General features: G+C 47.1%; 9 protein-coding genes and 2 long non-coding RNA genes across 34 annotated transcripts; 5 read left to right on the top strand and 6 right to left on the bottom strand.

The window, feature by feature from the left end:
* The first annotated feature begins 25,194 nt into the window (after positions 1-25,194).
* Gp1ba (glycoprotein Ib platelet subunit alpha) lies at positions 25,195-33,346 on the top strand. Its single transcript, XM_040269486.2, has 2 exons — positions 25,195-30,639; positions 30,865-33,346. Exon 2 carries the CDS (start codon positions 30,871-30,873, stop codon positions 32,839-32,841), a length of 1,971 nt encoding a protein of 656 aa, XP_040125420.1. The 5' UTR covers positions 25,195-30,639; positions 30,865-30,870; the 3' UTR covers positions 32,842-33,346.
* Positions 33,347-34,755: 1,409 nt separating this feature from the next.
* Positions 34,756-37,538, bottom strand: Slc25a11 (solute carrier family 25 member 11). Its single transcript, XM_005337359.4, has 8 exons — positions 37,403-37,538; positions 36,654-36,806; positions 36,365-36,571; positions 36,100-36,190; positions 35,926-36,016; positions 35,744-35,843; positions 35,499-35,550; positions 34,756-35,363 (listed from the first exon to the last, which is right to left on the bottom strand). The coding sequence occupies exons 1-8, from the start codon at positions 37,495-37,497 to the stop codon at positions 35,208-35,210; spliced, it is 945 nt and encodes a 314-aa protein (XP_005337416.1). The 5' UTR covers positions 37,498-37,538; the 3' UTR covers positions 34,756-35,207.
* A 12-nt stretch (positions 37,539-37,550) lies between these two features.
* Positions 37,551-42,002, top strand: Rnf167 (ring finger protein 167). Of its 4 annotated transcripts, none has more exons than XM_021734607.3 (10): positions 37,551-37,679; positions 38,087-38,584; positions 38,665-38,745; positions 39,526-39,651; positions 39,760-39,847; positions 40,033-40,123; positions 40,328-40,433; positions 40,642-40,735; positions 41,348-41,428; positions 41,515-42,002. In XM_021734607.3, the coding sequence occupies exons 2-10, from the start codon at positions 38,501-38,503 to the stop codon at positions 41,817-41,819; spliced, it is 1,056 nt and encodes a 351-aa protein (XP_021590282.2). In that variant the 5' UTR covers positions 37,551-37,679; positions 38,087-38,500; the 3' UTR covers positions 41,820-42,002. The 4 variants fall into 4 exon arrangements, with proteins under 4 accessions (XP_021590282.2, XP_021590281.2, XP_005337411.2 ...); XM_021734606.3 differs by lacking the exon at positions 37,551-37,679 and adding an exon at positions 37,782-37,918; XM_005337354.5 differs by lacking the exon at positions 37,551-37,679 and adding an exon at positions 37,794-37,948.
* Positions 42,003-42,573: 571 nt separating this feature from the next.
* Positions 42,574-45,604, bottom strand: Pfn1 (profilin 1). Its single transcript, XM_005337355.5, has 3 exons — positions 45,321-45,604; positions 43,758-43,950; positions 42,574-42,973 (listed from the first exon to the last, which is right to left on the bottom strand). Exons 1-3 carry the CDS (start codon positions 45,450-45,452, stop codon positions 42,876-42,878), a joined length of 423 nt encoding a protein of 140 aa, XP_005337412.1. The 5' UTR covers positions 45,453-45,604; the 3' UTR covers positions 42,574-42,875.
* A 101-nt stretch (positions 45,605-45,705) lies between these two features.
* Eno3 (enolase 3) lies at positions 45,706-54,608 on the top strand. Of its 7 annotated transcripts, none has more exons than XM_040269487.2 (13): positions 45,706-46,339; positions 46,889-47,135; positions 48,955-49,041; positions 49,317-49,412; positions 49,568-49,626; positions 49,792-49,861; positions 50,260-50,393; positions 51,925-52,147; positions 52,261-52,458; positions 53,122-53,323; positions 54,067-54,175; positions 54,313-54,371; positions 54,457-54,608. In XM_040269487.2, exons 2-13 carry the CDS (start codon positions 47,129-47,131, stop codon positions 54,524-54,526), a joined length of 1,314 nt encoding a protein of 437 aa, XP_040125421.1. In that variant the 5' UTR covers positions 45,706-46,339; positions 46,889-47,128; the 3' UTR covers positions 54,527-54,608. The 7 variants fall into 7 exon arrangements, with proteins under 7 accessions (XP_040125421.1, XP_077898856.1, XP_040125422.1 ...); XM_078042730.1 differs by having other exon boundaries at positions 46,490-47,135; XM_040269488.2 differs by lacking the exon at positions 46,889-47,135 and having other exon boundaries at positions 45,706-46,865.
* Positions 48,052-49,454, bottom strand: LOC144376158 (uncharacterized). The gene is made up of 2 exons (XR_013436293.1): positions 48,941-49,454; positions 48,052-48,507 (listed from the first exon to the last, which is right to left on the bottom strand). It is a non-coding gene; the product is annotated as an uncharacterized LOC144376158 (long non-coding RNA).
* A 933-nt stretch (positions 54,609-55,541) lies between the features above and the next one.
* On the bottom strand, positions 55,542-61,173 carry Spag7 (sperm associated antigen 7). The gene is made up of 7 exons (XM_005337346.5): positions 61,042-61,173; positions 57,193-57,260; positions 56,773-56,861; positions 56,562-56,646; positions 56,347-56,436; positions 56,065-56,221; positions 55,542-55,965 (listed from the first exon to the last, which is right to left on the bottom strand). Exons 1-7 carry the CDS (start codon positions 61,124-61,126, stop codon positions 55,856-55,858), a joined length of 684 nt encoding a protein of 227 aa, XP_005337403.1. The 5' UTR covers positions 61,127-61,173; the 3' UTR covers positions 55,542-55,855.
* Positions 60,978-79,030, top strand: LOC120884208 (uncharacterized). Its single transcript, XR_005726512.2, has 3 exons — positions 60,978-61,117; positions 63,006-65,557; positions 66,033-79,030. It is a non-coding gene; the product is annotated as an uncharacterized LOC120884208 (long non-coding RNA).
* Positions 61,327-77,957, bottom strand: Camta2 (calmodulin binding transcription activator 2). Of its 12 annotated transcripts, none has more exons than XM_040269489.2 (23): positions 77,831-77,957; positions 76,430-76,524; positions 76,119-76,222; positions 75,001-75,068; positions 74,783-74,918; positions 74,123-74,209; positions 73,724-73,877; positions 73,062-73,196; positions 71,448-72,388; positions 70,521-70,647; positions 68,835-68,969; positions 66,984-67,099; positions 66,109-66,293; positions 65,700-65,778; positions 65,315-65,537; positions 64,806-65,110; positions 63,551-63,738; positions 63,116-63,299; positions 62,864-62,935; positions 62,751-62,771; positions 62,425-62,594; positions 62,200-62,271; positions 61,327-62,112 (listed from the first exon to the last, which is right to left on the bottom strand). In XM_040269489.2, the coding sequence occupies exons 2-23, from the start codon at positions 76,458-76,460 to the stop codon at positions 62,049-62,051; spliced, it is 3,597 nt and encodes a 1,198-aa protein (XP_040125423.2). In that variant the 5' UTR covers positions 76,461-76,524; positions 77,831-77,957; the 3' UTR covers positions 61,327-62,048. The 12 variants fall into 12 exon arrangements, with proteins under 12 accessions (XP_040125423.2, XP_021590274.2, XP_021590275.2 ...); XM_021734599.3 differs by having other exon boundaries at positions 62,200-62,274; positions 77,831-77,956; XM_021734600.3 differs by having other exon boundaries at positions 62,200-62,274; positions 74,123-74,194; positions 77,831-77,956.
* On the bottom strand, positions 78,343-88,709 carry Inca1 (inhibitor of CDK, cyclin A1 interacting protein 1). 4 transcript variants are annotated; one of them, XM_078042728.1, is made up of 8 exons: positions 87,203-87,620; positions 86,537-86,619; positions 85,048-85,131; positions 80,437-80,550; positions 80,177-80,216; positions 79,727-79,920; positions 79,105-79,270; positions 78,343-78,777 (listed from the first exon to the last, which is right to left on the bottom strand). In XM_078042728.1, the coding sequence occupies exons 3-8, from the start codon at positions 85,089-85,091 to the stop codon at positions 78,634-78,636; spliced, it is 702 nt and encodes a 233-aa protein (XP_077898854.1). In that variant the 5' UTR covers positions 85,092-85,131; positions 86,537-86,619; positions 87,203-87,620; the 3' UTR covers positions 78,343-78,633. The 4 variants fall into 4 exon arrangements, with proteins under 4 accessions (XP_077898854.1, XP_040125429.1, XP_040125426.1 ...); XM_040269495.2 differs by having other exon boundaries at positions 86,537-86,560; XM_040269492.2 differs by lacking the exons at positions 86,537-86,619; positions 87,203-87,620 and adding an exon at positions 88,567-88,709.
* Kif1c (kinesin family member 1C) lies at positions 87,675-112,329 on the top strand. The gene is made up of 23 exons (XM_005337344.4): positions 87,675-87,872; positions 89,567-89,686; positions 89,922-90,054; positions 90,475-90,551; positions 90,923-91,102; positions 91,739-91,804; positions 92,165-92,343; positions 92,432-92,543; positions 92,952-93,029; positions 93,186-93,251; positions 93,338-93,413; positions 93,870-93,948; positions 94,148-94,293; positions 95,622-95,791; positions 95,943-96,022; positions 96,148-96,223; positions 102,160-102,239; positions 103,498-103,592; positions 106,648-106,731; positions 107,138-107,324; positions 107,451-107,523; positions 108,661-109,275; positions 111,110-112,329. The coding sequence occupies exons 3-23, from the start codon at positions 89,949-89,951 to the stop codon at positions 111,794-111,796; spliced, it is 3,312 nt and encodes a 1,103-aa protein (XP_005337401.1). The 5' UTR covers positions 87,675-87,872; positions 89,567-89,686; positions 89,922-89,948; the 3' UTR covers positions 111,797-112,329.
* The last annotated feature ends 1,438 nt before the right edge of the window (positions 112,330-113,767 follow it).

Below are 113,767 nucleotides of genomic sequence, written 5' to 3'. Positions count from 1 at the left end.
ATGGAGACCCTTCTTCAACATGCGCCAGTGTCCTTTGCCCTGTGCAGGTAACTCTACCTGATGAGTTACCCTCTGGGGATGTGCACACCCCTTGCCTCCCATACTTACCCATATGAAGCACACACTATCACCACCCACAGCCCTGCCAAGCTCACACTAACAGTTCCTGCCAGCAATGTTTGACAAAAAGCATCATAAAGGCCACATGAGGGAGGTGGGAATTAGTCAGCAGTAACAGATTCCATCATTCTGCAATATAAGGTCCTTTGACAGCCTGATCCCCAGATCTGCCCACCCCTGGTCCCCTCTGTGTGAGGGACCCTAGGAGAAGTTCCAGTTCTCCTTAGTGCTCCCTGCTGCCACCTTGTGGCCACAGATGATAATATGGTGTGGCTCACCTGGCTTCCTGAAAAAAAAAAAACACCTTAACCTTTTCATTGTTCTTTCTTCTTTGAGGGGGCGAGGGTCCTGGGGATTCAACCCAGGGTCTCCTAACCACTATGCCACATCCACAACTTTTTTTATTTTTAATTTGGAGACAAAGTCTTGCTAAATTGCTGAAGCTGGCTTTGAACTTGGTATTCTCCTGCCTCAGCCATCCAAATTGGCTAGGATTACAGCCAGTATCACCACATTTGCTTTTTTTTTTTCTTTTCTTTTGAACTGGGATTGAACCCAGAATGCTGTGCCACTGAGCTACATCCCAGTCCTTTTTTATTTTTGTGAAATGAAAAGAATCTCGCTAAATTGCCTAGGCTGGCCTGGAATTTGCCTTCCTCCTGCCTCAGCCTTCAGAGTTGCTGGATTACAAGTATGGGCCACCACTCCAGGTTCATTGTTTCTTGAAACCACTCTCATCATTCACTGGAGTGCTTATTTAAAATGCAGATTCCTTGACCGTAAAGGTGGTACATGCCTGTAGTCCCATTGACTTGGGAGGCTGAGGCAGGAGGATCTCAGCCTCAACAAATAAAAAGGACCGGTGATGTGGCTCAGTAGTAAATCAACTCTGAGTTCAATCCTCAGTGCCAAAAAAATAAAATAAAATGTAGATTCCTAGCCAAGAAGTACTTTTTTTTTTTTTTTAAGTGCTGGGGACAGAACCCAGGGCAAGCATTCTACCACTGAGCTACATCTCCAGGCCTGGGATAGGCACTTTTTATGATACTACTTCTTCACACCAATCCAGCAAAGAAATTACCATTGTTCTGCAGGCATGAAGGACTTTAAGGTGGAGGTCCAAGTTCACACAAGTATGCTGGCAATAATGCATGAGATGTATTAATCAACTGTATGGATCATGTACACCTGTGTTCATTTTGGTCTTCACAAAGTACTTTCATGTCCCTCATTCTTGGTCTCTTCCCGTTGTCTATAAGGTCCCTCATTATCACCTCCATGTTACAGGTGAGGACCCAAAGACCAGCACGTTTGTGTGGCTTCTTGCCCATTTCCCACACATCCTTAAAGCCTCTGCTCCCACCTTTAACTGCCTGTCATTCCTTGTTTTCCACTTCAGACCCCTAGAAGATCTCTTGGTCCCAGCTCACCTCTTGTACCCTACATGGCTGGTACACATCTTCCTTCTCAGTTCTGTGCTGCTACACATTCCATAGCCTCTGAGATAGGTTGTAATAAATGCAAATATTTATTCCAACATTGCTGGTCACTTACATGGTTCCCCACAAAGCCCAGATGCTATGATTACAGAGATGAATAAGACATGCCTCAAAGACTTGTTGACTATTGGGAGACACGCAAATAAAGACTGCTAATACCAGAACTGTGAAAAGAGTAAAAACCAGGAGCCATGGAAGGTATCCTACAGTGAATCACATCCACTCAGGTCTGTCTTAAGAACAGTGAGGTTTCCTGTTTCCTGTGGGCTTACATATGAGCTGGGACAACACTTCACCAGTGTCTGAGGCTGGGACCATTTGGAGGACCTAGTAGTCACCCCCACCTCTCCTCTGCCACTCTGTTTGTGCTGTGTGTTCTTCTCTCTGTGAACTAGCTTGCCTGTTCTACGTGTCTCACCTTTCTCCTGCATAATGTCTGCATCATTCACTGTGGTCTTGGCCCAACATCACCCTTTTGTCTTCTCTCTGCACATGTCACCAACTCAGCCTTTGTTCCATCACTACCTGCCTGATACCATGAAGACTGTGGGTGCTGACAAGGAAGGGTTGTGGGGTTGACTTCCACTTGTCCCATTGGCCAAGGAAGTGGGCGTGGCAGGCCCTAGGACTGGCTGCACATCTGATGCCTCCCACCACTCAACAGCCCAGCTAGCTTCCCACCTCCTTCCCTTAACACCCTGTCATGATCCCCCTCTCACTGCCACACCCAAAAATTCACTCTATCTTTCCCAGCAGGGTTGACGATTCAATTCTTGCTTCCAAAAGTGATTATGGAAGGGCCCTTCAAAAAGTCTCAACCCAGAGTCCAGTGTCCTCTGGTTTAGGTACCACCTAGTCCAAGTGTGACTTCTATCCATTCTCCAAACAGTGGGTGAAATCCTCCATTTACCATCACTGATATATCCTGTGAAAACAATTCATCACACACACACACACACACACAAATACAACAGTGAGCAAAACTATCCTTGGGCCACCAATCTGCATATAGGAGAGTTGTTGAGGGGTGGCCAGAGAACAGAAACCTTCATCCCTTGATTAGGATTGTATGCCACTGGCCCCAGGCAGATGTCACAGTTAACAGAACAGCACCTATAGCTGGGGTTATCACTTGTAAGTGAAGGTCTTATCCAGATCAGTGAATCCCATGGACATCTGTTTGTTGCTTTCCTTCTCTTATAGAGTCAGTGCATCAGAAATCCTTCCCTGAAGGGGCGCTCTTACCCCTCCTGCCCCACCCACCCCTCCCCACCACAGCAGTCCATTCCTGCTGGTGCTGGGAGCAGAGCAAGAATTCTTAGGTTTACCCAGGATAAGGGTCTAAGCCTTCCTGCCCCTTTAGGGGAGTCAGACACAGGCCTGTGTTTTATAGATGCATAATGAAAATTCCAAAGAACCTTAGTAGGCTGCCTGACCAATTTGTTCCTGGGAACATCTTGACTTACAAGCTAGGGCCCGGAGATCTCCACTCAACAGGAAACCACTCCTTTCGCCAGTGGCTGTTGGATAACAACTCTGAACAGCTGCAGCTGCCCTCTGCGGTGTGGCTGCCAGGCTGCTGTTTCTCAGCCTTCAGGGGCCGCACTGTGGAAATATCCTCAAGCCCATCTAACGAGGGCCCCTTCTGCATCCAACACAAAGAACCACTCACTCTTTCTCCAGTGAACGGAGAAGCAGGTTTGGCTGAGCCAGGACAGGGAGCGTCCAGCAGACACTAATTGCTGGATTGCTTCCCTCATGAGAACCCAAACACATGGCTGAGACCATCCTGGTTGGCTGGGTTGCAGGCACTTTAGGGCAGAGCCTGGCACATTATAGATGTCTGATAATTATCTACTGAACAAATTAATATGAGAATAAACAAAGGAGTGATTTTTCTTTTGCAGGGGTGGGGAATGGGTACTGGGAATCATATTTGGGGTGCTCAATCACTGAACCACATCCCCAGCCCTATTTTGTATTTTATTTGGAGACAGGGTCTCACTGAGTTGCTTAGCGTCTCACTGTTGCTGAGACTGACTTTGAACTTGTGATCCTCCTGCCTCATTGAGATTACCTGCGAGTCCCATCATGTCCGGCAAGAAGTGCTTTTTCTGCAACATTGTACCTTCTACTGAAAATTGTTCCCAATCATGTGTCCCCCATAGGATGTGCCAGCTACTTAGAGACCCCATTCCTTGGCTAGAGTTGATTGGTCGTGGGGAGGATACCTGAACCCAGCCTGGCCAAAGAAAGTTCTTCCCTGGGAATTCTGTCAAACAGGAACTCTTGAAGGCAATCTCTGTTGCCACAAGGTATGGAATTTAGATGCATCAGGCGTCACATTCGCTCCTTGTCTTTTACTTAAGTGAGAGAGAATGCAGCAGATACACAAAATCAAGTAGAGACAAGAAAGAGCCTTTGGCATTCCAGTCTTTGGGCCCGGAAATTCCTCAGGCCCCATGTGTTCATCTCCTCCAGACCAGTTGCCCAACACTTCCTTTGTTTGAATAAGGTATCTCAACATCTTTCCAATAAATCCCCCTTTTCTTAGCTTAAAAATACTAGGGTTTTTAAGGTCGGGGATGTAGCTCAGTGATACAATGCCCATGTAACATACCCAGGGCCCTGTGTTCAATCAGCAGTGCTGCAAAAAAAAAAAAAAAATTTTAAAGGATTTTTTTTTTAATTAAAATAAGCCAGCCAGGCATAGGGACACACACTTATAATCCCAACAACTTGGAAGACTAAAGCAGGAGACTCTCAAATTCAAGGCCAGCCTGGGCAATTTAGCAAGATCCTGTCTAAAAAAATAAAAAGGTCTGGGGATGTGGCTCAGAAGCAGAGAAACCCTGGGTTCAATTCTCAGAACCCCAAAATAAGTAACTAAATTTAAAAAGTTAAAAATTGAAAATAGCCAGGCATGGGGATATCTGAGCTATTTGAGAGACTGAGGCAGGAGTATTGCAAGATTGTAGCCAGTCTCAGCAATAAAAAAAAAAAAAAAAAAAAAAAAAAAAACCTGTCTTAAAAAACAGAGAGAGAGAGAAATGGCTTGGTAGGTAGGTAGATCAGTGTGGTAGAGCACCTCTGGATTTAATCCCCATAACTGCAAAAACATAAAATAAAATAAAAATCATCAGGCTCCATAACACAATACCCAGAAAAATCTTACTGGCATTAAAAATACATCACTGAGAAATTGAAGAGTGCAGAAAAAGCATAATGAAAATTTAAAATTTTCCTCTTTCTTCTTTATATCTCATTCCTCTCCCCAAAGATTAATAGCTTCTATAAATCCTAGACCAAAATTCAGCATGTGTATGTGTGTGTGTGTGGGTGTAGCTGTATAGATATACATATACACAAAACAAGCACTAGACTGTGTTTACTATGCTCCAACTTTTTCCCACTTAACATAGACATTGCCCCACATCACAAGTCTCCCTCATTGTTTTTTTTTTTTTTTTTTTTTTGGCACTGGGGATTGAACCCAGAGGCGCTTTACCATTGAGCCACACCCCAGCCCTTTATTTTTTTTATTTTGAGACAGGGCCTCACTAAGTTGCTTAGGGCCTCACTCATGTGGTGAGACTAGTCTTGAACTTGGGATCCTCCTCCCTCAGCCTCCTGAGTCCCTGGGATTACAGGTGTGCACCACTGCACACAACTCCCTCATTCTTTTTAACTAACATACAGCCAGTATATTAGCATGGATGTCCTACTGATCATCTATCCACTTCCCAATGGAGAGACATTTAAGATGCTAACAATATTGGGTTTTGCACTTACATACCATGCAACAGTGAACATATCTGTGCATTTATCTTTGACATACATTTGCACATATATCCATGAGGCAAAGTCCTAGCAGTGAAATTGCTGGGGCAGAGTTCACACATTATTTTAAAAAACTGTTGATGACTTTTGCCAAATTGTTCAAAAAGCACACACCCACTTACATTCATACCAATAAAATATAAGATTGCCTGTCTCCCCAGGATAGAATATTATCAAAAGGTTTAATTTTTTCCAAATAATAGGTGAAAACTATAATTGCATTGATATGAATTGCATGACTGCAGTGAGGGTGAGTTTTTTGTTCTTGTTGTATTGTTTGTTTGTTTTTTTTTTGGTGGGGAGTACTGAGGATTGAACCTAGGGGTGCTCAACCACTGAGCCAAATCCCCAGCCCTTTTATATATTTTATTTAGAGACAGGGTCTCACTGAGTTGCTAAGTGCCTCGCTAAATTGCTGAGGCTGGCTTTGAACTCAAAATCCTCCTGCCTCAATCTCCAGAGCCTCTGGGATTCCAGGCATAAGCCACCGTGCCGGCTAGATTTTTTTTTTTTTTTAACTGATGTGCTAGCCATTTCCAATACATGCATTCTTTTCCTGAAGTGTGCCTATTCATGTCCATGGAATGAAATGTTATTTACTCTTATGTGAGAAACTGCTATTCTATGAAGATAGAACATTACATTAATGTAGCAAATAAAGCTTAATCAGAAAATGCTATTGACTGGGTGCAGTGGCGCACACCTGTAATCCTAGCAGCTCTGGGGCTGAGGCGGGAGGATCACAAATTCAAAGCTGGCCTCAGAAACTTAGAGAGACCCTCTCTCAAAATAAAAAGTAAAAAGAGGGGCGAAGCTCAGTGGTAAAGCACTTGCCTAACTTGCAGATGGCCCTGGGTTCAATCCCCAGTATGAGGGAAAAATAATTGGTGATTGGAAAACCAATCATCGAGTTAACAACCAGATCCTCATATCACTCTACCTCCACCAGGCGGATCAAATATTTGAAGATAAAATGAAGAAAGTTCAAGACTGAAACAAGGATAAATGTATTCCTTATCTCAGAAGAAAAATGGTCTTTCTGTCCTTTCCCAAAGCTCCAAATCAGAGACCATAAAGAAAAAGAAAAAAATATAGAAAACTTCTGTAGGTCCCAAAAATATAAACACAAGGCAAGCAAACACAACCTGGAAGAAAAGGGCTGAGGCTGAAAGCTGGCCTCCTTTATGCATAAAGTCTCATGTCCATAACCACGAAAAGCTGAGAGGATGATAAAATAACCTGGGCTGCTGGTTCCGCCTCAAAACCCAAATCTGAAGATGGAGCAGGGTCAATGCAGTCTATAAAAACTGTGAGGAATCCCTGGGAAAAGAGGCAGTGGGGGATCCTGGTATTGGAGGGGACAGGCCAGAGGAGAAGGAGTGAAGGCCAAGGGAAAGAGCCAGCAGAAATTATATAAAATCATAATAAATAATTTCAAAACCAGAGGGGCCGCTGGGCACATTGGCACACACCCAGTGACTGGAGAGACTGAGGCAGGAGGTGGCAAGTTTGAGGCCAGTCTGGGCAACTTAGCAAGACCTTGTCTCCAAAATAAAAAGGGCTAGGGATGTAGCACAGTGATGAAGTACCCCTGGGTTCAATTTGCAGTACCAAAAAAAAAAAAAAAAAAAAAAAACCAGGAGGCTGGTTCCACAGTCTAACTATTGTGAATTGTGCTACTATAAACACTGATGTGGCTGTGTCCCCATAGTATGCTCTTTTTAAGTCCTTTGGGTATAGACCAAGGAGTGAGATAGTTGGGTCAACCACCCTCATACTGGTGGTTCCATTCCCAGTTTTCCAAGGAATCTCCATACTGCTTTCCATATTGGCTGCACCAATTTGCAGTCCCACCAGCAGTGTATGAGTGTGCCTTTTCTCCCACATCCTCACCAACACTTATTGTCATTTGTCTTCATAATTGCTGCCATTCTGACTGGAGTGAGATGAAATCTTAGAGTAGTTTTGATTTGCTTTTCTCTAATTGCTAGAGATGATGAATATTTTTCATATATTTGTTGATTGATTGTATATCATCATCTGAGAAGTATCTGTTCAGGTCTTTAGCCCATTTATTTATTGGGTTATTTATATTACTTAGCAATAAAAGAGAATAAAATCATGGCATTTGCAGGTAAATGGATGCCCTTGGAGAAGATAATTTTAAGTGAAGTTGGCCAATCCCAAAAAGACAAATGATGAATGTTTTCTCTGATATAAGGAATCTGATTCATAGTGGGGTAAGGAGGGGGAGCATGGGAGGAATAGACAAACTCTAGATGGGACAGAGGGGTGGGAGGAGGCATGGGGTTAGAAATGATGGTGGAATGTGATGAACATCATTATCCAAAGTACATGTATGAAGACACGAATTGGTGTGAATATACTTTATATACAACCAGAGATTTGAAAAAAATGTGCTGTATGTGTGTAATATGAATTGTAATGCATTCTGACATAAAAAAGGAGGAGGGTGCGAGAAGGAGAAGAGGAGAAGATAAAGAAAGAAAAGAGAAACAGAGGGGCAAAAAAAAATTGTGTGTGTGAATGGGAGGGAGAGAGGGAGGGAAGGGCTCGGGTTGTGGCTCAGCAGTAGAGCACTCACCTAGCATGTCTGAGGCCCTGGGTTCCATCCTCAAAAATATTAAGAGAGAGAGTGAGCAGGAGCAAATGGGAGAGGAACAATGAGAGGGAAGGAGGAAAGGAGGGCTGTTTAGCAATTTCCTTGGGGATCTGATCTATTCATAGGAGGGTCCCCAGGTCCAGGGTGAAGCACCCAACCTCCTCAGACTGCAATCTCTTTACCCACTTGGGTATAGAAGAAAGAAAACAAAAGTCTTTGGAACTTACCAGAACAGGAAAAGAGTCCGTACTGTTCATTTTATTAAAGGAGATTTTGAATCAACTTCTCACTTTGAATCAGAGGAAGAAGACAAAAAGAATGAAGCATAAAGGGGAGTCTCCATGTCCACAAAGAGTGGACAGTAGCTTCTGGGAAGTTCCACGATGTTGTGAGCTTGGCTTCAGAAAGCAAGGAGATGGTAGTGGACAAGGCAGTGGAGATGTAGATGCAGCCCTCTGATTCTAAAACTCCAGGACATAAGGATTCAGAGAGAAATTTCTAAGAACTCTCAATTCCCAACTGTTTGATGAGGTGGGAATCCCTTAACAAAACAGATGCAAGATGCGATTATAAAATGATATGATTTAAATCCAGGGGTTCATGCTCCTCTTATTGGTGTACGTGTGTATGTGATGCTGAAGATTGAATCCATGAGTGCTCTACCACCAAGCTACATCACCAGCCCTTTTTATTTTATTTTGAGACAGGATCTCACTTTGTTGCTAAGGTTGTTCTTGAGCATGAGGTCCTCCTGCCTCAATCTCCTAAATATCTGGGATTAGAGGTGTATACCACCACATCCAGCTTTTACTAGCTTTTAATACTCTTACTACCAATTCTTAGTATTTATACTATTAATATTAAAAGTAAGTGTGAGTCTTTTTTTTTTTTTTTAATCTAAATGAAAATGTAAGCCAGATGCTTACATTCCACACTTGTAATCCCAGCAACTCTGGAGCTGAGGCAGGAGGATCAGGTATTCAAAGCCAGCCTCACAATTTAGCGAAGCCCTATCTCAAGAAATAAAAAGGACTAGGAACATGGCTCAGTTAAGCACCCCTGGGTTTATTCCCCCATACCAAAAGAAACAAACAAATAAATGTGGAAACATAAAATGGACAATCATTTCAGAAAACTGACCATTTCTTATAATGTTAAGTATGCATTTCTCCCATGACCTAGGAATTCCATTCCTGGGTATTTATCCAAGAGAAAGGAAAGGAAAACATATGTCTGCAAAAGATAGGCCCAAAATATTCATAGGAACTTTGTTGCTAATAGCAAAAAACTAGAAATAACCTAAATACCATTCATGAGATAACAGATAAACAGACCACTGCAGGTCTAACAGTGGGATACTGCTCAGCAATTAAAAGAAACACTGAGTGGCTGAGTGTAGGCTCAGTGGTAGATCATTTGCTTAGCATATGCAAGGCCTGGTTGAATCCCCAGAACCACAAACAACAACAAAAAGGAACACTGCATATTCTTACACTAACTATAGAAAACAAGGATGGATCTCCAGTCACACTGGCTGGTGTGCACCTTAAGAGCATCACTTGAGCCCAGCCCGAGAATAGAGTAAGACTCAGTGTCATTAAAAAGAAAGAAAGAAAGAGAGAGAGAAAAGAAGAGTGAATCTCAAAAACATTATGATCCAGACCTAAAGGAGGACATACAGTGTGATTATGGGAAGTTCTAGAACAACTAAATGATAGACATAAGATCAATGGTGGTTTGGTTGGGAGGATTGACTGGGGAGGGGCATAGGGATTTCTAGTAGGAATGGTAATCATAGGAGTAGATACATTTATCAAGATCTGTGTGTTTCTATATAATTTTTAAAAGGGTTTTAGTTAAAAAATAAATAAATAAATAAGCTGGTCTGGGAATGTGAGTACTTGACCAGCAAGTGCGGAGGCCCTGGGTTGGATCCCCAGCACCACAAAAACAAACAACAACAACAAAAAGCAAGTCAATATCGTCTAGGTACACACTGTAAATTGCTTACTCAACATAGACCTTTGTATTACAATTTTTTTTTCAGTTCTGTGAATGAAACCCAGAGTCTTGCACATTCGAGATGACTGAGCTTTACCCAGAGCCCCCTGCTTGAATGACCTTCCAAAAGGCCATTTTTAAATAATTACAAAGAGTATTTGCTGTCAGATGCTATGTGTTACACTTTTTTTTTGGTACCAGGAATTGAACCCACTGAGCCACATCCCCAGCCTTCTTTATTTTTTATTCTGAGACAAGGTCTCACTAAATTGCTTAGGACTTTGCTAAATTTGCCGAAGCTGGCTTTGAACTCCTGCCTCAGCCTCCCAAGGAGGGTGCCACTACATCCGTTTGGGTAATACTTTTTCCTTCTTTCTTTCTTTCACTCATTCGTTCTTTTTTGTTGGGGGGCAGGGGGTACCGGGATGAACTCTGGGGCACTGAACCACTGAGCCACATCCCCAACACTATTTTGTATTTTATTTAGAGACAGGGTCTCACTGTGTTGCTTAGAGCCTCACCGTTGCTGAAGCTGTGTGCCACCGCACCCGGCTCTTTCTTTCTTTTTATTATTTAGTTAGTTAGTTTTGGTGCTGGGGATCAAACCAGTGGCTCTACCACTGAACTGCATCCCCAGTCTCTAATCACTATGGATTACGCTTTGGGGTTACCTATTTTTGTAAAGTATAACAAATTGTATAAAATACAAAATAAATACAATTCCTATCTATCTTCCTTTTTCTTTTCTTTCTTTCTTTTTTTTTTTTTTTTGGTACTGAGGATTGAACCCAGGGGTGCTCTACCACTGGCCTATATCCCCAATTCCCAGACTTTATTATTTTTATTTTGAGACAAGGTCTGAGGCTGGTCTCAAACTTACCATCCTCTGCTTCAGTCTCCCCAGTTGCTGAGATTACAAATATATGCCACTGCACCTGGCTTCCTATCTTCCTTTCATATTAACATCTCACTTTTTTACTCCTTATAATACAATCATGAGAGACACACTTTCATCGCATACAATGTTTTATGAGTTTTTTAGTGACAATTGGATTCATCTTTTTATTGCCCTTCCAATTTTTCCTTATAAAATTTACTTTATATGGCAATGATTTCATGAAATCATTCTTCCTTTTAAGTATTCTTTGTTAGAGTAGAACTATTAATCATGAATATTTCTTCCACCAATAATATATGGGAAACTAGTAGATACTTAGATATTGTTAATGGTCCTGTTCTATTTTTGAACAAAAGCAACATAAAGGGCGGATACATACCCACCTATCAGGACTGATTACAGTTTCACACTGTTGGGAAGCAGTCTTTGTATTATTTGAATTACACAGCATGTTACATTTTGGTCAAATGTGTAGCTAGTCTTTACAAGAGTAATCTAATTACTTTTAAGATCATGTGATCCTTTCTATTTAAGGATATATAAAAACAATTTTTAAAAGGAATATGTAATCAAAGTGAAATTAACTTCCCCCCTCTGGTCTAAATACAGAGAAAGAAGATTCCCATATTTGATTAAGATTTCTTTATTCCCATCATCTCAAAATGATAAAAGGCTTTGTGGAGCAAGAATCTGAAACAGGAAGTTCTCTTTGCTTTGTACCAACACTGGCTTTTTTTGGTTAAATTCATTTACTCAAAAGAAATGGTACTTTACATATCCAAAAAAGAAGGAAGTATCCATAAACTGAAGCCAAAACAAACAATTATAAAGAATAGCTGGCATTAAAGTGGCAATCAAAGATCTCTCTTTACAGCAAGCCACAACCAGTAGTTTTACAGAGAAATTCTTCCAAACTTTTAAGGAACAGATTATCTATACTTCATACAAATTGCTCCAGAAAAATAAAAAAGAAGGCAAGACAACTAATATTATGAAGGTTTTGTTTCAGCTTAGGACAGGACAAGAAAATTACAATACAGTCCCTCTTTCCTTATGAACATAGATGTGACAGTCTTAAATGAAATACATATCAGCCAAATCCCAAACTTAATTGAGAAATTATCTAATCTTAGTTGAGTTTCTATAAATGGAGAGATAGTCATTTAGATGGGTTAATTTAATAATATAAAGATGTCTGTTCTCCCTAAAATAATTCATAAGTTAAAATTTTCATGACTTGACAAATTTGTTTTAAAATGTATATGACATCTGGATATGGAGGTACATGCCTATAACCCCAATGAGTCAGGAGGCTGAGACAGGAGGATCACAAGTTTGAGGGCAGCCTCAGCAGTTTAGTAAGACCCTGTGTCAAAATAAAAATAAAAAGGTTGGGGGTATAGGTCAGTGGTAGAGCACTCCTGGGTCCAATCCCCAGAACCAATAGAAAAAGATAGTGGGTGGTGGGTGGGGTGTCATCTTTTTAGATATATATATTTGTTTGTTTGCTTTTGGTCCTAGGGATTGAATCCATGGGTGCGTAACCACTGAGCCACATCCCTAGTCCTTTTTATATTTTATTTAGAGACAGGGTCTCATTAAGTTGCTGAGGCTAATTTTGAACCAGCCTCCTTCCTCAGTCTCCCAAGCCACTGGGATTACAGGAGTATGCCACCACACCTGGCCATCTTTCTGGATATTAAAATATACCCCAAAATACCAAAAAATCCATGTCAAACAAACAACAACAAAAATAAGCCAACAAAATAATGTTTAGTAAGGGACAAAATCAGGAAACTGAACAAAGAACATAGCAATAGTCCACCCACAAATGGAAGGTGCAGGTAGCATAAGGCAGCAAGCCATCAATGGGGAAATGTCAGATTAGCAGGTAGAGTGAGCATCTGTCTCACTCTACAGAGAAAAAGGAAATAAAGCTGCATCCCTACCTCACACTATATACAAAAGTAAACTCCCAATGAATTTAACATGAAAGGTAAAACTTAAATCTAACAGATGAGAATGTAGAGTCTTTTGTGAGTTTGGATAGGGTTTTCTTAAACTGTCAAAACCATAATCCATAAAAGAAAACATTGATCAGTTTGAATACATTTCAATTAAGAATTTCTACTCGGGCTGGGGATGTGGCTCAAGCGGTAGCGCGCTCGCCTAGCATGCGTGCGGCCCGGGTTCGATCCTCAGCACCACATACCAACAAAGATGTTGTGTCCGCCGAGAACTAAGAAAAAATAAATAAATGTTAAAACTCTCTCTGTCCCCCCCACCTCTCACTCTCTCTTTAAAAAAAAAAAAAAAAAAAAAAAAGAATTTCTACTCAACCAAGGACAGAACCCATCCCAATACTTAGAGACAGGGTTTCATTAAGTTGCTGAGGCTAACTTTGAACCATCCTCCTGACTCAGTCTCCCAAGCCACTGGGATTACAGGCGTGTGAGACGGCACCTGGCCACACCTGTTGTCTGCCTACTCTGCTCACATTTATTCATTGATTCAAGGAATACTTATTAAGCACCATGCCAGGTACTGGAGCATTGCACAAGGCACACAACCATTAGCACAATTCCTGCAGAAGCACAATTCCTGCAGAAGGATGCAGGCACTGTTGAGCAAGGGAGCAGGGGAGCTCATTCTCCAAGAGGCATCTTTTGGGGGCTGGGGCTATGCCTCAGTGGTAGAGTCCTTATCCAGTATGGGTGATGCCCTGGGTTTGATCCCCAGCCCTGCAGAAAAGGGGAAAAAATAGTGTCATCTTTTCAACAAATGTAGAGGTGGTATTTTGGCAGACTCATTGTAAAGAGTATAATAAAGACTTTAGAGGAAGCATATAAAAATGAGACATGAGGCACAAAGAAAGAAGCACAAGGAGGCAGTTATTTTATGTTTTCAATCCTTCCTCAATTCAAGGAGGAGCTTCTCCCCCTTAGAGCATGGAATGGATTTTTTTTTTCTTTTTTCTCTTTTATACCCCCCAATCCCCACCTCCACCCCCACCCTCACTCTCCAAAAAAAAGGAAAAAAGGTTTTCTTGCTTTGTTAGCAAATAAGAAACACAGGGGACTCCTGTACCAGAGCCTGGATTTTTTTGAAGATTTTTTTTTTAGTTGTTAATGGATCTTTATTTCATTTATTGATATGAACCAGTGCCTCACACATGCTAGGCAAGCGCTCTGCCACTGAGTCAAAATCCCAGCCCATGGACTGGAGTTTTGAGAGCCTACTGTCCCAGAAATAGACTTTAAAACAAAGTTTCTTAACAGCTTTGGCAGGATGTTGTACGAGCTTATAATACAGTGACTAATCTGGTCCACAGAGATCAAAGTGCAATTGACCAAGAGCTAGATCCACCAATGCACAGAAAGCCCTGTTGACAGAATATCCATGTTGAGAGTTCAAGAGACCCCGGGTGGGGGTTGGGGTTGTGGCTAAGTGGCAGAGTGCTTGCCTAGCATGTGTGAGGCACTAGGTTCTGTTCTCAGCACTGCATATAAATAAATAAAATAAAGATCCACAACAACTAAAAAAATATTTTTTTAAAAAAAGAGACCCAAGGTAGATTCCAGGTCACAGGCTTTTCCGGGCAAACACAGGATAAAAACCTTCCATTCCACCTACAGATACTCCTTATTCTGACTCAGGATTAGTTCCACAAAACCTGCTTCTTTTTTTTTTTTTTTAAACACGGGAACTCTTAAAGAAAGGAGGTCTCTCACTATGTTACCCAAACTGACCTCAAACTCCTGGGCTCAAGTGATTCTCCTTCCCCAGCCTACTGAATGCTGGGTCTCTAGGTGGATGTTACTGCATCCAACTGAACCTGAACTTCACCTCTGTCTGGCAAAAAAAAAAAAAAGAGGCAGCACCGTCCCCTTTCCCTATCAGAGCAGTGCCAGAAAAAGCTATAAGAAAGGCTTAAATAAAATCCAAAATTTCATAATATAAGACATCCAGGCTTCCAACGGAGAATCTTTTGTCATACCAAGAATCAGAAAGATTTAGACTGAATAATAATATCAATAGATGCCAATACCCAGAGCAAAGAATTTAGAATTATCTGAAAAATAGTTTAGCCGAGTGTGGTAGCACACACCCATAATCCCAGAAATTCAGGAGACTGAGGCAGGAGCATCAAAAGTTCAAAGTCAGCCTCAGCAACTTAGCAAGGCCCTAAGCAACTCAGCAAGACCCTGTCTCTAGATAAAATATAAAAAAGGACTCGGGGGGCCTGGGGATGTGGCTCAAGCTGTAGCGCGCTTGCCTGGCATGCGCGCAGCCCAGGTCGATCCTCAGCACCACATACAAACAAAGATGTTGAGTCCCCGAGAACTTAAATAAATAAATTCTCTCTTCTCTCTCTCTCTCTCTCTCTCTCTCTCTCTCTCTCTCTCTCTCTCTCTCTCCCTCTCTCTCCCCCCCCCTCTCTCTTTGAAAAAATAAAAATAAATAAAAATAAAAATAAAAATAAAAAAATAAAAAAGGACTGGGGGTGTGGCTCAGTGGTTAAGGCCCCTGAGTTCAATACCCCTCTACCCCCCGCTTTAAAAAATGTTTAAAGTAGCATAATAAAAATGCTTTAACAAGAAATTATGGGGGCTGGGGATGTAATATACTGGGTTCTATTTCCAGCATCCAAACGAACAACAAAAAAAAAAAAAAAAAAGAAAAGAAAATTATTAGCATACTTAAAACAAATGAAAAACATATATAAAGCCAGAGTGGAGAAACAGAAGATATAAAGAAGAACTAAATGGAAAATTCAGAGCTGAAAAATATAATAACTGAGATTAATGCTCAGTGACTGGGCTCAGCCACAGAAGAGAGGCAACAGACAAAAAGAATCAATGAACTGCAAGATACAACAATAGACATCACCCAGTCTGAACATCAGAGAGAAAACAGACTTAAAAACAAAAAATCCTCAGGGACTGTGGGATGATAACAAAAGATCTACCATTTGGGGTAGATTGGAAACAGAGAATCAAGGGTGGAGCTGAAAAAGTAATCCAGGGAATAATGGCTAAAACTCTATACATGCAAATAGCTGTGCAAACTCAAACAGGACGAACCCAAAGAAACCTAGGCCAAGACATACCATAGTTATATTTTTTAAAATTAAAAAAAATCTTAAAAGTGGCCAGAATTTTTTTAAAAAAGCACCCACCTATAAGGGGAAAACCAATTCTTTTTTTTTTTTTTGGTTCTGGGGATTGAACCCAGAGGCACTTTACCCTTTACTACTGAGCTACACCCCCAGCTCTTTTAATTCCTTGAAACAGGATCTAAGTTGCTCAGGGTCTCACTAAATTGTTGAGGCTGGCCTGGAACTTGGGATCCCCCTGCCTCAGGCTCCTGAGTCACTGGGACTACTGGTGTGAGCCACCACGCCCAACTAAGACATATTAAAGTTACATATTTTTTAAAGCTAAAAATCTTAAAAGCATGCAAGAAAAAAAAAAGGCATCTTGGGCTGAGGTTGTGGCTCAGTAGTAGAGCACTTACCTCACATGTGTGAGGTACTGCATTCCATCCTCAGTACTACATAAATATAAATAAAGATATTGTTTCCATCTACAACTAAAACCATCTTTTTTAAAAAAGATGAGAAAACCAATTTGAGTGACAGTGAATTTCTCACTAGAGAAACCATGGAGGCCAGAGGAAGTGGCACAATATTTTTCACATACTGCAAGAAAAGAACTATAAACGCAGAATCCTATACCCAACAAAAATACTCTCAAGAAATGAACAAAAATATCAAGACAGCTTCAAATGAATGAAAACTAAGAGACCAACAGACCTAACCTTGGAAAAAAAGAAAAAGAAAGAAAGAAAGAAAGAAAGAAAGAAAGAAAGAAAGAAAGAAAGAAAATGGTAAAAGAAGGAATATTAGAACATCAGTAAGATGGGCATAGTGGCATATGGCCTAAAATCCCAGCTACTCTGAAGGCTGAGGCAGGGGACACAAGTTCCATGCCAGCCTTGACAATAGCAAGACCCTATCTCAAAACAAAAATTTTTAAAAGGCTGGGTATTTTTTTAAAAAACAGGAAGAAATGGGCTTGGGGAAGTAACTCAGTGGTAAAGTACTTGGTTAGCACATATGAGGCCATAGGTATAATCCCTACTACTGAAGAGAAAAAACAATCAGGAAGGAAGAACAAAGTAAACAGAAATATGATAAATACAATAAGCTTTTCGTCAGTTTTTGAAATCATGTTTGATGATAGAAATAAAACTGATACAAAGTTTTCTGATGTACCTAAAGGATACATTTAAGACAATTATAAATGGAAAAGGATAAAGGAATATAAAGGGAGTAAAGTTTTTTTTTTTAATTTTTTTTAATTGTAGATGGGTATAACTTGTTTTGTTTATTTATTTTTTTATATGATGCTGAGGATCAAACTCAATGCTTCATATGCCAGGTAAGCGCTCTACCACTGAGCCACAACCCCAACCCATGGGTATAAAGTTTCTCAACATCAATTGAACCAGTAATATGGCAACTCAGAGGGGCTGTGATAAGTTATTTATGTATAATATAATATCCAGAGCAGCCACTAAACATGTTATACAAATGGATACATTTTTAAAAATGGCATAAACACCATTGGGGACATTGCTCAGTGGTAGATTGTTTGTCTAGCACATAGGAAGCTCTGGGTTCCCTCCCCAGCACTGGAGAAAAAAGAAAAGAAAAGAAACAATGAACAAATAAAACTGAATTCTAAGAAATGTTTGCATAACCCACAAGAAAGCAGGAAAAAGAAAAGAGAGGGCCAGTGGGTGGGGCTCAGTGGTATAGCACTCTCCTGGCATTTGTGAAGCCCTGTTTTTTTTTTTTTCCCCAGCAGTGAAAAAAAGCTAGAAGAAGGCAGAGAAGTAGAAAACAAAGATAACAAACAGAAAACAAAGAAAAGAAATCAAAACCTATCAATAATTGGATTAAGTATAAATGTGTCTAACCCATCAATGAAAAGACAGATATTGACACAATGAATTAAGACGCGTGACCCTGGGTTGGGGCTATATCTCAGTTGCAGAGTGCATGCCTTGCACAAGTAAGGCCCTAGGTTCAATCCTCAGTACCCACCCCCTCCAAAAAAGTCTATGACCTAATATATGGTGTTTTCAAGAAAAATCACTTCAAATATAACAAAATAGGCAGGTTGAAAGTAAGAGGATTGAAAAAAGACATAGCTGAGCAGAGTGGCACACACCTGTAATCCTAAAGGCTGAGGCAAGTAAATCGTGAGTTCAAAGCCAGCCTCAGCAACTGAGCAAGGCCCTGAGCAACTCAGCAAGACCCTGTCTCTAGATAAAATATTTTTTAAAAGGGTTGGGGATGTGGCTCAGTGGTTAGGGGCTCCTGGGTTCAATCCCTGATGAAAGGAAGGAAGGAAGGAAGGAAGGAAGGAAGGAAGGAAGGAAGGAAGGAAGGAAGGAAGGAAGGAAGGAAGGGAGTGAGTGAATGAGTGAGTGAAAGGAAAGGAAGAAAGGAAGGCATCTGGGTTGGTTCCATAATTTAGCTATTGTGAATTGTGCTGCTATAAACATTGATGTGGTTGTGTCCCTGTAGTATGCTGTTTTTAAGTCCTTTGGGTATAAACCGAGGAGTGGGATAGCTGGGTCAACCACCCTCATACTGGTGGTTCCATTCCCAGTTTTCCAAAGAATCTCCTTACTGCTTTGCGTATTGGCTGCACCAATTTGCAGTCCCACCAGCAATGTATGAGTGTACCTTTTCCCCCATATCCTCGCCAACACTTATTGTTGTTTGTCTTCATAATAGCTGCCATTCTGACTGGAGTGAGATGAAATCTTAGAGTAGTTTTTTTTTTTTAAATAATAATGTTTTGTTTCTTTAATTTACAAAGTTGTAAACCTAAAGTTCTTGCACAGTTTTTAAGAACAATTTGCAAAATATCATTTCTATCTAGCAGCCTGGCAATCTGACAATGTTAAGTGTCTGACAGTCACTTTCACAGACCTTTGTTCAGCGCTGGCTGTGTTCTCAAGCAGCTGACAAGCTCACTGTAGAGGGGGATCTGTTGGAAGCCCTGGGACCGAAGGGGCACTTGGGAAGACCAAGTCCAGCGCAGGTGAAATCAACTCTAACTCCATTTCTCAGCTGGGTTTAAACTGGAGTCATGAGTCTGCACCCCTACGAGCCAAATCCTCTGCAGCATTCAAATATGCCAAATGGTTTTTGTTCCTGTTGTTGTTTGTTAGTTTTTATGCTAGAGGCTGAGCCCAGGGGTGCTTCTACCACTGAGCCGCACCCACAGTCCTTTTATTTTATTTAGAGACAGGGCCCCACTAAGTCGGCCTTAAACTTGTGATCCTCCTGCCTCAGCCTGAGTCCTGGGTACATGAGCGTCCACTGTATCTGCATACAGAGCCTTTTAAAAGACTCCATTCACAACTGAAATCTTAAGAGTAGTTTTGATTTGCATTTCTCTGATTACTAGAAATGTTGAACATTTTTTCATATGTTTATTGAGTGATTATATATCCTCTTCTGGTAAGTGTCTGTTCAGGTCCTTGGCCCATTTGTTGATTGGGTTATTTGGGTTTTTTTGGTGTTAAGACTTTTGAGTGCTTTATATATCCTAGAGATTAGTGCTCTATCTGATGTGCTTGTGAAAAAGATTTGCTCCCATTCTATAGTCTCTCTATTCACCTCACTGATTGTTTCTTTTACTGAGAAGAAGCTTTTTAGTCTGAATTCATTCATTTATTGATTCTTGGTTTTAATTCTTGCGCTATAGGAGTCTTATTTAGGAAGTTGGGGCCTAATCCAACATGATGGAGATTTGGGCCTACTTTTTCTTCCATTAGGCACAAGGTCTCTGGTTTAATTCCTAGGTCATTGATTTACTTTGAGTTAAGTTTTGTGCATGATGAGAGAGACACACAATGGAACATTACTCAGCATTAAAAGAGAATAAAATCATGGCATTTGCAGGTAAATGGATGGAGTTGGAGAATTTACTTAATGCTAAGTAAAGTAAGCTAATCCCAAAAAACCAAAGGCCTAATGTTTTCTTTGATATGAGGATGCTGACTCATAATGGTGATGGGTGGGGGAGCATGGGAGGAATGAAGGAACTTTAGATAGGGAAAGAGGAGGGAGGGTAAGGAAGAGGGCAAGGGGGTAGGAATGATGGTGGAATGAGTGAGACATCATTACCTTAAGTACACGTATGAAAACACAAATGGTGTGAAAATACTTTGTGAACAATCAGTGATTGAAAATTGTGCTCTATATATGTAATATGAAATGAATTGCATTCTGCCATCATGTATAAAAATTAGAATAAATAAGTAATTTAAGGAAAATTAAAAAAGAAATAAAGACACAATAAGGGGCTAAGGGTGTGGCTTGGTGCTAGAGCACTTGCTTAGCATGTGCAAGGCCCTGGGTTTGAACCACAGCACCAAAAATAAAAGTAAAATATAGTCAGCAACTATTAATCAAAGGGAAGGAGAAGGAGCTAGGCTAATATCACATTAAGTGAACTTCAAAGAAAATTACCAAATTATCAGAGAGACATTATATAATAAAAGGGTCAATCTGCTAAGAAGATAATAATCCTAAATATGTAAGCACCAGACAGAGATGTAAACATGCAAAGGTCAAATTCATAGAATTGAAACACACAAGTATTGTTGGAAACTTCAACACCATTCCATCAAAAATTGGTAGAAAAATTAGAAGAAAGTCAAGAAGGATATATAAGAACTCAATAATATCATCAACATCAACCAACAGGACCTAAGTGACATATATAGAACACTGCACTCTACAACAGCAGAATGCTCTTTTCATGTGCCTACAGAAAAACAAGAATATAGTGGAACTTGCTCAACTTGATAAAGAATATCTACAAAACTCCTACAAGCTAATATACTTAATGATGAAAGACAGAATGCTTTTCCCATTAGATCAGGAACCAGGCATGAGTGTCTGCTCTCACCATTCTTATGCAGCTTAAAAGTCTTAGCCTTCACAAGAAGCAAGAAAAGTATATGTACATTGGAAGGGAAAAAATTAAAACATTTCTTATTTGCAAATTAATAATTATCTACATAATATACCCCAAGGAATCTACAAGAAACTCCTAGAACTAATAAGTGAGTTCAGCAAGGATGCAAGTACAAGGTAAACATATAAAAATCAATTATATTTTTTGTATACCAGCAATGAATATATGGACACCAAAATTTTAAAAATGTAATATCATTTACAATAGTTAAAAAGACAGAAGGAAAGAGGGGCTAAGGGTGTACCTCTTCTAGGATGCTTGCCAAGCAGGCACAAGGCCTTGGATCCGATCCCCAATACAAAAAAAGAAAGAGGGGCAGGGGAGGGAGAGAGGAAAAGGAAGGAAGGAGAGAAGAAGGGAAGGAAGGAAGGAAGAAAGGAGGAAGGAGAAGAAAAAGAAAAATAGGCTTAGGTATAAATTTAAAAATACATGTATAAGGCCTATATGCTGAAAATTATACAATATTAATGAAAGAAATCAAAGAAGACTTTGATGGATAAAACAAACCATGTTCATAAATCATAAAACTCAATAGAAGCTGAGTGCAGTGGCACTTATCTGTAATTACAGTAACTTAGGAGACTGAGACAAAAGGATTGCAAATTTGAGGCCAACTTCTTGCTAAAAATTGGCAAGAGTTTGACTCAAAATAAAAAATAAAAATGGCTTGGGATGTAGCTCAATAGTAAAGTGTCCCTGGGTTCAATCTTCAGTTAAAAAACCAACAAACAAACAATAAAAAGCCAATTCTCTTCAAGTTGGCATACTAAGATTTAACACAATTTCTATCAAAATTCTAATAAAATTATTTTGGTAGTGTGGATTGAAACTGAGCTACAAGCCTCTCCCTTTTTAAAGTTTTATTTTGATACAAGATCTCACTAAATTGCAAAGGCCTCAACTTGGCCTCAGATTGCAATCTTCCTGCCTTAACTTCCTGAATTGCTAAGATTACAGGAGTGCACCACAGCATTAAGCCCTAAGACTTCTGTAGATTCAGACAAGATTATTTTAATTTTGATATGAAAAAAGCAGACACTAGAATAACTAGAACATTTTTTGTTTTTGTTTTTTTGGGGGTACTGGAGATTGAACACAGGGGCACTCGACCACTGTGTCACATCCCCAGCCCTATTTTTTAATATTTTATTTAGAGAAAAGGGTCTACTCTGAGTTGTCGCTTTTTGCTGAGGCTGGCTTTGAACTCACAATCTTCCTGTTGCAGCCTCCCGAGTTGCTGGAATTACAGGCATGAGCCATAGAACCTGGTACTAGAACAGTTTTTTGTTATTGTTGTTTTGTTTTTTTAAGTTGTATATGTACTCAATGCCTTTATTTGTTTTTATGTGGTGCTAGGATCGAACTCAGTGCCTCACACTTGTGAAGAAAAAGAAGAAAATGGTAGAAATCAGTTGACCCAATTTTAAAACTTTTAATACAGCTAGAGTAATCAAGACTGTGTAGAATTAGAGAAATAGATCAATAGATCATAGATCAATAGAACTAGATGGAAAACCCAGAAATAGACCCAACTGACTTTTTTTTTTCTCCAAATACTGGGGAGTGAATCCAGTAGCATTCTACTACTGACCCATTCTACTACATCTCCAGCTCTTTTTATTTTTTATTTTGACATAGGGTCTAAATTGCCAAGGCTGGCTTTGAACTTGTGATCCATCTGCCTGAACCTCCCAAATAGCTAAAATTATACCTGTACACCACACCTATTTATCCTATTTCTTTTCTTTTCTTTCTTTCGTTTTTTTTTATTTTTTTTTTATTTATTTTTTTTTTTTTGAGACTGAGTCTCACTATGTCGCCCAGAGCTGGAATGATCCTCTTGCCTCAGCCTCCAGTTGCCTGGGATATGTGTGCCACAACAACCTGGAATCAACTGACATTATTTTCAGGGAGGTACTAGGGATTGAACCCATATGCACTCTACCACTGAGCTACATCCCCAGTCCTTTTTAAATGTTGAGATAGGTGTTAGGTCAGTGGTGGTGACTTGGTGGCAACTTAGAACAAAGCAGCCCGCTCAGGAAAGGAACATCAATCAGGTGCTGGCGGAAACGCCTGTCAATCAGCGAGATCTCCTGACCAATGCCTATCAATCAGCAGGACCCCCTGGCCAATCCTGGAGTTCAGCTAATGATAGACTCAACATGATCTTTTCTTAAAATTGGGAGCCATCTTGCCACAAAGCCATGAAAAGATAATTTCGGCTTTACTATAAATTACTGCAAATTTTGAACCTGCTTGGAATGCCTGTCCGTGCCTTGAACTCACCCATGCCTGGCTCTCTGACCAGATAGCAGCCCTCTCTGAAACTTTAGTGACACCTCATAAATATTGGCCTTCCCTGGCCAGACAACGACCCTCTCTGAGGCTCTAATGGTCCTCATAAATTCTGATGTTGGGGCCAGCAAAAAAAAAAAAAAATGTAGACTACCATTAGTGTGATGCTTGTCAGAGTTCTGTTATCTGTAACCCCCCTTTGTGTAACTTTCTGGGCTATAAAGCTGGGCTGCAGGAAAGCTGGGGCTGCTGTCTTGTTCCCGCTGTTTGGGGTGGGAGAGGCAGCCCAGCCGGTCGAAATAATAAGCTTGTTTTAATTTGATTTTAATTGGAGTCAGTGGTCTTTTCTTGCGTCCTGGTCTAACACCAACTCCCCTGACCAACTCCAACGGGACAAGGGACCCTAAAAAAACCTTTTCCTTTCCCAAGCCCTTCCTTTCCTGTTGTAATCCCCATAAAAGTCCAGTCCGGTCAAGTTTCTCCTCAGATCCTTCTCCTGTCTACTCTGTCCGTCTGATCAAGTTCCACCTGGGAGTGACATCTCAATAAAGCTTCATTTGGCAGCATTTTAAAATCTGCCTCCGGGCTGGGGATGTGGCTCAAGCAGTAGCGTGCTCGCCTGGCAAGCGTGCGGCCTGGGTTGGATCCTCAGCACCACATACAAACAAAGATGTTGTGTCTGCCGAAAACTAAAAAATAAATATTAAAACTCTTTCTCTCTCTCTCTCTTTAAAAAAAAAAAAATCTGCCTCCTTTGATCGCTGCCTGCCTCGCCTGATCTGACAATAGGGTTTTATTAAATTGCTTATTCTGGCCCCAAACTTAAGATCCTCCTGTCTCAATCTCCCAAGTCACTGGGATTATAGGAATGCACCATTGTACCCAGCATTTTTTGTTTGTTATCACACTTCTGATGATTGAACTCAGGGCCTACCACATTCTAGGCAAATGCTGTACCCTGAGCTAAATCCCCATCCCTTTTAATTTTATTTTGAGAAAGGAACTTGGCCTCAAATTTGTGATCCTCCTGCCTTAGCCTCCCAAGTAGCTGGTATTCCAAGTTGTGTAACACCAGGCCAAGCTCAAGTCAACTGTTTATTGATGAAGGTACAGAAGCAATTCAACAGGGAAAAGGTAGTCTTTGTAACAAGTGGTATACCAATTGAACAAAATTTTAAAAAGCAAAATTAAAAAAAAAATTGGGGGATACCAGGGATTGAACTCAATGCTGCTTAACCATTGAGCCACATTCCTACCCCCACCTTTTTAAAAATTTTTTTTACTCATTAATGGACACAATACCTTTATTTATTTGTTTTTATTTCTATGTGGTGCTGGGGATTGAACCCAGTGCCTCATGTACATTAGGCAAGCGCTCTACCACTGAGCCACAACCCTGGTCTCCCACCCCTCTTTTTTATATTTTATTTTGAGACAGGATCTCACTAGGTTGCTTAGGGCCCTGCTAAGTTTCTGAGACTGGCCTTGAATTTGCAATCTTGCTGCCTCAGCCTCCTGAGCCACTGGGATTACAGGTATATGCCATCACACCCAGCAAAATTTTTTTTTAAAAAACTTGATTTTAAAAGTAATATATAAAATGATAAAATTAAGAGCTGGGCTCACTAGCACATGCTATAATCCAAGCAGCTTGGGAGGCTGAGACAGGAGGATTGAAGTTTGAGGCCAGCCTCAGCAACTCAGCAAGGCCTAAGCAAATCAGTGAGACCCTGTCTCAAAAAAAAAAAATTAAAATGGCTGGAGATGTGGCTCAGTGGTAAAGCCACTGTTAAATCAGGGGCACTTTACTATTGAGTCACATCTGCAGCCCTTTTTATTCTATTTTATTTTATTTTATTTATAGACAGGATCTAACTGAGTTAATTAGGACTTTGCTGAGTTGCTGAGGCTGGTTTTGAACTTGCGCGCGTGTGCGCGCGCACGCGCGCGCACACACACACACACACACACACACACACCCCTAAAGAAAAACAGTGGAGAAAATTTAGGTAGAGTTCTTAGAGTTTACACCAAAAACAAACCTAATACATAAAAGAAAAATTGATAAATCTGATTCAGTCAACATGTAAGACTTTTGCTCTACAAAAAAATGGTAAGAAGATGAAAAGATAAATTACAGGACTGGGAGAAAATAATTCACAAACCACACACCCAGTAAAGAAATAGTATCTAGAATATATAAAGAATACCCAGGATGTGAGGACCACCTGGCTGCAACATCTGTCACTCCATTGATAGCCAGGGTTGATTCAACTGATCTGCCTGGCAAGGTGAGTGTCACTTTCCTCCTTCACCACTCAACATATGTCCCTCCCGACATTTCATCCTCCCTCAAAGAGGACAACCTTCCTCAATAGAGGAGGACCATTTGGTCAAGAGTATATAAGTAGCTGCACTCCCCTGCTAGAACCTCTAAACAAGCTTTCAAGAATGTCCAAAATGCTGGGCACAGTGGTGCATGCACGTAATCTCAGTAACTCAGGAGGCTGAGGCAGAAGTATTACAAGTTTAAAGCCAGCCTCAGCAACTTACCAAGGCCCTAAGAAACTTAGTGAGGCCCTATTTCTATAAATAAAATATTTTAAAAAGGGTTGGGGATGTGGTTCAGTGGTTAGGCACCCCTAGGTTCAATCTCCAGTACCAAAAAAAAAAAAAAATGTTCAAAGTAACAGTAAAAATAACAAGCCAACCAGAACATGGGCAAAAGACATGAAGATACACTGTACTGATGAAAATATTCAGAGAACAATATGTAGGTGAAAAATATTCAACATCATTATCCATTAAATGTAGACAACTCCAAAGGCCGGCAAGGATACAGAGAAACTGGATCACCCATATGTTGCTATGAGATTGTAAAATGTTACATCCACTCTGGGAAACAGTTGGCCAGTTTCTTAAAGTGAACATGCAATGAACATGACCCAGCAATTGTGGCCAGCCAGGTAGAAGTGAGCTGTGATAACTGGAATCTGACAGTGCTGCTGGCAGTCCTGCCAGCAGACGTGGCCTACCCTTGCCTGACAAGAAGAAAAGATGAAAATTTTGAAAACGTGTAACATAATTTAGGACATTGACATCTGAAGAAAGTAAAACATAGGATCAGTGCAGTAGGTGTCAAAGCATTTTAATCTCCCTTTGATGTTTGAAAAAGTCTTCAACTTTAGAATCTTTGGAAAGCAGAACATGTTTCCTATTTCAGAAACTAAAAATGCCAGATATTTGCCTTCCCAGACTCCCTTGCAACATGGAGTCTGCAAAGTCACATGGAGTGCAGCATGGAGTTAACAGGCACATGACCAATCAAATTCACACCCAGACTTGAATTAGAAGCTATTGTCACAAAGAAATAGGGATTGTGTGGGACTCTCTCTCTGCAGCAGGGGAGGTAGTGATGACTGAGTTTCTGGCTCAGCAGCTGGGGCAACACAAGCTTCAGTGGCCTGGTCTTGCAGCAGAAGCAGAGTTATGCTCACCAGACTGGTTCTGCAGCCTGTTTCTGGGCACTATTCTTGGCGGCATAGCTTCATGTCTGGTCTCCAGCCCAGAAGTCTGTGAATGTTTTTTTGTTGTTGATTATTTTTGTTTTTGAGACAGGGTCTCACTATATTGCCCAAGCTAACCTAGAACTCCTTGGCTCAAGCAATTCTGCAGCCTCAGTCACCCAAGTAGCTGGGTTACAGGTGTGTGCCACCACATCTGGATTAACCAATGTATTTTTTGTTTTTATTTACCTGTCTGTTTGTTTGTTTACTTATTTCCTATTTCAGAAGCTAAAAATGCCAGATATTTGCCTTTCCAGACTCCCTTGCAACATGGAGTCTTCAAAGTCACATGGAGTGCAACATGGAGTTAACAGGCACATGACTGTGGGTGTGCTTTACTACCAGGAGTGTTTTATCACCAAGCCATATACCCAGCCCTTTTTTATTTTGAAATAGAGTCTCGCTAAGTTGCTTAGGACCTCACTGAATTGCTCAGGCTGACTTCTAACTTATGATCCTTCTACCTCAGCCTCCTGAGTCACTGGGATTACAGGCATGTGCCTCGGTGCTCCAGTTCTAATGTGTGTGTGTGGGGGGGTTGTTTTTTGTTGGTGCTGGGGATTGAACCCAGGGCCTTGTGTATGCAAGGCAAGCACTCTACCAACTGAGCTATATCCCTAGCCTCCAATGTGTTTTTAACTCCAATTCATTTTCAGTCCAAATTAGCTAGAATGTTTTCTGTTGCTTACAATGAAAAATTCTGATACGAACGCAGTAAAAATCACCAGCCTCAGGGTTCTTAGTCAAGTTTCTTTCTATATGATCTTCCACTTCACTTCCTGATACTAATCTGATATTAACTGCACCGTTTTCTCCACATTTCCAAACCTTTTTTGGCAGGGTACCAGGGACTGAACCCACGGGCACTTAACCACTGAGCTATATTCTTAGCACTTTTTATATTTTGAGACAAGGTCTTGCTAAGTTGTTTAGGGCATTACTAAATTGCTGAGGCTGGCCTCGAACTTGTGATCCTCCTGCTCAGCCTCCTGAGTTGCTATACTACCATACCCAGCTTCCCAATAATTTTTGCAGTTGAAAAACTATATAAATAGTAAATCTATGAATGAATTGAATCTTGCTTAAGTGCCTACTCCTTGTCCAGTAACCAGTGGTAAGCAAATAGGGGGCAAATTCATGTGGGTTTTGCATGGAATTCCTTCTGGGAATCAGTCAAAAGGTATTTCTTAGAAGTGTCAGTGGCCCAGCAGACTTGGTACTGGCTCTTTGAAACAGACACCTAACCTGGTCTTGGAAATCAGAGAAGACTTTCCAAAAGAAAAAATTCTAAGTTGAAACTTTTAAAAAAGTAAGACTTAGGCAGAAGTGGGTAAAGAGTAAGGGGAAATTCAGGCCCACAGGAAAGAGAATAATCAAGAGAGTGTACAGGGGTCTGGGTTGTGGCTCAGTGGTAGAGTACTTGCCTAGCATGTGTAGAGCACTTCCCAAAATTATTGGGAAGCTGGGCATGGTGGTGCAGCAACTCAGAAGGCTGAGCAAGAGGATCACACTGGGTTTGATTCTCAGCACCACATATAAATTAAAAAAATGAAATAAAGGTCCATCAACAACTAAAAAAATATATTAAAAAAAGAGAGAGAGTGTACAGCCAGGTGCAGTGGTACATGCCTGTAATCCCAGCATTTTAGGAGGCTGAGGCAGGAGGATTGCAAGTTTGAGGCCATCTTCAGTAACTTAGTGAAGCCCTAAGCAATTTAGCAAGACCCTGTCTCTAAATCACAAATAAAAAAGGGTTGGGGATGTGGTCCAGTGGTTAAGCACCAGTAAGGTCAATCCCCAGTACAGAGAGAGAGAGAGAGAGAGAAAGTAGTAAAAGATGAGTCCAGACAGGTAGGCAAAGTACAGATCTTGCAGGATTCTGAAGGCCATGTAAGGGACTTTAGATTTCTCCTAAAAGCAATAAGGAGCCATTGGTGAGTTTAAGCAATGGGAGGAGATGAGCAGATTGCAGTTCAGAAAGACCACTCTGGTGGAGAATGCAGAGAAGGGAAATTAAAAAATTGGGAGACCAAGTAGGAGGCTACTGTAGGGAAGCAATTAGAGAGAAGACAGTGCTTTGGAGTTGAGGGATAGAGAGTAGATTTGAAAGAGACTAGAGATAGATCAGAAGGAATTGGTGATAGGTTGGACATAAGGATTAAGGAAGGGAAGAAGTAGGGATGGGCATCAGGGATTTTGTTTTTCAAAATTGATTGAATGGCTAGGTGAATGAATGGATGTTGGTATCGTTTGCCAGGTTGAACAACATAGAAGAAGCTTTTTGGATGATATGAGCTCAATTTAGAACATATTTTTGTGCTTGTGGTACACCCAAGGAGAGAAGTCCAAAAGGCATTGGGAAACTGGGCACAGTGGCACACACCTGTTATCCCAGCAACTCAGGAAGGTAAGACAGGAGAATTGCAAGTTCAAGTATAGCCTCAGCAATTAACAAGGCCCTCAGCATCTTTTTTTAAAGAGAGAGTGAGAGAGGAGAGAGAGAAAGAGAGAGAATTTTTAATATTTATTTTTTAGTTCTCGGCGGACGCAACATCTTTGTTGGTATGTGGTGCTGAGGATCGAACCCGGGACGCACACATGCCAGGCAAGTTGAGCCACATCCCCAGCCCGGCCCTCAGCATCTTAGTGAGACCCTGTCTCAAAAATTTAAAAGGGAAGTGGATGTAGCTCAGTGGCAAAGCGCCCTGGTATTACATTCCCTGTATATTAATGAAAGCCCCAAAGGCATTAAGATATATATGTTTGGATCTCAGATGAGGGGTCTGGACTAGAGATATAGATTTAAGAGTCACTGAAGGTAGAGGTGGTGGTTGCAGGCAAGGAAATTAATGAAGATGACCCCAGTTACTTATGGAGTGTAAGAAATGAAAAGAGCCTAAGAAAAAATTCTGGGGATAGGTTCACTGTTCAAGAAAGGCAGAAGAGAAGGAATCCACAAAAGTGAACAAAAAGGACCAACCAGGTAGGTAAGAGGAAAACCAAGAAAATTGGTATCACTTGCATGTAGGCCAATGGAGAGTCCTAAGCATGGAGTAGCCACGGGCAAATAGGCTACAAAAATCAAATAAGACCATAATGAAGCCAGGAACAGTAGCTTACACCTGTAATCCCAGTAATCTGGGAGGTTGAGGCAAGAGGATTACAAATTTGAGGTCATCCTGGACAACATTGAGATTCTGTCTCAAAAAAAAATTATAATGGAGAAGTTTCCAATGAATGTAGAGGAAAGAGGGCACTAGTGACCTTGGCAAGAACCACGTCAATGGAGTAAGTTGGGGGAGAAGTAGTTTGGGGAGAGAGAAGGCAGAGGGAGGTGAGGAAGGAAAGAATTAAAATTAGGCAACTCTAAAAAAAGTCACACAACTCTAATCATGTAGCTGTGAACGGAAGGAAAGAGTGGTATCGGGAGAGGTTTTTAAAAGCTGGACAAGGGTAATGGTTAGAAGAGTCCACCCCGGGAAGATGAAAGAGGGAGAGAGTAGATTCTAAAGAAGGGCTTGGGGAGTTGTGGAGGGAGGCGATAAGGACTTGTATTCAGAAGGGAGATTGTTCCCTGGGTCACAGGAGACCCTATCAGTCTGGCATTTCCTCCCCATCCTCATCCCTTTCCTGCCCCTGGCCTGACTCTCACTGGAGCTGGAAGACAGAAGGACGGAGTCACCCCCTGGAAGAAGCTCTGTGTCTTTGGAGGTGTTTCTGTGTGACTGTAAGTTGGGGTTTGGGGAGAAGGAGGGTCTATCAAATGGGTAAGAGCCAAGGACATGAAGCTAGTAGTTTAGGCTTTAGGGGCAAGATTAGGAGAAGGGAGTGGAAGGTATGGAAACTGGGTTTCAGGAAGGGATTCTGGGAGCTACAAGTACGAAGGTCCAGGACCTGGATATATGATGCTAGAGGCTGGTGGGATGTTCACTCAAACTCCCATTGTCTACAGGTCCCCATGTCTCTCCTCCTCTTGTTGCTCCTGCTGCCAAGCCCCTTATACTCCCATTCCATCTGTGACATCTCCAAACCGGCCAGCCAACTGGAAGTGAACTGTGAAAAACAGAACCTGACAATGCTGCCTGCAGACTTGCCAGCAGACACAGCCATCCTTCACCTGAGTGAGAACCTCCTGGTTACCTTCTCCACAGCATCCCTGGTGCCTCTCACTGGCCTTACTCAGCTGTATCTGGATACAAATCAGCTGAGCAGCCTGCAGACAGTTGGAATGTTGCCACTTCTGGAGATACTGGTTATATCTCACAATGAACTGAAAAGCCTGCCATTCCTAGGGCAGACACTGCCTGCACTCACTATCCTGGACGTTTCCTTCAACCAGTTGGCCTCATTGTCTCCTGGTGCATTGAATGGCCTCAGCAAACTTGAGGAACTCTACCTGCAACACAACAAGCTGAAGACTCTGCCCCCTGGGCTCCTGGAAACCACCACCCAGCTACAGAAGCTCAATCTTGCCAACAATAAGCTCAGTGAGCTACCTCCTGGCCTCCTGAATGGGTTGGAGGAGCTTGACACCCTCTACCTCCAAGCAAACTGGCTATACACGATACCAAAGGGCTTCTTTGGGAAACTCGGCATTTCTTTTGTTTTTCTCCATAGCAATATCTGGTATTGTGACTGTGAGATTCTCTATTTCCGTCACTGGCTGGAGAAAAACCCCAGCAACGTCTACGTATGGAAGGAGGATATGGATGTCAAAGACATGACCTCCAATGTGACCAGTGTGCAATGTAGCAATTTGAACAAAACACCTGTCTATAACTATACAGGGGAAAATTGCCCCCCTATTGGTGATGTGGATGAGCATGATTACTATGATGATACCGACATGGAAGAAACCACAAAGACTATGGCCAAACTCTCTACCAACACCAAAGCCTATACAACCCACTGGGACCTACTCTACTCCAAATCTACCGCTTCTCTGACTCAAATGCCCTCTTTGCCTCCAACTGAAGAATTCACCAAGAGACAGACCATATTCCTACATAGACAGATCCCAGATTCCTCCACATTCCCAACAGCCATAGAATCTACCACATTATCCAAAAGTCTAAAACCTACTAATGAACCCATCACAACCCTGACCACACCAAACTCAATCAAGCCAGAACCCCCAACTACCCCAGAGCCCACCACAATCCTGACTTCCCCACAGCCTACTACTGCCTTGATCTCCCCGGAGACCACCACAACCCTAATTATGTCAATACCCCCAATCTCAATCACCCCAGAGCCTATCATAGCCCTGACCTACCTGGAGGCCACCACAACCCTGACTTCCCCAGTGGCCACTACAGCCCTGACCTCTCCAGAGCCTACCACAGCCTTGACCTCCCCAGAGGCTATCATAACCCTAACCATGTCAGTACCCCTAACCTCAATCACTGCAGAGCCCACCACAGAATATACCTCATTCCCTACTAACTCAGGCTCCCTCACAATCTCTCCTGAATCTGAAATGGTCTTAGCAGCTCAAGGGAATTTTCACAGCGCCAGAAATTACCCTTTTCTCAACCCTGACATTTGCTGCTTTCTCCCCTTGGGCTTCTACATCTTGGGTCTCCTCTGGCTCCTGATTGCCTCTATGGTCCTTATCCTACTGCTGACCTGGGTCTGGCATATGAAACCACATGCCCTGGACTCTGACCAGTCTGCTGCCCTGGCCACAGCCATAGAAACCACATATCTGGAGGTGCAGAGGGGAAGGCAAGTGACTGTGCCTCGGGCCTGGCTGCTCTTCCTTCAAGGATCACTCCCCACTTTCCGTTCTAGCCTCTTTCTGTGGGTACGGGCTAATGGTCGCATAGGGCCTCTGATATCACGACGGTGGCCCTCAGCCTTGAGTCAGGGTCGTGGTCAGGACTTGCTGGGAACAGTGAGTATTAGGTATGCTGGCCACAGCCTCTGAAGGTGGGTGGTTTGGAGGACCTTGAGTGTCTGATGGTCTCTCCTATTGGAATTTGGCTGAGGGCAAGCCCACAGCATCAGAGGAGGACTTAATTACAGTTCCTTTATTTGAAGCCTCCTCTTCATATCCAGACACTCAACTCCAGACTGTACAAATCAAGAGGGGTAGTGAGATGATGGAGTTGTGAGGGTCACAGAACCAAGCTCCCTAGGTTAATGGAGTGTTGTCAGGCCACATGGTTAGTTTGGGGAAATTTAAGGAAAAGCAGATAAACAGAATACTGCATGGCTCCTACAGGCATCCTTACATAGAAGAAAATTTGTGATTTATCAAGATGAGAGCACTGATTATCTTTGAGTATCATAAATATGGATCCCCCCCTCTGCTTAGTGTTTTATATTTCTCGACCATCACTGTACGTTATTTGTAGAATAAAAAAAAATAAAAAAAGAAAATGTAGTTTCTTTTGGAACCAAAGTGGTTGAGGGGCTTGTTAAAATAATTCCCAAGGTCTCAACTTCCCCCACCCTGGTCCCAACTACTTATCCAACAAACCTTCAGTCACAGCTGGCACTTTCTCTACTGCAGGAGTGGCCGCCCACCAGCCACCTCAAGCAGAAACTCCAGAACAGAATAGTCAAGTTGTCCTGGAGTTGAGGGACACTGCTGAAGCCTAGCCACTGGTAGCCTGCAACCCTCAAGGCAAAAGGGGTTATCTGCTTACTACTGCAGCCTCAGAAATAGTTGGTAGGGAGGGTGCTTAACCATCGGGCCACATCCCCCACTCTATCTATCTATCTATTTATTTATTTATTGAGACAGGACCTTGCTAAGTTGCAAACTTGGCAATCCTTCATCAGCCCCTGGAACTGCTGGGATAACAGATGCAGCAGCACACTACTGTACCCGGTTCCTGTCATTTCCTTGCTGGAATTGAAGTGCCTTAAGGACAAGATCCAGTCTTTAAGTGTCTCAAAGTAGCCACAATGCTCCAGGACACGGTGTGCATGGTGGGTAAGAAGGGAGGCAGCAGCTAAGGTGTCAGGAGTTTCATTTCTTGTTCCATTGGCAAGGCTCTGCAAAAGGGACAGCTCCCACCTGCTGTCTGCCCATCCCAAGGCCTGGCACACAGCCTAGCACTCCTCCCAGTATGACCTTCCCATGCCCCTTTATGTTCCAAGAGATTTGTAGGCTCCTTGAAAGCAAGGCCTAGCAACCACAATTCTCAATAAGTGGATGAGGCAGTCACTCTCCTCAGCCAGTGCTGGTCTCTGGCCAAAATCCTTTTTAAACTTTGGATCAGCTGTATTGTCCACCCCACAATCCCTGCCCCCCAGCCCTCACCCCAATTCACAAAAATATGATTTTTTAGCCCCTCCCTCTTGAGTCTACAAACCAGTCACCAGATCCCAGAGGCTTTTCCTAGGGATTAATGTGAGATGATTTGTGCATCTGCTGCATTCCTGAGCAAGCAGCTGGGAAGCAACATACAAGGCCTGGAGTTTGGGTTTCTGCCCTATGTTACTATACCATGACTGACCTACACAGCATTTGCATAAAACCAGCAGATGCCTTGTCTTTAATAATTTTTCTTGGGCTGGGGATGTGGCTCAGGCGGTAGCGCGCTCGCCTAGCATGCGTGCTGCCCGGGTTCGATCCTCAGCAGCACCACATACCAACAAAGATGTTGTGTTCACCAAGAACTAAGAAAAACTAAATAAATGTTAAAAAAATTCTCTCTCTCTCTCTCTGTCCCCCTCTGTCTCTCACTCTCTCTTTAAAAAAAAAAATAAAAAATAAAAAATAAAAAAAAATAATTTTTCTTAAAAACTCCAGTTCCTGTTCTCCAGGGGTATCAACTTCTTTGTCCAGACTCCTCCCCTGTTCATCCCCACAACTCTCCAGATTTGGGGGTGGTGTCATCAATCCAATTTATTAATTAAGTCCTCAGTGAGGGGAGGAAGGGCCACAGCCTCCCACTGCAGACCTTTCCACCATCTTGATAGCTTCTGCTTTCTTCTGTCTCCTCTGCTCTGCCTTGGTTTCCCCACAGAAGGGGGATTTTCTGCTGTCCTCTGTGTCCTAAAACTAACACCTAAGGGAAATCTAGAAATCTTCGAGTTTCCCAGCTCCACCAAGGAACAGCCACTGACAGAGTGGTCATAAGAATTAGGCCAAGCAGGGCAAACTGGAGCAGAGGGTAGAACAGATCAAAGTCCTTTAACACAAGGAGGAAACCAAACTGTGGAGGGGAAATAAATAGAGGGGCCCAGAGCAGCAGAGTCCAGGCTCCCTGGGGTGCAGTGACTGTAAGAGCAATGGATGACTGGGAGCCCCGGCACATTGGCTCCAGGTATCCTGCCCCCTCAGCCACTGAGGAAGAGACGTTTGTAGGCCTTGTTCATCTGCTCCAAGAAGATGAAGGTGAGGACAGTGTGGGGACCCAGGCGGGCATAGTATGGTGTGAAGCCCTTCCATAGGCTGAAGAATCCCTCATAGCGAACAACCTTTATCAGCACATCCTAGACAGACAGACAGACACGCAGGGTAACAGAACTAGGACGTGGACTTGGGACCCTGTCCCCTACCCAGCTACTGTCATAACCCTCCCAGGGCATCTGACACTATGACTCAAGCCCCTAGCCCTGCTTTCTCACCAGCCCATTCTTGTATTCTGGCTTCCCATCAATCATTCTCATGTTCTGGATCCTGAAAGAAAGGAAGCAGAGATGCGGGATGTAACTCAGTGGTAGAGCACTTGTCTAGCATGCACAAGGCCCTGGGTTAAAACCCCAGTACTGTGGGGGTGGGGAGAGAGAAAGAGACAGAGGAGAGAAGCAAGGGCATAAGAGACAGAAAGGGGGGCCTCCAACACCTATCCAAGCCAGGCCTGCACACTTACCGAGTCTTGACAATGTCCACGGGCATAGAGGCGGCAGTGGTAACAAGGCCACTGATCATACTGGCACAAAAGTGGCATAGGATATTGTCAGAGAAGTAGCCTGGAGAGTAAAGCAGGAGGTGATAGTCAGTTTGGAGCAATCTGGCCAGGCTGGGAGTTAAGGGCCCAGATCTGGTTCTTACCTGAGTCCAATAAGAACTGCTTAGATTGGGAATAGGAGGCAAGCTGGGCAGCATTGACAACAACAGCCCGAGCCATGGTAGGAATACAGCCCTGAAAGTGGGAGAGTGAAGGAAGAGTCAGAAATACTAGGGACCAGAACCTACAAGCCCTAAGTCTCCAGAGACTTTCCTCACCCGCCACAGAGTGGGGACTCCCTCTTCCCGGGCAATTCGAATCAGGGCATTAAACACGTTTTTATAGCCACGACGTTGATCAGCCGGAAGCCTGGAGAAAGAGTAGGGAGAGCCCAAGATCAGGACAGTCCACACTGCCCACAGGAGCAAAAAATGGGAGCAAGAGTACATAAACATTCTGCTCTAGGTCTGGGTTTAAAAAACTGGTACTTTCATTCTAGATTCCAAGAATGGGACTTGAGTTGGGTTCAGTCCTGTAACTCACCGACCATCAGCAGTCATACGGATAAGAGCCACCTCAGCTGGTGTTCCCACAAAGGCACCAGTTGCACCTGCAGTCATGCCAATCAGGGCCTTCAGCAGAAAACCAGGGGGTGTACCATCAGCCCCAGTCAGGCGCTCAAAAAGCACGGTATAAATGCCAAGGCGAGTAGTGGTGTAGGTGGCCTGTCGCAGGAGACCAGCTGACAGACTGAGGAGCAAAGGGGTCAGCGCATCAGGAAAAGATCTAGACCTGCCAACCCATACCCTTCTCCCCAATCTGAGGCCAGTACCCAGTGTAAATGCCCTTCAACCCTTCTGCCTTCAGGATGCTGGTGAGAGCATGGAAGCTGGTTTTGTACTCTCTTGTTTTGGCCCCTTCTCCGCTCAGTTGCATCCGGTTCTTCACTAGGTCCAGGGGTTGAACAAAAACTGTAGCTCCCATCCTGGGGGAAGGCAGGAGTGTAATTAAGGGTCAGGAGTTCCAGATCTACTAATGCCTACTGGAGCCTGGTGGCAAGAAGTTACAAAGGTCAGGGCCTGTCATGTGAGTAAGGACTTAGGAGGCTGTTGGACATGTTGGGCATGTAAGAGCAATGTGTCTGGAAATTATAGGTGTCCAGCAGGAGCCATGCAATGAAAGTGGTCCAGGCAGCTCCATGGGAGTCAAGCAATGAGGGGACGAAATGCAGTTCGACCCAGGGAAGGGAGGAGGGGGATATCCATGATCTGGGACTCCAAGCAGTCCTTCAGGGAATCACTTAATGACCTGGAACCCCATTCAGCTAGGCAGAGCCAAGCAGTAAGCTAGGAAACTCAGGTGGCTTGGCAAAGGTCGTGCAATGACCCCGCATGCAGTCCATTAGGGGTCCTGCAATGGGTGAAAAGATCTTGGCAGCCCATAAAAGACCTCACAAACCACTGGTGAGCACGCTGACCCCGTGCTGGCTCAGTTCACTGTAAAAGACCCAGAGAGAAACCAGGCCCAGACCTTGGGCCCGTCCCTTCCTCCTTCTTTCCCATCCGTGGGGCCTGAGCTTACCCGGCCAGGCCCCCAAACAGGAACTTGACGGACTTAGGGGAGGTACGGGGCTTCCCGTCCATCCCGCCGGCCCCGGGGCTCGCCGTCGCCGCCATCGCCACTGAATGGCCCTCAGCTCCGGGTCCCGTGCGCGCGCGCGGCCCCGCTCGCGCCCAAGGTGACACCGAGCGCGCAACAGGGCGAGGGCGCGCGCACGCCCCTCTGGCTCTCAGGTCCAGCACCAGCACCAGCTGGAAGCCGGCGCTGGCGCAGACGTTCAGCGCAAAGGCGGCCGGGAGTAAGGCGGAGATGAAGGGGGAGCTTGAGGGATGCGTGCGGGAAGGGGTGTGGCTGTTTTAGGAAACCAGATTATAGGCGCAGTTTTTACCGAATTAGAATCGCGGGAAACTGGAGAGGAATTTGTTTGGAAGTCTCGCGAGAGCGAGTCAGGCTAGCCAGAGTACGGAGGTCTCTCGCGATAGAGAAAGATTTCCGTGGCGGGGCGGAGGTGGGTGGTCACTCTCGCGAGACTTGCAGGTACGTCGGCGGCTGCCCGAGGGATGAGAGGTTTGTAAACAGGGAAACACAAGGGGGGTTTACGGGCACTAAAAGGAACCGATTAGATCGTCTTCTAGGATTTGGTGTTCTCTGTATCTACTCAGGCATTCTTTCCATCCCTAACTTTTCCTTTAACTGGCCTTTTAGGACCGGAAGTCCTTCATCTTGAGCATCCAGTGTTGGAAGTGGCCTGACTTTCCTTACCGGAAGCCCTTTTCCGAGGGACAGGAAGAAGGCCCACCTGGCCGGAAGTCTCACCTCCTTGAGCTCCCCCGCCCTTCTAGAAGTGTTTCTGTCACCTGTGCTTACTTCTGGTCCCTTTATCCGTTTTATCTCTATACCAAAAAAGGATACATTTTGTGTCTTCCTTAACTCCACTAAACGAATTGGATAGCTCACTCCCCGAGTCGGGGTTCTTTCCCCGGCGCCCCCATGTAGCTGAGAAGTGGGACCTGGGGGTGGTTGGACCCCTGGGATCCTGAAGGGGTTAGGAGGGCGCAGAAATACGCTCTGCCCCTTCTACAAGGACGCGACTTCCTCAGCCTTTCTTCGCCCGCTGCCATGCACTCTGTGGCCTTCCCGCTTCCTGTGGTTGTGGCTACTGTGTTGTGGGGAGCGACCCCCATTCGGGGGCTCATTCGAGCGGTGAGTCCGAGGGTCGGGTGGGGGAAGGGCGCTGAGGGGACAGATTGCAGGCTGAGGAACATGGGCTTTTTTGTCCACAGACTTCGGAGCACAATGCCAGCATGGACTTTGCAGACCTCCCAGCTCTGTTTGGGGCCACTCTGAGTCAAGAGGGACTCCAGGTGACTTTTTTTCCATTTTTCTATATTCCCATATCTTGTCCTGGGTGGGGGTTGAGGAACCATGCCCTGGGTGCAGCTGGAGGTAGAAAGAGTCAGGAACTAATTTCATGTATACATCTGGTGTGGAATCCAGAATCTGGAGTTTGAAGGCTGAGTGCCCATCCATGGAACTCCAAGCTTATTAGGGAGAATGAAAGTGGACTAAGATGAAAAACAGGAGGAAGTGGCACTTATCAATAGGATCTCTGGAGCCAGCTATTGGTTGTATAGACATGGGCAAGCTAATCATCTGAGGCTTAATTTATTTTAAGGTAAAATAGGATAATAGAAGCTACCCTAAGGGTAGGGTGAGAAAGCAGTTCTGTGGTACTTCATGGCAAGGCTGCAACACTGCAAGAACTTGGGCAATAGATTATCAGTAGTTGTGTGAAATGCATAATTGGAAATTTGTAGGCAGGTAAATGTGTTATGTGTACATAAAGTTTAATTAGTGGGGAACTGGAAGGCAGAATTGAATTAGATTGCAGAATGGGGTACAGGCTAGCCCATCTAAGAAATGAAGAGGGAAAATGAGGTCTAGAAAAGAGATGTGGTTTGTTTTAATTGCATCTTTTGAAGGATAAAAAGATGTAGGCTTCTGGCTTGGGTGGTATGCTCAGACCCCAGGGATGAGAAGGAAGTGAGAGAGAACATGTAGCATGGCAGGGCCAATCTACTTGGGGGCTCTGTGGGAAGCAGAATCTAGGAAGAAGTCCAACTGTTTTTGCTTCTGTGTCCCAGGGGTTCCTTGTGGAGGCTCACCCAGAAAATGCCTGCAGCCCCATTGCCCCACCACCCTCAGCCCCGGTCAACGGGTCAGTCTTTATTGCACTGCTTCGAAGATTCGACTGCAACTTTGACCTCAAGGTTGCTGAATGTGGAGTGGGAGCTGGGAAGCTGAGGGTAAAAAACAAGAGAGCCAGGAACAATGGCAAGGTCCATGATGCTTTCTTATCTTCTGCCTTGTCTTTATAGGTCCTAAATGCTCAGAAGGCTGGGTATGGTGCAGCTGTGGTACACAATGTGAATTCCAATGAACTGTTGAACATGGTGTGGAATAGTGGTAAGTTTGGAGAATGTGGAGAACTAAATTTTCAATAGAACTCAGACTTAAGAGATAGTGGGAGGGCTGAAGGCTTAGGGAAAAGAAGCCAATCCTTTGGGTGGGATGGGGCAAATGCCAAGGCTCCCAAAGTATTTATTAGAGTGGAAGGTCGAGTTCCCAGTGTAACACCCTGATCCCTGCAGAGGAAATCCAGCAGCAGATATGGATCCCATCTGTGTTTATTGGGGAGAGGAGCGCCAAGTACCTGCGTGCCCTCTTTGTCTACGAGAAAGGGTAGGACATGTGCCTCCTTCCTTCAGCAGTTCCATGCCAACCTGGAGCCCAGTCCAGGTCTCACTGCCCCAACCACTCACCCTTAGGTCCTTTCTCCCCTGCCCATTCCTTTCCCCAATTTGGGTATAGTTCAGAGCCAGTTACCCAGTCTATCCTTTGTTCATTTGCTTTTCTTGCTTCTGAGACTGATCTTCCTTTCCTCAGGGCTCAGGTGCTTCTTGTTCCAGATAATAGCTTCCCCTTGGGCTATTACCTTATTCCTTTCACTGGGATTGTAGGACTGCTGGTTTTGGCCATGGGAGCACTAATGGTGAGTACCTCAGAATTTGAAAGGAATAGCTGTTTTTTTTTTTTGTTTTTAGTTGTAGGTGAACATAATACCTATTTTTATGTGGTGCTGAGGATCAAACCCAGTGCCTCCCACATGCTAGCAAGCTCTCTACCACTGAGCTACAACCCCAGCCCCCACTGTTCAGTTTGTTCCATAAACCTGATCCATCCACTCCCCTTTCCCCCAGATAGTTCGTTGTATCCAGCACCGGAAAAGGCTCCAGCGGAATCGACTTACCAAAGAGCAGCTGAAACAGATTCCTATCCATGACTATCAGAAGGGTGAGGATATAGGGGAGGGAAGGGCCTTGCCCATAGCTTACTTGGTTTCTGAAGGAGTTAAGATACCAGTAAATAAGGGGTACAAAGATGGCAGTAAGAAGGTGTCAACCTGAGATGTTATCCTCTTTAGTCCCAAATATGATGAAGACAGGAGAGGGAAGTAAGAGCATGAAATGGAAACCATAGAGGACTAAAGTGGAATAGGTGGAAACATGGAATGACACACCTTAACAAGTAAGAGGAAGTGAGGGCAGAGAATGTAAAGTGGTGAGGATTCAGTCAGAAGAAACTGGTAGGGTTGAGTATTAAGGCCTTAGAGCCCTCAGTGCCCATATAAGGCTATAGCAGAAGTCCTGCCCGTTTCTACTCCTCCCACTCCATCTCTCCACCCTCACATCACCTCCCCCTAAACCCACTTCCCGTCTCTGTGCTTGTCCCCTCCACCCCAAAAGCTTTCATGTTCTACCCTGGCCTTTATTCTGCTTAGCTCTTCCACTCTCTGTAGAATTAGGGAACACTTTTTTGAAGGGCTTAGATCTACCACAGGCCTTCAAGAGTTCTTGTGAGCCCAGTTCAGAATGGCTTAGGACTAGATTCCTTTTTCTACTTCAGGAGACCAGTATGATGTCTGTGCCATTTGCTTGGATGAATATGAAGATGGGGACAAGCTTCGGGTACTCCCCTGTGCCCATGGTAAGGCCCTTACTGCCTGTGTGCAAAGCCTCCACCACTACCACCAAGGCACCAGGTAGGGTACCTCAACTTATTCCTCTCCATAGCCTATCACAGCCGCTGTGTGGACCCCTGGCTCACTCAGACTCGCAAGACCTGCCCCATCTGCAAGCAGCCTGTTCATCGTGGTCCTGGGGACGAGGACGAGACTCAGCCACATGAAGAAGGGGATGAGGAGGGGGAGCCAAGGGACCAACCTGCCTCAGAACGGACCCCACTCCTGGGTTCTAGCCCCACTCTTCCTACTTCTTTTGGCTCCCTAGCTCCAGCCCCCCTTGTTTTTCCTGGACCCTCAACAGATCCCCCACCTTCTCCTTCCTCCTCCTCTTCTTCCTCCGCCATACTTGTCTAATACTTCCCCAACACTTGGCATTTCTGGTGACCTATTTGCACAGGTTCTCTTCCTCCAGTCTAATAAGGGAGAAACCTAGGCTGGAAATGGCCCCATCCTTCTGAGGGGTTGTGTATTGGGGAGGGTCAAAGGGGATTTGGGTCTTCATACGGGTTAATAAAATTGTTTTTGTGGATTAAGAAAGGGGAAGGTCATTTTCACTCAGGTAATCTTTCTTCCCACCCTGAGGTTTGAATCCAGGGCTTTGTGCTTCCTAGGTAAGCACTCTTACCACTGATCTACATCCCCAGCCCTTATACAGGTTAATTTTTTATGCTTTTTTCTGTTATAAAGGGACAGGGGAACATTGGAACAGACTAACCTGTAGTCATGGGACAGCCCCAACAAGCATTTGCTGTGACTCAGAGGGGGGAGCCCCACCTATAAGAGGATGACTCAACTAACTGGCCTTGCCTTGCCCTGCAGGCTTGGACCCATTCTCTGGTCTGAATGGCTTTATTCCATTATCTACCAATTCAACTAGCATGCACTTGAGGACCTAGGCCTGGAAATACTGTGGAGAAGGCAGGCCACCTGGACAGGTATACCTGAGGCAGATAGAAAGGCCTGGACATGGGGGTATAAAGAGCAGAAAGCTCAAATACCTGGACTTAATAGTGCCTCAATCCTGTTCCCAACCCTGAGCAAGGTTCAAGTAGGCAGGTCACAGTGCTTGTCCCCTCTTCTGATACCTAAGCTCAAATCATACAGCATCTTGTTAGTAGAATCTTTTTTATTCAGAAAAAAACAAAACCAAAAAAAAAAAAAGAACAAAAAAAATCCAAAACACAAAAAAAAAAAATGAGAAAAAATTTTTTCCAACCACACACAGGAGGAGTATGGGTAAGGGGGAGGTATCTTTCCATCCAGCCCCGGCCCCAGCCCCAGCCCCAGCCCGTGGTTTTGGCAGCAATAAGGGATATGGGGTAATGGCCCAAAAAATAAAAATGGTGTCTGTGTATGGGAAGGAGGGGGTGCAAAAGCTGTGGGGAGTGGTGAGGGAAGGGACAGAAGAGGTCAGTACTGGGCACGCCGCAGGTGGGAAGCCATTTCATAACATTTCTTGTTGATCAAACCACCGTGGACACCTTCTTTGCCCATCAGCAGGACTAGCGCTGGAGGAAAGAGAAAGGAGGCTAGGATCCAGGTGTCACAATTCCACCCCCTCTGCCAGCTGTTCAGCAGCTGTCCAGCCCTGGGGGCTGTAACCCAACCTCATCCCTCCCAACCCCCCACACACAGGCAGGCTGTCAGTCAACCTGAAACAATAGGGCTTTTCAAAGGAGAAAAATCAAGCTTAAAGGCTAGAGAGGAACAAACTAAAATTTAGGGGTCAAAGCTCAAGACTCTAGACTCCTGTGTTCAGGCCAGAAGTGATTAAGGAAGAGCTGAAAAGATCAGAACTAAATGCTGGCTTAGGACCCAAACTATCTATCTACTCCAATAAAACGAGTTTCCACTTTTTTAATCTCAAGGCAAGAAAGAACTAAAAAGGTAATATAGGGGCCAGTGGCAGTGGCATATGCCTGTGATCCCAGCAATTTGGGAGGCTGAGGCAGGAGGATTGCAAGTTTGAGGCCAGCCTGAGCAACTTAGCAACACTGTCTCAAAGTCAAGAGAACTTGGGATGCAACTACTGAGTGGTAAAGCACCCCAGGGTCCAATCCTCAGTACAGAAAGAAAAAAAAAAGAGAATGCAGTTCAACTTCTTCATAAGATGAGGAACTGAGACAGAACTGGAACTAGAGGGACTATCCAGGCTTCTAGCAGACAGGGAGTAGAACACTGGTTGGACCCTCTTCAAAATAAAGTCACACAGAAAAAGTCCCCAAGATGAATGGAAAAAGGTACATTAGGTATCCTTCCTCTACATCTGAGATATAAAATAGAGAAACTCACTCTTGGCAGTCATGGTGACAGTGACATTGAAGGTGGGGGCTCCACCGGTGCTCTTGGTACGAAGATCCATGGTAAACTCCCCATCCTGCAGCAGTGAGTCCCGGATCACAGAACATTTCTGGCCCCCAAGTGTCAGCCCATTCACGAAAAAACTTGACCGGTCTTTGCCAACCAGGACACCAACCTCAGCTGGCTAGAAGAGGAATTGAGCACCCATGAAGATAATGCACCAAGTTCTTCACTTTGTTCTCTAGAAACCTACCTCCTCCTACTGCTTTGGGAACTATACCTTGGTCAATGAAATTAGAAATTCAGTACTGTGGAAAGTTGTTTCAGAAAAAGAGCATGATCCTCAAACCCTCTAAATGGGACCAGGGATGAAGGGATAACATATTCCTCTGGAAAGTAAATTCAGGAAATATAAAGGGACCAAAAGCCAGTAAGGAAAGTGGGGAACCTTTGGATGCTCAGAACTCTCCTTCAGGAAAAGCAGAAGCGGAGAGGGAAGGGAAGGGGCGGGCAAAGCTAGAGAAAGCAACTTTGCCCTTATTTGGTCAAAGGTTCTGCAGATGTTAGGAACCCGGACGCCTGGGTCTCCAAATAACCTAAGAGTTTAGATCCAGGTATCTATGTCTCAAGATGAGGAAACAGATCCTGGGGGCTTTCCGGGAAGTAGGAAAAGTTTTGAAGGGGGTGGTTAAACAGAACTGGCAAGCTCAACTCTAGGGTCTAGATACCCCTGGGAACCTTTCTCCTCCTCCCCCTTAAACCCCAAACTCCTATATCCGGTCCCCTCCCGCCCGGAAATCCCCTTCCCCCCCTTTCGAACTTCCGCTACCCCTCCCCACTTCCGGGCAGTGTGGCCAAGACGTAGTGATGGTGGAAACAGCAGTAGTCATCCCTTATTCCTTGACTTATACCACCTCAGAACTTCTCATAAAGTTCCCCTGCCATAGGCCCCGCCGGATGGCGGGAAGGGAGGGCGAGGGGACTTCCGGGATTGGCCTCATAGGAAGGTTGAGGCCAACGTGCCGAAATGGGGGTGTGTGGCGGCCTCGCCCTCTCTAACGGGATTGGGAGGGGCAAGGAACCCACGGAGGACAAGCATGGGCCCAAGGCCATGCGCCGGGTTTCCCACCCGCATAATGGGAAACAATGGCGAAGGAGATAGGAGTTCAGTCTCAAAAAGTCAGGGGGGCTCCAAGTCCCGTCTCAATCACAATCCCCGGTTAAAATTGCAGCGCGTGCCCGCCCCGCCCTATAAGAGGCGGAAGTGGGCCGCCGCACCGGGCGGCGCGCCCCTCCCCGCCCTGTGTGCCCCGGATGTAACGCCCCGTCGCATAAAACGGGGCGCCGAACGGGATGGGCGCCGCCGCCAGGGGCGTAGGACTGGGGGGCACTGGGGGACCTGTTCACGTGCAGCCGCCATTCGCGCCGCTTCCAGGGAAGGCACCGGGTCATGGCCTTTCGCTGCTCTTCCTAGACCGCGCCCGCCCCCACCCAAGTCCCTTCCTCAGGATCCAAGGCCAGTCAGTGCCCCGAACCGCGCAAGCCTCGCAGTACCGTAATGTTGACGAAGGTTTTCCCGGGGACGGCGGCCCAGACGGAGGGCGAGTCCTTGTAGCCCACGATGGCCGCGTCCTGACAGGTCCCGTCCGCCATGAGGTTGTCGATGTAGGCGTTCCACCCGGCCATGGCGCTGCTGCTGGGACTGCTCTCGGCGCTGCTGCTGGGGCCGCGGGCTGGGCTCGGGCTGCCTCGGACTGGCGGGCGGGGGAAGGCGGAGAGCTCGGGGCACGCGCTACCGTCCGGACCGCAGCTCTGCTAGCTGTGCAGCAGCCCTCGCACCGCCACTTCCTGCTCCTCCCCCCCCCCTCTGGATTTTTATTTGCAAAGGGCGGTAGGGGCGGGGCCTGCTCCCCATTCTCTCCCTCCCCCCGTCTGCCCAGATACCGAACTTTGCAAATGCAATTTTAAAAATCCCTCCCCCTATTGCAAAATTTGCAGAGTTCGATGGAAAGCTATGAAAATGGCTGGGGGTGGGGGGTGGCGGGGGAAAGGATAAGATTAGGTCTTGCCCCAGTCGGCACTGAATACAAACTAGACTTTGGTATAGGGGAAAGGGGTGAGCCAGAGAACGTAAAAGAGAAAGGAGGAATAGTTAGCAAAATGCAAATTGAGCAAATTAAAGAGAGTTCGGGGAACCCAGGGTTAAACAGAACGACTCCTCTTCCCCCACCTCCGCCAGAGGGAAGGAACGGCGGGCGGTGGCGGCGCGTGCGCCCGCGCCTGCGCCGGGGCAGGGAGGAATGGCGCGTGGGGCGGTTGGGGCTGGCGGCCGGCTGCGCGGGCGCGCGCCGGGCCAGACGGATCGGGACCTTCTTGGGAAGGAAGGCGGGCGGGCGGGGTACGTGTCTCCCGCCAGGCGGAAGGGGCGGGAGCGCAGGCGTGCGCGCTGCCACCTTTCCACTCTTAATATTACTTATTTAAGCAATATGCGAGCTAGAAGGAATTTGACAAAATACCAGGCCGTTTTCAGAAGGGCTAAAAGTGCCCACCTGGGGCACTTGTCCCCAGCACAGGTAGGTCTCATTCGAGAGCATCCCACTCCAGGGGATTATCCCTTCCCTGGGTCGGCTCAGCCCAGGGCCTCGCCCCAAGTCCCAGCCCTGCCCGTCTCTGAGCCAGCGGTTCAGGTCACTGGCCGTGCCCCTTGGTCCGTCTCTGCCTAGGTCACTGAGTGCGGGTGCCCGCGGGACCAGACGGTAGGGACTAATTTTTCAAAGCGGAAGAATACTAAAGTTCCAAGGCTGGCAACTTTTTTCACTAAGACGAAAATCCCTTCTACTTGGGGCATACTGGGTTATTCTTTTACAATAAAACTTATGCCAAAAAGTACTTGTGTGCGATCAGTTGCTCGCCGCCAAACGTGAAGGAGATGCTGATAGCTTCGGCGACTTAGCCCATCCAAACCCTCGCTGCTGAGGGGCTTGGCCGCTTCGGCGACTTAGCCCATCCAAAACCCTCGCTGCTGAGGGGCTTGGCCGCTTCCGGTCCCTTGAGGAGCGGCGCCGAGGACCCTCGGCGCGCCTCCGGAGCGGGACAAGGGTCCGTTTCTCTCTGTCTTTCAGGGCGGACTGCGGTCCCCTAGCATCCATCTCGAATCTCTGGATTCTGACGACCCCCGAACTTGTGTTCCTCGACAGCCGCGTGGCTGAGTCACTGACGGACTCGGGCGGGGCTGCGCTCCGGCACGTGGCGGCCCTCCCCGCCCGCCATCTCCTGAACTCTGACCCGCGCACCTTCCACCCCAGGGTGGAAAAATCCCGGAGGGAGTGGCCCGAGATAAGCGGGGAGGGACAAGATGGGAGATGGGGGGTAGGTAAGGTTCCTGGGGTGGGGGCGGGGAGGCTGACCCCGCGGGGCAGGCAGGGCAGGGAGGAGAGCTCTGGAGAGGGCTGCCGAGGTGAGTCACCCGGCCCCAGCCGATCGGGCGCCGGCGGGTGTGGCTTCTCAGTTGGAGCGAGGCGCCCAGTGATTCGCGCCGCCGACCAGCCCGGGCTGCTGGAAAACTTGGGGCAGACCCCACATTCCCCCGATACCCGGCAAGGCGGAGTTACTAAGTGCAGAGACTAACTTCCTGCTGTGTTGCAAGCAGTCTGTAGGACCGGCCCCAGGCGTCCAGATGCTTACAAAAAGCCACCCCCTTCTCCCGTTCATTCATTTCTTTTACTCCTGATTTAACACCATTCATTGATGGGAAGGGGCCGCGCGTTGAAGCACTCATAGTCTATATGAAAAGGGGTTCCTGACCGACAAGATCTGCACTGGACAACAAATGCTGTCCCAGCACTATCAGTCGGGCGCCGGGCCAGCTCTCAGGGCCAGTCTAAATTCGTCTACCGGCCTCCTTCCTTACCCCCCCGCCCCCCCTCCCCCGCCTTCGCTGGCCAGGAGAGAGTTAGGATGGGGTGGCGCCTTATGAGGACCCTAAAAGGTGAGGCGTTCTCGCCTTGTGGGTGAGTGGGGGGGTTTTCACTTAAGACCTTGCCCACCATCTCCAGTCCCTTCCCCCTGCTGTGGGCGGAGTCCCGCTGAATGAGCTGAGCTCCTGTGAATGTCAATCCTGCAGCCCCTCGTCCAGGCCCCCTCCCCAGCCCTGCAGGGTTCAGGTTACCCCTGGCCTTTCCTAAAGGGCACTAGTTTCTCTTTAACCTTTGCAAAAGGGGAATATAATCCTGGGGATGAGAAAGACCCCCCAGTCTGAATCCCCTCCTTTGCACCTCTCAAGGAGTGGAATTTAAAATAGGAACTTTATTGGGGGACACAGAGAACGGGAAGGGTAGTCATTAATCTTTGGGAAGGGGGCAGGTCCCGAGGGCCAAAAGCTGCTTTAGGCAGTAGTGGGCACTTGGCTGCCAGCCTAGTGTGGAGGAGGGAGGATGGAGTGAGAGAGGCGGGGCTGGCTGGGGGACAGGGTGGCAGGGGATAAATGCCCAGCCTGAGAGGGGGTGAGCTGACACTGTCCCAGCTGCCATCTAACTTGGAGCTCCATCCAAAGCCCCAAGGAAAACATCCCAGGTCTGGTGAAACTTACAGCTCCAGGGTGTGGAGATGCGGGTGGTTCCCCTTTAGAGAAAGTGGGGGAAATTTCATCTCTTTTTCTCTTGGGACTGGGGAGAGCTTGAAAGAGAGTGGTGGGGCAGCATGGCATAAATACTGGAGTATCCAAGGATATGGAGAAAGGAAGCTGTGAAGAGAGTAGGGATGAATAGAGAAGTGTTTAAGAGTTGGAGCCAGGTAGAGAATTTGGGGCCTGCCAGGATTTGGGAGCAGAAAAATAAGAATAATAGAGGAAAACTCCAGTTTCACTAGGAAGTCATGGAGAACAGATTACTTGAGAAGAAGAAGGAAGGAGAGGCACAAGTGCAGCTTTGGGGGGAGGTGGGGGCTCAGGGAGTGGTGCAATCTGAGGAGTTACAAGGCAGAGGCCCCTAAATTCTTAGGATGGGAAGGTGCAATAGGAGCTGTTCTGAGTGGGGGAGGGGGCTGTGCCTGTCTCTCTGGTCTGTGACCTTTTTATGGGGTATTTTTAGCTCCAGCACCTGCCTTCTTGGGGTGGGGAAGACTCTTAAAGGGCAAGGGATTTCTGGTTCCCCAAGGGATCAGCTGCCCACACTCACCTCTTTTTACGCAGCCATGGCCATGCAGAAAATCTTTGCCCGGGAAATCCTGGATTCCAGGGGTAACCCCACGGTGGAGGTGGACCTGTACACTGCCAAGGGTAACACAGGCCCATCAAATTGATTTGCTTCTGAAGATTCCAACCGCATGTGCCCTTTGTCTCCCAGCTCTATACTACAACCCGTTCTTTCTCTGGGGTCCCCTTCCCCAGACTTTTCCCCAGGCCCTCTTTTTCCAACTTGGCCCTGGAGCTGGGAGAAGAGGGAGTCTCTCGCAATGTCTCCTCTCCCTGGACTCAGGGAGGAGAACTCAGCCCTTTGTGGTTGGTGAGAGGGTGGGTGGAACTCTGTGATCTTCCAATCCCTCTTGCCTCAGGTCGATTCCGAGCAGCTGTGCCCAGCGGAGCTTCCACAGGTATCTATGAAGCTCTGGAACTGAGAGATGGAGACAAATCACGATATCTAGGGAAAGGTAAGCTAAGGCCTACGCAAGAACCTGTGTGGGTATTTTCAGGACATGGGCACACAGGGATAGAGGACTGGAACCCAAAATCCTTAAGAAGATGGGGTACATGGGAAGCGTTCTGATTGACTTAGAATTTTGAACCCCCTCCTTCGGCCCTTTAGGAGTACTAAAGGCTGTGGAGCACATCAATAAGACTCTGGGCCCTGCTCTGCTGGAAAAGGCAAGTTTTGAAGCCAGCTCCCCCTTCCCTCCTGTCTGTGCTCCTGAGCCTCACCCAGGCAGCTCCTCTTCCCCAAATATTTTCATTTGTCCTTCCTTCTGCACATACACTGACTCCTGAAAAAATCTGACCTCTGTCCTCTCCTCCTCAAACCTGTCTTTCCAGAAATTAAGTGTTGTGGATCAAGAAAAAGTTGACAAATTTATGATTGAGCTGGATGGGACTGAGAATAAATGTGAGTGAAAGGCCAGAGGTGGGGAAGGAATGGGGTGTGAGAGGGGTGGACAGACCCCAGAGGCTGAGGTCTGGCTGGGGCTCTTTCTGCATCCCATATTCTGGGGTACACCAGAGCTGGATGGCTTTTTTATTCATTCCACAGGCATTTCCTGAGGTCTGTCCTCTGCCAAGCCTGGGCTGGTTGTGGATAGATGTGAAGCTGACACATCCCCCTGGGGTGGGGACTCTCAGAGCTCCTTCAGGCCACTGGGGAAGAGATCTGTTAACAAACTTTAAATGCTCAGTGGTTTGGAGCTTTAGATTCTCTCTGGGGTGACCAAAGGGGATGTTCAAGGAAATAATGCCAAACCCTGCAAGGAAAGCTCTCATCCTTCTTTCCCACTTTCTTCCTTTCAGCCAAATTTGGGGCCAATGCCATCCTGGGCGTGTCCTTGGCCGTGTGTAAGGCTGGAGCAGCCGAGAAGGGCGTCCCGCTTTACCGACACATCGCAGATCTCGCAGGGAACCCTGACCTCGTACTCCCAGTGCCTGTGAGTGTGGTAGCTACTGCCAAATCCCAGGTTGTCAGAACTGCCCCCACCCAAGGAGGGGTACTTAAGCAACCTTTGGAAAATCTACCTTTCAGATCCTGCTCCAAAGAAGTGGTTTCCTGAAATCCAAACTCCTCAGCTGCGCTAGCGCTCTAGCCCCTCCTTTCCCACAATCCAAACATTCCCTAAGCCCCTCCGCTTCCTTTCCTGGCTGTGTAACCTGGTTCCTTCACATTCCAATCCCAGGCCCCATAACTCTGACCTCATTTTACCCTTGCTCCTCCAGCCCCCATTAGATAGAGAGCTTCTTCATGGCAAGGAACTTGGCATTTTCTTTGTATCTCTCAAGTCCTTATTAAACCAATGCCCTCTTAATGAAACCCTTTGAATTTAATCTCAATAATAATGTTACCATTTACTGTTACTTATTAGGAAGATTGTATAAGTGTATGGACTCCAGAGAGGAACCTGGCTTTGCATGTTTATTAGTTGTATGATTTTAGGCAAATTATTTAACCTCTCTATGCCTCAGTTTCCTCATCTATAAAGTGGAAAGTAATGGTAGTACCTAGCTAATAGAGGTGTTTTGAGAATTCATGTAAATTAGGTTTTGAGTTAATTTATGTAAAGTTCTTAGAACAGTACCATGAAAGTTTCAGCTATTTAGCCAACTACTCAGGAGACTGAGGTAGGAGAATCAAAAGTTTGGGGCCAGTTTGGTCAACATCGTGAGACCCTGTCTCAAAAATAAAAATAGCTGGGGATGTAGCTCAGTGATAGAGCATTTGTTTAGCATGTGCAAGGCCCCAGTTTCAGTCCCAAGAAGGGTGAAATAAAGAGTGTTCACTCTTATATATCAGAAACACATTAAGAATTTTATATTCAATTTCTCTAATTTTTAGGAAAAGATCCTACAGGGCCAGGCATGGTGGCATACACCTATAATTCCTGCTACACGGGTGGCTGAGGCAGGAGGATCATCAGGGCCTGGTCAATTTAGTAAGACATCGTCTCTGAAATAAAAAGGGCTGGAGATGTGGCTCGTTGGTGGAGCACTTGCCTAATATTCACTAGTTTGAACCCAAGGGTTCAATCCCCAATAATACCAAAAAAGAAAAAAAAAAGAAAGAAAAAAAATCCTATAGGGAAATTAGTGTTATCCCCATTTTTTAGAAAGGAGGGGGAACAGCTCTGATGCCGGGCATGGTGGCACAGGCCTATAATCCCAAGGGCTTGGGAGACTGAGGCAGGAGGATCAGGATTTCAAAGGCAGCTTTAGCTAAAGCAAGGTGCTAAGCAACTCTGTCTCTAAATAAAATACAACATGCGGCTGGGGTTGTGGCTCAGTGGTCAAGTGCCCCTGAGTTCAATCCCTGGTACCAAAAAAAGAAAAAAAAAAAGGCTCTGAGGAGGAAAATTACTCATTCTAGACCATTCAGCTAGTAAGTAGGGAAGCCAGTGTTCAATCTTGAGTACCCAGCCCAGCTTGATCCCTCATGCCCCAGGTCTGAGTACCCTCTCCACATCTCAGGCCTTCAATGTGATCAATGGGGGCTCCCATGCTGGAAACAAGCTGGCCATGCAGGAGTTCATGATTCTGCCTGTGGGAGCCAGTTCCTTCAAGGAAGCCATGCGCATTGGTGCCGAGGTCTACCACCACCTCAAGGGGGTCATCAAGTCCAAGTACGGGAAAGATGCCACCAATGTGGGGGACGAGGGTGGCTTCGCACCCAACATCCTGGAGAACAATGAGGGTAGGTGCTGAGCACCCTGGGGTACAAAACCCCTGGATTCCTGGGGAAGGGGAGGAAAGGGTTCAGAGACAAAGGGCACTGGAATCTCAGGTCTTCTCTTGCTCCCCTCCCAGCCCTGGAGCTGCTGAAGACAGCCATTCAGGCAGCTGGTTATCCAGACAAGGTGGTGATTGGCATGGATGTGGCGGCATCTGAATTCTATCGCAATGGGAAGTATGACCTTGACTTCAAGTCACCTGATGACCCTGCCCGGCACATCACAGGGGAGAAGCTTGGAGAACTTTACAAGAGCTTCATCAAAAACTATCCTGGTGAGGGGCAAGAAAGAAAAAAAAAAAAAAACTATCCTGGTGAGCCAGGCGCCGTGTGCACCCCTATAATCCTGGCTACTTGGGAGGTTGAGGCAAGAGGATTGAATGCTTAAGGCTAGGGCAACCCCTGTTGGGTCCTGTGGGAACTCAGTCTCTTTTCTTCTCACTTGAATAGATCCTATTCTTATGCTCAAAAAGAAAGAAAGAGGGGCTGGGGATGTGGCTCAAGCGGTAGTGCTCTCCTGGTATGTGTGCGACCTGGTTCGATCCTCAGCACCACATACCAACAAAGATGTTGTGTCCGCCGAGAACTGAAAAATAAATATTAAAAATTCTCTCTCTCTCTCTCTCTCTCTCTCTCTCTCCTCTCTCACTCTCTCTTAAAAAAAAAAGAAAGAAATAAAAAACAAGTTCAAGGGCAATTTAGCAAGACCCTGTCCCAAAATTTTAAAAACTATAAAAGACTGGGGATGTATCTCAGTGGAATTTGAGGTGTTCCCATGGTCTGCCCAAGTCCCCTGCAGTTGTCTAATGCCCTGCTTTGCCATGACTCAGGTCCTTCCAATCCTTATCCCCAGGTCAGTCCCAATCTAGATTCTGTTACCTGTAATCTCCCCATGAGGTGAATTCTGACTAACTCTGACTGCTCTCTACCCTCACTAGTGGTCTCCATTGAGGACCCCTTTGACCAGGATGACTGGGCCACGTGGACCTCATTCCTCTCTGGGGTGAACATCCAGATCGTAGGGGATGACCTGACGGTCACCAACCCCAAGAGGATTGCCCAGGCCGTTGAGAAGAAGGCCTGCAACTGCCTGCTGCTGAAGGTCAACCAGATCGGCTCAGTGACTGAATCCATCCAGGCGTAAGTGCCTCCTGACTCTGGGGCTCATCATGGCCACTCTCTGCCCTAGCTCGGCCCACTCTATCAAGTCCTGACCATTAATCCAAGTCTTCCTTTCCCTAGCATCTGACCCACCCACACCATTTTCTTTTTCTTGTATTTTTGTGGTACTGGTGATGGAACCCAGGGCCTTGCACATGCTAGGCAAGTGCTCCACCACTGAGCTACATCCTCACCTCACCCATACCTTCTTTTTAATTTTATTTTATTCTCGGGATTGAACCCAGGAGTGTTTAACCATTGAGCAACAAATCCAGCCCTTTTAATTTTTTATTTTGAGGCCGGCTCAAAGTTGCATAGAGACTCACCAAGTTACTTAGACTGGCCTTGAACTTGTGATCCTCCTGCCTCAACCTCCTGGGCCACTAGAATTACAGGCATGTGCCATTACCCACCCAGCTTCACCCATACCTTCTTGTCTTCAAGGCTTTGGCTTGACCCCACTTTACTGCTCTGGCCCTGCCTTGTTCCTCATCCCCAGCCTATCCATTCTTGTCTCCAAAGTTCTGTTCTCTCTAGGAGCATCTCAGGAACCCCAAGTCAAGATCAGAAATCTCTTCTCTCCTACTTCCCAAAGAATTTAGTCGCTGTCTTCTCTGCAACATACCCACTACCAAAAGCAGAAGGGAAAAGCCCTACATAGCCCCTAGCTTTCTCACTGAGGAGGTCACACAGGACCTCACTAAATATCCTCCTCTATTCAGCTGCAAACTGGCTCAGTCTAATGGCTGGGGGGTAATGGTGAGCCACCGCTCTGGGGAGACTGAAGACACATTCATTGCTGATCTCGTGGTGGGCCTCTGCACAGGACAGGTATTCAGGATTTGACCAAGTGTTCTTGGGGTTCTCTGCCTGTCCCTGAATTGCATGCTACCAAAGGCTGTTCCCTTGGGGCCAAGCTTAACCTCTCCAACCTCACCCAACCTTCCAAATCCTACTTGCTATCCCAGATCAAGACTGGTGCCCCTTGCCGCTCAGAACGTCTGGCCAAATACAACCAACTCATGAGGTACAGCTGGGACAGTGGCCTGGACATTGGGGAGCTGGGGGCTACTAGGTGGGAAGGTGGCAGCTCTTTGACTTTTGTGTTATAGGATTGAGGAGGCTCTTGGGGACAAAGCTGTCTTTGCTGGACGAAAGTTCCGTAATCCAAAGGCCAAGTGAGAAGCTGGAGGCCCAAGGAACCCACTGGACAGACCCAGGCCTCCAAGCCCTTTCCCATGAAATAAACACTGGTGCCAAAGTAGATCATAGTGTGTGTGTTTGTGGGAGGGAAAAAGGAGATGCTTTGAGCTGGGAAAGACAGGAGGTGGACAGGTTGGGGGAGGGAAGGGAGGCAGAGAATAGATGTGTAACCTGCTAAGACAGGAGGAAGTGAGGCCCTCCAGAGGAAGCTGGGTGGATCTAGAACAGAGAAGTTCACACTTTGGAAGGAAGCTGGGGAAAGCTAGTCCCTTGTGTGAAATGCAGCTCAAGAGGTGCTGATGTAGCAAGGAATCAGCTCTAGGAGAACGGGTAGGAGTGGACAGAGCAGCACTGAAGGTCTTGCCACCATTGTGAGGGGGCAGCTGGGGTAGGCCTGTCACCGAGCTGCATTAAATGGCCTGAGATTATACTGTGGAGAAAAGACCACAGCCATCCTGCTTTGTGAGGATGAGTGGTAATGAGAGCAGCTGCCACTTCAGGGCTTACAAGGCTATGGAAGCACATGCTTGTAATCTCAGCTTCTTGGGAGGCTGAGGCAGGAGGATTGTAAGTTCAAGGCTAGCCTTGGCAGCTTAGCAAGACCCTGTCTTAAAATAAAAAAGGCTGGAGGAGTCACTTAGTGATAGAGCACCCCTGAGTTCAATCCCCAGTATGAAAAAAATAAAATTCTGGAAGTATTCTCGGTAATTATATCAATTTACATAATCCTGCCAGACAGTTATCATAATATCCCATTTTTATGGGTGAGGAAAATGAGGCACATAAAGTTAAAAAAAAATCCCTTACTCAAAATTGCAGTTAGCAGTTGGCAGGCCATTTGGCTCCAGCAATCGTGCTCTCAACAATAGTGCCAATAGTTGGCCACCTTTGACTTTCACCAACAGAAACTGTATCCTGTGTACTGAAATTGTTTCTCCTCTTCTTTGCAGTAGCTCTAGGACCCACTTTTTTTATGTATAAACAAACCAGGACATTGGATCAAAAAGTGTTTATTGAATGTAAAGTAACCCCAGCCCCATGGGGAAGGAAGTTCCAAGAAGAACAAAGAATAATACAGATTAAATACCCACCTACACATTCACACTCTTCTTTCACACAAACACACACACCACATACATATCCAAGCTCCAACAGTGACACATCGAACACCTGCTTCCCCCCAGCCTGAGTGACAGCTGGCAGGAGGCGGTTAGGAGGTGGGGCTCCAGGATGGGTCCTAATAGCAGCAGCCTTGTCCCTCCCTGCCTCCTGTCCTGCCCAGAGGTCAAAGGGTGCTGGGTGGGGAGCCTAGGAGGTAGTTGGCAACTCTTCCCCACTCTGCCGCAGACGCTTCTTGGCTCGGATCTCATTCATGGCCTCTTCAATGGAGCGTGTGTCCCTCTTGTTGGCCACAGGCACTGGGGGAGGACGGGAAGGTGGACAGAATGTCAGCCTCCACTCCCCCTCCCATCCTGTGCTCTGTTCCCCAGGTTTCCCCTAGCCCCACTATGGCTCACCACAGCCATAGGCCTTGTTGGCTTGTAGCATGTGGGCCGCATCCTTGGCTGCTCCTTTGCCAATGAGGTGGCTGTACTTGTCCTTGTAGTCACTGGCAGGGCTCACCACTGCAGGTCCCTGTTGGGCTGCCTCTTCCTCCTGCTGCTGAGCCAGCTCCTAGGGGCACAAAGGTGGGGCACCAGTGCTGGGTGCTCAGGAGGCTAACCCTGACCCTTTCCAGGTGAGGCTAATGGGCTGCAGGGCTTCAGGCTAATGGACTACAGCTGCCAGGCACAGCTCACCTTCAGCTTCCGTTTCTCCTCTGCCTTCTGGGGGTCCCACTCCTCTCCATGACGGTAGGAGTCCAGCTCTTCATCTGAGGGTGCAAACTCCTAGGGAAGAAGAGAATAATGGAGTCAGGAGTCCATACAATGTTTAATCTCATGCCTCTCCCCCAGGTATTGGGGGAACAGGCTGAAAAGGGAAGAGATGAGAGTGAGAAGCTCAGGCCTTTTACCTTTTTGAAGATCATGACATAGCGACAGTCATTGTCTTCCCCAAAGGAGAAGGATGTCAGGCCAGCCACTTCCACTACATCATGTCTGGGAAGGGATGGCACAAGACAAAGACTGTTGAGTCATAAGGGAGCCTAGTGTTCTCCTCTGGAGGGATCCCCCTTGACCCTTATGCTCCCCGTTTCCTGCCTCCCACAAACCAGTCACACTCACAGGATGCTCCTCTCTATCTTGTTCATAGGCTCAAACTTTTTCTTGATCTGCCCACTGTCTTGGATGAAATCTGACACCTCTTTCTCCATCTTGGGAGAAGGAAAGGGAAGAAGATATGAGAGATGGTACCACCCAAATATCCCTTTCCCCAGTTGGGCCAGTGGCCTTTCACTGCCTCCCCACACCTTCCCCAGCCTTCATGCCACTGGCTTTTAGGCTTGAGACTTTTTTTTTTTTTTTTTAATGGTGCTGGGGATTGAACCCCTGACCTTGTGCATGCGAGGAAAGCACTCTACCAACTGAGCTATATCCCCAACCCATCTTGAGACATTTTCAATGTAACTGAGCCTTCAACTTTTTAACTCTAACTTATTTGAAATCCTTCTAGAGGCTGCCTTTGATCTCTCCAGTTGTTCTCACCCTTTTACGAAACTCCACTTTCTGTTGTTTCTCTTGCTCTTGTAGTTTCTTCAGGCGGGCAGCCTGCTCTGGGGGTGAGAAATGGCAGCATGAGGCCAGGGCTAGAAGCATGAGTGGGGAGTGTGTCAGGCTTCAAAGAAAGTCTAGCGTCCAGTGGGAGGTGGATTATTGTTTATTCACCAAGCATTTACTGATGTTTATTATATACCTGGCACTGTGCAAAGGCCCTGGGGTACCAAGATGATTCAAACACAATTTTGCCCTTTAAGAGCTCAAAAGTAGATCTGACAGGGACCAGAATCATGTTTAATCTCATTTACCAACCTTACTGGAAAACCAATGAACATTTGTTTAATGCCCACAGCGTAAGGCACCTGGGGAAGCAAGGTGACTAAGCCCCTGGCCTCTGATTTTATTATCTCATTGTCTCATGGGAAAGGGGAAATGATTTAACTTTCTATATTTTGTAAGTACTCTCCACTTCCCACTTCTACAGACAGGACAAGGCTGAAATGGCTCATCTAACACTCTTCTCCTTTGGGGATATAGGTGTTCAAGGTATAACTAGAACAGAACTTCCACCCTGGAGTCTTATTAAACTCTCCTCCCTTTCCTCAGATCCTGCCTTTACATGAGATCCCCTGTGCCCTGGAGGAGTGGGGACTTGCGTGTGTGCACAGCGCTGGGGATCAAACCTAGGGTCTTTAGCACACTAAACATAAACTCTACCACTAAGTGACATCCCCAGCCCCAAGGGGTTACCTTCATAACCTGGGCCCTTATTCTTCTCTTCCCCCACGATGTGATTTTATTGCCTGAGATTTGAACACATATCCCTTCTTCCTCCTGCTCTTCAGCCTGAAATATCATACCCTCACCTCTCGCCATTTCAAATCCTTAAGGTCCATTTCTTCCACAGGATATGAATTCCCACCTCCAGCTGCAACAAACCTTTTTTCATTCTTCTAATCATTCTGTGCCTTTGCACCTGTTGTTCCGTATGCTTGGAATACTTTTCCTCCTCTTGCAAACATTGATATCCACCATGAGTCAGAGGTACTTCTTCTACCAAGTATATTTGGTTCAGATACTCACTAAACTGAAAACTAACATTCTATAACTTATTATTTGCTTGCCTTTCCTCCCAGACTATGAGCTCCTGGAGGGCAGGGACCCTGTTAATCTTCTATCTAGTTATCTTCCAGGCCCCACACCTAACAGCCTCGAAGCTGTTCATCCCTCTGACCTTATTGGTCATCAGTAACCATCCTATCTTGGTTACTGCTTTTTTTCTATCTGGTTTTCCAGTCTTCTCTGCATCTGAGGAAGTGGTATAAGATTATAGTTAAGAACATAGGTTTAATCTCTGCAAAAGTGTAAGGATGCACACTAAAGAGAAGCCTCATGAATATAAAGAGTATGGAAAGCCTTAGGTAGCCCTCATCTTTTCAAAGCCACGTAAGAATGCACACTGGATAAATGCCCTATGAACGTATATAATATTCAAAAGCTTTTAGTTATCAGTTTTTGTAGAACATGTAAGAGCAGACACCAGAAATTCAATAACTATATAAAAAATAAGGGGGAAACCCCTCGCTAATTATTTTTTTGGTACTTAGGATTGAACCCAGGATGCTTAACCATTGAGCCACATCCCCAGCCCTTTTAAAAAAAGATTTATGTATATATATATATATATATATATATATATATATATACACACACACACACACACACACACACACACATACATACAGTATGTTATATATAAATATATTATACATAATATATATATTTTAGTTGTAGATGGACAAAGTATCTTTTATTTATTATTTTATATGGTACTGAGGATCAAACTGGTGCCTCACATGTGTGAGCAAGTGCTCCACCACTGAGCCACAACCCCAGCACCACCAGCTCTTTTTAAAAATATTTTCTTTAGAGACAGGGTCTCCCTGAGTTGCTAAGAGACCCTGAGTGCCTCACTAATCTGCTGAGGCGGCCTTTGAACTAGAGATCCTCCTGCCTCAGCCTCCTGAATTGTTGTGACTCAGGCAAGCAATCCAGCACAGGGCCTTGTTGGTTCTTTTTTTTTTTTTTTTTTTTTGTGCTGGGGATTGAACTCAGGGGGCACTCAACCATTGAGCCATATCCCTAGCCCTATTTCTATTTTATTGAGAGACAGAGTCTCTCTGAGTTGCTTAGCTCCTTGCTTTTGCTGAAGCTGGCTTTGAACTCCCGATCCTTCTGTATCAGCCTCCTGAGCTGCTGGGATTACAGACTGTTAATTGATTTTTAATGGTCCAGAAAATTCACTACACGGAAGAATACCACACATTATATAAAATACAACAGTCATATAGAATAGTCTTTTGTCAATATCTCAGGCTTAAAAGGGACCCATAGATAATGCATATAAAATTTTTAAATAATAAAAGACCAGAGGTTAAAAGTCATACCTGGGCTTGAAACTCTGTAACTTACTAATCACGTGATCTCAGGCAAGTGACTAAACTGATTTTTCCTAGTGTATCAACTGCAGTTAGTGATCATCCAGTCATCCTGAGCATTAAATAATTCCAATTCCTCCTTCCCTATGTGCTCCTTGCCTTTGAGAGCTTTAAAATACACTTATTCTCTGTTAATTCTCTACTCTTACCTCGTTTACTGAATCTATTCTTCAAACCTTGGCTGCAGACAAGGTTAGGACCTCCAAACATAAATATGTAGTTTTTTCTCAAATACATATAAAAAGTATATATTTTTTTCAAAGCACTTATTCAATGCATTATTAAAGTTCTTTGTGACCATTTTAATTAAATGAGCATCTCAGACGGAACTGCGCGCTCCTTGAGGAACATCCCTAGCAGGCGTTCAGTAAATAAGGGGCAATATTTAGATATAGGGGACCCTGGAGCACTTTGGAGGCGTTCTGCTTGCCCTGAGTCCTTGGGGCAGACGGGGATCTGGTGGCTAGGACCCAGCTCGTTCAGTCAGGGCCCCCAGGGTTGGAGCTGGTGTCCTCTCCAAGGCGGGCTTTCCGCTAGGCTACTTAACAAGCTGCAGCACAAGCAACCCTGGGGAGGCCTCTACTAACCCACAGGGCCGCGCCCTAGGCTGGCTGGCCGCCTGCTGGGAAGCTACTCCGAAAGCACAGGCGGGGAGACTATGGCCAATCGGACCCACCGGGGCATTCTCATTCCTCCAATCAACATTACGATCCCCCTGGGCAGCTCGGGAATTTAACGCTGCAGTTGGGAAAAGGATTATTGGACAGACAGAAGATACTGGGTTAAAATAAGAAGGCGGAGCATCGGGACGCAAAGGACCTAGCAGCCAATGGGAAGTGCTGAGGATGGGGTGGGTCAAGAAGATCCAACAACATTCAGGAGGTAGAGCTTTAAGTTGAGATAGCTAATAGCAGTGAAAGGATTGTAGATGAACATGTCCTGAATCCAATCAGAATGGACTTGGAGGTGGGTGGGGTCGGGAAACGCAGCACGCCATCCCCCAATCGAAAAAGGAACGAATGAGGAAGGATTGGAAGCGTTCTGCCAATCAGAACTCGCCAGCAGCGGACAGGCGGGCGTATTGGCCAATTGGAAACAAGGACTGAGGAAGGCCAGGGCAAAGAAAAGGAGGCAGGAGGCTGGAGCCAGGTTTTAGGTAGCCAATCATCATCCGCTAAGGACAGCGGGCGGGCCGGCAGCCCTTTTAGGGACTCTGAGGGTCTCAGAAGGGGCCTGTGAGGGGTCTTGCGGGGTTCAGGAGGCGGCATCGTCCAAATAAGGAAGACTGCAGTCCCGAGAACCGAGCGAAGAAAGGCAGTTGTGAATTTGGGATCCTCACCTCGGGCCTTGCGCCGAGTCTCCTGGTCACCGAGGCTGGGTGGCTTCTCCATGGAGCTCAGGATGGAGCCCAGTAGGTCCGCCATCTTGGGAGTGACTGAGAGGGGGCGGTGCGTCTTAAAGGGAAGGGCGAAATGCCTTTAAGGCCGGAAACACGTCGGAGGCGAAAAAAGTACGCGCCCGCTCCGCTGGGGCGCTGATCCGAGGCCTGCCGCACGCGTGGCACCTCCCCCTCCGTTGGCGAGGCCCCTTCCCGTATCCCCGCAGATAGAGGCCAGAGACTGGCTGGTGCAGCGATGTTTAATGGCAATTTGTATAAACCAAGCCCATGCACAAGTAGAAAGTGCTCGTGGAGTCGGCGGGAGGCCCCTGCCGCACAGACCTCCCCGCGCCTTAAATAGATTTTTCACTATACTCTGTATGTTACAGTATGTACAAGCCCCCTCCCCTCGGGGGCGGGGGCGGGACTCCGCAATGCGTTCCTATGTACATCCCCTCCCCTTTGGCCCGGAGGTGGGTGGCCAGAGTCGGGGTGACTGGGTAAGACAGGGCCAGGAAGGGAGAAAACAGACGCAAACATGCGGAGTCGGGATGGGGCTTCGACTAGCCCCGAAACACTAGGGCGCGCGCAGCGAAGGCAAAGGTGGGGACCCAGGCTTATACATTCAGAGACGCGTCGAACAAATAAATAAGGCAAGTCAGGAAGAGGGGAGTCGGGTGCAGGCAGGGAGAGAGCTGTGGAAAAGGGGCAGGCAGGGCTCCGCAAGTCACAGCTGAAGATGCAGGTATGTGGGGCGAGGTTTTTCTGGAGTCAGGGACCAAAAGAGGAGGGAGGAAGGGCGAGGTGTAGGAATTTGGGCTGGGAAGAGGAGGGGAGAGGCCCACGAAAGGTTCGAACAAAGATGAAAGGGAAAGCTGCCGACAGGGGATTTCCCCTGCCCCAGAAAGCCCTCTCCAAGTTAAGACTGCCAGAAGCGTCCCCAGGGTGGTGAGGCGGCTGTGGAGAGGTCAGGTGGCCAGTCCTGGCTGGGGAAGCCCTTCCAGCTCCTGGTTCTGCTTCAGTTCCCTCATCCTGCAGAGAGATGAGGAAGGAGTCAGAGAAGCCTGGTGAGTCAGAGGAGGTGGAAGGGTACAATCCAGTGAGGGAAAGAATCAATACCTGTGTCGGCAACGCCGGAGGAATCTCATAATTTTACGGGCTGCCTGGTCCTGCTTCTTTGTGAGAAAGGAGCTTCTGGTAGAATTAAGAGGAGGAGAGTTCATGGAATACCCAAGCATCCCATATCCTCTGCCCCTTAGGAACCCCAGTAGGGAAGGGCAGATGAGGAATAGGAGTGAGCATAGACAAAGCTGGTAGCAGAGGGTTTCGGGGCCAGGGCCATACTTGTTACGCGCTGGCATGGGGCCTGAGGGCCGGCGACGGTAGGAGCGGTAGTGCTGCTGGATGAGTACAGCAGCTCTGCGGCTCTGCTGAAATCGCTTCTGTTCATAGTAGCTTCGGAACTTGCTCTGGATCAGGATGGCTGCCTGGGTCATCTTCTTATAGAGTGCAAACTACAAGGGTGGGGAGGAGGGATGGGCTGAAATGAAGTCAAAGACCTAAATCCCTAAAGGTCACCCCAAAGTTAGGTTGATGCAGGTCTCTCTAACCCCACATCACAAAAAAGACTGAATCACAAACAACTCTCACCCAGATCTCATGCCTAATACCTTAAGAGCAATCCAAGTCAGCTTGTGGAGAGAGAAGGGGAGTTAGGGCCCTGGCAGCATTCTGGGTGCCCTGGGCTGGAATGGGTAGAGTGCTTTCAAGAAAAAGGTCTCACCTGCTTGTACTTCCTATAACAGCGCTGGATCACAGCTGCTGCTACCTCCTGCTGCTCCTTCAGCCGCCGGCCCTGAGGGGAGAGGGTCTTAATATCTCACTACCTGCTTAACAGACACTGGGTCTATTCTCCACTCTTCCAGGGTCCTCTGACTCTTCATCCTATCTGAGGGCTGTCTGGATCACTGCTCTTTCTCCAAAAGCCTTCGGAGCCCAGTCTCAATATTGTGTAATTTATCCCGAGACCCCTGACCTTGTACTTTCGGAATGCCGTCTGGATGACTCGGGCTGCCTCATACAGTTCCCGCTGCTCATGATCTGATAGTGTCAGCAGGGCAAAATCACTTTCCATCTTGCCACTGGTAGATGCAGAGAGAAACTCTGCCCAGGAAGGTGCTGGAGGGATAGCCAGGCGGCCTCGCTCAAAGGACAGTTCACTGTGGGAGATAAGAAGGAATGTCAAGGAGCATCTGAAATCCCTGTTGTCCCACTGAGAGGTGGCTGTGAAGGAAGATCCCCGGCAACCGGAGAGAGTGGCTTCCAAGCACATCATTCAATTCAGTTTCCTTTCCAAATGGCCTAGGGCCTCAACCAGAATGGAGCTTTGGCTGTAGGGAAGCTGTGCTTTTTTCCCTTCCTCCCATCTTTCTTTGAAGAAGAATCTGGAGATTTTGTCCCAGCTGATCACCTGGGAGGGGCAGAGCTGGGGAAGTGGTCCACATTCTCCAGGTAGCTGGCCAGCCAGGACATGGTCTCACTGAGCCCCACGGCCCCTGTCCGCTCCCTGCCAGCCTCGGGTAGCCCCACAAAGTCCTCTCGTTTAATCCGTTCTGGTGTGGCTTCAATGATCTGCTTGGCTAGTGAGATCATGTCCACCTAAATAAAGGGAGAAGCTGCATGAGCCACGAGAGGCCCCAACTTCCAGATGTCCTTACCCTGTCAAAGCTGTCACCTCAGTCTGCTCCTTGTCTGGTTCCTTCTCAACATCAGATACTGAGTCCTCAGGGACTGCTCTCCTGCTCTTTTCTTCATTAGCCACTGTTCTAGATTCATTAATTCTTGCTGGCTTCCCCTTGAGGGTTCAGCCTTTTGTGCTGAGATGTGGAGAACATAGAATAAGAGGACATACTCCAAATGGGGATTCAGGAGTTGAGCAAATGCTATCCTTCTAACTGTCCCACCTGGACCTGCCTAGTGCCAGCCAATAGCATATCTTCCCCATAGGTTTGGCTATGCTTGCACCCCAATCCCTTCAGCTCTCTGAGAACCACTCAGTTCTTGCTGACCACATGACATGACACTTTAGTGAATGGCTCCAGCCTGGCCTTTGCTCCAGCCCGGCCTTTGCTCCAGCCCTAAAGCCTGTAGCACTTCCTGTTGACCAGATTCCATGTAGCCCACACTGTGGAGTTCTCAAGTTTTTTTGTACTTAGAGGCTGCTACCTAATTATTCAGCCTCTCTAAAGCAAGTATGTCCACAGATTCTAGTAGAGGAATATGTGGTCACATTTGAAGATTCATTTTTTTTCTTATTCATTCCACCAGACTGTCTTAGCTTTTACCATGTGCAAGTCTTCTTCCCATTTTAGACCACACTGTCAAGTACCTACATCTTGTCTGTTTATACAGTTCCCCAGCTGCCTATCATCTCTGTGGTACTTCAAGAATCCTGTCCTTTTATGATCAACAGGTAACTCTACAACACAGCTCTAAGATATTCCCCAGATTTCTTAACCTCTGCTGCCTATTGACTGCTGAGTTACAGGATCTGAAAGGAGTGGAGCAAAGGGGTTACTTTGCCTGTCCCAAAATGAGAATAAATGGCCTTTCTTCCCAAACCGAAGTCAGACACTGATTCTGCTTCATGAAATTGTCTTGCTTTACTCCATCTCTGCACCCCACTCCACTTTTAACCCTCCTAATTCCATCAGCATAAACAGTACCGGAATCACATCCACAGCAGGTGAGCTGTCGGTGTCCTCTGGAGCAGCCCCATCATCTGGGGCTGGTGGGAGGACAGGAGGGGAGGGTGGGGACCCTTTGGAGTTGGTAGCTTCAAAGTCCATGAGGAGTAGGGGTGCCTCTGGGGCATCAGAGGAGAGTTGGCTTGGGACCATCTCCTCCATAGTAATCTCAGAGGCTGACATAGGAGCAGGGGGAGGACTGCCATCCGGGGCACTAGAGTAGGCGGATGTGATGGAGAAAGTGCCATCTGATAGCTCCGAGGGTGAGGAGACGCTGCTTAGACCTGTGAGGTGAGGGAAGAGGGCGAGGGCAGCAGGAGCTACAGGCCATCCCTCAAGTCTCCTACCCTCCCTCCCCTGGCTGTTCTTGCTCCTGTTATCTCCCCATCCCTGCCTCTTTCTCTCCCAGTTTATCTCCTGCCCTTTGGCTTTTCCTTGGCCTATCCTAACCATACCCCTCACTCAAAAAGATCAGGGGCAGCCCTCACCAGTGTCTGAGCTGGAGGAAGGCGGTGACAGGGCAAGTGAGGGTTCAATTGAAGCTTCCTGTCTCTGCAGTTCCTCAAGGCAGCGGGCAAGGCGTACGTGACCCCGGGAGTGAGCCACAGTCAGGGGTAGACGGCCCAGAGAATCAGGAATGCTCAGTGCCTGACGGTTCCAACGGAAAAGGAGCACAGCAGCTTCCAGGTGTCCCAGGGCACAAGCCCACATCTGAGGAGACGGAGGTGGAGGTGAGGCCTGGGTTCTTCCCCAGGAGGTTAGGTCCTCACACTCTGGCCTGCCCCTTTCTCTGCATTGCCCAAATAATTTCCCCTTTGAAGCACCATTCCATTGCATATTGCTCTGAAGGCTCGCAGGAGCCGGCATCCTTACCAGAGGGGTGCAAGAGAAATGATCCACGTTGAGCGGGTCAACCTCTTGTTCTAAGTCCAAGCTTCCAGTCTCCACACTCCTGGAGAGTTTGAGAGAAGGACAAGGACAGCAGAGCCCAGTCAGAGAAAAGGGGGAAAAGTCCAGAACATCAGAAATAAAGGAACAGGAAAGTGAGCTCTAGAAGCACTAAGGCCAGTGAGATGAGGCAGAAAGAGACTAGTAAATTTAAGGAAGCCAAAGGTTCATAAGTCAAACGTTATCAAAAGTATCCCAAATGCCAGTCCTCTTCCAGCCCTGTTCTTACCCATAGAGACCCCTGCTTCCCCTTTGCAGGGGTGTTCCAGATCCTCATCCCCTGGCACCTTCTGACCCAATGACTGTCCAGCCCCCTCCCTGCTGCCCTGCTCACCGCCACTGGCTCAGGGTCTCGATGAGGCGCGCATAGCCCTGAGCAGCAGCCAGGTGCAGAAGACTCATGCCTCGGAAGGGGCTTCCATGGATCAGACGTTCAGGACCTCTCCAGGTAGAGCGTGGGATCATGTTTTCTACCAAGATGACCACCCGTGCCTCAAATCCAGGCCCTTGGCCTTCATCCTGTAGTACACATACCCATATGCAAATATTTTTGCATCTGGTCTCCTGGCTTATTCCCCTAGCTTCTAACCCTGCTCCTTCCCCACACTTCCTATTCTAGGTAACCATCACCCAGATCTGTGATATGTGATAGCCCATGGTTCTTTCCAGTTTGAATTCCTATGTGGCCTCAGTATCCTCCATTTCCACAGCCCATTTGCTCTAACAACTCTGAAAGCCAGGCTTTACACACTCTTGCCCATATTGTACCTTTACAGCAGCTCAGAATTGTGCCATCCCCACATGGCTTCTCCCCTTAAGAGCCAGAGTCTTCTCAGCCTTTCCCTAGCCCTCTTCCTTTAGAGATTTGGGACCCTCAGAGCTTTGAGCCCCAATTCTTCTGACCCCCTCCCCCACCTGCTCCTTTACCTCCACCCTTCTTCAGACCAGAAATAGTCTGAAGCCTGTCATGCCAAGAGGGTGCCCAGAATAGCCACTCTTGCCATGGGATGGGGGTGGGAGTAGGGTGATGTCAGAGAGAGGGAGGAAGACTGGCTGAGGAAGCTGGGGACAGGCAAGTGAGGACAGGCATCTGCTACAGCCATTTTCTTTAGTGGACCCTCCTCCCTTTCCCCACTGTAGACCCACCATCTGGGGATGATGGGAGGACAGGAGGGGAGGGTGGGGACCCTCCTGTCCTCATGGAAGTACCTGAATTGGAGGAGCCTCAGGACCCTGACAAGGTGCTTGCCCGGCTGCTGTAATCTCTGCCATACGCTTCTCCATCTGCTCCAGCCGCTCCAGGATGGACATCCGGAACTGGTTGTCTGTGGGAATGGGGATGGGAGGCTAACTGGGTAGGGTCTAGGTGTTGCCTAGAATACCATATTTGGACCTGTTCCTAAGTTTAGGGGTGAAGATACAGAACCCTGTTCTTTCCCTCCAAACAATAACCCCTTTACTCAGTCTTCTAAATAAAGCCCACCAGGACTCATCCTTAAACTAGGGCTCTTAATCCCACCCATGGACTAGAAACAGATTCCAAGATTTGAATTAAGGTTGGTTCCTTTTAGACAGTGGTGATAGGAATTCCCCAACAGCCATCCAACCCCCAACTGTCCTAAATCACACATGGCATGCCCTCTACTAGCCTTTTCCTAAGCAGAATATTCCGCCAGTTCTTGCCCCAGACACTACCTTTGTCTCCCATTCTGGAGCTGAAAGACTCGAGGATCCCAACTCTCTGTTAACCACTCCCCAAAAGAACTCAGGAACTGATTTGAAAAGCACCACCCTCTCCTCCCAGCCCCCCACAGCTGTCCACAAAGAGGTGGGGAGTGGAGTGACAGAGAGGGATAGCCATGTCCATTTCTCCTCCCCCTCCAACCCCTACACATATGCGCACACATAAACACATACACAATCTAAGCTTTATCTGAACCCCTCCCGAGATCAAATAAAGACTGAAAAAGGATCTGAATCAAGGGAAAGCAGGCACAGAAACAAGGTGAAGGCTGGGCATGTTCTAAGATGCTGGCATAGAAGAGAATGAATATACAGAGGTGACGGTAAGAGGAAAGTAGAGAATGATGAGCAAAAACCCAAGTAGGATAGAGAAAAGAGCAGGAAAGCTAAATAAGGTGAAAGTAAAGAGAGAAAGGACAAAGGAGCAGAGGAAGCATTAGCCAAGCAATAAGGAAAGAAGACAGAGGCAAGGTCAGATGCTGGTTTCAGAAGAAATGGCTAGATCCCAAGGTAGGCAAACTTGAGTCACATACAGGCAACTCAGCACATACAAACTTGGGTTTTGTGACAAGACTGGCTCCAAGAGAGACAAGGCTCAGGATATGACTTAGTGGTACAGCACTTGCCTAGCATACTCAAGGCCCTGAGTATAATCCCCAGCACTATACCCTCCCTTGGGGGAAAAAAAAAAAGGCTGAGGACCAAAGCCTCAGAAGTAGTGATGGCAGCAAGAACTGAAAGAAACCAACAGGTAACAACAGGAAGAGACAAAAAAAGCAAACCTCACGGGAGCAGCCAGGGCAGTCAGAAAGTTCTCAAAACATCCAAAGAACGAACCAATAAAAGCAAAAATGGTTCCAGACTTCATTACACCTACATACACTATTTAGGAGTACATTTGTGCTTCTGTATGTTTATATAAGAAACCACATCACAATGTTAGTGGATATCACTAAGCAGTAATATTTTTTTTTCCACTTTGTGCTTTTCTGTAATTTCCTATAATGAATGTGTATCTTTAAAATCAGAGGGGAAAAATAGAAATTTAAGTCTATATATACTCATGTACAATGCCTATATATTGCTCTAGACCCTGTCCCCAGCCCCTTGTCCTTCCTTCCATCTTTAGGGATGGCAAGTACTGGGTAAGAAATGGGATAAAGAAGATTCTGTGACTTATAGGGAAGAGGAGGTGAGGGCACTTTGCTGCCACATTCAGAAATGATTGAAGAAACATGGCCCCCTCAGGGGTCTAGAACATGTCACGCTCAAAGGTTGTGGGAACTGCCACTTGGGGTCAGAGGATTTAGTACTCACCATCCAGTGACAACCAGTCAAGCTGTGTACTAGGCAGAGACAGGAATCTGCGGGCTCGATATTCAAAGAGCACAGAAGCAGAAAGGGGGCCCTCCCGCCCTGCCACCTGCAAAGATACCAGCCCCACCTCGTGGGCTGGGGAGTACAGGGTCAGCGAAAAGTCCTCCTTCCCTGGCTCCTCAGACCATGTTGGAGCCACTGCCATCATCCCATATCTATCTCCCCCACTCCCCCACTATGAGCCAAGAGGCCTCTGGCTTCAATGAGTAGCCTTGTCACTGAGAGGGGAGAACTTAATACCTACTATGGACCAGAGAACTGTGGGATTCTAGGCCCTGGAGTTAAGGACATTTGTTACTCAGCAACAAAGTCTGGAAGCTGAGAGTCAAAGAGATCTGTGGGGCTGGAGGTATAGCTCAATGGTAGAGCACTTGCCTAGCATGTACAAGGCCCTGGGTTCCATCCCCAGAAAACACACACAAAAAAAAGACATCTATACTTGTGAACAACCTGATGAGGGTTAAACCCCTTAGTCCCCAACAGCAGAGCCCAGAAGTTATGAGTCTGTTACTGAGATAGGTGAAGCTGGCTATTTAGCAACAGTGTTCAATGAGAGCTGTGTCCCAGGATCTCAACCTATGGCCCTAAGGATGAAGCCACCAGGTCTTATTCCCAAGACCAGGGGCAGAGACTTTTTCTTCAAGTTCCTACCTTCACTGGTCTCATCTCCTTTCCTTCTATGCATAGTTGAGTGGGGCTGTTAATTGGGAGAAGAGGTGGTAGAGGGGGGGGGGAGTGCTGGGGAGTGATATTGGCCAAATTATATTGTTATAGTATGTGCATGTATGAATATGTAACAACATATCCCAACATTATGTATAGCTATAATGTATCAGTAAAAAATATGGGGGGAAAAAAGATTGAGTAAGAGTACCTTCACAGATAATAAAGCTTGATCAACCTGCCACCCTGGTGGTCCTTGGGGTCCCACAAGAAGACCAACTGTTAAATGTAGGGTCAGGGCAAGAGTGGTGGCAAAAGGGCAGAGAAGTCAGTCTAGACCCATGCTATCTAGTAGAACTTTATGCAGTGAAGAAAAATATTCTGTATCTGCTCTATCCCATAGGATAGCACCAACTATGTATGGCTGTTGAACACCTGAAATATGGTCAGTGCAACTGGGGAAATGAAGTTAAATCTGATTTTAATTAAATGGACACATGAGGCTAATGACTACCATACTAGACAATGAAAGTCTAGAAACCAATGTCCTTTACTCCTAGGACTGGTCGGAGGAAACCACTATCTCTCCTTTCTTATTCTCCCTGGATTAAGGTTGGAGACTGTGATTCTAACAAATTCAGAGAGGCTGGACAGACATTAGTGATCCCTTTGGTCAAATGCCTGACCTTACAAGAGGGGAGGCCAAGAATCCAATAAAGGAGTAGAATTATCTAAGGTCACTGGTTAGCTGAAGAGTAAATTTCTTGGACTGGACCTAGATTTTCCAATACCCAAGCCATGCTCTTTACTTGCTGGGGGAGCTTGGTGCCCAGCCTCAGGACTGGATAGGCCTTTGTCTTCTTAAAACAATCTAGTTGTTTCCAGTACTTCTTAGAAGCCTGGAAGTCCTAATCTGTCCTAACTATCCATATGTCTGTTCCCTACTATTCCCAGTCCCCATACCAGGACAGTAGCAGCGTAAGACACCAGGCTGGACAAGTGAGGCTGGCACTGCGATGTGATCAAAGACACAGGAGTAATGCTCGGCGGCCTCCGTCCAAGGACCTGTGATGAGCACCTTGACCCCACCCTGCAGACAGAAGGTAGACAGCCATGTGACTGAAGTTGGGTGTTCACTTATTCATTAATTTATTTAAATCCTTAGGGAATATATACTATCTGGAAGGGCCTATGCTTGCTAGAGACTGACAGGACATTGTGAAGCAAGATCAACCAGTCTGTCCCTCATCTCACCCTTACTGCTAAGTGGTTACATGGTCTCTACCAGAATTTTCTGAATCTGCCAGAATCAGGGGAACTCAGGGCCTCCACAAGGCTACCAGATAACTATTATCATGAAGAAGTTCTGTTCTTAGGCTAATTCATCCCATCGTAGTTCCTCCTTTCCCTCACAGAAACAGCATAAAGCTGAACTGCTGAAGATGATCTTTCAGCTGCCCAGCCTGCAGTCAAATCTCCACTTATATTTTCTCCTCTGTGAGGAACAGCTCCAGTTTCCTCCCCCTGACTGTAGTCACCAAGGGAATGAAGGTCCCTGGGGGATTCTCAAAACCATGTTAACATATGGAAGGGGAGGAAGGGGGACACAGTGGATGAGAACTATAGAAATAGAAGAGAAGCTACACTCTGTAAACATGGAGGTCAGAAAGAAAACCAAGAAGCCATAAAGGCATCTGGGGTGTAGCTCAGTGGTAAAGCTTGCTTAGCATTCATGAGGCCCTGATTTTAATCCCCAGCAACATTTTTGGGGAAAAAGAAGTCATGAAAGCCAAGGGAAGCTAGATTATAGATTGTAGGGTAAGGGTTAATACAATTTGTTCAGGGAAATTGGAAAACAAATGGAGAAGGGAAAATAAGCCTGAGACTCACCTCTGGGTATGACCATTCTGGGGAGAAGTCTGTGATGGTGCTAAGAACAGGAGACAGCTGTGGAGTTGGGGCAGGGATGCTTGGAGCTTCATCGCTGATGAGTTCTCCCATAAGGTCTGGGAATGATGAAAGACTGAAGGGCTCCAATTCACTGGCCCCACCAGGTCCTCCAAATAAGGCCTCCCCTCTTGCTACCCTGCCCGATGGCTCTGAGGGGGCAGGTGAGGATGGGGATGAAGGAGGGGGTGAAGGTACAGGTGGGGCAGCCCCCTGGCTCTTGAGCTCCTCTCCACTATCATCATCTTGGATGAAGAAGCAGTTTCCTCTTCTCCCACTTGTTCCAGACTGTGGAGGGGGTGCCCGAGCAGCTGCCTGGGGCTCCAGGGCAGCAGCAGGCTCTAGGGCAGGACAAGGAGTACGGGCAGCCTCTGCTTCAGGGAAGTCTGGGTTCACCCCCTGTCCCCCTCCATATGTCTGGCCCCTTTGAGGGCTGTTGAGAAAACGATCAGGGTCAAAGGCAGGGCTGGGAGGAGCTGGTAGAGCAGCAGGTTCAGAGCCTACAACCACAGCCAAGCTCACAGACGGCCTACGCTCAGTCTGGTGAGCCAAGTGCCTGGTGGGTGTCAAGCCCCCTGCACGCTGTTCCAGTCCCGTCAGGAGGAGGATGGCAGTACCTCCTCTTGATGAACTCCCTCTAGAGGTGGGAGGGCTAGGTCTGATTTCTAGGGGTTCTGCAAAGCCTGATGAGGAAGAGGAGGAGGAAGAAGAAGATGGGGAGGCATGTGCCTTGGGGAGCTCTGAGGGAAGTGGGGCTATCAGTGGAGGAGGCTCAGGGGGTTGCGACTGGGGGATAGAGGTCAGGGTTAAAGGTCGGGGCTCCACTTTGGGAGAGATGATGCGATGTTTCGTACTGCTGCATTTGTGGGTAAGGCTCCCAGAACCTGGAAGGGAGAGGGGTGGGGAAGAGAGAAGGAATAAGATCCTTCTGCAGTCTTCCCTTTCTGGAAGCCCTTAGAACATATTTCTTGGGGGCTGGGGCTGTAGCCCAGTGGCAGAGCACTTGCCTAGCATATGTGAGGCACTGGTTTTGTTCCTTAGCACCACATAAAAATAAACAAATAAAACAAAGGCATTCTGTCCATATATAACTTTTTTTAAAAAAGTATTTCTTGGGACATCCTTGTACACTAGATGTGCAATACTGATTTCAGCCACTAGGAGGCATCAGAAATGAACACCCCTCCCCCCTCCTTTCCCTTCAAAATAAAACCAACCAGAGGAACACTGCAGGGGAAGACACAGGGCTTGGAGAAATAGCCCAGAGCAGATGATAAAGGCATAGAAAAGGACAAAAGAACATAACTAAGAAGGGTCAATTAGGAACAAAGGTAAGGTCAGGTGTAACTGATAGTATTGGGTGAGGTTGAGGTAACAAGCTGACAGGACTATAAACTACAAGGACTAGGGCTAGTGTTGCCCAGATGGGAAGGCATCTGCTCATCTACCCCATCTTTCTGAAGATGCACAAGACTTGCAAATCAGCATGCAAATCTGATCAACACAAATATACAGTAGTGGAGCTAGGTGGAGAACTACAGGGTCAGGGTAGCTTACCAAGGCCCCCACTGCAGAGACAGGCATGGGTTCGGGGTGCAGGCTTGGTTGGGTGTGTGTCCAAGATTTGCTGCACCAGCTGTTCCACAGAGAACTCTTCTGTCCCATTCCCACAGCTCCACTTGATGCCATGAACTACAGGAGAGTTGGTGGAAGTATGTAGAACCCCCAAAGTACCTTTTATTTTGGTACCAGGGATTGAACCCAGGGGCACTTAATCATAGAGTCACATCTCTAGCCTTCTTTATTTTTTCATTTGAGATAGGGTCTTGCTAAGTTGCTTAGGGCCTGGCTAAGTTGCTGAGACTGGCTTTGAACTTGTGATCCTCCTGCCTCAGCCTCCCCCAGCTCTTGGGATCACAGACATATGCCACCACACCTGGCTTTCAAACTACCTTGATTGTTCCTTCAAGCACCTGACATGCTAAACGGAGGCCAGAAACCTCAAGACTGCTCAGACATATAGTCACAGCTGACCTTCATTTCTTTCTCCGTATTCCACGCTTCACACTGCACAGGAATTCTAGCATCCCCACAGGAAAACACCTTCCTAGCCTGGAGGGAAATGGTCACCCACAGGCTTCTGGGTACAGAATCACAACACCTTTGGGAGGACTCATTTCCACTTCCCCTTGGAGTTCTATCCTTGCCCTACTCCTTACACATGGGTTTCAGCTGTCCCAAAAGCTCCTCCCGGGACCACTTCAGCCACTCTCGCCGGTCGCTGCTGATGGAACAAAAGATGGGGCTGCAGCCCTTTCCACAATCCTCGAGGGCTGGGACGTTCAGGTAGTGCACAAGGACGATGTCAGGGTTCTGAGAGCAAAAGGGCACAAACAGAGAGTCATGGAGTCTTGAGGTTCAGGGGCTCAGCTTCCTAATTCTTGCTTTCTTCCTGGGTACCCTCCTAACTCACCCCCAACTTCTGGCTCTGTCCATCCCCAATCCCCATCTCTTCTTCCTACACTGAACCTAGTCATCCTCCCACTTCATCCTTTTAGATCTCTCCATCCCTCAAAGAGCTAAGCAGAGTCTAGCTCCCCAAGCTCTTTCATTCTTACCTGGAGCAGCCAATAGCAGCGCCGATGGAATGTGGGGACGATGGAAGAGTGAACGTAGCAGCCATAGAGACACTGCCAGGAGACAGGCTGGGGTGGGGGGAGGGCTAGTCTGCTCCCCAACTCTTCCTCTGTTCAGTCCCTTTGCAGGAATCCCAATCTTTCCACCAGTTCCTCTTTAACCCTCTCCCCACCCCCATCGATCCCCCACCCCTTTCAAATCCCAGGAGCCCCAAGTCATAGATGAGGGATGAAGAGAAGGTAACAGTGGGGCTGGGGCCTTACAATGAGGGCCAGATTTGAGATATGGGACTATCCAGAAATCCAAGGGCAAAGCAAGAATGCATCTGAGAGGAGGAGCAATGATTTGGGAAGAGAAACCTGTGCTTAGAGCATCACTGCTTGGATCCCTGTGGGAAATGTAAGAGAAGCCAGGAGACTGGTATCAGTGTACTAAGGCCTGGAGAGTTGGGTCATGGAGGGACATGGGAAGCAGAGAGTAGGCTAAGCGATCAGCCAGCTGATCCAAAGTGAGCAAGAAGGGAAGAATGACTAGAAGGGGCAGAGGTGGACAATGTCCCCCAAGCCCTGGTAGGGCTGGAGCCCAGCTAAGAGTGGAGGACGGTGGGAAAGGACAAATGATTAGATGCCTAATGCTCTTACCTCCATACCCTGGACCTTCAGCTTCATGTGGTCCTCTCGGGTGGTTTTCCCATCCTTTCGCTTCTTCCAGAGGTAACCATCCTTCCGGTATTTCACCTTCTTGCGGTTGTAGAGGATGATGGAGCCATTTTGAGGTCTAGGAAGAGAAGGGTTCATCTCAAGTTCTGTGAGCAGAAATCAGGATTCCTGCCATATCTCACCTTTGAGAACTTTCTCACCTTGTCTTTGGGGCACAGGATAGCCACTCATCATGCTTCTCAAAGGTGATCAGGTAGGATGCAATCTCCTGTGACAGAGGAGGTACTCAGGTGGATGTTTGCTACATGGAAAGATCTCTTGGTCATTACCTCAGGGTCTCAGTCTCTGCTGAGCTGTGGCAGCTGGACTTCTAAGTATCTGGACCCAGGAAGGTTCCTCTGCCCTCCTAAGAATCCTGGGTTCCATCTCAGAGAAAATCTAACATTGTCTCCTCTACCTCCCAAGTAGAGCCTATATCTTGGGGCCAGGTTCAAGTTCATCATCATTCTTCATACTGTATATTATTTTACTTTCTCAAAATCCCATTTTTGTGCACCCTTCCCTAAGAAAAAATTTCAATTAGTTTGACACTACCAAGAATTCCAGATTCTTTAACTTGACTTCAAGGTTTTCCCAACAAGGATCCAAACCATCATTGTCACTATTTACCCATTTTCCACCTACCATTCCTGCCAGATGAGTCCCTTGATTTCTCCCTGATAATACCTTTAATAGTCACCTCCTGGAAGTTAGTACCCTATGACCTTGGAGTACTATGTGTTCAGTCTCCATGTCTCGAAATTCCAGTCATCCTATAAGCTTCCCAGATGCTCCATGAAGCCCTGCTGACCCCTAAAGGTTCTATGTATTACACATAGAGCCTTCATATATATCCTTTTACTGACAGTTCTAACATCAAGCTGTTGTTACTACTGACCATCAACTGCATATGAGGCACTAAGTATGTAGGATACAGAAGATGTGTAACACAAGGATTATGTCTTCCAAAAAAGAAACTCCAAGTAGTATTATCAGTTTCCTCATCAGTAATATGGGAGTAAAAATATGAAAAACCACAGGCCAAGTGTTTAGCATGGTGCCCAGTGTGTAAGAAATAATAGGTGGTGGCTGTTGCTTTTACCCAGACGGATATGCCAAGGAGCAGTGGGCTCCTTCAAGATCTATGTCTATACCTCTGCTATGATTCTAAAACAGTGCCCTGTACTGAGAAGTGTGCACAGACCCCGAAAGACCCCACTCACCCTCCTCTAGCCTGCTAGGCCTTGCTAGGCCCTAATCCCCCAGTTCCCCAGAAAACCTCATTTGTATTCCACCGCAGCCGCTCTGGAGGCAGCAGCGGGCAGCGAGGAAGACACTCCAGCAGCTTCTTGGGGAGGAAGATCTTCAAGTGGTGGCTGTTCTCTAGAGGGAACCAGAAGGAAGGGTTTGGTGTGCTGCTCTAGCATTCCTGTGAGAGGCACCCCAGGGGTAAAGGGTCAAAGGCAACCCAGAGTATCAGGAAAAACTGCAACCAGGACAAGAAAGAAGGGAATCTAGGAAGCACAGGGCCTCCGTGAGTAGGAAGAACATAAGGGTGGGCCAAACTGGGAACCTGGTTTGTGAACTCACCAGCAATCTCGGTGGTATCCTTGGTATTCATGGTGAGGGCTCCAGGGGGCAAGGTCACCCCCGGCCTGAGGGGCCGGGGGGAGGGGGAGTCTGTGCTGGGAAAGGAGAAACAAGATTATGATGAAGCCCCCACATTAATCCAGGATGAGAAGCATGAGGTGGGGGAGGTAACAGAGAACTGGGTCATGATGTCTGGGAAAGATGAAAAAGAGAGGAAGGCACTGGACTATATGGTGTGACAGTACAGCCAGAAAATGGAAGTAAAGGGGAACCCATACATGGGGCCAGGAACCAATATGAGTGGGGAAACAACAATGTTCCAGAAGAAACAGGGTTGGGGTGGGTAGGGTAGAAGGCTAGCCAGGCTAGGGCCTCAGAGGCCCTACAGCTTGGGCTCTTGCAGCCCACTAGGACTACTGGGGGGTTAGGTTCTGGGGGCAGGGACTCAGGGCATCTGGTCCTTGGAGGATGGGTAGGCAAGACAGTTCAGATGAGGGCAGGAGATCTAAGTCAGGGTGGAGAAATAGGCCTTAGAGGACACACCCTTAGTTTCTTCTCTATTTGATTTTCCCAAGAAGGGCAGATAACTGACCTACTCTCTCTCCTCCAGGTTGAGCAGGGCTTGATAGAATCTGAACCTGGTAGATGCTGGATCCTGCTTCCCACCCTGGGGACAACCGCCCTGAGGCTGACAGCCCTCTCCATTCTCCTGCACCCCTCTTCCCAAATGCCTCGGCCTCCCCTTGGCTTCCAGGCCTACCCTAGTCCTTCTACAGCTCTGGCTCCAGTCTGAGCCCCCGCCCGCCTAGGGGAACAGATGGAAGCTGAAGGAGGCTCTCAGCACGGGCTCTGCCAGGTGTCCAGGGATGGAGAGGGGGAGGAGGCCTATCGAAGCCCGGCTATGTGCAGTGAAGCTGGAGTAGGGACTCCGCCCCAGGGCACAGGTGTGCAGTCCGGGTTAGGCAACCTGCCAGGTGCAGAGCGGGATTTGGGCTGCGGGCCCCAGGGCGGTCCTGGAATCTGACGCCCGGCGCTCAGGGCTGTCCCTATGGAGGTACAGGGGGTCCCAGGAGAATGTCTGAGTGGGAGGGTCCCGCCTGCACACCAGGATGTTCTGGAGAAGCCGCGGAGCACAGTCTGCGAGCGCGCGGGGGGCGAAGGGCAGTGCGGGTGCCCGGTGCGGGGTTCTCCGGGACTGTCCCCAGCACACGCAGGTCTGCGGAGGGGCCCTGCGCGGAGCTGCGCCCCCTGGCGCGGGGGAGGAGGACGGAAGCAGGGAAGTGGGGGCGAACAGGGAGGGGTAGGACGGTGGTCCCGACGCGGTGTTCCACGTCGGGACCCGGTAGAGCTGCGCCCCCTGTCGCGGGGGTGGAGAGGCGGGCGAGAGGCCCTGGCTCTTACCTCCCGGGGTCCCGCGGGTGACGGCGGCAGCGGCCATTCTACCCCACACCAACCCCCCCCAAGCGCCGGCTGACAGCAGCGTCCGACGTCACTGCGCACGGGGCGGGGCCTCCCAATTAAGGGAATGGGGTCGGGAAGGGAACCTAGGGTCAACGCACGTGGGTTTCTGGGTGGGGCGCTGGGCGGAGGGACTCGGCTTCCACGGCCTTAGAGCCGGCGGAGAGACAGTCTGCTAGTCTGTAACTAGCAAGTGCCTAAAGGGGCAGTGGCGCCAAAGGACTGGAAAATTGGTTCCCGAGGCGGAAGCGACTCTTGGTTTGGGAGGATCCGGTGGAAGCTGGAACCCTAGGGGCTCTTGAGAAATTCTGGACGGGACAGGACTATTTTAGCCCCCGGAAGACTTCTTTATTTTGGGGACACGGACCGACTTCATTTTTGAGAAGCTGAAATGAACCCCCCTTCCTCATTAATCTCTCCTTCACTGCCTTGCAGAGAGAAAGACAACTCCAAGCTCCACTCACTTGCTCTTTAATAACGGAACAGAGAAGAACACAAAGCCAGGGGAAGGCCTAGGGGAAAACCTGGTTTGGGAGTTCCCCGAAAGAGGGGGTAGTTGAGATGGAAGCCCATTGAGATGGAAGCCCAAGGGGGCTGTGAATGCCTATTCTGGAGGATGGGACCAACAGCTGGAGAGGTTAAGGAAAGAGAAATGGCTCCATGCCAGCAATGGCGTGATTCTAGTGATGGAATTGTTCTTGAGTTCCTGAAGTGGCACCAGCATCTTGGGCACAGATGGTTTCTCTTTACTCCTCAGACTCCAACTCCATGCCCCAGGAATTGTACACGGGGTTCCTTCTGGCTGTGACAGTGCTGTAGGACGTAGAGCTCAGCCTTCTGGAGGCACAACCACCTTCCTGGCTCCAGGGACTCCAGGGAGACCAAAGCAGCTGGAGATGAGAAGTTGAAAAAAAGAATGAAAGAACCTCACATCGGATCTCTTTCCAAATTTCCTAGGCCCCAAACCCAGACACCCCCAAGTCACCTACTTTATTTTTTATTTTAATATATTTATTTATTTTTGTATGTGGTGCCGAGGATTGAACACAGTGCCTTACATGCGAGGCAAGTCTCAACCACTGAGCTTCAACCCCAGCCCCCTACTTCATTTTTGTGCTTCTCAAATATAGCTATCCAACCTGGCTTTTGCTATTTCTTCATGCAAGACCAAGGAACCACATCACTCTTCATGTCATCAAGCTCCTCTCTACCCATACCTGGTCCCTTCCAGGAGTGACAAAATGGTTCTCTTCCTGTGGATAGGTTGCCTTCTCCTCTTCCAGATCAGGATATTCAGTAGTGCTGGGGAATCCACAGCCTTCTTCGTCAAGCACAAGAGGCTCAGATGCTGCCCTAGAGTTGCCCCACTGGGCCTTCTTCAGTCTGTGGAAATTTTAGGCTTAGGAGAGAGGTGCCTAGAGGCCAGGCTTCCAGCTCTCCACCCTTCACCTTTCTGTTCTGAAGTACTTCCTACTGGGACTCCAGGATGTTGCCATTTGACCTCCAACTTACCATTGTCAGTTTTCTACTCCCCCCAAATTGCAGTATTTTCAGTCTAGGAACCCAGAGCTACTCTTAGCTCCCCCTAGTTCTATGGCATACTCTCTTGTCTTCAGTGATCCAGTTTCTACTCCTTCCAATTCAGGTGGCTAGTCCTCCATCCCTCATTTCTCTCCTACTTTCTACACTATAGAAATTCTGTTTCAATTGTTCCAATCCCACAGCTCTTTTCCAAACAAGGTCCAATTCCCTGAAAGCACTCAACTTCTTTCTTAGCTCAAACTATCTTGCCCCCAAACCCTACTCAGCTCCCAGAGCCCACATTTCAGGCCTCCTTACTCATCCATGGTTCTCTGGCGCTTCCTCAGGTCCTCCAGGTGATAAGAGACAGCCCTTACCCGGGCTGGGATACTCCCAGGTCCCTGCTTCATTCCCTCCAAATGTGATCTTCTTCTCTTTCTTCTGCAAAGCATCTCAGGGGGTGGGAGTCCCTCAAGAGGGTACAGGCCAGGCTGAGAGTAGCCACTATTTCTCTGTGCCAGAGAATGAAAAAAGGAGCTAGAAGGCAGAACTAGGTCTCAGTGGGAACTTGGACTGAACTAGGGAATCAGGGGTCTTGGGAAGTTCAGTTCTTAGAAAACATGGTGCTTGATTCACAGAAAGGAAGGTCTGGACAGGGAACTGTTCAGTTGGGAAACACTGAGGGGATGGGTAAAAGAATAGCTGGGAACAGGAAGGCAATGAGTATAATTTTAACAGAGAATTGTGGAAAGTCAGAGTTTGTCATACCAGCATGGGTGGAATATACTGTTCCTCTGTCCAGGTGGGGCTGCAAAACACAAAAAAGGGGCTAAGGTCAGAAGGGACACCTCCATCCATACTGCTTCTCTGATGACCTCTCCCAACTAATTCTCTGGCATTAGGAGCTACAATGTCCATCAGCCAATGAAGAATTAATCTTTAGACCTGGGCTATAAGGATTTATGGTAGTTAAAATTGTACAGCCTCACCTTCCCACTTCTAGTTGGTCTCCGTTTTCTCTTACTCACCTGGGCCTTTGGCAAAGATTCTCCCAGAAGACATTTCCATAACGCTGGGATGTTGATGTGAGGCTCTGGGAAGGGAGGCTCGGGGGTGGAGATCGGCTGACCACTCTGGAACACCTGAGGTAAGGACATGGTAAACTCACATCTGGCTCTTACCTTATAGCATCTACTCACTATAGGATTCAGGGGCACATTTTTCCATGGGACCATACAGTTGCCCAGGTTCCCTCAGGTCATGTCCTCTCTTTCTACTTAGCTGAGGAAGATGGGTGAAGACTTTAATTTGAGTGGAGATTAGAGCTGGGGTGAAGAAGGAGATGAGCTATTTTTGGAAACTCATATCACTAAATCTCAAGCTTCTATAATTCATAGCCAAAGAATGTAATATTTAGCAAGCAGAGTTGTTAAAGGTTGTTAAAGAGGAAGATCCTGGTTACTCAGGTGACTTAACAGGCAGGTTTCCTTTAAGTCAATGCAAGCCTCCAGGAGAGAGAACCTCTGTTTATCCCTACTTTCACCTATCTCCAAAGGAATAATATCCTTGCAGATAGGGAGGAGTGTACAGAGCTGTTTAAGAATAGTGCTCTCAATCCACAGAGAGAAAAATGAAGCAGGAGGCTTAAATTATACTTCAGAGCTATAGTAACAAAAATAGCCTATATTGGTGACCAAAACAGACATGTTGACCAACAGTACAGAATAGAAGACACAAAGACAAACCCACATAATTATCTCATACTAGACAAAGGTGCCATAAATATACATTGGAGAAAAGATAACTTTTTCAATAAATGGTGCTGAGAAAACTGGAAATCCATATGTAACAAAATGAAATTAGAGACTTGGGTAAAGTGGTAAGTGCTTACCTAGCATGTGTGAGGCACTGGGTTTGATCCTCAGCACCACATAAAAATAAAGGTGTCACAGGCCAGCCATAGACTGTGTATGTAAGTGTGAGCATTTGAGCACACGAGCGGACTAGACTGCTCTGTCTGGGCTGTGCATGTTTGTGTCCTTTTCACTCGCTCTGCCTTTTGATCCCACACAGCACCTGAGATGATCACGAAGGTAGACTCAACCCCCTGAAACCTAACCCCTTGTCTCATTGGGGTGGAACTTTCTTGGAGTGTCTTCTCCTCAATAAAAGGGCTTCAGACATGCTTCTCCCTCTTTCTTGCCTGCCTTGCCCCCCTTGTAGGAGCTGTGGTTGAGGAGCTATCACTGAACCCAAAGAAAAAGGTACTTTCTGTGACTGTTGTCTTTTATTTAGTTAGCCCAAATTCACCTGGAGTGACCCTGACTGATTTAGTAGCGTGATGTGGCATAAAGGTAGTTAAAAAAACAAAAAACAAGAAACTGATAAGGGCTGGGGTTGTAGCTCAGTGGTAGAGCACTTGCCCAGCACATGGAGGCACTGGGTTTGATCCTCAGCACCACATAAAAAGAAATAAATAAAATAAAGGTTAAATTCTTTAAATAAAATGATATTAGACCCTATCTCTCATACTTTACAAAACTCACTCAAGGACCTAGGCATTAGACCAGAGATCCTGTGCCTACCAGAAGACAAAGTAGGCCCAACTCTCCATCATGTTAGTTTAGGAACCACATTCCTCAACAAGACTCCTAAAGCACACGAAGTAAAATCAAGAATCAATAAATGGGATGGTATCAAACTAAAAAGCTTCTTCATACCAAAGGAAACAACCAAGAACATGAGCCTACAGAATGGGGGAAAATCTTTGCCTCCTGCACCTCAGATACAGCATTAATCTCCAGGATATATAAAGAACTCAAAAACTTAATACCAAAACAAAACAAAAACACACAAATGGGCAAAGGAACTGAACAGACACTTCCTATGAGAACAAATACATGTAGCCAACAAATATATGAAAAAAATGTTCAATATCATTACTAATTAGAGAAATGCAAATTAAAACACCACTGGGATTTCATTTCATTCCAGTCAGAATGGTAATTATCAGAATGGTAATTATCAAGAGTATAAGTAACAACAACAACTAAAAAAAGAATACAAGTAACAATAAATGTTGGCGAGGATATGGGGGAAAAGGAACACTCATACACTGCTGGTGGGACTGCAAATTAGTGTAAACACTCTGGAAAGCAGTATGGAGATTCCTCAGAAAACTTGGAATGGAACCGCCATTTGACCCAGTTATCACTCTCCTTAGCATATACACAAAGGACTTAAAGTCAGCTCAATTCACAACAGCTAAGTTACGAAACTAACCTAGATGCTCTTCAACAGATAAATGGATAAAGAAAATTTGATATGTACACAATACAATATTACTCAGCTATAAAGAAAAATGAAATTATGGGCATATGCTGGTAATGGATGGAACTGGAGACTATCATGTTAAATGAAATAAACCAATCCCCAAAAAACAAAGGCCAAATGTTCTCTCTGATATGTGAATGCTGACTCACAATAGGTGTTGGGGGCGGGGAGTAGGGGTTCGCCAGATTGAACAGGGAGGAGTGGGAGGAAGGGAGGGGAGATGAGAATGGGAAAGACTATGGAGTGAATCGGACATAACTTTCCTATGTTCATATATGACTACACAATCAGTATAACTCTACATCATGTACAACCACAAAAATGGGAAGTTATACTCCATGTATGGATGATATGTCAAAATACATTCTACTGTCATATATAACTAAAAAGAATAAATAAAAAATGTAAAAAAAAAAAAAGGAATAGTGCTTTCTACTTCCAAAACCTCCAGATTGAATGATGATAGCCCTTCTGATCTTTATTAAATGTCCTGCCAGGCATGGTGGTACATGCTTGTAATCTCAACAGCTCAAGAGGCAGGAGGATTGAAAGTTCAAAGCCAGTCTCAGCAATTTAGCAGAGGCCCTGAGCAACTTAGCAAGATTCTATCTCAAAATAAAAAACAATAAAAAGGACCGGGGATGTGACTCAGTGGTTAAGTACCCCTGAGTCCAATCCCTGGTACCCAAAAAAAAGGTAATATAATGATATAATGTCTTGGAGGTTAGGCCCTTTAAGTGTCTTTTATATTTGCATCTCCATCTCTCCTTAGGTGATCGCACCTAGTCTCATGACTAAATACCATCAATGTGCTGATGATTCCCAAATATATTTTTCCAACCCTGGTTCATCCCTGGGTTCTACTCAACATCACCCAATAGCCCCCAGCCTTATGTATCTTGCTAAAAGGCACTCCAAATGTCCTGTTACTAGGGCCAAAGACCTAGTAAATGTTTTCCCTTACCTTACAATCCTTTGGCAAGTTCTATGAGTTCTATATCTGAAATATACCTGAATTTGACCACTCTCCACCATATCCATTCCACTGCTATATTCCAGATCATCTTCTCCTGAACTATTGCAATGGTTTTCTCCTTTTCTTCTCCCTGCTTCCATTTTCATCCCCCCACAATCTATTTTGCACAGAGCAATGAGAGTAATCTTTTAAAATATGACCATGTGAAGTAATACAAGGTTTAAGATATATTTAAAATAAACTGGGAAGGAGGGGGTAAATGGGTATGAAAAGATTATAATGATAATTATTGAAAATAACTGAAAAGGGCACATCAGTTCATGATACTATTTTCTATGGTTCTATATTTGAAATTTTCCATAATAAAAAGCTGAAGAAAAAAAACTCTGCTTAGACATACTTTTTGCTTACCTCAATTTTTTTTTTTTGTGTGTGTGTCTGATACTGGGGATTAAACTCTACAACTGAGCCACATCTTCAGCCTTTGATTACTATTGGCTTTAGAATAAAATTCAAACTCTTTTCTATAGTGTACAACATTCCAAATTATCTGGCCTCTGACTGGTGATTCTGACCTTACTCTACTCTTCCCTTGATTATTAAGTTCAGTTACATTGACCTGCTTCCTGATCCTAGAACACACAAAGCTTTTTTCCTTCTTGGGGGCTTTTCTTAACCTACTACCCCCGGGGCCCCAATTCTTCTCTAGACTAGCTCCCTGTTACTTTTCAGATCTCAATTCAAGTTCAATTCCCTACAATCACACTTTCTAACCTTGTATCCCCCAAGACCTGCTATTTTCCCTTATATTCCACTTATGTTTTATTTTTTTTCATGGTACTCAACATTAGCTGAAATTATATTTGTTTATATATTATGTCTTCCCTACCCTAGAATGTAAGCTCTCTGAGTAAAGTACCTATAGGTAATTGTTGAATCCCCAGTGCTTAATACAGAATATTGTAAAGTTTAAAAGCCTTCTGTTGAGCTGGGTTTGGTGGTGCATGCCTGAAATCCCTGTGACTCAGGTGGCTGAGGTAGGAAGATCACAAGTTCAAAACCAGATTTGACACCCCTGAATTTGAAAGTAAAAAGGACTGGAAGTAAAGTTCAGTGATAGAACACCCCTGGGTTCAATCCCCAGTAACACCAAATAAATAAATAAATAAAATCTATCCGTTGAATAAATCAATGAACCATCAATTCCCAAGCCCAGACACAAAGCTGAGCTTCCTGTTCCTTATTTCCCTATTGTTGCAGAGAAGAATCTAGGCATGCAATCTTCCCTCCATCCCACTTTCATCCCCCACACCCAACAGGGAGGACTCACTTGGCAAAGGGGATGAGATTGTCTCCATCTGCCTGTACCTGCATGACTGGACTGGTGGGTACCTGGACTGTTTCCTTCTTGGTACTAGGAGGATAATGAAAAATGAAACATTTTCTCAGGGTTGTAGGGATGAGACCAGCAGCAGATTTAGAGATTTATAAGAGAATGTGTGGACCCTGAAAACAGACAGCTTAAAAGGTATTTTTAGGGTTAGGGATGGAGCTCAGTAATAAGTGCTTGCTTAGCATGCACTAAGTCCTGAGTTCAAACCCCAGGACTGGGGGTGCAGTGGAGAAAAGATATTCCTAAGTCTGGACTATTAATTAAACATACAGGTTGAAGATGGTAAGTACAGGAAGGATAGATGTGGTAAAAGGGAAAAGAAATTTCTTAAGCTAAATATATTAAGTAAGTAAAATTTACAGATGGCAGTTAAGGGCCTTGCCAGGTAATATGCGATAATTCAATGAAAAAGGATGATAAGTGGAGATTGGATGGGCAGAGGCATTGGGGGTAGTAGGCACAGAACTGGTGGTTAAGGATAGTTAGAGAAATAACAGAATTTGAAGGCTAGTAAATGAATCAGGTATGAGTGTGGTAAGTGGAAGTGTGGACAGAGTGAAACATTGGGGACAGAAATGGAGGGGCAGTTAGGAATGTCTTTGTGCAAATAGGTGAACAGGGAGGTCAGTTGCACAGAGCCATATTTAGGGGCAGTCAAAGATGACCTGAGAGCCAGTTGGGGTGGGTAGAAAAGGTAGTTAAGAATACTAAATGAGGGAGTTGGAGATGTGGCTCAGAGGTGGAGCACTCGCCTAGTAAGCATGAGGCATTGGGTTCAATCCTCAGCATCACATAAATGTAAAATATTGTGTCTTCCTATAGCTAAAAAAATTTAAAAAAAGAATACTAAATGAGGGTTGGATTTGTGGGTCAGTGGTAGAGTGCTTGCTTAGCACCTGTGAGGCACTGGATTGAACCTCAGAACCACATAAAAATAAATAAACAAAACATCTACAACTAAAAACAAACAAACAAAAAACCCGAAAAAATTAAATAAGCACTAGGAATATAGCTTAATGGTTAAACTCTTGCCTAACATGCCAGACGCCCTGGGATCCATCCCCAGAACTGGGAGGATGGGGGTGGGGTAGAGATGGGAAAGAAACCTAGATGAGAGAGGAAAATGCATATGGGTTGCACACAAAAACAGAAAAAGCCAATTGGAGCTGAACAAGTATTTATCCAAGAGTAATTAGGTATGGGTCAAGAAAAAGTTACTTGAGGTTAAAAAAAAAAATGAGGTGGCTGATAGGATAGAGTGGGGCTGAATGAGCAGGTGGGATTTAAATGGAATATCCTGGGACAGACCTAGTGGCATCTGGGAGCTGAGAGCATTCTGAGGGGGATTTAAACCTTAAGTGGGGTCGCCTATCAGGGACAGGACGGGGCTTAATAAAGTCAGACAGAGCAGGTCAGTGGTACACACCTGTAATTCCAGCTAGTTAGAAGGCTGAAACAGGAAGATGGCAAGTTCAAGGCCAGCCTGGGCAACTTAGCCAGACCCTGTCTCTAAACAAAAAATACAAAGGGCTGGGGATGTAGCTTTGTGGAAGAGCACCCCTGGGTTCAATCATCAGTACTGGGTCAGGAGTGGGAGTGAGGGTGGAAGTGGGCAAAAAGGATCTCTCAACTGTTGACCCAGGGATAGGCAAGGCCTTGGAGGGCAAGCCAAGACTGAGAGGATGGATGAGGACCTGAGGAGTCAGGAGCCAGTCTGGTAGTAGAGTAGCCACTACCTCCCTGAAGGGAAAGACTGAGGCCTGAGGGGCCACCGAGACCCCAGGTAGGTGCCCTGGGTCTTGGCTGGACCTTTGGGCGCAGCTAGGCCGGAAGGCATAATTGGGGGGTCCTAAAGAATCCCTCTGGCCCTGAGGTGGTGGGCCCCTGCTTGAGGGGCAGTCTGGGCCTGAAGTAGCCAGGCTGAGTCAGCAGAGGTTGTTTGTCTGGGCGGGCAGCTGCAGCTCCAGAGGGCACCACGACCTGAAGGGGCTGCTTGGGCCTGAGGCGGAGGACCCAGGACGGCGAACTTGGGGACCAGGAGAAAACACTGGGTGGCTGCGCCGCCGAGGGCGTCCGCGCTTGGCCACAGCACCTGAGGAAGATAAGCTGAGAATTCTAGAACTACAGGCCGAACGCGGAGGACGGCCGACTCCGGGATCCAGGCCTAGGGAGGTGTCCGCGCGCGAGGCGCGTTTGGGGGCGGGGCATAGACTGAACCGCCCCGGGGAGGAGCCTGCCATGTGGCTCCGCCCCCAGGCGCGCCCCCGCCCCTCCGGGAGCGCCTCCGACGCGGCGACGTGCGCGGGTCCGGGGCCTGGGTCCCCTGTAGGGTCCGCCCCCACCTTTCCCGGCTCCTCAGGAGCCAGTAATTTCCAAAGTTCGAAGTCCCGCTAGCCCTTCTGTGTCCGTAATTCGGTTCTCAGGTCCCCGCCCGGGGGGGCTCACAGTCCGGGAGCATTGCCCCTTTAACAAGGGTAGCCGGGTGGCTCCTGGCCTCTTCTCGGGACAGCGTGCGCGCGCCCGCCGTCCCCCGCCCCTGGCTCCCGCCCCAGCTCGCGCTGCCCGGGCGGGCGCCGGCCGCTGGCGCCGCTACTGCTGCCGCCCCCGGGGCGCAAGTCCGCCGCCCGCCGCCCGGGGACCCGGCGAGGGGCGGGGGCAGCCCCGAGTCGGTCCCGAATCTTCCCTGCTCCCATCTCACGCTTCCCGGAAAGTTTGTCCCTTTGCACTCCGCTTGACTGCTCCCGGAGCCCCGCCGCGACGAGGTGAGAGGTGGGGGTGGGGGGAAGGGAAGGGACGCCCGCGGAGGAATGTGCCGGGCTGGGGGGCGGGGAGCCGGGGTCCCGTTTGCACCGCCCGGCGGGCGCCGGCACAGTGCGAGAGCTGGGATCATGTGCTATTTGTCCCGCTGAGGCGCAGAGAGGTGCCAGGCCCCGGGCAGCCGTAGGTTAGCTGGACAGCAGGACAGGGTTTGCATGATTGCTCCGAGAGGCCCGCAGGGGCCTGTAGGAGAACTGCGGAGTAGGCAAGGTGCAGGTGGCCCGAAGCCCCCTTTCGGGTCAGTCGGCCCCACCCCAGCCGCCGGCTCCTCCCTGTATCCCCTGTGCCCTTAAAGCGACACCCGCAGACCCTGTACCTACTCCCTATTCTTTTACCCCGCTGTTGTCTAGCCGTGACATCCCATTCTCTGCTCTTTTAGTGGCAATAGCGTCACCCTTGCATGTCTTCAGCAGTGTCCTTCCCTCCCTTGGTCAGGGTCTAGGGGGTCAGGGCTGTTCTTCCTGAGCCAGCCTCTGTGATTTAGGCTACTCCCTTCCTGTCCTGGGACAGACCAACCCCTCACCCTTCCCATGCTCTACCCAGAAAGGCTAGTGAGGTAAGGCCCGACATGACAGAGGTTTGAGGTCCTTTGGGGCCACAAATTGGGGCCCAGCAAAGATCCCTTTCCATAATCCTCACCCTTCTGTCCGTGGGCGTGGGCTACTCAGCCTCTCCTCCCAGGGCGTGGGCACCCGATCACCCACATTCCTAGGCTCCAGCCTGGCACCTTCCCCAGTGGATGCCATAGCACTAGCTCCAGGCTGGGGTTAGGATCAGCCTGCTTCTTCACATTCTCCCTCCTTCAAGGAGGTTCCCAGTGTCCTCTCCTTCAAAGACACAGGTATTCTAGGTCCTCCAGCGATGGAGCCTTGGGGGTTGGTATGATGGATACAGGATGACTCCACCCTCCCCTGCCCATTGTCCTGGATCCTGAGGAGGAAGTGCTGGGGGCTGGGCAAGGGGTTTGGGGCTCACAAGGCAGGTCCTGTGGAGCCTGAGTCCCAGGCTGTACCTCCAGCCCTTGGACTTTGCCCCTCAGCAATAGTCTTTACCTCATATTTAGAAGTGGTGGGCTCTAGGTGGCAACTGATTTCTACTTCTTCCTTGCTGACCCTGAAGGGGAATTATTGGTTAGATTTTCTGTTCTCATCTTTCCTGTAGTTTGTTCCTTGAGCCCACTCCCTGCTATTCACTGTCTCTGGGTTTGATATTCCTGTATCTCTTCCTTTCCTCCTCCCATTCTTTCCTCCATAGCATGACCTCAGTCTTGCCTTTTGTTTTATTTTTCTGGTTTTCTTGGTGTCTGTGACTTTATGTTTCTCTTCTCCCCCTTCCCGCTGTCCTCAGTGTCTCTGCCCATGTGTCCCTCTCTGAATTGCCCTCTGTCCAGCTCCTCCCTCTCTCTCTTTCCCTCCCTCCCTCTCTCTCTTTCCTTCCTCTATCTGAGCATTCAGTATACTTGTGAGTGACTGAGGAATAAAAATATCACGGTCCCTGCCCTTGGATTCACATTGCATTCAGCTACTCCAGAGGGGCAGTCTCCTTACCTTTCCTAACACCCCTTGCCCTCTAAATGAAGAATCCCATACAGACCTCTGGAGCCATAGGTGCCTCCTAACCACTCTTCTCCCACAACCAGGGTTTTCCCACAGTTCCTGCTGGTGTGGCCAGGCCCAGAGTATAGAATGGGGCTCTCCTTACGAGGGCCCGTGGCAGCCAGAACTGATACAGCACCCCTGGTCTGGGGCCACGACGCCAGGTAACTGGGGTTATGGCCCAAGTCTCTGCAAGCTGGGATAAGGCTGGGCAGAGAAGCAGGAATACCTTTGGGAGCTCCTCAAGACCTTGACATTTGGGAGAAAGATCAGGGAACAGGAACTGGATCCTTAAGGGGCTGAGGAGCTGGGGAAGGGAGTGGAGAAATGGTTTTGAAGCTGGGAGGCAATATCTCAATCTTCCTGGTGGTTCTGATCACCCCTTTCTCTGTCCTCCAGCTGAGGAGGGCAAGAGTGTCTGGAGCTATGGCTGGTGCCTCCGTGAAAGTGGCAGTGAGGGTTCGACCCTTCAATGCCCGTGAGACCAGCCAGGATGCCAAGTGTGTGGTCAGCATGCAGGGTAACACCACCTGTGAGTGAGTCCCAGGGGCCTGGCTGGGCACAAATGGGGAAGGCCAGGCCCACCATGTAGGCCAGTCCTGCTGGGCCCAACCAGAAGGAGGGCTGTGCTGGGCACAGAGCAGGTGCAAGTTAGTTGTAAGGGCGGGGGTTGGGGCAGGCTAGCCTTTCCATGTTCCTGTCCCTGGGAGGGGGAATGTTGGCTGAGAGCCCTCCATTGCCCAATCCAGAGAGGCAGCTCAGTGGGGGCGGGTCCTAGGAAGCCAAAATTAGCTTTGGTGACTGAAGGGGGTGGGGAGTGTTAAAGGGGAGAGATGAGCTAGGGCAGAGGTGGGGTGGGATGCTTGGATCCCAGGGATTTGCATGGGAGTATGCAGAGTTTGGGAGGACCTGATTTTGACTTTCCTTCCTTTGCCCTCCCTTGCCCCCTCAGCCATCATCAATCCCAAACAGAGCAAGGATGCCCCCAAAAGCTTCACCTTTGACTACTCTTACTGGTCACACACTTCGGTGAGATTGCTAAGCCAAGGGAAGAGCTCAACCATCCTGTTGACAGGGGCTTAGGTTCTGGGAGGGGCCATGGTTGGGAAACAGGGACACCGGGAGATTGGTTGGGACTGGATTGGGAAGGGGAGGACCCCTGGGTGGGGGCGGGTAAGACCCTTAGGTTTTTATTAGGACCAGGAGGGGGGAGTAGAATTTCTTGGGATAATTAGGACCCATAGGAGCTTGATAGGATCTTTAGGATTGATGATGGAGCAGGGGTGCCCAGGACCTTTGGGAAGTTATTAGTGATAAAGGGCAAGACTCTCAGGCTATAAGCACAAAGGACAAAGTTATTCAGTACTTCTACTGTCTTTCTCTGGCCCCCTTTCACCTAGGCTGAGGACCCCCAGTTTGCATCTCAGCAGCAGGTGTATCGGGACATTGGGGAAGAGATGCTACTCCATGCCTTTGAAGGCTACAACGTGTGCATCTTTGCCTATGGACAGACTGGGGCTGGGAAGTCCTATACCATGATGGGGCGTCAGGAGCCAGGGCAGCAGGGCATCGTGCCTCAGGTATGTGCTTGGGACCTGGCTGGGCATTTAGGGCAGGAGCATCTTTAGCTGCCCCATAGGGAAGGAAGGATTATGCAGAAGAGATCTGGTTCTCCAAGGTCGTTAGTGGTAGGGCATGTAATAGAGCAACTTGGGCACTTTGGGGAAGGGGTTTTTTTCTCCTTCCAGAAACATTAAGGCTCTATGATAAGAGCCAAGGCCCTAGTGTCAGAGCCTTGGGTTTCGACTTTACCACTTGGCTGTTGTTTTACTTTGTTTCATAATTATCTGTGAACACAGTTCCCCTCTGGGCTTCTGTACTATAGACAAGGTATTTACTATAGAAAGATGTAGATTTGGGTATTTGAGAGTTGGCCATAATTCTCCCTGGCCATGTAGCACAGTGGCCTTGTACCCAGAGTCAGCAGCAGGACTGCTGGGTTTGGGTACTGGATCACTGAATATTAGCCTGTGACCCTGGGCAAGTGTGAACCTCTCACAGGTTGTTTTCCCATCTGTAAAATGGGAATGACCCTGCCTTCAGGACTTTGGGAAGAGTTGAAAGGGGTTAGCTGGAACAGAGCCTGGCCTGCGGCTGGGCACTGCAGGTGTGCCATGAACAGGAACTTCTCTATGCTTCTTTGTGTCCCACTCCAGCTCTGTGAGGACCTCTTCTCTCGTGTTAATGAGAACCAGAGCTCTCAGCTCTCCTATTCTGTGGAGGTAAGCCCAAGTCTTGGTGGGAGGTAGGGAAAGGGCTTGCTGCTTCGGGCAAGAAGACAGGAAAACAGCATTTAATATGGAGGCCATCTCTGGGGTCAGCCTGGGATATAATTCTGGCTCTGCTGGTTATTAACTGTGCTTTTGAGGAATGATTTCAGCCTTTAGCTCCTTAGTGTGTATTTGTGTGAAATGCTAATGACTGGGACTCTAGGGTTGGTGGGTGGCTCAGTGAGCTAGCATATGCAGAATCTTATCCCTGTCTGGTATACATGAGGTATGGTTACCTATGTCCTGTGCTATGTTAGGTTTCACTGGCAGTGTTTTCTGCTGGCTTCCTCCTTATTTGTGTCTCCTACTCAGGTGAGCTATATGGAGATTTATTGCGAGCGGGTACGTGACCTTTTGAATCCCAAGAGTCGGGGCTCTCTGAGAGTCCGGGAGCACCCCATCTTGGGCCCCTACGTGCAGGACCTGTCTAAACTGGCTGTGACCTCCTATGCAGATATTGCTGACCTCATGGACTGCGGAAATAAGGCGCGGTAAGGCAGGCTGACAGAGTGGAGGGGAAGGGAGCCAGGTTTGGAAAGAAGAGGGGCAGGACCTGTGACTACTCTTCTTATTCCCTAGGACTGTGGCTGCTACCAACATGAATGAGACCAGCAGCCGTTCCCATGCTGTCTTCACCATTGTCTTCACACAGCGCAACCATGACCAACTTACTGGGCTAGACTCAGAGAAGGTGGGGACTTCCCCACAGTGGTGACAGGGATATAATGGAAAGGGCCTGGGCTTTCCCTCCTCACACATGCTGGATTATGCTTCTTGGGATTTCCATAGCCCTCTGTACCGTCCCACCAGAATCAGATCAGTGCATCTTGTTTGCTTGTTTTTCCTTGTTAGACTCCTCAGGGCAGGGCTGTGATCCCACTGTGTCCCTTGTCCTGGTATACAGTGGGCAGGTGAATAAGTAAACAAATGAATGAGTAACCAGCTCCTCCTTATTGTCTTCCTGTATTCTGTTTTCTCCAATCCTTTTCCTTTGCCCCCCTCCTGGCTTTCTCCAGCCCTTGCTAATTACCCAGACTCCCTTGATTTGCTTTTCTCACCCCCATCCTCCTCACCTCCTGCCTCTTTCCTCTGACCCCAGGTCAGTAAGATCAGTTTGGTGGACCTTGCTGGGAGCGAGCGAGCTGACTCCTCAGGGGCCCGGGGCATGCGCCTGAAGGTAAGGCTTTTCAGAAGGATGGATGGGGGAGTTTGGAGGGCCATGTTGGGAGATTGTTGATTATAACCTAGGACCCTCACTAGGGAGTGGGAGAAAGGGAAATAGATCCCATTGGGAGAGGAAGATTTCATCTCTACATTCCTCATCCTTTTCCAGGAAGGTGCCAACATCAATAAGTCTTTGACTACTCTAGGGAAGGTGATCTCAGCCCTTGCAGATATGGTGAGACATGGGTTGGAAGAGAAGGGGATGGGAAGGGGCATAAGGAGTGGCCCCACTCTGACTGCCTTCTCCTTCCCATCCCCCAGCAATCAAAGAAGCGGAAGTCAGATTTTATACCTTACCGGGATTCTGTGCTTACCTGGCTACTCAAGGAGAATTTGGGTGAGGGGTTCCTCTCTCGCAACTCTGCTACTATTCCCACGAACTTCTTTGATATAGCTAACAGATTCTCTTGCCACCCCTAGAATCCACATCTAGTCAGCATAGTTTTACTCCCCGCCCCCAACCTAGGGAATATCCTTTGAAGGCTTAACCCTTCCTACCAAGTCAAGGACCTGCTGACCTGCCTACAGATGATCCCTCTCTGACCCCATACCCACTGCTGCCTTCAGTTCCCTCCCATGGACCTATGACTGTCTTATAGACATCTGATGTTTCCCTGACCTCACCCCTTCTCACAGCTACCAGGTTTCATGATTGGCTGCACAGCTCTTAGTTTCACTTGATCTCAGACAGTGACTCCATCAGACCCTTGCCTGAGCACTGAGGATCCCCACCCAACCTGATTTTCCTAAGGACCCGGCTCAGTTAAAGCTTTTCTGTCCTCTCCATTCATAGGTGGGAATTCACGCACAGCAATGATTGCAGCCCTGAGTCCCGCTGACATCAATTACGAGGAGACTCTCAGCACCCTCAGGTGGGGCTTCTGGCTCTGTCAGGGATGGGGCAGTGTATAGAAAGCACCAGGACCTCAGGGGCTGGTCACTCAGGACCCTTCCCATTAGGCAGGATGAGCCCTCAGTCTTCCCACAGGCCTGGGAGAGCGGGATACAGGCTGCCAGCTGGGGTTTCCTGTACCTGCCTTCACCAGTCTCCATCTTCCCTCCTTGCCCCAGGTATGCTGACCGTACCAAGCAAATCCGCTGCAATGCTGTCATTAACGAGGACCCTAATGCCCGGCTGATCCGAGAGCTGCAAGAGGAGGTGGCCCGGCTTCGGGAACTGCTGATGGCACAGGGGCTGTCAGCCTCTGCTCTGGGAGGTAGGGGCTCCAGGCAAGGAGCAGCTCAGAGACACTTTCTGGCCCACCCATTCTTTCCACCCACCATGAAGCCCTTTGCATATTCAGAGAGGCACATGTTTCTTCCAGTGTTACAGAGCTGAAGGGGACTGATTCTCCAGAGGAGTCAGGATTTGGAAAGTCTTTGGCAGGCTTCTGGATAATGACAGTTCGGGAATAAACGGCCAGTTCTGAATTTATGGCTCATATAGTGAATTGTTAAGAAGTGTTCTGAGTCCTTGCCTTGATAGAAGTTCTTGTTAAATATCATGGTTTTAGTTGACCATAAGCTTAACAGTCAACAATAGAATGGATTCTGAAATGCACTGATCTTTCTCACTGATAAGAAATAGTATCCATGTTGGGTGTGGTGGCATAGGCCTGTAATGCCAGCTACTAGGGAGGCAAAGGCAGGAGGATCACAAGTTCAAGGCCAGCCTGGGCAACTTAGTGAGACCTTGTCTCAAAAATAAAAAGTACTGAGGATATAGATCTGTGAAAAGAGTGCCCCTAGGTTCAATCCCAGTATCAGAAAAAGAAAAGAAAGGAAAAGCATCTGTGTTATAGGATGCTAATCCATGTTAGCTGGATCAAGTATGGATACTCTGCATTCAGTCTTAGGGTCCATCCCACTGAGGATATCAGGGTGCTGAGAGCCATAGTTGGGGGATTAAGGATGTTCTTGGGAAAAGAAGAATAAGGTAGATCGATGTTCACCTTCAGCATTTGATGGGTTATCTCCCAGAAGAAAAAGCAGCTACTCTCTTATTCTAGAGGGCAGAGCTAGAAACAGTGAGTACACATGACATGCTGAGAACTTTCTGATCATGAAAGTCATCAATAATATAAAGGGGGCTGGAGTTATGGCTCAGTGATAGAGCGCTTGCCTAGCATGCGTGAGTCACTGGGTTCAATCCTCAGCAGTGCATAAAAATAAATAAATAAAGGGATTGTGTCCACCTACAACTAAAAAATATATTTAAAAAAAATGGAAAGAAATGGCTGTTTTGTTCGGTAATGGGCTCTCCATCCATGGGTTAGAAACAGGTTTGATGCTTATTTGTCAAGGCTTCTTAGGAGAACTGCCTGCCTGGTGGGAAGTTTCCCAGATAATTTCTTAAGTCCTTTCTGAAGCTTATGGCCTTTTATAGTCTTTAATCAATTCCATCTTTATTTAATCACCTTTTTTTTTCTTTTTGAGACAGTATTTCACTGTGTTGCTCAGGCTGGTCTCAAACTCCTGGCCTCTGCCTCCCAAGTAGCTGGGGCTATAGAGCTTAGCCTTGTTCTTTTATCTTTCTCCCTTCCAGGCCTAAAAGTGGAAGAGGGGAGTCCCGGAGGTGCTCTGCCAGCCGTATCATCTCCCCCTGCCCCAGCTTCACCCTCCTCTCCTCCTGCACATAACGGGGAGCTGGAGCCCTCATTTTCTCCCAGTGCTGAACCCCAGATTGGGCCCGAGGAGGCCATGGAGAGGCTGCAGGTGAGAAGCTTGAGCTGGCAAGGGATGGGAGACTGGGAGCTGCTGGAAATTAACTTCCTGAAGAAGAAGAAGGAATCCCAGGAATACCATGTTCCCTAGGGTGGATATTTGTCCCCACTGTCCTTATCCCTGCTCACCCTTGTTCTCTTAGGAGACAGAGAAGATTATTGCTGAGCTGAATGAGACATGGGAGGAAAAGCTTCGTAAGACAGAAGCCTTGAGGATGGAGAGGTGTGAAGGGCTGAGGCTGGCGGTGGCAGCAGCAACAGTCGTGGGAGGGGGAGGAGGTCAGGCCCTATAGGGAAGGTCTAAGCTAGTGAGGGTAAGAATGGCATTTGCCTCTCCTTTGCCCACAGAGAAGCATTGCTGGCTGAGATGGGCGTGGCTGTCCGGGAGGATGGGGGAACTGTGGGTGTCTTCTCTCCAAAAAAGGTATGTAAAAGATTGGGTGAGGAGGCCTATGCAGTTCCCTAGATGCTAGAAAAAAGGGTTGGGGTAGAAGGATGGGAATTCTATGATCTGTTCCTCTGAAATTTCTGACTTGTCCCTTCCTCATCTGTGTCTCCTCTCCTTCTACCACCTGTCTGTGTTATCCCACCATCTGTGCCTTCTCCTTCATCCATTGGACAGTCAGCAAGAGTTTAGTGTTTAGTAAGTGCCTGCCACCAAGGAGTCAGGCCCACAGAAGGATGACTGGGTTCCTGTTGTCAAGGGATTGCAATAGCAGCTTAGAATCTAGGTCTTCACGTGTGTTTTTGTGAGTTCGTGCACAGAAGTTATCTTGGAGTCATGAGAAACTGCTCATAATAGTTACCTTGGGAGAAAGGGAGAACCTGGAGGTTGCTTTGGATAGGGACTTCAAAGCTTTAAATGTTTTTTTATCATTTGAATTTTGTACCCTATGCATGTGCTTCCAACTCAGAAAAATTTACTAAAATTATGGTTTTGAAAGGATAACTTGGGAAAGCAAGACTAAGGCAGGGAGAAGAAGAGTGAGCACTATTCTGTGGAACACTGATTGTCCATGCATCAGGCTTGGTCATAGGTGGAGGCATCAGAGTGGCCTGGAAATACAGCAGCTAGATCCCTGGAGAAGCTGGTTTGGAAAGTGGAGCCTGAAAGGTGGACAGGACTTGGGGGGATAGGGAGGAATAGAGACAATGTGAGGCTAAGCAAACTTGGTACATGTGGGATTGGGTGGGTGGGACCTGCAGGTACCTGACATGTGCCTGCCAAGTTGTAGGTACTTTGCTGAGAGGAAAGAAGAAGCAGGATGGGAGTAGTTGGACTTCATTGGGAGCAGAAATGATATTCAAAATACTTAACCAGCTGACACTGGGACTCACTAGTCAGAATGGATGCTGGCGTGGCACAGCCCTACTGGTACATACCAATAAAGGGGTGATGCAAAGGCCAGTTTGAGCAGAGCAGGAACTTCCAGTCCCACCAGGGAACTAGCCAAGCCTGTCTGGTCCATGGTGCAAAGCAGACTGATTAGGTTGTAAGTCCAAACATTGCTACGGACCAGACAGGGTCACTGGGTTCTTCTGTCAGGAAGAGGTGGTGGGTTACTGGAAAGATTGCTTACTTTATTTTGTAAGGTCAGATCCATCTGGAAAACTGAGCAAGCAGGGATCATTGAACCATTGTTCTGAAAAAAAGAAGAGGACTTTGCTTTGTCTGGCCCAATTTGCAGCGAAGGAATGAGAGAACTGTGTGTGTATAATTAAGAGTGGCAGGCCAGGCTGAGAGGCCTGGTCCATGGCTGGGTACCCAAGGCTTTGGAGTCTTTCTGAGGGAGCAGACCCTGGGGGCCCAGTGACATCTTGGGCATGGTGGCTGCAGATGGTTCTCAGTGTGGCTTCCAGTCATCTTTGGATGCTTATATATGGGGCACTTCCATCCAGTTGCAGTGATGGAGAATTAGCAAAGGAGTGGGGAAACTGAAGAGGAGTACATTTCCTCCCCTGGGTGGAAGTAAGTGGGGTGGGGCGTGCTCAAAATTGCTTAGGGATGCCATCTACTATAGCTCTGAGATCAAAACTGGAGTTCTTGTTTGTTGGTATGGGGATTTAACCACTGAGCTACGTTCCCAGCCCTTTCTTATTTTTTATTTTGAGACCAGGTATCTCATTAAGTTGCTTAGGGCTTCACTACGTTTCTGAGGCTGGTCTGGAACTCCCATCCTCCTGCTTCAGCCTCTGACTCACTGGAATGACAGGCATGCGCTGTTGCACCTGGCTGCTTGTTTGTTTTTAATTGTTTTGGTAAAGAGAGAACATTCAAAGTACTAAGAGGTGTATGTGGTGAAAAGTAAGTCCTTTCCACCCTCAAGTTCCCCTCCCAGAAGCAACCTCCATTATCGGTTTCTAACATACTTTTCTAGAGGTAGTTATGCATGAACGGTCATGTGTTGTATATAATTATATTCATGTGTACACACACAGTCTCTCTTTATAATGGTAGTGGTTGCATACCTTATTATTTTTATTTTAAAGGTTACTTTGCTTTTTTCATGGTGTCAGATTATTCCATCCTGTAGATGAAATATGATTTAGCCACCTTCCTCCTTATGGACATTTCGTTGTTTCCCCTGTTCTTTGTTTCTATGAACAATGCTACAATGAGTGATTTTTTTTTTTTTAAGAGAGAGAGAGAGAGAATTTTTTTAATATTTATTTTTTAGTTCTCGGTGGACACAACATCTTTGTTTGTATGTGGTGCTGAGGATCGAACCCCGGCCGCATGCATGCCAGGCGAGCGCGCTACCACTTGAGCCACATCCCCAGCCCCCAATGAGTGATTTTTGGGGGTGGGTACTGGAGATTGAACTCAGGGGCACTTGACCACTGAGCCACATCCCCAGCTCTGTTTTGTATTTTATTTAGAGATAGGGTCTCACTGAGTCCTTAGTGCCTCGCTTTTGTTGAGGCTTGGAACTCAGAATCCTCCTGTCTTAGCCTCCTAAGCAACTGGGATTACAGGCATGCACCGCTACACCCAGCTTACAATGAATGATTTTATAAAGAGGTGTTGTCTGCCTAAATAGATTCTTATAAGTGAAGATTTGGTGTTTTCCCGGCATGTCTGAGGTCCTGGGTTCAAACCCTACTACCAAAAAAAAAAAAGAAGAAGAAGAAAAGTGATTTATATTGCTAAAGTGCCCTCTAAAAATTAGAACCATGGTAATTTATACTCGTAAGAACAACAGAGGCCTGTTTTTTTCCCTCTCTACTACGTTTTTTTTTTTTTTTTCTTGGTACTAGGGATTGAGCCCAGGGGCAATATCCCCAGCATTTTTTATTTTTGAGATAGGGTCTCTGTAAATTGCCCAGACTGGCCTTGGACTTGGAGTACTCCTACTTCAGCCTCCTGAATAGCTGAGCTTATACATGTGCACCCCCTGCCTGGCTCCCTTAGCCTTTTTAACATTTAAGATTTATCAAACTTTTTTTTTTTAACTGGAATTTAATCCAGGAGTGCATTATCACAGAGCCACATCCCCAGCCCTTTTTATTTTTGATTTTGAGACAGGGTCTATTGAATTGCTTAGAGTCTTGCTAAGTTGCTGAGTCTGGCTTTGAACTTGTGATCCTTCCGCCTCTGCCTTCTGAATTACTGAGATTACAGGCAGGTGCCACCATCATCAGACTTTTTGATCTTTGTCAGTGTGATTGGTGAAAAGGTATCTTGGAGTAGTTCACATTTGCATTTTTTCTCAGAATAGTGAAGATGAATGTATTCTCATTTGTTACTGTGGTGCCAGAGGTCAAATGCAGGGCCTCATACATGCTAGGCAAGTGCTTCATTACTGACTTATATCCCCAGCCCAACTCATGTTTAAAAGGCACATGTGTTTCAGAGGGAGAGCTGTTAGACTCACCAGGGAAATAGGTTTGGTGGGAGTATCTCCAATCTTGTGAAGGAAGGGTGGAGAATTGAGTCCTGGGGAAAAGCAACAGTTTGTCTTGGAGAGGACCAGGATGCTTAGGGAAAGCCTGCTCTTGCTGGGACCCCTACTGTCAGGCCTAACTTCTTTTTTAATCAGTGATTTTTAAACCTGGCTTAGTGCTTCCTTCACTGGGGCCATAGCTAGAGGGGAGGGGAGAGGACCAAACTCAGTTCTTCACCCCAGCCTGGGCCTGATTGGCTCTGTGCTTATCTGTGCTTGACATTCTAGGCTCCCAGATAAGGTTTCATTTAAACAAAGAGTTCCAGGGCGGAACAAAAATTGAAAGCATTGCCCCAAATCATGTCACCTCTCTCCAGGGATAGATCTTTTCTGCTTCCAGATCCAATCAGTGTTTGCCAGTCCCAGAACAGGCCTGACATTGCAATATAGGGATGGTAGTGTCCCTTAGGCAAGGTATGGGAACAGCAATCCTGGGATCCCTTGGGAGGGGCAGACATGGATACCCATCATATCAACCATGGACACATCCCTGAGTACCCCATAGGGGGCAGGGTGAGTTCCAAAGAAATCTGGGCCTCCACTCCTGGTTGTTTTGCCTCAATACACTATGCTTTTCTGCTTCTACAGAATGCCTTTTTTGTTGTTGTTGTTGTTTATTTTTAGGTGGTGCTGAGGATTTAACCCAATGCCTCACACGTGCTAGGCAAGTGCTCTGCCACTGAGCTACAACCCCCAGCCCTGCTTCCATGTTTTTGTTAGAATGTTTTTCCATGGAACATTCTCCCCTCTGCATGTTTGGGCCCACCTGAGGGTCAGACTAGATCCCATGTTGCCTTTGCCATGAAGTGCTCTGATCCCCCTGAACCCCTATAGTTCTGTACTTCATTCCTCTCTGTATGGAAGTCCCTTCCAGAATATGGGGGCACTTCCTTCCCTGGGAAGGAAGGAAAGTAAGAATAAATGAACAAACTATGCAAGGTCATGATGTCAGAAACTCTTATATAAGGCATCCATTTTCCCCCCTTGTAATGAGTGGTGTTTCCATGCTACACCTTATCTCCCAAAGTTGACTGATTTCCTTACTGACAGAACAGCAGAGTGTGTGTTTGATTCATTTGTGTCCCCATTCTATACCTCACCATGGTGAGGTAGAAATCCTACCGTGAATCCTTGTAGGTTGGAGGCAAGGGATCTTGTATTGGGTCAGAAGACCTAGGAAAGCTTCGTGGAGAAGTGGCATTTGCAACAGACTAAGTGGCATTTGCGACACAATAGAAGTAAATGATTTTGACAGATGAGGTAAGGGTAGGTGGGGAGGAGGGAGATTGTTCCCATTGGGAACTCAAGCAGGGCTCTAGTCAGGAGGGCATGGGGCACCAGCTGGAGAGGTTTTGGTAGAAAATTAATGATGTGGCCTCATTGTGGTGCAGGCAAGAAGCTGGGAGACCCACTAAGAGGGCACAAAATCAGACAATACCTGAAGCAGGATTGTGCCAGAGAGTGGACAGTTGTGGGCCGAGGCTGCAGCCATAGAGAGCAGGACTTCTGGCTTGCAACCAGTGACAGAGTGGGTGTGGAGGGAACAAGACCTGTATGCTCCCCAGAATTTCATGCCTGGTGAGGGTGGGGTGTCATAAACAAATCAGGAAAAGGTGCTTTGCAGGAAAGGAATGGGTTGGGTTTTCAGCATAATGATCAGCTAGGTAATTGGGATGAGTTTAGTCACAGAGGCATTAGGCAGGAACAGTATCAAGCAGTTACTGTGGTGAGTGACCCTGGCCTGAGGTGAGTAGGTCCAGAGAGGGCTGGTGGCTGGGGAAGCTGGGGACTCTGCCATGGGAAATGGAAAGTGTTTTGATTGATTGGTACTGGGGATGCAGTCCAGGATCTTAACACATACTAGGCAAGTGTTCTACCACTGAGCTATACCCTAGCCTAACATTTTATTTTTAAATTATAAAAGTAATCTATGCTCACAAGACATTTGATATGAAATGAAAGGTGGCATGTACCAATTTCCTCACCCAATTTCTTCTCTTATTCTTCAGAAGTTGCAAGATAGATTTTAAGGAAAGAAATTAAGGGGGTGGCAGAATATAGGGCAGAGAGGACAGTGCAGGTTGGCTCCAAGCCTTCCTGTTGGGGAGCCTGGTGGGCTGGGGCACTTCCTAAGAGAGAGGATCTTGGGAGAGGTTACTGACATGAGAAGGGTGGGTGGTGGGGTTGGTTTTTGTATGTGAGGAGAGGGTGATTATTATAAGTGGAAACCATAGAATCAAAAATGCTCCTCAGGGCAGAAAGGAGGGTGGGAGCACTCTTCAAAAGTGAGAGCAGCGTGAGCAGCAGGCAGTGTGAGAACCTGGAGTTATGTCTACTCCTGCAAGCTCCTCTCTTTATGACCATCCTGGCTGGTTCTCATGAGTCCTCTCCTGATCAGTCACTTCTACATCCTTAGACTCCCCACCTGGTGAACCTGAATGAAGACCCTCTGATGTCTGAATGTCTGCTCTACCACATCAAAGATGGCATCACCAGGTAGCATGTACCCAGCAGCCTGTGGGGCGGCTTCTCTTTTTTGGGTGTGGTTATAAAGTATGACTGGCTGGATGGCTAGCTTGCTTTCTTCAGTATTGGGGATTAAATTTAGGGATGTGCTACCACTGAGCTATGCCCCCAGCCCTATTATTATTATTATTATTATTATTATTATTATTATTATTATTATTATTATTATTTTGGGACTGGGGTGCTTAACCACTAAGCTACATCCTGAGCACTTTTGTTTTTTATTTTGAGACAAGGTCTTGCTAAGTTGGTTAGGGCCTTGATAAGTTTTGAGGCTGCTTTTGAACTCTTGATCCTTTTGCCTCAGACTTCCAAGTTACTTGGATTCCAGACTTGAGCCACCATGCTCAGCCTTTTTTATTTTTTATTTTGGGACAGGTTCTTACTAAATTAACCATGCTGACCTCAAACTTGCAATTCTCCTGTCTCAGCCTCCCAAGTAACTGGGATTACAGTTGTACATCGTATCTGGCACGATTTCCTTTCTTAGTGGTCACTGGAATCAGTCAGTGTCTGTAGTCAAATGCTGTACTCCTGAGCTGTACCCACAACCCCAGATCTATGGACATGTGCCTCCACAGTCCTGGTTGCTCTCCCAATGTCACCTCCCTTCTCTGTTCCTCTTTCTTTTTGGTTTGTTTTCTTTTCTTTTTTTGTGGTACTAGGGATTAAATCTACGGCTTCACACACTAGGCAAGCATTCTACCACTGAGCTACACTCCCAGCCCTCTCTCAGCTTCTTGACAAGTTGCTGAGAGCACCTGTTCCGTGGCCATCCTCTATCCCCCAATTTGGTGAGGGCAAGATGTTTCTTGAAACCAAACTGATCCAGCACTTCTGGGGATGGCTTCTGATGGCTCATGGTCAGGGTGTGGTACCCACATGGCAAACTCAGAGGTTGAGGGCTGGTAGCTTCACTGGCTAATGCTAATGAAACCCTGGGGCTTAGTGCCTCCTGTGGTTAAAGAGAGTGAGCATTCCGTTCCCCTGTCCCTCCCAGTGAAGGTATTTGTGGCTATCCTGGGTGAGCCTTGTGGTTAAAGTTTGGGGTAAATAGCCCTAAATGTAGGTAGGAGGTTTATGGCTGAGGGTGTTTATCCAGTCCAGCCTTGCTTCCTTGTCTGTAAAATGGGAATAATTATGCTTGGCTTATCGAGTTGGAGGAATTGGTTTTTGGGAGGCAGATGTCTGGAACATGCTCAGAAAATGTTGGCCCTTGCTTCCCCAGGGTCGGCCAGGTAGATGTGGACATCAAACTGACAGGACAGTTCATTCGGGAACAACACTGTCTGTTCCGGAGCATCCCTCAGCAGGATGGAGAAGGTAATGATTGGTGTGAGGGGTATAAAATAGAGTGACCAGAAAAGAATAGAGACAGATTCTATCTTCCATCCCACACAGAGGCCTGGGTCTGGCACTGGGGAGTGCAGCCATGTAGAGGGGGAAATATATTCTTATACTCTGGGCTCTGAGCTCATAGGTAAGTAGTGAGGGTACCAAGCCTTTGGCTCTGTGTATGGTCAGGGAGCACCAAGGATTCGAGTAGAAATAGAACACTGCAGTGTGCCAGAGAGTGGGATATGTTCCTATCCTTAATTTTTTAGCCTCAAATAGCACCCTGGTCATTATATATAAACACTCATCTTCATCTTAATGGAATATCTGAATTTATCTCTGGGAGAAACACAAATTTTTCAAGCTATGATGATGAAGTTTTCTGAGGTTAAGGGGTTCATGTGCCTCTGTGGTTCCAAAACTTTTGGAGACTTTAGCTCTTAATGTGGCCATAAAGCTTTCAGGAATCACAGGTTCCAGGGGTGAAGGTAGAAGCCAGTCTGACGTCAATAAAATAATTCTCATGCAATTTAAGGTATATTTTTTTAATGGTAGTGGGAATCAAATGCAAGGTCTCATGCATGCTGAGCAAGCATCTACAACTAATCCCCAGCCCCATCACACATTTTAGGAAGAAGTGGCTGGGTGTGGTGGCACTCACCTGAGTTCCTGGCTGCTCAGGAGGCTGAAGCAGAAGGATTGCTTCAGCTCAGGAGTTTGGGGCCAGCCTGGACAACAATGAGACTTCATCTCAAAAGAGTAGAAAAGACACTTATAACATAGGTTAAGTGTGTCTCTGTTCAGGGTTACGGTTTAGTTCTGGGTCTGGTTAGCTTAGTCATTGTGGTCTGATTCAAGCCCCCCAGTGGCAGCAGATGCTTCTAGCATTTTGGTTGAAAATCTTGAATCAGTTAAGTTCAGTGAGTTATTGCTGAGTTCCTGTTCTGCGGTTCCCTCCAGCCTTGTGCCAGGAAAGATTTTAAAGCCTTACGAAGCCCTCAGGGCCAGCCCACTATCCAGGAGCTCTCAGGGTGTTTGGGAGAAGACAGACATGGGCAACAGTGTTAAATAAATCACAGTAAAAGCAGTCAATGTGTATGTGCCCCAAAGCGGGGAACTATAAAGGTTGAGTCTGTCTTGCAATTCTGTCTCTGCCTCCCAAGTAACTGGGATTACAGTTGTACATCATATCTGGTTCTTAAAACTTGAAACTTGACGTGAAACTGGTCGTAATGGCACATGCCTATGATCCCAACAACTAGAGAGGCTGAGGTAGGACTATTGGAAGTTCAAGGTCAGCCTGGGCAATTTAGCAAGATACCGTCTCAAAATTAAACATAAAAAGGGCTGGAGTATGTAGCTCACTGGGAGAATTCTCCTGGATTCAAACTCCAATACTGCAAAAGGGGAAGAAAAAAAAAACCCAGACTTGACTGGAGACAGGCAGAGAATATGGGCAGCATAGACATATAATTATTGCTCACTGACCATCTACTTGTGCCTGTGCATTTTCTCACATAGTTCAATGGTGCCTGAACAAGGGTTCTCAGGTTAGATAATTTGCCCAAGACCACACAACTAGAAAATGGCAGAACTCCAACTGTAGGATGGCAGGCTCCAGGAACTATGCTGTGGGTTGTGCTCGGGGCTGCCAGATTGTTGTGGGTACAAGGACAGGGAGGAGGCTGCCCTGATCCACTGGCCCTGTGTTCTATCCACAATACCTACCCTGTCCTTTAGAGGGGACTTCAGATTATCTGTTTTTAAAAATTATTAGAATTAATAATTAATTAAATGATTTTAAGTTTTCTTGTTTATTGTTTATATCTTACGAGTCAAAGGTAAGCTCTGTGATGGCAGGGCTTTTTGCTTTTTACCACTTTATTAGGTTCTAGGATCTAATAAAATAGTGCTTGAGTAGGGGTGCAATATATGTGTAAAATCAGTGAATGTATTTTGGGGCATGGTAGGAAATAAGAAATAAAGGTGGGATAAATTGTTACCCCTTAGAGCTGCTGGCATCCTGTTCTCTCATGGCTGTTCCCAGATGCATAGTGCTGCCCTCAGCTGTCTGTCTCCCAGTCCTCCTCCTCTCTGTTATTTCTGCCCATTGAGATTTTAGTCCCCCTCTGAGCATTGATTGACTCAGAAGTCGCCACTTTCACATAATCCTTTCCAGGCCTCTTTCCCTAACCCAAGTTTCTTCTCTGCTCTGTTTGCCCTCTCTGTATCAAAGTCCCCAATATCTGCTTGATGTTATAATTCATTACATGTTTGTGTAAATAATAATAAAAAGTCATGTTTATGCATTATTTTATGGTTTATTTGAGTTATTCTATAAATAAAGACTTAATTATCCCACTTTATAGATGATCCCAGAAATTACATGACTTTCTCAGAGTCCCTGGCTAAGGAGTCACAGAGCTTTAGTCTTTGGGATATGGGGATCCCTTGGTAATGGTCACTGTAGCTTCTTGAGGACAGAGCTGCCGCATGCATTTTTGTGTCTCCAGCAAGCATCAGGCTTAGTGATTTGTACCATGGATCACCTTGATATGACTTTTATCTTGTCATATGTCAGCTGTGGCTTGAGAAGATTAGTCAGGTGGCAGTTTGCAGGATGCATCAGACAGATGGTTCGAGCCTACTGGAAGAATTCAGGCCTGGCCAGGGATAAGTGTTAATGGGAAAGGTAGGAATAGACATCTGAAAGGCAGAAGTGAAAGGGCCTTTGCCCAGTTGCACATGAGAAATGAAGCCTTTTGAGAATTATGGGTTTTCTATGCTGCTGCTGGGAGGACGGTGGTGGGTGAGTAGGGAGCCACTGCAGAGATTTCTGGGAATCATAGTTGGGGCTCTAACCCTCCTTCTGCTCTTCCTTTCCCGTGCTGCCTGCCACCAGAGGGGCCATGGCACCCCCCACAGGTACTGGGGGTGGGACTGGTGGTGCATGTGTTTTGGGGGGTAAAGCAAAGTGGGAATCTGTGACCATAACCCACTCTTGCCTGGGTCTAATCTTTACCCTTCCTCTCTGCCCACTCAGTGGTGGTCACACTGGAGCCTTGTGAAGGAGCTGAGACATACGTCAATGGGAAGCTTGTGACAGAACCACTGGTGCTGAAATCAGGTAGAAAATGTGTCCCAGAGTGAGGGTCTGGGACGTGGCCATATGTACAAAGTCCCAGGGCAGGGCTTTCTGAGTGCATCATAGGGTGTAAGACCCTGAAATAAATCAATAACAATGTAGGTGTATGAAGAAGGAGCTAGAAAGCAAAGAATCAAGGAGTCAAGTCTTGATTTCTTGCTGTCCCAGCTCCTCCTGTCCCTTTTCCTTTTGGCTGATCCCTATCCCTATGGGGGAGTTCCTGGGACCAACCAGGAGAATGCCAGCTTAGATTTCCCTCTCAGCCTGGGGGTGATGAAACAGAGGGTATCATGGCCCTTGGGAAATGACAGCAAGGAGCTCTATGCTATGAACATGGGGATGGGTTTGCTGCTGTAGAGGAGTCACTTTCCCCTCTTCTCATCTCTAGGAAATAGGATTGTGATGGGCAAGAACCATGTCTTCCGCTTCAATCACCCGGAGCAGGCCCGGCTAGAACGCGAACGAGGGGTCCCCCCACCCCCAGGACCACCCTCTGAGCCTGTTGACTGGAACTTTGCCCAGAAGGAACTGCTAGAGCAACAAGGCATTGATATCAAACTGGAGATGGAGAAGAGGTATGGGGGGTCTTCCATGTGTCCTTCCAGGCCCCAGGCTCCCAGCATCCTCCTGTTGTCGGGCATCCCACTGAAGTAGCTCCAGAGCCCCCCACAATTCTGCCTTCCCACTCTGCTCAATCCCAGGCTTCAGGATCTGGAGAACCAGTATAGAAAAGAAAAGGAAGAAGCTGACCTTCTGCTGGAACAGCAGCGACTGGTAAGAACAGAGTAGAGGCACATAGAGCCTGGGGAGGGCTGGCAAGCAGATGAGCAGGGAGGCCACTATCACCTCAGTTGACTTCACTTTGAATATCCTCTGAACCAGAGTAGGAAGTGGGGTGGGATGAGAGGTAGAAGTGGTTTGTTTAGGAGGAAAGTTAGCAGAGATGTGATCAGGGAGGAAAATGTTATATGCAGGGAATTAAAGTTCCTCCCAGTTGACTCAGGGTTTTATCACATCTAAGTTACTGTCATTTACATAAGATTTATCTTCTCTCTCTCTCTTTTTTTTTTTTTTTTCTTTTTTTGTGGTACTGGAGATCAAACCCAGGGCCTCACACATGCTAGGCAAACACTTGACCATATTATTTTTCTTTTTTTTTAGGTACTAGGATTGAACCCAGGGGTGCTTTACCACTGAGCCACATCCCCAGCCCTTTTTATATTTTTTCTTAGCGACAGGGTCTCACTGAGTTGCTTAGAGCCTTGCTAAGTTGCTGAGGCTGGCTTTGAACCCACAATCATCCTGCCTCAGCCTCCTGAGCTGCTGGGATCACAGGCACGTGCCACCGCACCCAGACTTTTAAGCCTTATCCCAAGCAGTCATTTGCTGCATAATGTTTTTCATTGATAGACCACATATAAGAGGATAGTTTCATAAAACTATTTCACCAATTTGTAGTGCCTTCATTTGTGTCATTACACTCTATGATGTGCTTATAATGACAAAATCACCTACTGGTGCATTTCTCAGAATGTGTTCCTGTGGTTAAGCTGTGCCTAACTATAAATACACAAAATTCCAGACTCAATTAACTACCGCTAATACTTAGCCAGTTGCTGTTCTAAATGTTTAATCCTTAAAACATACTTGTAAGGTAGACACCGTCATCATCTCTGCTGTCTAGACCAGCAACAACTAGTTAAGCAGTTCATAAGAGAGATGGAGAAGAGGTATATGGGGGTCTTCCATGTGTCCTTCCAGGCCCCAGGCTCCCAGCATCCTCCTGTCCTCCGTAAAAGGCAGAGTAGGACTTGAGTACATGCATGCTGAGGAGGTGTGTCCTGTGTCTTTGGGACCAGGGTGGTGGGATATCCTTAGCTCTCTCCCTGTCTTTTCTCTCTCTGGCCCCAGTATGCAGACTCTGACAGTGGGGACGACTCTGACAAGCGCTCCTGTGAAGAGAGCTGGCGGCTGATCTCCTCCTTGAGGGAGCAGCTGCCCCCCACCACAGTCCAGACCATCGTCAAGCGCTGTGGCCTGCCCAGCAGTGGCAAACGCAGGGCCCCTCGTAGGGTTTATCAGATCCCCCAGCGGCGGAGGCTGCAAGGCAAAGACCCCCGCTGGGCCACCATGGCTGACCTGAAGATGCAAGCAGTCAAAGAGATCTGCTATGAGGTGGCCTTGGCTGACTTCCGCCATGGGCGGGCTGAGATTGAGGCCCTGGCCGCCCTCAAGATGAGGGAACTGTGTCGCACCTATGGAAAGCCAGAGGGGCCTGGAGATGCCTGGAGGGCTGTGGCCCGGGATGTCTGGGACACAGTGGGCGAGGAGGAAACTGGAGGAAATGGCAGTGGCGGTGGGGAAGAGGGAGCCCGCGGGGCGGAGGTGGAGGACCTCCGGGCTCACATAGACAAGCTGACCGGGATTCTGCAGGAGGTGAAGCTGCAGAACAGCAGCAAGGACCGAGAGCTACAGGCCCTGCGGGACCGCATGCTCCGCATGGAGAGGGTCATCCCCCTGACCCAGGTAGGGAGGCTCTGCTGAGCTTTCTTCCTTCTCCCTTCATTTAGCTCTTCCCTTTAGGAACCTGTATCTCCCACCTCAGATCCCAACCTCCTTCCTCTCTGTGTTTGAAAAAAAAGCTTATTGAAATTTAACAGTCTTTCTCAGTGGAATTTAGGAATCCTATGCCTCAAAATCACCAGGCTGCTCACAAAAAATGCAGACTTCTGGGTTCCACCAGGCCTACTGAATCTACATATTTGGGGATGAACCTGTATTTGTAATAAGCTCCCCAAGTGTTTCTGAAGTGCAATTAAAGTTTGAGAATCACCAATGCAAAGTACACAGTTGTTAAGTTGCAGCTTGAAGACTTGATGTGCTTACATTCTCATAACCTCCCTCTTCCTCCTGGTTGGCCATTTACTCTGGTGTATCTGTCTGTGCTCCATGCTTTTTGTGTGTCATCAGGCTTACTCCTCACAATTGCCCTGAGTGGTAGTGTTATCCCCTGTCCCTGCTTTGCATGTGTATACTCAACCCTGCTGTCTGCCAGGTCTTGTGCCAGTCACTGGAGTTACTTAAACCACACTCCCCCCCCACCCCCAGTACTGGGGATTGAACCCAGGAACTCTCTACCACTGAGATATACATCCCCAGTCTTTATTATTATTATTATTATTATTTATTTATTTTAGTCATTTTAGTTGTTGATGGACCTTTATTTTTTATTTATATGTGGTGCTGAGAATCGAACCCAGCACCTCACACATTCGAAGCAAGTGCTCTACCACTGAGCCACAATCCCAGCTCACACCCCCAGTCTTTTTTAATTATTTGCTTTTTGAGACAGTCTCACTAAGTTACTTAGGCTGCCCTCTAACTGTGATCATTCTGCATTAGCCTCCCAGGTAGCTGGGGTTACAGGTATGAGCCACTGTACCCAGCTGACATGTAAACTTCTGCTCTGTTCTAGCTTCTTGTCCAAGGAGAGACCAGTCAGTCAGTTGTAGTCAGGGCTCAAGGTTTACGAAGGCTTCCTTCTCTAGCAGTTTCTGCTCCTCTCCTCTTGTTCCACTCAATCCCTACCAGCTTCCACAGTTTGTTTTTTAACTGTTTGATACACTCCACCCTCAAGGCCTTCACACCTGCTCTTCCTTATACCAAGGTGTTTCCCCAAAGACAACCATAGCTTGCTTCTCACTTTTTCAGAGTTTCACTGAAATGATGACATCCATTTATTACTGTAGCCACACCTGCCTGTCTTCCTATCCTCCTCTGCTCTGTTTTGTGTGTGGGGTGTGTGTGTGTGTGTGTGTGTGTGTACACCAGGGATTGAACTCAGGGGCACTTGAGCCACATCCCTAACCCTATTTTGTATTTTATTTAGAGACAGGGTCTCAAATTTTTAGTGCTTTGCTTTTGGTGAGGCTGACTTTGAACTCATGATCCTCCTGCCTCAGCCTCCCGAGCCGCTAGGATTACAGGTGTGCGCCACTGTGCCTAACTGCTCTATACTTCATCTGTAATATAACTGACAATTATTTTAACATCCCTAGGTATGTTATTACTGGTGTCATTGTACAGATGACTGAGTCTCAAAAAACTGAGGCAGAGATTACAAGGCAAAGATCTGACCACACAGCAAGGAAGTGGCAGACCCAGAATTGAGCTCAGACAATCTGGCTGTTGGGCCTGTACTCATAAACCACAACCTTCTAGCTTTTCTTATCTTCAGGCTCTTCTCTGGATCTTCAATATCTGGTCATTCCAGTTCTTTCTAATTTACTGTCTTAAACCCACACATCCTCGGGATTCAGTTCTTACATCCCTTCTCCTTTCTCACCCCCACCCACTCCAGGATCATGAGGATGAGAATGAAGAAGCCAGTGAGGTCTCCTGGGCCCCACCTGAAGGATCAAATGCAGTAGAGGAGGCAGCGCCCAGTGACCGCTCACCTTCCGGCCGTCCCCCTTCGCCACCCTTGTCCAGCTGGGAGCGGGTGTCACGGCTGATGGAGGAGGATCCTGCCTTCCGTCGTGGCCGCCTTCGCTGGCTGAAGCAGGAACAGCTGCGCCTGCAGGGACTTCAGGGCTCTGGGGGCCGGGGTGGGGGGCTGCGCAGACCCCCAGCCCGCTTTGTGCCCCCTCACGACTGCAAGCTGCGTTTCCCCTTCAAGAGCAACCCCCAGCACCGGGAATCCTGGCCAGGGATGGGAAGTGGGGAGGCCCCAGCTCCACCCCAACCCCCTGAGGAGGTCACTCCCCCACCCCCAGCCACCCCTGCCCGCAGACCTCCAAGTCCCCGCAGGTCCCACCGTCCCCGCAGGAACTCCCTGGATGGAGGGGGCCGATCCCGGGGTGGGGGTTCCACACAGCAAGAACCCCAGCACTTCCAGCCCAAAAAGCACAATTATTATCCCCAGCAGCCCCAACCCTACCCAGCCCAGCGGCCCCCAGGGCCCCGTTACCCACCATACACTACTCCCCCGCGAATGAGACGGCAGCGTTCAGCCCCTGACCTCAAGGAGAGTGGGGCAGCCGTGTGAGTCCCACACACTGGGCAGAGAGGGTCTGGCCAGGCCCTTGCTGGGAGAAGGGAAGGTGCAGGAATCGCTGCTTCCCCAGAAGCCCTCGGGCAGGGAGGCCCAGAGAGGACAGAGAAGGTCCGAGTAGGTGTTATAGGATGTGGGGTGACTGAGCTGGAGGCTGAGAGAAGGAAGAGGGCACGGAGTTGCCAGGAGCAAACCAAAGTGAAGGAAGAGCAATAGGAAGCTGCCTTGGGGCCACCCCTTGGAGGGGGGGTCCCACAAACGCTGCTATGGGGGGGTGGGGGTGGGGCTGCATAGCCAGTGTTTGACTTTCTTTTTGAGTGGGTGCAAAGTGGGGAGAGGCGCGTTCTCTTCCCCAGTCCTTGTCTGTCTGTCTGTCTGTGGTGGGTTTCTGTTTCCAGGAGGGTGTGGTGGGATCATAAGTCATTCCCCTCCCCTTCCAGGCCTCCTGCTATATTTGGGGGACCTGTTTGGTTTGGCTGGAGTCCCATGAGGATGTGGGACCCCTTAATAAAGGATAGCAAACAGAGGGTGCTGTGGCTCATTATTTGGCTTTGGGGTTATGGTAGAGGTACAGGTTGTTTCATAGCTTTTAAGTGTCTTGGTAAATTTTTTTGTATTTATGTTTCCATGCTCTCACCGCCCTAATCAAATATGTAAGAATGTTTCCAGGGCTTGGGGTGTAGCTCCGTGGTAGAGTGCTTGCCAAATGTGTGAGGCCTTGAGTTTGATGTCCCAGCACCAAAAAAAAAAAAGTTTTCATCTTGTTTTCATGTACTGACAACCTCATGTCTCCTGTCTTCAGGTGTTCTCTCCTACCAGCTGAGCTACATCCCCCAGTCTCCTCTCTCCAGAAAGTGCATTACCATTCTTTCCCTTATTTCATTTTTGCTTACCCAGTGTCTTCATCTCTACTCCCAGCACCACTCTGAATGTCCTGTATAAAGTAAAGAGGGAGAATTATGAGGGGAGGTAGAGGGACTGTAGCCTGTTGGTTCTCAACTGGCTACTGCTGATGGATTCAGAAGGATTTGGGTCGGGTGAGGATGTCTGTGTCTTAAGTCACCTCACTTATTTGAAAGTTCTCCCAAGGAGCCCATTTCTGTGGGTAGTGTGTTGCTCAAACTTATTGCACCTACCTGTTTATTTTCATTCCAGTCTTGTTACCTGCCTCTGGCAGGATGTATTCAGCATTCCAAATGGTATTTATTTGTCTTAAGAACTGTTTTCAAGAAGAATGCCTTCTTGTTTTAAAGCTCTGGTTTGGAGAGCAAGCCATGACAATGCTATCCTGTAAAGGTTTTGCAGTTTAGATTGTATCACTGCTCTGCCTTCTGCTTCCCACACTCTGGAGTCCATGTTTTCTCAGGAAAACACTTTTCTATTCACTTGAAAATTTGAACTGCTTCTGCACAGCTTCCTGAGGTTGGTTTTGTTGTGCGCACAACCAAACCATAGATAATTCCAACTGTGGCCAAACCTGGCCTCTGGGGAAGGGTGGTATTAGCTTTGTGGTTGGTCTTTGCACCCTGCTGATGACTACCCTTAATTTTGATAACTTTGACTGTCAGGTCTTTGGGGATCTGTGACCACCACCCAAGATCTGGAATATAATGGATAGTTTGGCAGCAGTGTTTACTTGAGCATTTTATGATACAGTTGGAGAGAATAAATATTAGGAAGTGATAGTGTACAAAGTTCTCTGCAGTTCTCTGTGAACTGAGTAATACAGAGAGACCTTGGGAATCAAGATGGGAAAGACGGCGGGCTAGTCAAAAACACAATTGGATTCTTGTTCCCTAAAAACTCTTGCCTTATGTAAATATGCATTATCTCCCTTTAAAAAACAAATCCTCTTCTCCAACATTCCAAGTCAATCTTTAAGAATGTGGATGAACTTTATTTAGATTTTATTCAGGGAAGTGCCCACTAAGATCATGTGTGCTACATGTGCCAGCATTCCGTATG

The sequence above is a fragment of the Ictidomys tridecemlineatus genome, chromosome 3, assembly GCF_052094955.1.
Source record: "Ictidomys tridecemlineatus isolate mIctTri1 chromosome 3, mIctTri1.hap1, whole genome shotgun sequence".
In the NCBI taxonomy this organism is placed as follows: domain Eukaryota; kingdom Metazoa; phylum Chordata; class Mammalia; order Rodentia; family Sciuridae; genus Ictidomys; species Ictidomys tridecemlineatus.
This window is presented reverse-complemented; position numbering and strand designations above follow the sequence as displayed.

What these genes read in the sequence shown, in the direction of transcription:
- Inca1 (XM_040269492.2), bottom strand. Translation starts at nt 88,673, where the DNA reads ATGGCATCCACTGGGGAAGGTGCCAGGCTGGAGCCTAGGAATGTGGGT. An exon ending in CGCCAGAGAACCATGGATGA is followed by an intron (nt 79,271 to 79,726) that starts GTAAGGAGGCCT and finishes AAATTTCCACAG; the next exon opens with ACTGAAGAAGGCCCAGTGGG. An exon ending in TCACTCCTGGAAGGGACCAG is followed by an intron (nt 78,778 to 79,104) that starts GTATGGGTAGAG and finishes TCTCATCTCCAG; the next exon opens with CTGCTTTGGTCTCCCTGGAG.
- Camta2 (XM_021734599.3), bottom strand. Translation starts at nt 76,460, where the DNA reads ATGAATACCAAGGATACCACCGAGATTGCTG. An exon ending in TGCGGTGGAATACAAATGAG is followed by an intron (nt 75,069 to 76,118) that starts GTTTTCTGGGGA and finishes CCTCTGTCACAG; the next exon opens with GAGATTGCATCCTACCTGAT. An exon ending in GGGACAGCTGAAACCCATGT is followed by an intron (nt 73,197 to 73,723) that starts GTAAGGAGTAGG and finishes ACTCTCCTGTAG; the next exon opens with TTCATGGCATCAAGTGGAGC.
- Eno3 (XM_021734605.3), top strand. Translation starts at nt 47,724, where the DNA reads ATGGGGTGGCGCCTTATGAGGACCCTAAAAG. An exon ending in GGATGGGACTGAGAATAAAT is followed by an intron (nt 49,862 to 50,259) that starts GTGAGTGAAAGG and finishes TCTTCCTTTCAG; the next exon opens with CCAAATTTGGGGCCAATGCC. An exon ending in ACCTCGTACTCCCAGTGCCT is followed by an intron (nt 50,394 to 51,924) that starts GTGAGTGTGGTA and finishes TCCACATCTCAG; the next exon opens with GCCTTCAATGTGATCAATGG.
- Spag7 (XM_005337346.5), bottom strand. Translation starts at nt 61,126, where the DNA reads ATGGCGGACCTACTGGGCTCCATCCTGAGCTCCATGGAGAAGCCACCC. An exon ending in GACTCGGCGCAAGGCCCGAG is followed by an intron (nt 57,261 to 61,041) that starts GTGAGGATCCCA and finishes TCTCACCCCCAG; the next exon opens with AGCAGGCTGCCCGCCTGAAG. An exon ending in AGGAGAAACGGAAGCTGAAG is followed by an intron (nt 56,222 to 56,346) that starts GTGAGCTGTGCC and finishes TTGTGCCCCTAG; the next exon opens with GAGCTGGCTCAGCAGCAGGA.
- Slc25a11 (XM_005337359.4), bottom strand. Translation starts at nt 37,497, where the DNA reads ATGGCGGCGACGGCGAGCCCCGGGGCCGGCGGGATGGACGGGAAGCCC. An exon ending in GAGTCCCCACTCTGTGGCGG is followed by an intron (nt 36,017 to 36,099) that starts GTGAGGAAAGTC and finishes TCCCACTTTCAG; the next exon opens with GGCTGTATTCCTACCATGGC. An exon ending in GCAGTTCTTATTGGACTCAG is followed by an intron (nt 35,844 to 35,925) that starts GTAAGAACCAGA and finishes TTTACTCTCCAG; the next exon opens with GCTACTTCTCTGACAATATC.
- Pfn1 (XM_005337355.5), bottom strand. Translation starts at nt 45,452, where the DNA reads ATGGCCGGGTGGAACGCCTACATCGACAACCTCATGGCGGACGGGACC. An exon ending in AAACCTTCGTCAACATTACG is followed by an intron (nt 43,951 to 45,320) that starts GTACTGCGAGGC and finishes TTCCTCTTCTAG; the next exon opens with CCAGCTGAGGTTGGTGTCCT. An exon ending in TGTCACCATGACTGCCAAGA is followed by an intron (nt 42,974 to 43,757) that starts GTGAGTTTCTCT and finishes TCTTTCCTCCAG; the next exon opens with CGCTAGTCCTGCTGATGGGC.
- Gp1ba (XM_040269486.2), top strand. Translation starts at nt 30,871, where the DNA reads ATGTCTCTCCTCCTCTTGTTGCTCCTGCTGCCAAGCCCCTTATACTCC.
- Rnf167 (XM_021734607.3), top strand. Translation starts at nt 38,501, where the DNA reads ATGCACTCTGTGGCCTTCCCGCTTCCTGTGGTTGTGGCTACTGTGTTG. An exon ending in ACTGCAACTTTGACCTCAAG is followed by an intron (nt 39,652 to 39,759) that starts GTTGCTGAATGT and finishes TTGTCTTTATAG; the next exon opens with GTCCTAAATGCTCAGAAGGC. An exon ending in TATCCATGACTATCAGAAGG is followed by an intron (nt 40,736 to 41,347) that starts GTGAGGATATAG and finishes TTTCTACTTCAG; the next exon opens with GAGACCAGTATGATGTCTGT.
- Kif1c (XM_005337344.4), top strand. Translation starts at nt 89,949, where the DNA reads ATGGCTGGTGCCTCCGTGAAAGTGGCAGTGAGGGTTCGACCCTTCAAT. An exon ending in CTGGGCTAGACTCAGAGAAG is followed by an intron (nt 92,544 to 92,951) that starts GTGGGGACTTCC and finishes CTCTGACCCCAG; the next exon opens with GTCAGTAAGATCAGTTTGGT. An exon ending in GTGTCTTCTCTCCAAAAAAG is followed by an intron (nt 96,224 to 102,159) that starts GTATGTAAAAGA and finishes CTACATCCTTAG; the next exon opens with ACTCCCCACCTGGTGAACCT.